Source organism: Ctenocephalides felis, unplaced genomic scaffold (genome assembly GCF_003426905.1).
Source record: "Ctenocephalides felis isolate EL2017-DRISC unplaced genomic scaffold, ASM342690v1 CF-g0.4_SCAFFOLD_03570, whole genome shotgun sequence".
NCBI classification, from domain to species: Eukaryota; Metazoa; Arthropoda; class Insecta; order Siphonaptera; family Pulicidae; genus Ctenocephalides; species Ctenocephalides felis.
In genome coordinates, this window is record NW_020539724.1 from 23,287,232 (window position 1) to 23,431,410 (window position 144,179).

The following is a 144,179-nucleotide window of genomic DNA, read 5'->3' on the forward strand; positions in this document are numbered from 1 at the left end:
GTTTTGTTAATTATATTTTTTTAATAAAAATGTTATTAAGAAATGAGTTAATTATATTGTATAAAATTTTTTTCACTATCCAAAATTCGCCGCACCCGAAAATTTGCCGCCCTGGGCAGTAGCCCCGGCTGCCCCTACTGTAAATCCAGCATTGTGTGTGTGTGTATGTGTGTGCGGATACAAATTTTCGTCGACGATTTCTGATCAACCGATTTGAATAAATCTAAAAACATTTGATTAGTATTGATAAGGAGACGTGCTGATTAGTTTTTAGCAAAAGCAGGTAAATGTACATTTTCATAATTTTCAAGCATAATAGAGCGTTGCCATGACAACACTATTTTATAAGCTCTGTTACAGCAGAATTGCCCCATAAATCAAAATCAAAATCTTATACTTCAAGACATCTCGTTGCATATCCAAAATCTTCAAATCTATATAGATATCTACGAGTATAATATAAAAACATCGAATATTCGTGATGGTCTTCAATAAAAAATATATGGATGGAAAAATTTTAAAGTAAGGGCAAGTAGTAAATAATATGCTTCACGAATAATAAGTTCGACCTGCTATTGTACGACCAACTACCAATTATGGATAGACATAGGAATTGATAGGTAGAATAAGTCAATAGTTCTAAATAACTACAAATACATATCTACTGACTATAAAATATAAAAATGCAAAGCAAAACGATATGATCAAAATAAATAATGAGTTGACCCACTTGTGTCTATTCGAGGACTCTTCCAATTTTCGCGTAAGTGTTTTGCATTCGTCGGTTAGTTTTATCCATGACCTTAGATTGGTTCTGAACCAAACTCTCTAATTCTTGTACGGTCGACACTGCAAAAAACACGCAAAAAACAAATGATTGCTTCTAAAAACCGATATTTAATGGAAAACTAAACATTTTTGAAATTTATTGCAGTTGATAGTCTGTTATTATGAATAACAGAGAAAACAGTAATAAATTTTGGGTATTCTAAGTTGCATTTTATATTGGGTTCCGTATTGATCATGGATAAACTATTGACATGCATGAGACCGTTCTTGTAGAAAATAAGCAGTCAATTTAGTTTTGTCACTTAATATTGTATATTTCATTATAACTGATTATAAGAAAATATAAATAATAAAAAAAATCAATTAAGTAAGTATGTTTTTAAATGTAGCAACTAAATGCGATAAACAAAAACTTTATTGGTGACCCTGATGCTCATTGATTTTTGTGAGTCAATATGAAGAAATTATAAAAATATTGATTGCCATAATTACCACATACATCTTTTCAGCGATATTTGATCAATTATAAAACAATTGATCCAAAATAAAGACAGTAATAAAGAAATTCACAATAAATTAGATATTTAGATATGGAGAAAAACCATAGCTACGAAAGTAAGTACTAGGATTGTTCAATTATTTATCAATCAAAGCTTACAAATTCACGCCAAACATTTAGAAAGTTAAATTATAAATAAGATTTCCAATTTCGATCTGCAATGACAATTTTTTCGATCAAGTTACAATGTATGTGGACTGTTCAACAGGCAATATCAATTATATAATGAACAAAAATCATAATTATCAGTTCAGCATATTTTAACAACTGTATTTTTCATTACATATATGTTAACATGTATATCAATAAAAATCAAAACTAATAATATGAATACACATATCAATAGCTTACCATGATACTCATACGTGAAGTTACAGGCAGATAATATAAAATTTGTGATAGTTTACGAGAAAATAATTACTTTTAGTATATAGTATAACATATAGCATACAATTATGATAAAACAGAAAAAAACTTACTGTGCTTATTCTCCATGTCGTGGATCATGAGTGATAAATCCTTTTTTGGATTTTCATCACTTGCAGTTAGAGAGCCAAGAGTTACCTGAAAAGTAAGTTTTTAGATGAAAATATTTGATTAATAATAAAACATGAAATAATAAGATTATAATTCTTCAAATCTTGTTCAAATTTCTGCATTTATTGCTTGAAAATTTATTAGAATAAGGTTGCCCAAGTCGTACCTCCTAAGTCCTAAGAATGCTATAATGTTTAGTGTATTTAAGATAGAAGAAAATCTTTGCCATTTGTTATTCTATATTTACTTGGATTTTTATTAACAATTGCATTTTATTTATTAAAATAGGCATTTTGACGTTTTTTGAAAAAAGAATTGAATTTTTGGAAAAAAAAACTTTTGAAAAAAATGTTTTTTTTATTTTGAAATATTTTGGAAATTTTGTACTTTTTTTTTCAAAGCAATATCGCGCTGCTTTAGTTGCATAGAGAAGAGAACCAAACTGTGGACGAAAAACTTAATAACTAGTGGTGTATGCCATCGTGCCTTAAGGAAAATTTCTGAATTTTTCGTCCTAAAAATTAAATTTTTTAAAAAAGATTAATTAATTTTTCAAATTTGAAAAAAGTAGGTTTATGAGAAATATAAAATTTTTTAACAAAATTGAAATTTTAGAAAAAAACCTTTTGGTTTTCTTTATTCTGAAATATTTTGAAAATTTTAAACTTTTTTTCAAAGCAATCGCACTGCTTTAGCAGCATAGAGACGAAATTTCAAAGCGCGTAAGCGCCGCATCGCCGTCTATCGTACAAAGGACGTTACGGAACCCATAGAAAAGTAAGCAAAATTGATAGACATTATTAAAATCTCCATAAAATATCTGATAATTTGATGTGCATGTGTCTAATGATAATTTTTGACCGCCAAATGGCAATTTTTTTTACTTTTCTTCACTAAATCTCCGAAACCGCTCGACCAGCCTTTCCAAAAATTTAATCAGTTCTTCATCTTGTCAATACAACTAAAATGTTTTTTGAGTTATTAAAACCGGACGCTCCGTTCTCTTAAAAACTGAGTTACCGTTTTTAGCTATTTTTTCCCCGTATCTTCGGAACGGTTAGACCTGTTTTTGCTAAAAACTAATCAGCACGTCTCCTTATCAATACTAATCAAATGTTTTTAGATTTATTCAAATCGGTTGATCGGAAATCGTCGACGAAAATTTGTATCCGCACACACACATACATCTTTTTTTCCTAAGGCATGCCAAAATGTTCAGAAACCTTTGAAACGTAAAAATATATAAAAAATTTCATTTTCGATTTTTTGCGATTACTATAACTTACCATGCGGGAAGTTAAAAATTGTAATTTCTCAAATTGTTGAATTTTTCAAAATTTTAAAGCTTTTGAAAATTCTAAGTTACAGTACGATAAGTTCCAGCAAGATGCGATGCAATTGAATTGAGAATAAAACGGGCAAGCGCGCGGAAATTTTATACCTGCACAATGAGAACAAAACTCGCGCTGCGAAATACAGCTCGTATGATGATATAAGAAACACGGTCCGTTCTGTTCGTTAGCTTTGCGCAGTGGCGATATCGTAACCAATGAGGTTTATCCGAGGTGCGATTATTGCTAGTTGAAAACTTTTACCAATACCCCGCCGAGACCACGTGAAATACCGTGGGCTATGGCAATTTTTGGAGGGTCCGAAAGGACCCCAATAATTCATGTATATATTATTAACACTTTGTGAATCCAAAATGCATATTGATTTTGCAGATGAAATTGAGAATAAAACGGGCAAGCGCGCGGAAATTTTATACCTGCACAATGAGAACAAAACTCGCGCTGCGAAATACAGCTCGTATGAGGATATAAGAAACACGGTCTGCTCTGTTCGTTAGCTTTGCGCAGTGGGCTATGGCAATTTTTGGAGGGTCCGAAAGGACCCCAATAAATTTCTTATAATAAATCTAATCGACAATTTGGGAATCTATAATTGATATATGGATTTACAGGTGTAATGATAATACTCTGTCTTCTACCGATTAATTTCAACTTTTGCGGACAGTTAAAGTTTCAACAAGACAAAAATTAAGTCATTTAATTTTTAAATTGGTTGTTATCCGAAATTTTATCAAAATCTGATAACTATAACGAAGGGTATTGCGAAAAATATTATATATATATCATATTTTAATCGTTATATACGATAAATGCTATAACATTCAAGTCCACGAACATGTTAAATATGAAAAAACAAATCATTCAACTTTTATAACGTTTATCTATTATTTTATTTGCCTTCAAAATTATTGTTACTTATTAACTTCTTGTAGAGTAATGTGATTGTAAAAATCTATTTTGCATAGTTCAAGGTTACTGAACATTTTGGCATGCCGTAGAAATCAACTCGATTTGAATGGTAAATTTTCGTCCACGATTTCGGTAACTATTGATTCCTATTGACTGGGAGATGTGCTGATTAGTTTTTGGCAGAGGTAGATTTAGCCTTTCGAAGGCACGGAACAAAAAGTGCATAAATCCGATTAGAATGATTCAAAAAACATTTCACTGGTATTGAAAGTATGAAGAATTGATTAATTTTTGGCAGGTCCAGCGGTTTCGGAAGTCCAATAAAAACATTTAAATAGCCATTTATCACTGTACCACTTTAGTTTGCTGAGCTTAGGGCACAGAACTTTTTGATATATCTTCAACTTTTCAATTGTTATTAATAATTCATACCTCTTTTTGCAAATTTGCCAACTGTTCTGACAATCTCAGGTTTTCCCTTCTCGCCTGAAGCAAATCAGCATCCGATCTGTCCAATCTTTGGCGCAATGATGTAATCTCAGAGTTAAGACGCGACATTTCTGATTTGGAATTTCGGTCAGCTCTCTCCAGAGATAATCTTTTTGAATACAATTTTATATTAATAATAATCAAAGTAAGGCAACTAAACTTACTAGGATATCAGCACCTTCAGAGCGATAAGGTAGAGCGGGGCCTAATGATCTGCCCACTATTATTTTCTCAAAAGCAAGTGAAGTATGGAATTTTTTAACGATACTATTTTTAAGTAGAAGGCAAAAGATTTATATCTAGTCATCAGTGTTAAGGTGATGACTTATCACCTTAATTCTTCGACGTCGCTATCAGGAAATGATGACCGTGCAACAATATTGCATAGCAAAGGTTTTTTATCGTTGTTAGTTTTTTTTGGTTTTGAATTCCTTTACTTAGTTTATAATGCCTGAATGTAATACTTGATATTACTTGAAAGTCATTAAATTGTATTATAAGATGAATTGTGATTTCTAAGTTATATTCAACCAGCTTTTTGAGTATACATGTGGGAGAGATAAAAGGATCCAACTAAACCAATACTCTTAAATAAATAAACAATTTAGAAAGTAGCAAATATTAATTTGCATTTGGGTTTCAAAAATATTAATGGTTGTAGATCACAAAACATAATTACCTCAACGAAGCAATTTCTTCTTCCAAAGATTGTTTCTCAGCATTGCACTGGGCAAGATCAGATTGCAGAGAAGCTATAAAAATGATATTCATTAGTGACAATTTTTTTATTTAATGAACAAAAATCCAAAGTACCTGTTTTATTTCGAAGTTCAGTTTTCAAATCATCAATCTGATGATTTCTGGATGTTATTTCACGTTTATAATCGGACTCTATCCGGCGCTGTCTTTCTAACTCCAATTGAAGTTTATTAGCTGTTTCCCATTGATTACTCAAATCACCACCTAGTTGATCGACCTGGATGAAAATAAGATGTCGATAAATAGATGGATAAATAATTCAATGTAATTCTTTCATTTAAATGTTTACTTTCTTAAATATTTTAAGTTCAATTAGTCTAATAGCTTTTGTATTCTGATTGCTATTTAATTGAAATAAAACAATGTTTGGTTTATTTTATTGAAAATAGTATTTTCAAAGCAGATGCTCCTTAAGAGTTTGGGTTCTACTGGTTGGAAACCCCGGCTTTAACATTTAATAATATAAATTACAAAATTTGATAGAACATGTCTTAAAGGAACGTTGTATAAGCGCATCACTTTACCATATTTAGCATTTTTGCACGATAAAAATATTAACCAAATATAAATAGGAAATTAATAATTTTGATATCGATGGATTCACATTCTGGAATTCCGGTATAAGCAGATGAAAACTTTCCAATTGTTGACTTAATTACCTTATTTATTAAAACAACCAATTTGAAAACCAAATTTTCGACTAAGAAGGGGAACCTCAAGTTTTTATGCTTATTTATCTATGACCTCAAGTTTACTCATCAGGGATTTTGTTGAAATTTTGCAGGGTAATAAAGTTGATAATTAGGATGATATATAATAATATAAATAATATAAAAACTTCTTGAAGTTATTAGCTTATTATAAGCTTAAAATAAGAAAGTTCAAAGATGAGCATAAAAGTTGAAAGTCTGCCATCTTAGCATATTAATAGGAAACACTATAAGTGCACATCTCGAGTTTATAAAGTTTAATTAATATTTATAATTGAACTACTTTTCATATGCCTATAATATTTTAAAAGGTTTTTGTTCACTATGATCTTTATCACTAAGTGAAGCTTTATGAAAACCTCAGGCGAGGAAAACTGAGGTTCTCCTTGTAAGTTAATAACATAATTACTTTAGAAGTTAATAATTAGATTGCTTAATATGTGTTTTCACATTAAAGATCAATTAGATATAGTTATTTTTAGTAATAAATTTATCAAAATGAACCTGAGCACAATATCGCTTATCAGCAGCAGCTCTTTCTTCGGCAACTCGGCGTGCTGTTTCATGATTTGCTTCACGAACTCTTTCATACTGTTTTTCTAACTCATCCTACAAAAAAATGAAATAAAATTAGAACACCAAATAATTTGGAAACGATTGCGTTATGAAGAAATTATGTATCATCTCACTTTTAGTCGTCGAACTTCAGCATCAGATTGACTCTTTTCGAAAATCATTTGCTCCAACAGCCCTTGGTTACGTTTCGATTTCAAAACTGAATCAGATTCGGCATCCCTTAATTGCGAAAGGCTTGTTTGAAGTTTAGAAATAGTAGCTTCTAGGTTACTTTTATCTCTGAAATTTATATTTTAATATTATTATTTAATATTTTTTTATATTAATACACAAGGCTACCAGATCACGATTGAAAATTAAATTCATGTTACATTTGTCAATTTCTAAAATCTTTGACAATGGTTGGAGGTCTTTGTAATTTTAAGTAATTTTTTTAATCCCACAGTTTTAATATAATAATAAAAAAATTTAAACACGCTAGTTTGATGGTGATTCTTAGGTTCATTCTGTCATCTTCAGGTATTGGGTATTATTTGATTAATAAAATAATAAAAGGACTTATGTGAAATGTAATTTTTCACAGGGAAATGGATAATAATTTTATTTCAGCAATAATATATAATGTTCATCTGTGTTCATAAACAGAGATCTTGGCAAAGGCAGGTTTAGCTGTTTCGGAGATACCGAGTAGAATGTGTAAAAAATGGCAATTTTTGAGAGAAGGAAGCATTCGATTTGAATGATTCAAAAAAATTCTGCTTGGGTTGACAAAACGATTGCTTCTGGGGATTTTTTTTAAATTTTCAAAAAAAAATTTTTTTAATAATTCTATATTTCGAATATTTCATTATGGTACGGGAAGTTCCAGCAATTTGCCTTAAGACACGATGCCATACATCGCAAAAAAATCAGAAATATTTTTTTTATATATCTTTACGTTTCAAAGGTTTCTAAACATTTTGGCATACCTTAGAAAAAATGGATGTATGTGCGCGTGTGTGTGGTGTATGTATGTATGTGTGTGTATATGTGTGTGTGTGTGTGATGTATGTATATATGTGTGTATGTATGTGTGTGTGTGCGGATACAAATTTTCGTCGACGATTTCGGGAACACCGATTAACCAATTTGAGTAATTCAAAAAACATTTTATTAGTATTGATAAGGAGACGTGCTAATTAGTTTTAGGCAAAGGCAGGTCTAACCGTTCCAAAGATACGGGGCAAAAAGTGTCAAAAACGGTAACTCAGGTTTTAAGAGAACGGAGGGTCCGATTTTAATATTTTAGAAAACATTTTACTTTGATTGACAAGATGAACAACTGATTAAATTTTTGGGAAGGCAGGTATAGCAGTTCCGGAGCTCTAGTAAAAAAGGCATTTGGCGGTCAAAAAGAGATTAGACTCGATTAGTAGAAAAGAGATTGAGATATTCATGTCAAATTATCAGATATTTTATGGAGATTTTAATAATATGTATTAATTTTGTTCATATTTCTATGGGTTCCTTAACATCGTTTGTCCGTTAAGGTGCGTCCACACCTAACGAACGAACACGAACGAACATAAATGAACGTACCAGAACGAACGGCAACAGCATAGTGTGGACGCCACAACGATCACGAACGAACATAAACAAACATGGCGAGCAATGTTCCGCAACTCGTCGGTACATCAAAGGGAATTGTTCGTTCATGTTTGAACTCGTATGTGTAGTGTGGACGCTACCACGAATGTAGACAAACATTTTTCTTTTTTGATGTTAAAATGTGCAGCTAGTTTATGTTGTGTTTATTATAAGATATTGCTGTTATTGACAAATTTTGTGAATTTGATGACTTTAAATAATTTTGCTCTTTCCCGCCACTTTAAATAATAAATCTGACGTTTCACGGTACATCCTCGAACAAAAAGATTCAAGCCCTCACTGCTTTGAGGCGTTTGTTTGGAATTATTCGCGTTCGATCGTGTTCCTGTTCGTTCTTCTTCGTATTTTCTTGTTCGACATGTTCGTTCGTTAGGTGTGGATGCACCTTTAGCGGCGATGTTACGAAACGCGACGCTTTGCGTTTCGATATTTTGTCTCTATGCAGCTAAATTATACTTGTTTATCTAAAGCCGTGCGATTGCTTTGAAAAAAAAGTTCAAAATTTCCAAAATATTTCAAAATAAAAAAATCAATTCAAGAAAGTCTTTTTTTAAAAAAAAAAAAATTGAAAATTTCTCAAAAATCTCTCAAGTTTTCAAAACAAAAAAAAAATTTTTTAAATATTTAATTTTTGGTACGGTATTTTTGATTATTTTTTAATTTTCGGTTTGGTATTTGCTTTAAGGCACGATGTCATACACCACTAGTTATTTTTCGAATGTTTAATTACGGTACGAGAAATTCCAGCAATTTGGTTAAAACCACTTACCACTTATGTTTACTTATCTATGCCACTTACTAATGGATTCACATCCATTCTACTTGCTTATCTATGGTTCTATGATACGCGCGCAAGACTAGACAGGCACGTCTAATTGTGTTTTTGTTTGTATCTATGGCGTTAGAACACAAGATTTTCACTCATTGTTTTCAAAACAAATCGCATTTTATTAATTTAGTTTTAATCGTATCTTTAAATGTTCACTTGAACGTTTGATTATATTTTTAATACCGATAATAAGAAGATTACTTAAGTGATTATTAAGTAATGGAAGGCAGAAAATTACATGAAAAAATTTACGTTGACCGTTGGGAGAAATGTCAAGTAAATAAATTGTTTTCCCTCCGTTTTGATTTAATTTGTATACATTATTTGTCATATAAATATTTAACAGCAATTAAAGTAATTCGTATGAATTTTGATTTTCCAAGCAATTTTATCAACTATTTAGATTCTAAAACAAATTTTTAGACTTGTCATCTTCAATTTCACCAAGATACCAGAAACTTGCATAACATAACCTAAATTAATAAACTATGTATTAATTCGTTTATAACTTATTGTTTTTATTACAGGTTTCAGAATGTTGCTATTTTATGAGTAAATTGCCTTGCAAAACTCCAGAACAACTGAATGAGCAATGGACACATCCAATTTATTCCACAAATGTGAACTTAAAATTCTTGTCAAATTTGACAAGACATTCAGTAAGTAACTTTTAATTGATAACAGATAAATTGATCATCCTGCTTATCCAAAAGAAAATTTAGAAGAAATCAACTCTTGTTACTTATTACCATCTACACAAAGTTTTGTGAATGTAGAGGTGCGAACGAACAAAAGTATCTATATTCTTTATATTTTATATTTATCATTAGTCAGTGTTTGTTGAACCATCAGAGCAGGAACTTAAAGCTACCTGATGTAATTTTATAGTATTTTATGTATCAAGTGTTTAATAAATTAATTAACATTAATCAATTGTCTGTAATCAAATAATAATTTCACATCACTCTCGAGTTAATAAAATAACTAATTTTGAAGTCTAGTAATATTTAAAAGGAGTGAAATAGCAAAACCAGCTATGCATAATTTGGAGTCTTAACATATATATTATTTTTGCTTCTGTTTCTATTTTCAGGTAAAAAGAAATTTGTTAAACCCTTTAACATTTGGTGAACCGAAAAAAATATCTGTTGCTGATTTTGAGTTTACAGTGACTGCCATAGATCCTGATACGTGTACAGGAAAAGTTATATATCACTTTTCTTGTAAGTAATTGTCATTTTGCGTTTTTAAATTTCATGTCCCGACTTAAGGAGGTATTTTGGTCTAGAGGCATGAATTTTATGTGATGTTTGAAAGGCAAAAAATATTCTTCATATCATTTTTTCATACTTCATACCAGTTCTTAATTAATGTTTTAATTAATATAAAAAAAAAGTGGGCGGGTCTCAAAAAATTGGCACCTGACCATGCCCATGATTTTAGCCCTCCAAATAGTCTGAAGAAAAAAACATTTATTATCAATCTAGAATGATGCTCCAATCATATAACAAGTTAAAAGAACTGCTTTTTTTTCACAACATAGAGACTGTCTGAAAGAAAAATATTTTTTTTATAACTTTTCTTGATATTCTCCAATTTCTTAAAAATATTAAAATTCGGAATTCAGGGGTGACTTTATACTGAAGTCTATAAAGAAGTCTCTGTACAAATATCAAACAAATCACTCGAGTAGAAATTAAGAATTTGTGGGTATCATATTGAAAAAGACGGTTTCGAGAAAAACGCATTTTAAAGTTACATCTTGTGGGCATATTTTTGATTAGCTTTGAGAATATGTGAACTAAACAAACTTGATTTTTTAAATCTTAATTAAATCAATTCATTTCAGTTGATGGTACTGAGTGTTTGTATATGGATGGTACTTTGATGTCTCCAAGTGTATTCACAAATCCATATATAACACATTTGGGAAACACTAATATTATTGACACAATTTTTATTGATAGTCCACTTTTAGAGCTGCCTATTGAAATCGATATTGATCTGGTTGTTGAACAAATAATCAATATATTTAGGTAAGATTTAAAACAATTATAAATCAAATGTGTTAGGAATATAAATTTGTATATTGTTCTTTATTTTAGTTCCAGAAAATCTGTTGTGTCCTTAGAAACTTTAGGGATGGAAGACTTGTTAGTCAAAATTGCAATAAAGGGCCATACTATACACATTGGCAGTAAACGATTAAACCTTTTGAAATTGCTGAAGAAAGATACAAACTTTACAAAAGAAAAAAATGTAAATTTAAGAATAGTTGAATCTAATACTTGCAAAGACCTTGAAACATGTTTCAGGTATTTTGATATAATTATTATTCAATATTATAAAATTATCATCAATTATCAGTTTTTCTTTTCATTTTCAGACGTTACAAAGATGATCAAATGCACCACATTCTAGTATCACCTTTTTATTCTTTATTAGATATATATACTTTGCAAAAACTAGGTGTACATGTTGTTCGATACTCAGACAACACTACTTCAACAGCTTTAAATAACATTTTAAAAATAATCAAACCCAAAAATTTAATGGATTGCAATGAGTCAAACCCAAAAACAGATTTATTAATGAACCTTCTATTGATTTCTAGAACTAATTTGAGTTTAGATTCGACTTATCTGCAGAATGCACAAAGATTATCTCTAGCTGGTGCTTTATCAGGGAGTTCAGAAAACGAGAGCCATAATTCAATCGCACTTGTGGCTGATCCTCCTAAAAATATTGAACATTTGTACACTGATACTCAAGAATCGTTTAATCCATTAGCTACAAGCACACAAAAAACTAGAGATGATGAAAATGGTAATTTAACACCTATAGAGAATTCTGAAAACACTAACATAATGCCAATAGAAAATTCATCATTGAATAAACTAGTTAATGAGGGTGATCAGCCAAACAATTTAGTACAAGATATTGTGCTTCATCATTCATTTGAATCGCAACGATATTTAGATGAGTATCAGAAAAACCTATACAGAGGAGACAATGCGATGAGTCAGGACAATATTGTGGCCGAATCCCGCAGCAATCCAAATATTTTACCTGGTGACCTTAGTATCATCAACACCAATTTATCACAGGGCTCGAATGTAATAAAAAAACAAAATGCTGTAGAAACATCACCGGCCCTGGAGGCAACTAATGTTGCTGAACAATTAGCAGTTGATAAATCCTCTGAAAACACTTCACCAAACACCAACATAAGTAAAGATTCATATTTTCAGAACATATCAGATATTAACACCAGCGCAATCGATGCTAATCAATCTTCATCATCAAAATCTTCACAATCTTCACCTGCAGTAGACTTAGCTAAAACTACACAGAATCAAATAGACAAACCAAAAGATCCCTGTGAAATAGAACATGCCCTTGCTAAAATAGTAAGGCAAGTCCAGTTCAATGTAGAATCCAATGAGGTGCACATTATCTCCAATATTGAGATATGTTCAGATGACAGTCAAGACATTCCTAGTTCAAATACGACCAAAACATATCCGATACCAGAAACAGAAGTAAATGAAATGCCTGGTAGCATATTTGCAGAAGTAGATATGGAAACTAGGGACGAAGAATATTATTTGGCACATGGTTTACCACAACATTATGCCTCGTCAAAGGAGACAGACAGTTCATCTGATAGCATTACAATTAATCCTGAGGCAAGTTTTGTTCCGGTTGAACCTGGTGCATTGATAATATCAGAAGTAGAGCACTTGCATTCACAACTTCTAGAGACAAGTGATTACATGGAAGGAACAAGTGAAGACCTTGCAGCAAGTGAATCTAGTCCATCTACAAGTGGTTTGAACCTGCCTATAAGAAGACCAAGCATTTCTTCACCTTCAGATTCCTCTTCCGGGGAGCCAATTAGAGAAGAAAGTGAAAATCAAGTATCAAGTTATTCTTTTCCATCAACGAGTGGATTGAACCTGCGTCCATGTTCAGTATTGTTAAGGAGACTAAACATTTCTTCATCTTCAGATTCCTCTTCTGATCAGGAGTCATTTGTTTTATCCGAAAAGCAAATGATGTTGAAGGCGAAAAATGAAGCAATAAGTAAAAAAATTGAACAAAAACGTGACTTATCAATCATTGATGATCATGAAGATGATAAGCTTGTGTCGGAAAATGGGTTAGAGTTTCTTGATATAAATTGTATAGATATTCAGCAATATATGGATAGTATATTTAGATTTTCTGTTAACTTGAACCTTAACCATCTTAAAAGCAAACTTCAGAAGAACAAAAGGGAGGAAAAGGAAAAGGAATTAATTTTATTTGAATGATTTTGTTGTATGTGTTTTTAATGAAGATTGTATTGTTGAATTAATGATGTATAATTTTATTTATTGCAGTGGTTTGTTGATGTTGAAATATAAATTTTTGTAAATCTGTGAAATTAATTTATATTTTTAATAAATATTTTAATTAAAATGTTTGTTTGATTTTGTTAATTCTATTTCTTCTGTTAACTATTTCAATATAAATTATTGACATCTATTTTGTATTATTATTTCTTTAGTTCTTTTGTATTATTATTTCTTTAGAAAGAACTGTAGTTGTAAGTTGCATTTCATCTTAAGACAAGTTGCGTGAACATCTCGATGTAAATAATATAAAATTAATGTAAAGCTGTTTATTTCGAAAATAAAACTTACGTTTTAATTAAAAATTATTTTTAATTTATATCTCTGAAACATGCTTATAATATCTGTAATTGAATAAATTAAATTAATTTGTTCAATTAATTAATTCACTTCGGATTTTAAAATGTATTTTATTTGAGTATAGACGTATACTGTAATCAGTAGTTACGAAACATAACAGAACTTACAACTGTTTTGCATAGATTCTGATTAGAATCGCTCAAGCTAACAGCGAAATTCTAAACTTTGATGTATATTTAAAATTCAACCGCTTATCATAGGCCGACAATATTTTAGTATGTTATTTCAGACTACGAAATCTTCATTATACAAATCTTCAATAAAATAGTCTTTTTTTTCAACATTTTACTACGAAGAAACGACGCACCCAATCTTTACCAAAACTAATCAACGCTGCGTAGAAACGAAATATCGAAGCGCGTGGGCGCCATGTCGCAGTATAACGGATAAACATTGATACGGAACCCCTAAAAATGTGAACAAAATTTGATTAGATGAATTGATAAGCTTATGTCTGCTTATGATCATTTTTGTCCGCCAAATGCCATTTTCTTCACTTTTTTTCTGATCTCCAAAACCGCTAGACCTGTCTTTCCAAATATTTTATCAGATCTACATTTCAACAATACAAATAAAGTTAATTACCCTTTTTGCACTTTTTTCTCGTATCTTCGGTACGGCTGAACCTAACTTTTCCAAAAACTAATCAGCACGTCTCCTTATCAATACGAATCGAATGTTTTTTGAATTATTCAAATCGGTTGATCGGTGTTCCCGAAATCGTCGATGAAAATTTGTATCCGCACATACATACACACACACGCACACACATACACATACATCAATTTTTTCTAAGGAATGCCAAAATGTTCAGAAACGTTTAAAACGTTAAAGTTATATAAACATTTTCATTTGCGATTGCTGTAACTTAGCGAAACTTATACGGAAAGTTAAATATGGGCTCACATATTACTCATACACACATACTTTTTCCAAATTTTTATTCAATTCAGAATGACTTGAATTGTCAAAATTAAAATTAAATCGGATTTTTTCGCGAAAACGTGAACTTTTTCTTCGGAAAGTTAAACAATAGGCCCAAATCATTGTGTGATCACAATAATTAATCACATCAGTTTCAAGAACAAGTGGCTGTGGCGAGCATAGCTCATTTGGTAGTGTGTTCGATTCACACGACAGGGATCTTTGGATCGAATCCTGTCATTGACTTACAATTAGAATTTATGAAAAAAAAGTGTAGTTAATTTGAAATTAAATGACTGGTGGGGCGCATGGCATCGTGCCTTATGGCAAATTGCTGAAACTTCCCGTACCAAATATTATTTTTTTTTAAAAAAGATTAACATTTTTGGAATTTGATTTAGATTTGGAAAAAAATAACTCTGAAAAAATTAGATTTTTGAGAAACTATAAATTTTTGACAAAAATTTACTTTTTTTGAAAAAAAAAGACTTTTTGAAGAACAATTTATTTTGAAATATTTTGGAAATTCTGAACTTTTCTTCAAAGCAATCGTACTGCTTTAACTGCATAGAGACGAAAAATCGAAGCGCGTAAGCGCCGCGTCGCCGTCTAACGGATAAAACATTGGTACGTAAATAACCCATTGGAATGTAAACAAAATTTTTACTTATTGTTAAAATCTCTATGAAATATCTGATAATTTGATGTGCATATGTCTAATGATCATTTTTGACCGCCAAATGGCTTTTTTTTTTACTTTTTTTACTAGATCTCCGAAACCGTTAAACCTGCCTTCATGAAAATTTGATCAGTTCTTCATCTTCATCTTATTAATACAAGTAAAATATTTTTTGAATTATTCAAATCGGACGCTCCGTTCTCTTAAAAACTAAGTTACCGTTGTTGGCACTTTTTGTCTCATATCTTCGGAACGGCTAGACCTGCCTTCGAAAAAACTAATCAGCACGTCTCCTTATCAATACGAAACGAGTGTTTTTTGAATTAATCTAATTGCTTCATCCGTGTACCTGAAATCGTCGACGAAAATTTGTATCCTCACACACACACACACACATACATCCATTTTTTCTAAGGTATGCCAAAATATTCAGAAACCTTTGAAACATAAAGATATATAAAAATTTGCATCTTCGATTTTTTGCGATTACTATAACTTGCCCTGCGGGAAGTTAAAAATTGTATTTGTTAAGTAGAAATTGAATAAAAAATAAGAAAAATAGGAATTACAGAATTCGAACAGCTGAATTGTATTAGGAGTAGGATATATATAGATTAAATATGATATAAAAATTGGTATAGAATTATTAAATTAAAAAAAAGGATAAGTGGCCACGTAGCCGTCGATTTTTTCATTTAATGAATTTAATAAAAAAATATCTTATGTACTAACCTTTGCAAATTATCTATCTGTTTTCTGTATCCTTCTTTGCAACTTGGGTCACTATGGTAACAATCCACACATTCTTTTTTCTTTAAAGATTCGTTTTCGTCTTGCAGTTTTTTCAAGTCAATTTTATATTGAGTCAGTTGTGCTTCCAATTCACTGATACGAGATTCAAACACGATACTAGGGCCTTCCAACTGGATTTTTTTCGATGGTTTTTCTTTTATCTGGACTGTCTGAAGTGAAAAATATGCATTATTAAGACATTAGAGTAAAGCGGGGCTTAAAGGTCCGCGAGTAAAAAAATCCACCACCATTATCTAAGAAACAATTTGTGTATAAGGCGAAGCCTATATCACACGAGATGAAAGGCCACATGGTAAAATTTTTAACGAAAATATTTGTTTTTTATTACTAGTCTTTTGGTTTTGAGCATGGTTTACTAGGGAATGCAATACCGATGGAAAATTTTAATACCGGTATTTCGGTAATTTTTCATTTTAAAACCGGAATGCCGGTAAATTACCGGTATTTTTATTGTCTTAAACAAACTTAAAATTGAAAGTTACTAGTACGCATATAAAAAAATGTATATACAACTACAACTATATTCAACTAAACAATAAAAACAATAAAATAAACTAATAAGTTTATTTTTTTAAATAATAATTTAACAAAATTATATCCAATTTAATTAATTCATTATCACTATCGAGTATATTGAGTACTTTTCACCAAAAACAAACTTATGAGTAAGAAAGACCAAAAACTCATAAAAGATCATATTACATTATTGTAATAAACTGTATTGTCTGTATCCGATGTGTTAAATTAGCATAATCTCCAATATTTTAAAAAATATTTTCTATAGTATTTTCAAACTTCAAAACGTTTTCGAGAAATAATATTTTATAATTGTAATAAGAAGCAAAAATATTTAGTAATTATCATAATTATTATGTATAAAGTTAGAAAAAAATAAAGATTACGCAGAGGTAATCTGTATGATGTCACTAAAAAAAACGTTACATTTTTACATAAGATGAAACAAACATCATTATCTATCAGTCCAATTCTATTTATTGTAACACGATATGAAGCCCTTTGGAAAGCAATAAATATTCAGTTTAATCACGAGTTGTGATAATATTTGACATAGGTTTATCCTATAGAATCACTTGAAGATATAGCTGTTTATGCGATTATGGAAGTTAAAGATAAATTTGTTCCGAGAAATTTAAACTTTAGTGTATTATGTATCAAATAGGACTTATGTAAAAATACCGAAAATACCGGTATTTTTGGGGTAAATACCGATAAAAATACCGCCGAAAAATCGGGCGGTTTACCGGTAATTCGGTATACCGGTATTGCATTCCCTACGGTTTACTATGTGTTTAGTTAACGATGCATGAATTAGGGGTAATGCTACAAAAGTTTCAAATCAATATTATCAATTCATGATTTGTTCAAACTGTTTCTAACCTGTTTCAGATACATTAAAGCAAACCGAAAGCAGTGAAATGCTTTCAATTTGCTAAACAAAGGTTGCCATAATATCAAAATAAAAGAGCACAATACTTTAGATTTGAATCAGAAATTTAGATTTTGTAGTTTTGTAACTTTAACTATATATTATGTAAATGTTGTAAGATTGACTTCATTGGAAGTTGTATGGAGTATTATCTTTGTCAAAAATGTGCCCATGGAATATTGTATTTCAAACAGAAGTTTTATTTATCTTATTTGTAATAAATATAGAGAAACAATGAGAAATACTATCTTCTTGCCCCCTGTCTGCAACTTTTTATTGGATAAAATGAATTTGTCTATGATATAAAAAGGACCAAGTGACATCTTGTAGAAAAATAGCAAAAAACATATTTCTACAGTTCAATAGTTATTTGTTTAATATTTGTTGTTATGTCGTACCCTACGCTAATTATTCTAGTATATTAATTATTTAAAATATTACCTTGGCATCTGATTCATTAGAATCTTCAGTCTCTGAATCGTGTATATTATCGAAAATGCTACGAATAAATCCATCCTTTTGCTTTTCGTGCAAAGATTCATTTTCGCTTATCACGTCTTTGACTTTACTCAACAGTCCTGATAATTCATCCTAAAATATAAAAAATATATAAGTAATTTCAATGCTAAATTAACAATCTGTAGAAAAAAGACTTTCATCAAAAGTCAATGTTCAATTTTACTTTAATTAGTTAATTGACACTAAGTAAACGACAAGTAATGACTGCATAATTCTTTTTTTAAGTAGATTAGCATTTTTATATATACTAATTTGAAAAATTAAAAACTAATTAGACTTTTCATAACAAAGGGCTTTCAATGCAATTTCCAATTTATATTATAAACATAAATCCATAAGAGTGCGACTATTATTCCAAACTTTAATAAGTATTATTAACTGAACAATTTTTCATAGTGGCTCAATATTTTAGGATGTTCGTTAAGACTATGATCTCCACTATCATACGAGGCTTCACCAATAATGTCAAAACCAAATATTCAACCGTTAATTAAGAAGAAACGTCCCGGAAAATCGTTACTAAAAACTAACCAGCACATTTTCCAACTGATGCCTTCGAATGGATCTTGAAATTTTTGACAAAGAAACGTTCCGGACGATCGTTACTCAAAACTACTCAGCACGTTTCCCAACTGATACCATCGAACGGATCTTAAATTTTTTAAAATCTGTTCAGGATTTTTGGAGAAAACCTGGATGTAATATTTTGCACTTATCTGCTAATTATAAAGTCACGGTTTTTAAGTTTTTGAAATGGTGCAGTAATGGCGCAATAGTACTAAGAAAATATCGACGAAAAGTTAAATTTTGGCTCAAATACACACACTCAATATATATTTTCTGGCAAAATCATAAACTCCTTTTATTGTTTACTTTCAAAAAATCTCCTAAATGTCTTCAAATCAAATGGATTTAAGTTTTTGAAATCTGAGTAGTCATGGTGCAATAGTTACTGAGAAAATGTCGTCAAAAAGTCAAATATTGGCTCAAATACACACACTCAATACATATTTTCTGGCGAAATCATAAACTTTCTATAATATATTTACCCTGCAATACTGTGATTCCCTCTCTAGTTGTTCAATATATTCCTCTTGTTTCTCAATAAAGGTCATCAGTTCCGGAGGCGCCTTACTGGTATCAGTTGAAAACTTTCCATCTTGAGATGCAGCATCAACTTAAAAAAAATAACATCAAAATTTCAATCAAAATTCTTAATTGAAACAAAAAACAACTCACTATTTGTGGCAGGGCTGCTGGTTGTGATTTGATTATTCAACGTCGGTCTAAGTATGTTAACATTCTCCTTAGATAAAATAGGATATCTCCTTGAAAGTCTGCTTCCACTAAAAGTCCTGTAAGGATATCTATCGATACCAAGGAAAGATTTATCATCGGTTTCTTCTCCAGAATCAGCAGGGGTGTACTTCGATCTAACAGGACTATAGTTTTCGTTCATCAGATATCTAAGACGAGTCACGGCTTCCCTATAGGCGAGATCCGTGTAATTCGGAGTACGCTTCTTCAGGTAGTCCATTTTTGGTGTCCCGTTTATACTGGATCCATAATAATTGGATGTCTGTTTTCTAAAATAAATTACATTTGTTAGAGTAATGAAATTTAATGCAAATTTATATAAAACATATAATTGTATTAAAATTGATCATTATGTATCTCACACGATATTGTCAATTATATTTGATGAATTTATGAATTTATTATTATCAGTGACAATCAGCAATAGGCTCATATTGCAAACGAAGGTGTCTATTATTTGATCATATAATGTTCTGTATCGAATAAAGCAATTTTATTTAGTGCTTTTTTCTTTAGTCTGTTATCAAAATAACAAAATATAGTATATTGCAATATTATTTTAAAAAAATCATATTCTGGAATTAAACAATAGCTTTAAAATTGTGTCAATCATGATTAAAAAGTTCAAGAAAAATTAAATGAAAAAATTGTGTTGATCATATTTCTTACATACATTTTAAGAGCCCATATAAAAATATTGAAAAAAAAATTAAACGTAAGAAAATATATATATTCTTTTAACACGTTTAAAGAAAACAGATCAAAATGATTTTCCAAGTAAATATGTAAGTACATTTTTGTTTTATACAAAATTTTATTAAATCAGCACAATAATATTAATTTATAATGATTCATTTTTATTACAATATTAAAATAATGTTTACTTAATGTAACATAAAATATCCCAGTAAACACGCGACGTTATTACAACGTTGTGTCGATATCGCATTTGTGACATGAGATATCGCCGCCACATGGCCGCCACCAAGTCATGGATATAGAAATAATGAATAATTATGATTAGAATATGAATTTATTATTATAGCTTAGAATGATTATTTCAGAAATAATTATAAGAAAGATGTATTAAAATATAATTACATACAAAAAATTCCGGTTTGCTAATTTCATGCTGTCTCGACGTTTTAAGCCATTCTTAATCGTTCGAGACCACATTTGGAAAAAAGTTGTATGTATGGTTGTGTGAGTAAAAAATTCTCAGCCGCCTTTAAAAGATATCCCTTGGAAAACGATTCTGTCGTTTCTTGGCGATTTGAATGAATCCTTGTATGGCAATAACGTTAACAAATGATATAATTAAATGAACAATGATAATGTTTGAATTAATGCTGTATGTATTAGTTATTCAATAATGTTAAAATATGCTAAAATTTGATAAAAATTAGTAACTTGTTTGAAAAATTCCGAAATAATTGAATAATTTGCAAATATTTCTCAAGTTCTATATAGTTCTATAACAACTCGGTGTACTTACAAATTACTCGTAAATTAATTAATATAATGTTTTCTTGTTGATTAAGGCGATTATTGTTACACATGTCAGAAATCATGCAACTTGCCTTGGCAAATAGCGAGTAATACCTAGTTTTGAAATAATCCCTTTTAGCAATTATTACAAATAATTATAATACGTTTTAGTAAAAATAAATGTAATATTTAAAAGCAATAAAATCAAATTAAGGGGCCCAACTAGTGTGAAATTTTCAAAAAATCGAATTTTCAATTTTTCCATACTTCGATAGGTTATACCTTTAAAAATAACATACCAAAATTTCAAATCGATATCTTGAATAGTTTTTGAGTCACACCCATTTAAAAAGTATATATATAGTATATATAACGATCATTTAATCTTTGAACGCGTTTTTCTCGAAACAGCATTTTCCGAATTTGCTGCAGCGATTACTCAAAAATAAATGATCCGATCACTATCAAATTTTTGTACATGTTCTATATATAGTTCTCCGTAAAATGAACTATCGATTTTTTGATCAGATCAAGAATCGAATTTTGGCAGTTCAAAAACGACCAAAATTTTGGGTAAAATTCGACTTTTTTTAAAAAAAAACTCCGTCATTTTGTCAATGTTTGATTATTTCATTCATTTTACAGACAATATTATCTAGTTTAACGATTTTTTTTTTAAATTTCATCCACGCCGGAATCACTGCAGCAGTGAAGGGCCTTTTTTTGTCGCGCCGTTGGAGATCGACGATAACTTAAAAAATATTTATTTTTTTTCTTCAAAAATTTTACTATGTATTCTTAAAACATGTATAAATATATTCCTGAAATTTTGAAATGATTAATAAAGTAGTTTTTTTTTAATATAAATTACCAAAAATCACCTTTTTTAAGCGGTTACACTAGTTGTGCCTCTTAAGATATTTATATATGAAATACAAAAATTATTTAGTTAACACTATTTATTTAATACTTTACACTTTTATGTATTTACAACTAGTAAATACATACTTTTAATGAGAATATGTATTTAATCAACAATAACATTATTAAAGATTTTTTTGAAAAAAAAATTATAAACATTAAATAATTATATTGATAAAAAAAATTAAATATAATTAAAGTTATTTATTTGAGTTTGAGCGTTTTAGAGTTTTTTTCACCTTAGAATATAAGTATTTTTTTACACAATTTGTATATAAAAAAAAATCCGAATTATATTCTTAACTACAATTTTCCACAACTTTTGTTTATACCAGTAACTTTTATCATTACAATCAAACATTTACCTCCAATCACAATATATAACCATATTTATACAAGATGAGCAATATTCATAAAAAATAATTTCAAAAACTGAAAGAACATTATAATATCATGTCGGTCCATGTTTAATAATAATCGTTGTTTATAAGTTGTTTATAAACACTCATATTAGAGTAAATCGATTACAAACTAAATTACATTCTTTGTTTTGACGCAGTTGCATTGGATGTAACCTAGCGACGGTGTCGGAGGGTAGAATATTGTTTCAGGCGCATGTTGACCCTTGGACGATTAGGACGATCGCGTTAATTTTACGACTTTGAATGAAGAAATAACTATGATAAAATATAATTATTAACTTCCTGTAGGAACTCTAACTGAACAAATTATTTATTTTCTTAAACCAGAAAAAGCTTATACTCAAAGTGAAGAATAAGATAAAAAAAGAAGAAGAAGAAGAAGATTTTTAAAAAAAACGATGCAAAAAAGATGTAGAAACGTTTGAAAATTATGACTCCCGTGAATAAATTTAGTTACTTTTTTATAATTACCACCTTTATTTTTATTTTACCGCCTTTATGTTATTACAACCCAAATACAAAAATATTATTTTGCAAGTGTTCCGAAACAAACAAAATTACAACAGACCCGTGAAATAGGGAAACCACGTAAAAAAACGAGCTAAGCACACTACCTCTTGGCGTTTAAACGTACTTTTCAAAGTATATCTTTAAAACGATGGCTCTGATCAAAAAAGTATTCATGCATTTTTTGAGTCTAATTTTATGTTATACAATATTGTCTCAGGTAATTTTGCGATTTATTTAGCTAAAAATCATTTTTTTACCTTTGACCTTGTGCCATTTTTTTAGCTCGCATCGAATCGATGAGGACTTTTGAGATTTCTTTTACAATTGCATTTTAAACAATTTTGTTAAGTTAAAGCCCATTATGATTTATAGTAACCTCGAATGCCTAAATTGACCGGGCTATATTATAATCGTCCAAAAACCGAAATTAAAAGTTTTTGCATATCTTGCGTTTCAAATGGCTCGAATTTCTGAGAAAATATCTACAAAAAATCATGTTTAACTTCCCGTATGTTATACAATATTGTCTCAGGTAATTTTGCGATTTATTTAGCTAAAAATCATTTTTTTACCTTTGACCTTGTGCCATTTTTTTAGCTCGCATCGAATCGATGAGGACTTTTGAGATTTCTTTTACAATTGCATTTTAAACAATTTTGTTAAGTTAAAGCCCATTATGATTTATAGTAACCTCGAATGCCTAAATTGACCGGGCTATATTATAATCGTCCAAAAACCGAAATTAAAAGTTTTTGCATATCTTGCGTTTCAAATGGCTCGAATTTCTGAGAAAATATCTACAAAAAATCATGTTTAACTTCCCGTAGGGTAAGCTATTGTAATCGTTCAAAAATCAAAATTGAAAATTTTTGCATTTCTCGACGTTTTGAAGAATTCTGAACATTTTGGCATACCTCAGAAAAAATGAATGTGTGTGTGTATGTATGTATGGATACAATTTTTCGGTCACGTTTTCGCGCGCATAGATCAACCGATTTCAATGGTTCAAAAATCATTCGATTCCTATTGATAGGGAGATGTGCTGATTAGTTTTTGGTAACGGCAGGTTCAGCAGTTACGGAGATAAAGAGCAAAGAGTGCAGTAAATAGAAATCGAGTTTTTGAGAGATCGGAGCATCCTATTTGAATGATCTAAGAAACATTCAATTAGTAATGATTGGGAGAAGTGGTTATTAGTTTTTGGCAAAGGCAGGCCCAGCCATTTCGAAGATACAGAGCTAAATGTGCAAAAATGGCAGTTTTTGAGGGAACTAATCGACCGATTTAAATGATTCAAAAAACTTTCTGTTGTTTTAACAAAATAATTGATTTTGAAAAAAAATGTTGGAATTTTTTTTTTCCAGAAAAAATTTTTTTGGCGAAAATAAGTCAGATTTTATTTTTATTTCTGACTAAAGTTTTAATATACTTTAAACAAATGATTTCAACTTTGCCATTCAGTTTATATAATTCTTATAAATATTAGACAATGTTACAATATTTATAATAATCTATCTGAAAACATTCAATAGTCCTTGATCATTTCGTTACGGTACGGGAAGTTCCAGCCTTAAAGCACGATGCCACTTGTTCAAATTTAGACTTGGATTAAAAATAACTTGAAACGTCAAGAAAATATAATATTAGCCAATCAAAGATTTTTGTTAAAACAATTGCTGAAAACAAATTTCTCCTTTGGGAAGTTACAAATATTTTAAATTATTTAAAAAATCGACCGGTCGGCATAAACACAAAACTAAATGACGCGATTTCAAACACACATTTTCTTAACGGTTTTTACATTTCAAAAATCGCTCTACAATTTTTTCGGAAATGTAGATACAAAATATTTCTCTACTGCTAACTAGAAAAAACTTCTCCATCTTTTATAGAAAAACTAAATAGAAGTTAAAATTAAGTCAACCTAAATTATCGAAACTAAAAATGCCACACAAAGGAATAGAGTGCGTGAATATAGTTTTTAACATGAAATGAACTTCATTTTGCAAGTTAATAAACAAGTTGATAATCCTGAATTAAAAAATAAGTATTAAATTTATATTATCAAAATAAGCATTAAATTTAAACCCTCTCCTCTCAATTCAGGCCATCAAAACCTTCCACAAATTTTACAATTAAAAGTACCATATCTTTGTTAAATTATTATTATTTTGTTAAAATTGACATTATAAATAATACCATATTCATTTTAATTAATTAAATCATGAAATCTCACGAAATGATTCTACTTTTCCAATGAACGGAATAAACCATTCATTAAAAAAGTAGAATCCTTTAGTGAGATTTTTATATAAACAATTGTTTATTCATTTGTTATAAAAAATATGAAACAAGTAAATAAATTACCTTGATCTGGATTTTTTCGGTTTGCTATCTTTGTCATAGAAGTTTGTGCTGAACCCTCCTCCGCTCAAGACACTTTTTGGTGACCTCAAACTCGAGTAACTTGACCTCAGTGCTCCCAATTTAGGCCTGCTATAAGTGCTTCCATTGGTACTACCCAATTTCATCTTACGAGAAATTTTGTGAAACTATTTATCAAAATATTTCTATTTATTTGAACAATAACAAAGGATGTATAAAAAGATCCGTTTCCTTCGAAGGACTGTTGTGTAATGAAGAAACGCCCACAGAAATGCGCATCAAATTTATAACCTCGGATGTTGAGTAATATTGGTGAGTCGATACAAAAGTTAGGACTATTTTCCGGTAAGGAAAAGGACATACTTCCTGAAATGTAGTTGTATTGATACAATATCATGTTTACGTTATTGCAATATAAATTGATGATTATATATAGATTTATTGCAGTAATAATCGATACTTTGATATACAATAAAATTACTTGTATCATATATCCATTTTAGAATTCTATATTTATTATTTATTTATCTTCATTTAAAATATAGCTTTGGCTTCATACTCATACTTACCCTATTTAATAATTCATCTAAAACAATATTATACTTTGTTTTTGCATCACTAAATCTTGAAAAACACAGATTCTCTGCTTCTTAATGCAAAGATCTTAATAAATCAATCTCATAAATAACAATTTGTCTTTGCAAAATATTACTACAGTATCTTGATCATTTATTATTTTGCTATTAGGTACTTTAAAAGGTACACCATTAGGTACTTTGATAAAATCAGAAATAAAGTCAATTTTACACAAAAAATGATAAATTGCATTTATGTTACTTAGTTTGATTATCTGTAACCTGCAACTACCCCAGCATAAAGAACTTCAAGTTTGATAAAATCTATCAAAATAATTTTGATAAATTTAGAAAATTTTGAACACTTTTTTCACCTACATATAAGTTAATTTGTTTCCTGTCTGAGCAGCAGTTTTTTTCCTTTTTTATAAAAAAGTACAAGTACCATACATCTAAGAGCAACATAAAACCTCAAGTTACTTGATAAATTCATTTACACACATAAAAATATTTACACACAAATCAGTGAGTTACACTCTGATATTGCCTTCCATGAACACTTAATAGTTATTAGAAAAGACAACCATTGGGTTGTCTTCTAATGAAAAAAATGGAACACTTGGGACAACCATTGGGTGCTCCTAAAAAGCGGAGTAGTCGGAGAGAATAATCATCAATGACTGTTTTTTTAAAAAAAAATGTTGTGCAATATAATATCAATGGTAATATTTATAATATGATGAGTTGGATAAATATTTCTTCAAATATAAATTAATTATATGACACTATTTGAAATTATAAGTTCAATCAATTATAATCAATTACTATAAAAGTGTCTACCAATTCAAAGAAAATTATCACCTTTGTCACAGCCCCATAAGATTTGTTAAATTATAAACAAATTTTTAGAACATTGTTGTAACAAAAATTGATACAAAACAAATCATCACTACGAATATTTTGGATTATCATCAGATATTTTCGTAATTACTTGTATTATTACTATGCGTGGTCGCCGCATAGTGCCAAGCCAAATTGCTAGAACTTCCCGTACCAAAAATAAAAATGTTTAAAAAAGCTTTAATTTTTTTAAAAAACTTTGAAAATATTAGATTTTTGAGAATTATAAAATGTTTGAAACAATTCGAACTTTCTTTTTATATCATGCATTTTTTGAAAATTTTGAACTATTTTTGAAAGCGCTCTTTAGCTGTTTAAGAGGCAAAATAACGAAGCGCGTAAGCGCCTCATCTCAGTAATGGGTAAACATTAGTACGGAACCCATAGAAACATAAACAAAATTTGCACTTTGATCTCGATATGATAAATTGTCATTTTTGGCCGCCAAATGGCATTATATTACATTTTTCATTGTATTTTCCTGGATTTTATTAGAAACCTGCTAGGCCTGCCTTTCAACAAATTTAATCAGTTCTTTATTTCATCAATACAAATAAAATATTTTTTGAATCATTCAAATTGAACGCTCTGTTCTCTCAAAAACTGAATAGCCATTTCTTGCACTTTTTGCCCCATAACTTTGAAACGGCTGGATCTGCCTTTGCCAAAAACTAATCAGCACATCTACCCGTCAATATGAGTCAAAAGATTTTTGAATCATTCTAACCGGTTGATCCGTGTTACATCCATTTTTTCTAAGTTATACCAAAATGTACAGAAAAACCTTTGAAACGTAAAACTGTATACAAATTTTGATTTTTGATTTTTTTGTAATTACTAACTTATTATAATATAACTTACATATCATTCAGAAAAAATCATACCAGAAAGAACACTAAAGAAATAATTTTTTAAAAATTATTTTTTCCTCAATAAACATGATGTATGGCCAAAAATCTACTGCTATGCGATGGATGTCTATTTCGATTTTGTTTTTTTTTATTATTAATTTTAATAATAAACTCCGTCTCCTGTACAATTTATATCTAGATTAACGATGTAAGTTTAGTAACACAATTTTTAGCAAATATTTTTTTATATTTTTTATAATAATTGAGTTAAATTGAAACGAATGACCATCAGCATCATTAATATGATTCATGAAACTGCTCGAAAACTAAAATATTTTTTTTAGGATTATGAACTGTTTCTCGAAGTCAAATTTGTAAATATCAATTTAATGAATTGCAAAATTATAAAATAAATGGAAAAATGTTTATTATGATAAAACGTATGTCGTTTTCCGACCGAGTGCTTTCCGTCTGAAGCTCTCCGTGCATGGCAGTATCAGTTGCGTGCCATAAGATGTTAAGTTGACTGACTCCGTTCAGATTCTTAATATAGCATGAGCTTTCTAAAGAAATATCCAATATAAGTACGCAAGTACAGGGATTCGGAAAATTATCAAATATATTACTGAAGAAAAACAAAAATTTACAAAAAAAAATCAATATAAGAAAATCGACGTCCATCCAAACGACTTAGCCAGCCGAGTGTACTCGTAAAGCCAACCTACCAGACTGTACTTGTATGCTTCCAAATAACCAATATTTGATCTCATTTAGTTGCTTTTTTTTTCTTTACTATTCTAATATTTTTCTATACACATTTTCGTCGATGATTCTGCACCATGGATCAATCGATTTAAATAATTCAAAAATACATTCGATTTGTATTGATGCAGAGACGGGTTGACTAGTTTTTGGCAAAGACAGGTCCAGCCGTTTCGATGATACGCGGCAAAAAGTGCAAAAATGCAACACACTTTTTAAGAAAACGGAGCGTCCGATTTGAATAATTCGAAATGAAAAACTGTATAAATTTTTGGATTCATCGGTTTCGGAGATCCAGTAAAAAAGTAAAAAAAGATGTTATTCGGCAGTCAAAAATGATCATTAAACATATGAACATCAAATTATCTGATATTTTATAAAAAACATTTTAAGTACAATTTTTGTTTACATTTCTATAGGTTCGTACCAACGTTTATCCGTTAGATCGCAACGCGGCGCATACGCGCTTCAATCGACTTTAAAACAGTCGCGCCACGCGATTGCTTTAAAAAAAAGTTCAAAATTAAAAAAAAATTCAAATTCTTCAAAAATCCTTTTTTAAATTTACAAATTATCAAAAATATATTTTTGTAATCAGCAAATAAGCGCAACATTTTTGTCAAAAATTTTGCAACATTTTGGAAAATTCAAAACACTGTTTAAAACATATCATTAGGAAATCGTGATGATTAGGTTCTGTCTGGTCCTTTCTTCGTAATAGTTGAAAAAAATTGATAATACTTGGCATCATGGTCTCAAAGATTATCTTAAAACTAGTGGTGTATGGCATCGTGCCTTAAGGCAAATTGCTGGAACTTCCCGCAACGAAATGTTCGAAGAATATTAAATGTTTTCAAATAGATTATTATAAATAATGTTGCATTGTTTATAAGATATTATTTATAAGGGTTTATTTATAAGAATTATATAAACAGAAATACAAAGTTAAAATTATTTATTTAAAATATGTAAGTGAGCTTAAAGAACTTCAGCCAGAATTAAAATTAAAATTTGAAAAAAAAAACATTTTAAACAATTTTTTTTAAAAAGCAATTATTTTGTCAAAACAAGCAGAAAGTTTTTTGAATCATTCAAATCGGATACTAAAAATAGGCGCTTAGAATCGCATTAATTAGTTTTTACAGAAAGGTGAAATCTTTAACTTCTTGTAAAAATTTTATCATGGCAAGTCGCCAAATTTAAATTCTTATTGATTCAGTGAATTAGTTACACAAACCGGAAAGTTCATGCTACCTGCCTTAAGACAAAATGCCACTTACACCTAGTTGGAAAAATTAAATAAAAATTATCACCTAGTTGAAAAACTTTTGTGAGATATTCGATTTAATTTTTATATAATAAAAAAAAATTTAATTTGGCAAATTCATTATTGCAAGAAAGAAAGTTGGACAACCCCTTAAATATTTTTGACTATTATTGCATAGATTTAATTTTTCGATTTTTATTTGATAAACGATTTGATTTTATATCCTGTATAATTGATAATTCTGACTTTAGTAATAGACAGGTACATAAATGCAGCGATTTCGAATCGTAAGAAAATTCAAAATCAGATGTAATTTAAAATGGGATGATTTTAGTTCAAAAATTAATTATGATAAATTGATAAAAATGAATCTTAATATAATAAAATAAAATATTTGAAAATATTCCTACAAAAAATACCCTAGTTTAAAAATATTTTAGTACTTTTTACTTTATTAACTTCCCGTAGGGTAAGTTATTGTAATGGGCTGAAAATCGAAATTGAATATTTTTGCATTCCTCGACGTTTTGAAGGTTTCTGAACATTTTGGCATACCTCAGAAAAAAATGGATGTGTGTGTGTGTATAGATTCAAATTTCCAGTCACGTTTTCGGGCGCACGGATCAACCGATTTGAATGGTTCAAAAAACATTCGATTCCTATTGATAGGGAGAAGAGCTGATTAGTTTTTGGCAAAGCCAGGTCCAGCCGTTTCGGAGATACGGAGCAAAGAGTGCAGAAAATAGAAATCGAGTTTTTGAGAGAACGGAGCATCCGATTTGAATGATCTAAAAAACATTCAATTATTAATGATTGGGAGAAGTGTTTATTAGATTTTAGTAAAGGCAGGCCCAGCCATTTTGAAGATACGGAGCCAAATGTGCAAAAATGGCAGTTTTTGAGAGAACTAAGCGTCCGATTTAAATGATTCAAAGATCTTCCTGCTTGTCTTAACAAAATAATAGATTTTGGATAAAAAAAATTTTGTTTCAACTTTTTTTTTCAATTTTTTTTTTCAAAAAAAAAAATTTGTTTGTATATCGAAAATAATTCAGATTTTATTTTTAATTCTGACTATAGTTCTAATATACTTTAAACAAATAATTTGAACTTTGCAATTCAGTTTATATAATTCTTATAAATATTAGACAATGTTACAATATTAATAATAATCTGTTTCAAAACATTCAGTATTCCTCGAACATTTCGTTACCGTACGGAAAGTTCCAGCAATTTGCCTTAAGGCACGACGACATACACCCAACTAGTTTATTTTTTTACTTTAATATATATTTAATAGAATAATACGGCTCTGATTCAATGATCCGATGAAAAGTTTTGTAATCAAATAGCTGTCAAGCTACAAACCTATCAGTATTTTACAAACCATTTGCAAAATCTTATTATTCGATTTCACAATATGTGTAGATGATAGAATATGTCTATCACGTTGTAGAATTCAATTTTTAAGGGCTATGAAACTTTAACTTTAATAAAACAAAATGGTATATGGCAATGATCTTTGAAGTAAATTTGCTGGAACTTCCTTATTCCCAATAAAAACGTGTAAATATAAATAATAAATAGTATTGAAATTTGTAGTTCATATGAAAATAGTATGGATCAAAACGAAGAAAACATAATTATTACGTTAAGGGCATATAAAAAAATTATCTATTTTAAAACTGTGAACTGAGTTTTCAAAATTTAAAACATAGAGCTCATGTATAAAAAAATACATAACGGCTGTATCTTCTATCACCAAATTAAATATTTTTCAAAAATCCAATTCAAACATACAAAAATTCAAGTTGTACATGACGCATAGAGAAATCCAATTTTTAAATAATTCCAAAATGAACAGAAAATCCGATAGATAAAATTCAAACGTACAAAGATTTCAAAAAAATGCTATTATTTTTTACAATTTCATTAATTTTACACGCGCGAAACATAATTTTAACACAGGGGTATCACTATTAATTACCCTATCAAACTATAAATTAATATGTAACACTATAAATTTATAGTACCAAAGGGTTAAAAAAATAAAAAAAAAATACATATTAAAATTATGGTTTTACGTCTTTCTAACAATTTAATAACCGCGTCCTTAATACAGCTATTAATATTATTAAAGCAATTACATTTCTACTAATTCCATTGTTATTGATAAATGCTGTATCATATCTAATATAAAATAGTAAAAATTTAGTATAATATATCAATATGAGAAAAGATCTATTAGATATAATACATCACATAAACTAACTCTTATTTTGATGAACAAGGTTTTGCAAAAATCAGCTGATAAACAAATTTACAACTTAATTTTTGTATTTTCATATTCAGTCAAAACATATCTACTCCATTAATAATAATCAGAAAATAATGATGAATGATGAAATTATTTTAAATTAATGATGATAAAAAAACAATTTTAAGAATTTCTAAAACCAATTTATTTTTCAGCATCATTTTCCTCAAAATTAAATCTAAATGTATTTTCTGATGGAGTAAATTTAAAATTATTTGTTTTTGATGTACTTATCGTTTCAGATGGTTCTTCTATTTTTTCAACTGTTCCATCATCAACTGCATCTTCCTTCAATTGAAAATTAAATTAAAATCACTTGTGCTGGTTAGTAGAGCACTTTTTTTGATAAACACCGATGATTTATTTGGTTTATTCTTAAATTTAATTTGTTGAGTAACTGGAAAAAAATTATAAAAAAACATACATTACATTTATATTTATAATTAAATTAAATTAATAATTAAATATTAATTCTGGTAGTGCGTAAACATTGCACACAATATTAAAATCTCTATAATACCAAAATAGAATAGCAAAAAGTACTTATAATTGATAAATAATAAGTAGTTAATTATCTAATACTAGTGAAACATATTTTAGTCTTAAATTTTTTTTTAATTTTGTTGAATGAAGTCTAGCACTATCGAAACAAATGGATTTTATAATATATTTTTAAAGAAATTCATGTATTTTATGATTAATTATTAGAGTTTGTCAATACATCTTACAACATAAAATTTAGAATTATACAATATTAAATTATTTCTCATATCAATAATAAAGTTTTGCATATTTAAGTAAATTAATACAAAAGAAAATATTCTACAGTTTCACCATTAAGGATTTGAAGATAATTGAAGCTGGTAAAACTATAATATTTACAGATAGATTCCATCCAATAGTCGGTTTAGTACGATTAATTTGCATCCTGTTTAAAATTCGCATATCAAAGCCAAAACATTTATATTTGATAAGATAAATTAATTAAAAATATTTGATATTTCTAAATTAAATTGGATCAATTGACACGAAAGTAAAAGATAATAACAGTGATTACTCCTACATTTTAAACTATCCAACATTTAGATTTTTGTACAAATCACATTAAAATAATAAATACTATTTTACTTATCGGCTATCATTAGGAGAAATGAACAAAATGGAATAGTTATATGGACAAAGTGACACAGTGGCCTTATTTAAAAATTGGCTAGATTTACTAACGTTGCCACAATTGCATAATGTTGAGAAATTCATAATTACAATCTTATCAGATGTTGAAAGTCATTGTCACAGTCTAGTCCCAGTAATCCGTTCAAAAGAGAATTGAGTAAAAACCATTATCACCTTCAAATAAACTTCAAAAATTTATTTTGACGGTGATAGCAGTTTTGTCATGTTTTTTGGGACCTTAAATGATGTTATTTGTAATTATATCCGTTAAAATCAATGAATTTATGCCAGTCCTAAGATTTCAATCATCAGGTGTTTGATAAAATTTTGATTTTTTGTTCATTTTTGTACAAAACGGCATATTTATACAATGGTCAAAATGACATGGTACTATTTTGCAAGAGCTACAGTTTAATTTATTACAGGCCAAGAAAAAATAAAATTAAAACCTGTTAAAAGTGAATGATTTCTAAATTTTTCTCTTGAAATTTTACTTTTCACTTTTTCACGTCTTTTTCCCTTTAGGCCCATGGGTTATATGCTGATGTACCAAAAAGAACCGAACAATTTAATTGAAACCTGTCTTCTTGAAAATTACCCTTAACTTAAATGTAGTTTTGTCCATACTTTATGTACAAAAAGGTTTTTGTAATTAGTTGCATATATTCTTAATTAAAAGATTATGTTATTGGTTGACAATGAATCTGTTATCAGTAAAAATGATTGTGACTGATTATCATTATAAAAAATAAAACAATGTCATTTTGTCATACTTTCCCTACTGGTACAACTATATGGTAATATAAAATTGTGCATATAAATTTTATCTCTACTTAAATATATACTTATATTTACAATTACCTTTTGATAACTTTTTCTCTTCCTCAGCCATTTTTGCTCGATAATCTCCAAATGTGAGATTCATAATCTGCCGTTTCTTTATTATAGGTTGTGAATTATTTTTTAAAACATTCAAGGCTTTTATCGATTCTTTAGCTAAAATAAAAAATATATTTGAAATATAAAATAACTTATCAAATAACAAATTGCCAATCTTGGTCAAATAACTTACTGCGAGCAGGATTTAACTTATTTTCAGCAAGTAAAGATTCTAGTTGTTGAATACACCAAAGTAATTCAACTTCGAAAGTATTATTTGTGGCATCAGAAGACGTAGGATTCTCATTAACTATTTTCGGAGGCGCTTTTAGTTTAACATTTGCTTTATTTTTATTCAATTTACTATTTGTTGACATACTTTGAGCCTTGAGAAGAAATTAATAATATTGCATGTAAAATATGAATACAACATAAACTTATGGAATTGATTATCAAATATAAGAATATTTAACTTAATTTATAACTTGGTAATTGAATAAAAGATCCAAATAACATGAATTTTGTCTAAAGCATCATGTACATAATTTTTAAATTAACATAACCTCACTTTCTGGCACATGTTAAAAATTGACACATCGAGCTGTCACTTTGACATTGGGCGTGCAACAAATTTAATCATTTTATTAAATTCAATCAAATTCTTAAATATAAAGAAAAAAATACAGTATTCATAGCCAGTATTAAAATATTCCGAAATAAGAATAAATAATTAAAAATGTTCGAGCCTATTACAGAATTCATTTCGTACTGGTATTTCAGATATTTGCTAGTAACAGAACTATACATGGTCGAAAAATGGGAAAGAGTCAGTATTCGTATCCTTTTTGTAATAATTTCATTGGTAACTTTAACTAACTATTTAAAATAAGTTCTATTAAATAGAAGTAGAACTATTGTGCTAAAAATATGCATTGTGCCACCAGTTAAATTTTATTCTATTGTATCAATATAGAATTCAACTTGTAAATTATTAAACAGTTTGTTTCATACTTGTTATAATAATAGTAAATGGTAGTCTGCCCGAAGGCAGGTCCATAGTGTGAGAGCCACCACAAATAAATGATTCCCTTACTCTTTATCCCATTACCACTATTCCCCCTCCACATTTTTTTTTATTTCATGTATTTTCCTTTCCGAACTTTTGCTTCCATGTTTCTGATCCTGTGCTTCGGCTTTCAGTTCACTTGCTATACTATTATTATGTTTATTTTGGATTCCTCACTATAACACGTTAATTGCTATGTCAGTCAAATGTATCAGACGCTAAGAAGTTCTACATGAGCCATGTGTGACATACACAATTTGGTGTATTTTCCTTTCCGAACTTTTGCTTCCATGTTTCTGATCCTGTGCTTCGGCTTCAGTTCACTTGCTATACTATTATTTATGTTTATTTTGGATTCCTCACTATAACACGTTATTGCTATGTCAGTCAATGTATCAGACGCTAAGAAGTTCTACATGAGCCATGTGTGACATACACAATTTGGTACAAGACCTCGTCAATCACAAATGTTTGGTTAATCACAAACAATATGCATTATGTTTCAAAAGCTCTGCCTATCAAAAACAAAACCTGATAACTTCTTCGCTTACTACAAACAATAAAATGCTATAGCATGTATATGTATACATATACCATTAACAATAAAATGTTACATGATTCCCACAAAATGTATCCTCAAACATAAATCCTGTTTGGAGGTGTCAGACATATAAAACTAACATAGCTTGTCGAGAACAAAAGTACCATGGCCCATGTAGGAATTTTACTGATATTATCATGGCAATTAATGTGTTAAGATATTAAAATGTAATAATTCCATATAATTTTTGTTGCAGATAAGTAATCTGATGTTTAGAGCAATATGATTGAATTTCTATTTTGTATTTTTAACTATATTATAAAGTACTTACTAGCATACTAATTATATTCTATAATATAATTAACTGAAAAGTACTATTTATAATCATTTAACAAATAATAAATTTTTAAACCTTTGCACATTCCAAATGGTTCTGATAAAACAAACTTTCATGTGTTTCACTTTACACTTTCATGTGTAATGTCCGGCAATATTTCATTCTATAAATATGTAGACTTCTAAGATTTCATCTTGTGAATTTTTCGAAAGTCCATTTTATGCTCGATGTAACACTATTTTATGACCATTATAGATTCCTCACATTGAATTGTAATAACATTTTGCCTATAATTGAACTTCTCTCTTGAATTCACAAATCAAGCTCTCATTTACTTCTGAATCTTCCGAAGGAGTATGAATATCTCTGCATAAATTGTATTCCCTAGTATACTCAATAAGAATAGTCAGTCCAAATTTATATACATTTGATATTTCTATAACTATTTTTAATGGTAATGCTTTAGTCTTTTTTCATATTATATATAAAAGTGAAAGATGAAAATATGATAAAAATAATTGAAATCATAAAAGATATTGAATGCATAATATATATATATATAAATATATATATATATATATATATATATATATATATATATATATATATATATATGCATTCAATATCTTTTATGATTTCAATTATTTTTACCATATTTTCATCTTTTACTTTTATATTTATGTTTTTCATAATACATTTTAATGAGGTTGAGATCTTTAAAATGTCAAGAAATGATCAGATTTATCATGAATATTACCTGATGTATTTATCCTTAATGCTTCTCATTTAGATATATTCTTCGTGATTGTGTTCGCTGCTCTCTCATACTTCAATAATAATGTTTTTGTGCCGATGAGTTCCAAGATGTTCAATTTTGCACCAGACTTAGCTGATTTAATTCCTGTTGCTAGTTGATAATTTAATGTATTATTTTTGAGTCGTTTTTAATATTTAAGAATGGCCTAACACTTAGATTATACATACCTTGCTACGAAACAACCATATATTATATATAATGTTATGTGCACATAAAAATGTATACCTTCATGTTATTCCACAATAAATTAGTAAAATTATACACATTTGATGGTTTTACTCGCATAGATTTTTTTTTAATAACAATTTCCTAAAATTACAAATTATTTCAAAACAGTTCATTCTCACAGGTAATTGGTTTTGTTTTTGTTTGTTATAAAAGTGTTAAAAGAGTACTTATTGAATCAATTAAATGAAAAACAGTAATTCAAATAAACAAAACAGAATAGCTATTACTTTAATTTTGCAAACAATAAAAATTGTATTACAAATTAATGTTGTCTACTATTTAACTATTGTATATATGGCATTGCTGCACGAATATGTTATTCAATGTTTAAAATCTATGTTAATAATTAAGAATAAGTTGTTTTTATTTTTGCAAATTTAAATGAAACAGTGCTCATAATTTTTTTTCATATTATGAATTGAAAATTATAATATTTAGCCGAATATTTATTTAAGAATTATAAGAACAGATATTTCTGTGTCACCACAAATCAATCATTCATAGAAACAATTATTAAATTGATATTAATATTTGTATATGGAAATTTTTTAATTTGTTATTATTTTTGATTAACAAATAAAGCACTATTAAAGTTTTGTTTAAATTTTAATTTTGGCTCAAAATAAAAACTAGACTCAATTAAAAACTATGCTTATAAGCAATAGCAATAAACTATATGCTTTTGCCGCAAAATTCTTCACTTTGAAGAAAGTTAATTCAAAAAACGTTTTGCCGAAGAATGTTTCATACAACTACATAACAAAACAGCAATAAAATACGCAATAAAATTTCATTCCTTTGCAATACAAACAATTGGCTTTTAGAAAATCATTCGAAAAAATTTCATAAAGTTGCACATATGTTAGAGCCTTGTTAAAAGATAGGCTTTTGAAAATTACCCATATTTACCAAAAACTAATCAGCATTACTTTCAACTGATACCTTCCGAACAAATTATTCGCAACTGATATTTTTTTAACGGATTTTGAATTTACATAATCGGTTCAAGGCTGAGATCGTTGAAAGAAAATATGTTTCTGCATTGTTGTTGGAGTTGGAGTTTCATCAAGTTTTATATCTAGTACTATCTAGACTTCTTGATCATCATCTAGTTTTATGGCTAGTACTTATCGAGTTTCATCGCTTTAAAATTATTTTTAAAATCGATTCAGCCGTTTTCGACAAGTCGTCGATAAAAAGTCAAATTTTGGCTCATATTGCAATAGCGTTGCTCATTATTCTGAAGTTTTATGATTTTTAAAATTAAACCACTTAATTCAGGCCAATAATACTTTAGTAAATTCTTAGATCATAATCCTTATTACAAAATCATCAAAAAAATTTTTTTTCAAAGATAAATGAAGAAACGGCTCCGCAGATCTTTACCAAAAACTATTCGATCTTTGCATCGAACTACAAAAGATAAAAAATTGACCCATATATATTATTTTCTAATTTTGGTCTTAAAGATTCAGAATGATTTAAAACGCCGAGTAAACATAAAATTAGCATGTTCTATTTTCTGGCAAAAACAAACTTTTCTACGGGAAGTTAAAAAGAAATTTTAAAAAAAGTTTCCATTATCCTGGCAAAGCTTTTAAGGGCGAATGTAATCACATTGCGTTACTTGTCACGTTAAAGTCTCGGTTATAATTAAGTAATAAAAATGATATATGAGATGTTATAACATGCAAGATAAAATTGCATACATTTTAAATCAAATTGAATTGTTCTGCTCTTTGTTTATGGCGAATAACAGAAAATATATGAGCAAATTTATCCTTTAACCATCAATTTTTGTTTGGTAATTACGTATTTTGTTATCGGTAATATCGCCAATGTATTAATTGGCCTTGCAGATTTTCAATTTAGATAGTGATAAATGTGTGCTAATACACTGGAAAAACATCGCCTCGTTTTGTAATTAAATTATCAATTGATCTTGGTAAATGAATGCCATAGATGAAATTATTAAAGTAGACATTAAAGCCTAGCGCCAGTTTAAGTTGACCAGATTCTAATCCAAACCAGTTAAATATTAAATGGATATTTGTGGATTAATAACACAATAAATTGGATCCTAATTACTATAAAATCACTGTTATAAGTGTGTCCGATTGTTTTTAAGAAGTAACAATGGCCATGAGCTTAAATCCAAGATTTTAATCCAAACCAGGTCAAATTCAAATGAACATTTGTAAATTAGCAACACAAAAAAGTTGGATTAACAAGATTTTTATCCAAACCAGGTAAAATTTGAATGAACATTTGTAAATTAGCAACACAGAAAAGTTGGATTTACAAGATTTTAATCCAAACCAGGTAAAATTCAAATGAACATTTGTAAATTAGCAACACAAAAAAGTTGGATTTACAAGATTTTAATCCAAACCAGGTAAAATTCAAATGAACATTTGTAAATTAGCAATACAAAAATATTGGATTTAGAAGATTTTAGTCCAAACCAGGTAAAATTCAAATGAACATTTGTGAATTAGCAACACAAAAAAGTTGGATTAACAAGATTTTAATCCAAACCAGGTAATATTCAAATGAACATTTGTAATTTAGCAACACTAAAAAGTTAGATTTACAAGATTTTAATCCAAACCAGGTAAAATTCAAATAAACATTTGTAAATTAGCAACACAAGAAAGTTGGATTTACAAGATTTTAATCCAAACCAGGTAAAATTCAAATGAACATTTGCAGTGGCGTTGTAAATTAGCAACATAAAATGTTGGATTTACAAGAGGTTAATCCAAACCAGGTAAAATTCAAATGAACATTTGTAAATTAGCAAGACAAAAAAGTTGGATTTACAAGATTTTAATCCAAACCAGGTAAAATTCAAATGAACATTTGTAAATTAGCAATACAAAAAAGATGGATTTACAAGATTTTAATCCAAACCAGGTAAAATTCAAATGAACATTTGTAAATTAGCAAGACAAAAAAGTTGGATTTACAAGATTTTAATCCAAACCAGGTAAAATTCAAATGAACATTTGTAAATTAGCAAGACAAAATAGTTGGATTTACAAGATTTTAATCCAAACCAGGTAAAATTCAAATGAACATTTGTAAATTAGCAACACAAAAAAGTTGGATTTACAAGATTTTAGTCCAAACCAGGTGAAATTCAAATGAACATTTGTAAATTAGCAATACAAAAAGTTGGATTTTTAAGATCTTAATTCAAACCAGGTAAAATTCAAATGAACATTTGTAAATTAGCAACACAAAAAAGTTGGGTTAACAAGATTTTAATCCAAACCAGGTAAAATTCAAATGAACATTTGTAAATCAGCAACACAAAAAAGTTGGATTTACAAGATATTAATAAAAACCAGATAAAATTTAAAAGAACATTTGTAAATTAGCAACACAAAAAAGTTGGATTTACAAAATTTTATTCCAAACCAGGTAATATTCAAATAAACATTTGTAAATTAGCAATACAAGAAAGTTGGATTTACAAGATTTTAATCCCAACCAGGTACAATTCAAATGAACATTTGTAAATTAGCAACACAAAAAAGTTGGATTAACAAGATTTTAATCCAAACCAGGTAAAATTCAAATGAACATTTGTAAATCAGCAACACAAAAAAGTTGGATTTATAAGATATTAATCCAAACCAGGTAAAATTCAAATGAACATTTGTAAATTAGCGACACAAAAAAGTTGTATTAACAAGATTTTAATCCAAACCAGGTAAAATTCAAATGATCATTTGTAAATTGTAAAAAAAAGTTGGATTAACAAGATTTTGATCCAAACCAGGTAAAATTCAAATGAACATTTGTAAATTAGCAACACGAAAAAGTTGGATTAACAAGATTTTAATCCAAACCAGGTAAAATTCAAATGAACATTTGTAAATCACCAACACAAAAAAGTTGGATTTACAAGATATTAATAAAAACCAGGTAAAATTTAAAAAAACATTTGTAAATTAGCAACACAAAAAAGTTGGATTTACAAAATTTTAATCCAAACCAGGTAAAATTCAAATGAACATTTGTAAATTAGCGACACAAAAAAGTTGTATTAACAAGATTTTAATCCAAACCAGGTAAAATTCTATTGATCATTTGTAAATTGTAAAAAAAAGTTGGATTAACAAGATTTTGATCCAAACCAGGTAAAATTCAAATGAACATTTGTAAATTAACAACACAAAAAACTGAATCGTGATCACTTGCTAAGTGATTCCGATTATTCAAAAAGTAACAATAATCAGTTATTAAATTTATTAGAGAAGAAAATTAATCAGATTGTAATCCAAAATCCAAACCAGGTATCTTCAAATGAATATTTGTTGATCATCAACATAAACAAGTTGAAATCTAATCACTGGCTAAATGCGATTATCTAAGAAGAAATAATATTCATAAGTATGGAAATTAATCAGATTAAAATCTAAAACAAGTGAAATTGTAAAGAAGATTTGTATATGAATCATACGAACAAAGTTAGATTCTAAGCATTGCCTAAGAGCATCCGATTATTCAAGAAGTAATAATGAGTATCAGTTTAAAATAAACAGATTGTAAACCAAAACAGGTAAAATTCAAATCAATATTTCTGAATTAACCACAAAAAAAAGTTGGATTCAAATCACGAAGTGTGTCCGACTTTTTTGAGAAGTAACAATTAGCAAAACTTTAATCCAAACCAGGTAAAATTTAAATCAATATTTGCGGATTAACAATACAAAAAAGTTGAATCCAAATCATTGGCTAAGTTCGTGTGATTATTGAAGAAGTATATATTGGGTATCAGTTTAAATTAATCAGATTTTAAAACAAACCAGGTAAAATTCAAATATATGGTTGGGGATCATTAACAACATAAAAAATGGATTATAATCAATGTTAAGTGCTGCCAATTATTGAAGAAAGACAAATTATAAACAAGAAAGTACATACATTTAGTAAATTCACAATCAGTTAGTTATAATTATTGTTTACAATTTGCTGTCCAAGTGCAGATATGTGTTAATAAATAATAAATAGCAGTCTGCACGAGGGCAGATCCATGGTATGAGACACCACAAAATCACTGATTTGCCTCCCCTTCCTTATTTATTATTCTAATTAACTAATTAACAACCATTAATCACTTTTTATTATTTTTTATGATATGTGTTATAAAACCAAAATTTAAATGTGCAATTGGGTGGGATTATAGAAGTGTGAACTTTTGAGACTATGACAAAAGTCCGAACTTTTGGATCTTAATCTCAATAACATTTGAAAACAAAATAATTAATACGAATATCTCCTATATACAACGTAGAGTAATCGGTAGGAAAGTCGGCTAGAAAAAACTAGTCTCCGGTTCAATCTCAACCTCGGCCAAGCTCGATATCAAGCAGCACGATATCAAATTGGAAATAATATATCTCAAATATAATCTCAAGTGAAAATCGCTTAGACAGGCATTCGCCTTTGATACTCATAACTATTAGATATATTTCTAATATAATTACCACACATATAATAGAAGGGTAAATGCCTCTAATGAAACATTAGGTATTTCAACAGAAACAGGTTATAGGATAAGTAATTCTAAGAAGTTTTGATTGCTGTTGAAACAAAAAATAATAATAATACAAATATCAAATTATCCTGAAGTATCAAATGATTTGATGCATCAGTTGCTTCGGGAGTTATGCGATAAATTTTAATAATACTAATTATATAAAATTTATATAAAAATACTTGATCTCAAAAGTAAAAAAAACTGCATTGATCTGCTATAGTACTGCGCCTGATAAGAGGAAAATAAACAAATATAAAAATCTTGTCGAACAGAGCAAATTATAAACGAATCTAAAACAATGAGGCAATTGAAATGCAATAATATTTTTCAAAAATGCGATTAGTAAGTTATTTAATAGTAATGAATTTGTCGTTTCTGTACGCTTTGCTGGATGACTTCATCGGGGTGCGAGAACTGCATAAAAGTCAGGCATCATGCACATATGCCATTGCTTCAAGATATTTTCCAAATGGAACTATTATCTATTCAGTATCAGTGAATCCAAATATAACAGATGCTACGACTACTGTAGATTTGAATAGAAGAATTTTAGAAAAACTCCATTCCCGTTTGCAATGGACTATTTCCACAAAATATTCGGTTACAAATCACAGCGATTGGGTTGAACATTTGGATAGAGCTTCTGGATACATCCTCTTAATAAATACCGTAGATGATCTTATGGATAACTTATTTTTGTTAAAAGAGCTACCCACTTGGAATCCTAATTCAAAGTTTATTATTCTTTTAGTGGAAACTGCTGAATATATTTCAGAACTGACCAGTATGGCTATGAGTATATTGTGGGACTACAATATCATAAATGCCTTGATTTTGATACCGGACGAATCAAACAGAACCAGTTTCAGAATAATAACTTGGTTTCCATACGCCAATGGTAGTTGCGGTACTGAACTGACAGATTTTACATATTTGGATACTTGCAACAATGGAAAATTCGTTCGAAAAATAAATTTGTATCCTCGTAAAGTACCAGATGACATGAACGGCTGTCCAATACAAGTTATTACAGTGGTATGGCCACCTTTCATCATAAATCCTGGAAATTATTATATTGAAGATGATTCAGATATCCCTCTGACGAATGGTTATGAAATACTGCTCATGAGAGTATTGGAAGAGATCTACAACTGCAAGTTCATTTACCGAAGTTTTTCAAAACCAGAAAATTGGGGAGATGTATATCCGAATAAATCATTCACCGGTCTGTTTCAGTATTTAATGGAACGAAAAGCTGATATAGGAATTGGTGCAATATTTCCTAAATCGATTTTGCATGATGAGTTTGATTATTCGATACAATATTTTCAAGACCAATATGCATTGGTTTTACCTTTAGCAGGTTTGGCACCTGGTTGGCAAAATTTTATTGCTATACTCAATCCGACTATGTTATTATCATGCTTCTTTATTTTCATTACTACTTCTATGTTTCTCTTCATTGCGGCTAAAAGAAGTCGAGACTTGAAAATATACCAAACTAAAACTGGAGCAAGTTTTGTTGCATTGTCAATTGCTTTAATGAATTGTATGGCAGTCCAACCAAAATATTGTCGACTGAGAATCATATTTATTACATGGTCGTTTTTCAACATTGTCATGAACGCAGTTTTTCAAAGCGGTCTTATCAGAACATACACATATCCCTTGCAGAAATATCAGATAAAAGATGAAATTGAAATAGTGGATGAAGGGCATATCATGGCAGGAACTGATACAATCAAGCATATTTATGGAGATTCGGACGATTTTATTTCCAAGTATATAATGAAGCACTACAAGGAATTGGAATCATTGCAATCTCTTCAATATGTTGCTTATTACAAAAACATCACATCTCTAATCAGCAGAAGCTATTTGTCCTACATTCCAACAAATTTGAGGAAACGTATTTTCATACCCAAGCACAACGTAATATCGCTACCTATAGAAATGTTATTTGTGAAAGGGTTTCCATTTCAGAGAAACTTTAACAGAGTCATCGCGCGATGCCTATCGTCTGGACTTTTTGAAAGATGGAAATCGCACGTCCGTAACACGTTGCAGACCAACTCTACCGAAGACATAACTGAGAAGGAAAATAAAAAACAAGAAATACACATAAATTTGAGTGATATTAGTAGTGCTTTCGCTCTTCTTATTTTTGGATACATACTATCAATCGCTGCTTTTTTATATGAAATCAGAGTGTATATAAAAACAACTAGTGATAATTTGAAAAACAAATTAATCAGAAGACCAAGTAGAAGGTTTTCCTTCGTACTGTAGAATGTTCATCATCAATGTAAGTAATTAAGTTAGTTCAGAAAACATGACAAACAAACCATCGAGACAAAAAAAAATTTGAAGCAAACCTTCTTTAGGTGTGACTAGGGTGTAAATCTGTGAGAATGCAACGGAAATTGCGTTACGCCCGGACTGTACGTCATTCGCATGAAATCATTTCAATACGGGTCAACTGTGATAGAGTCGTGAATAGAGATCTGTCGTTGTATGCGTACCGGCGTCAACATTGTATGCGTACCGACATCAACAAGGAAATCGGCATAGATAAATAAACATTTTAAAGTTACATCGTAGTACAAATCTTGATATAATGAAAAATGCCTGTATCAGAAGAATATTTTACCCTGTTTCTTGAAAATAAAAGAACAAATTAAATATTTGTGCAGTGTACTAAACGTAAGTTTATTGATCAGAAATTATTCCTATATTATTCCTAGTTTCTGTAAATCTTTGAAGTTATTAAAATGAAAAATATTTTTTAGGCAAGACAGATATTACAGCTGTCAAAAGAATGAGATTATATCGCCAGCAAAAAAGTAAAAAAAAAATACAAGCAGTCAATGCATGTATGTTAATTTTAATTTAATGAAGTTCTTCAAATACAATTACATGATGAGTGAAGTTGCGAAAACACAATATTTGTTTATGCGTTGTTTAACGTAACCAACTGTGTGAACGAATATTATACAATTTATTAATCAACAACTACTTCATTTCTCTAATGAAGGTTCATTTCTAAATGCTAATTACAATGACAAACCGATCATGCCATATTTAAAGTATGACTTTAATTACATTATAGTTTTTAAATATTATACATATATTTTTAATGCTATTATAAATATATAATTTATAATTTATCATTATATAAATGTGTATAATGGTTGACACTAATAAATGTGTGCATCACGAGTGTTACCAAAAACATTATTCAAAATTGTTATATGATGTATTTATTTTACTTAATAGTAGAAAAAAGTTTTACTTCAATCGCGTGTGAACCTTACGCGCACTCTTTTTTTAGTGAAGGTAGGAAAACTTAGTTTTAAGTGCGAAATCTAATGTACAATTGTGTATGATGTATATAATTGAAGCATAATGCATATAATCGAAGTAAATCCTCAGTATTTTGAGGATTCTATTATAATAAGACAATGATGATAATGGTAAGATAATTTTGTTGGAGAGTTCAATATTTTGTTCTATATAATAAGAAAATGCTTCATAATACTACAATTATGTTTAAGCATTTGAATATTAAATCTTGTCTATGGAGATTTAAAATAAATAAAACACTGCGCATTAATACTTATTAATATTTTTATTTTTCCTTAAAACCAATACAAAATTGAATTGAATGTAAATATTTCAATATAAAATATGTATAAGACAAAAACGTACACTAATTTATTTACTTATATACTATTTAGAGGACCATAAGGATCAGGTTATGACCTGAATTTATAAAAATCAGACCAAATCATATCACAGTGATTCATTTTCGAATTTATAAAGCTAAATGTCATGTTAATACTCAATAATTTAATTATCGCTTGTAATTAGTAATAAATATTTTTGGCAGAGAAGGTTGATAAGTAGTTTTATTGAATAATTTGTAGGGCATAGATTATTTATATTAAAACTACCTAATAATATATTTAACTTATTGTGATAATCTAATATATGAGATAGATATTATTATAAAATTTTACGCACAGTATTGCTAATACATTTTGGTGGGATGAATATCTTAGATAATTCAATAAGAAAATTTCATTTTCTTTTGATCATCCTCCTTGACTTCATTGCAGTACCTTTTCAATGTTATTTGGGCCATACGTGGCTTAATGTTACATTTTTTAGGGAGTTCCGGTAACTTATTCACAGCATTATCCAGCATGTGACAAATAACAGGAGCTACTCTTTCAAAAACTTGACTTGTAGAGATAGTCCGTGAAATAGGTTGAGAATGCTCATAACTATTCATTTGATTAACGTTTGCTGTAATTTCCTTATGTTTAGTTTCCCAGTCATCTATTCTGCGTCTCAGTTCACCAATTTCATTACTTTGCCTCTTGATTGTTCTGCTTTGTTTAATCAAACGTTTGTTTTGGGTTGCATATAATTCCTTAATCTTTTTAAACTACAACAAGATAATTTAATTATTTCAAAGTCACAATTTTCTTCTATAATAGACGTATCAGCAAAAAAAAAATTCATAATGATTTCAAAATATGTGACTAAATAACATCCAGTGCGATATGTTTTCATACTCAGTGTGATAAAAAAAGTATTAGTGAAAATAGTGATTTCCGAATAGTGTAAATAGTCAACCTAGAACCTCTTACCAAATTATAAATTGTGTGAGTACATTTTTTAGTATTTCACAATTCAATTAAATTCTATAAACTAGTGGGGTGGGTGGCATCGTGCCTTAAGGCAAATTGCTGGAACTTCCCGTACCGTAACGAAATGTTCGAGGAATATTGAATGTTTTCAAATAGATTATTATAAGTATTGTAACATTGTCTAATATTGAAAGTTGAAATTATTTGTTTAAAGTATATTAGAACTATAGTCAGAATCAAAAATAAAATCTGAATTATTTTCGATTTACAAAAAATTAAAAAAAAAAAAAAAATGGAACAAAATTTTTTTTTTTCAAAATCAATTATTTTGTTAAAACAAGCAGAAAGTTCTTTGAATCATTCAAATCGGACGCTTAGTTCTCTCAAAAACTGCCATTTTTTACATATTTAGCTCCGTATCTTCGAAATGGCTGGGCTTGCCTTTGCCAAAAATTAATAAACACTTCTCCCAATCGTTCCTAATTGAATGTTTTTTAGATCATTCAAATCGGATACTCCGTTCTCTCAAAAAGTCGATTTCTATTTTCTGCACTCTTTGCTCCGTATCCTCGAAACGGCTGGACCTGCCTTTGCCAAAAACTAATCAGCTCTTTTCCCTATCGATAGGAATCGAATGTTTTTTGAACCATTCAAATCGGTTGATCCGTTCGCCCGGAAATGTGACTGGAAATTTGTATCTATACATACATACATACACACACACACACACACACACACACATACACACACATCCATTTTTTCTGAGCTATGCCAAACTGTTCAGAAACCTTCAAAACGTCGAGAAATGTAAAAATTTTCAATTCCGATTTTCGGCCCATTACAATAACTTACCCTACGGGAAGTTAATAAAACACTTTTCATATGCCTCTAATATATTAGAATGCTTGTTTAGACGGTGAATTATATCACTATGCTATGTATCATAAAACTAATTTTAACTGATATATTTCGAACAGTTTTTAAATTTTTAAATTAATTCAGAATTTTTGGCTAAAATTTTGACGAAAATTTTTGCATTCATCTGATAATTGTAAAAAAAAAGAATTCGACCAATAGTCACACAAAAATAACCAACGCAAATCCATATCGAGTTTCATCAAATGGATATCAAATTTTTGAAACCAGTCATCAGAAGAAACATATATGAAAGGTCAAATATTGGCTCACATTCATAGTGTTGCTTGACTGATAAGTAATGTTGGAGATCCAGACGAGAACAGAAGGATATTATTGCTGATTTCAGTGGTTACTTCGGTGTTGCATATATGATGTATATAGTTCATACATCTGGGCCGCCGAACCCAAGATTCAAAATTCATGGAATTAAGAATATCAAATTAAGAGCAGCTTGCGCCTTTCGCTCAATACAAGACAAAGCAGTGTACTCTTAGGATTTTATCTAATCTTTTATCAGATAAAAGATAGAAACTTTACCAACAATAAAAATCGTCAACAGAAAATCGTAAGTCTTGAAAAGCTTAGAATAGATAAACCTCACAAGGTAAAGACCGATGGCATCACCAGTAAGTTTGTTTCACAGTGAAGGGAATATGAATGTATTGTCACAGTTTCAAAGCAAAAATCTAAGTTTGGCTGAATCGGAGCCACGGAGAAGTCAATTGTTATTTTTGCACGGTTATTTTCGAGCATATTTACACTACTTTAAGCAAAACGTCGGAGTAGACGATGTTTTGACATAGGAGATTTAGTGAATAGTGGAATTACACCAGATTTACTAGTGGAACTCCTCATAGACTTCGTTTCATAACAAGAATGAGATCAAATGACGTCAATTAGGAGTAATAAAAAAATAACACTTTAGTTCCTAGATTCCGCCACAAAGTACATAAGGAAAGTACAGATAATAAATGACATGGTGTTGTTTTTTAATGGTATTATAATTAGTCTCAATTTTTTTTATTCATCTTAAGTTAATTGGGTACCAGTAAAATAGTCTTTTAATTAAGTTGGAACTGTAATAACATATTTATTTATAAAAAATGCATTTATACAAAAACCATTTTGCCCATATAAAATATATGGCCCATATAATCTTATATATAAAAATGAATCGCAAAATGTGTTGGTAAGCGCATAACTCAACAACGCCTGGACCAATTTAGCAAATTTTTTTTTTTTAAATGTTCGTTGAAGTCCAAAGATGGTTCTTACGCCGAGAAAAAATCGAATAATTGCCGGAAAACCCTAAAACAGCCCTTTTCTTTTTCACAAACAAACGTTTTCTAACTAAAATCAATGGTAGAATCAATTTGAGCTTTATTGTATTATATAAAGTTCATATTAAATTACAAGCACTCACTGTATACTCCTCCTAAACGATTATTCGGATTTTGATAAATCTTTCTAAAGTTTGTTAAGAAAATTTTCTAGGATGTATGTGATTATAAAGTACTGGGATGTGTGTAATAAATGAAAAAAATGGCAAAAACGACATATTGTTTGCATTGAAAACAAATGAAAACTATCACCTGCCAAAAATTTCAATTTACTTATGAACCTAGACAATATTAGAATATGTATAATGAATTCATGATTATGAATAAATAATGAATAAAGCAGTTCTACATTTAACATCGCTCATATGATAAATGTATTTGCATTTTAGCGTGAAGAGTAATTTAAAAAACAATAATTATTATTTTTAGGTAAACGGTAAATATTAAGTATATTTTATTAAAAAGTTGCAGAAATGGGTACAGGACAACGTCTGTCGGGTCATCTAGTATATAATAAAATAGTATGGATAACATGACATAAGGTAAGGACATACTGAGATTCTAATTTTTAAGAAGACTGTTTACAAACTATTCATTTGGTCCTCGCAAGGACGTTGGTTTTGTAATAAATGAAGTGTTCTTCTTTTTACCAGTGAATTCTTTGGTCAGTTTTTAAAAGTAGTTAGAGTAGAAGTTAAAAGTCAATCACTTTTGACAGGTTTAGATTTTTTTTTCATAGACTGGAATAAACTATCCTATTATCCTGGCGAAATAGAATTATGTAATTTTATTCAAAAGTTAACAAAAGGGGTACAAATCTTCAAAATTCCATCAAACACCTGATTATTACAATAAATTTGATCAAAATCACTAATACTGGCAAAAGATTATCGATTTTAATAGAAATAATTGCAAATAACAATAAATAGGTACCCAAAAAACATGATAAATTGACCCTCAAACAAGACTTTTAAAGGCTCCATACACATTTGAAGTGATTGCTGCTACAATGATGCTCAATATCCGATAGAATTGTGATTATGGTTTTCTTCATGTTACACAGTCGCAGAAGTGTTAGTAAAACTAGCCAATTTATAAATAAGGCCATAGTTTTATTTTGTCTATATATACCATTTTGGCTGTATTTTCCCTGCTTGTTGGAGAAAAGGCTCGCACTTTTTGCACTCTTGTTATTGGATAATGCATTTTATCACTCCAAAAAGGAAAAATACAATCAGACGATTTCTAGTCAATGACTATCATCAATTTCTTTAAGAATTCAGGAGTGAAAAGGGCAAGAGTGGTCCACTTTTGAACATAAGTAATAAACTTTTTTCATGAACAAGTGATGAATGTTTTCTTTAAAATGTTGTAATTACATGTATAATATATTTTATTTCAGGATAAATTTAATTAACTTGCATTCCTATGTAAAAATGCGTTTTTCATAACCAACTTTTCAAATAACAAACTGCCTTCCGGAAAAAATTAAGTACATTAGCAAGATACCAATGTACATATAAATCACACACATGGACTTTTCAATTGGTTAAAAATAGTATAATCATAAAAATAATTTAGATATTCATAAAAGCTGAAACAATTACCTGATTTGATAATCCTATGAATTTCTTAGTTAGAGCATCTGTTAATACTTTATCAACAAGGTTCTTATTGAATGCGTTCTTGAAAGGATTAGGATCTTGTGTTTCATAACCCTCTTGAGATGTTGAAGGTAAAGCTGTAAGAATAAATCTTTAATAAAGATGACAAAAATACTGACAACTGACAACATACTACATTTGAATACATACAACGATTTAATTCAAATGTGTTTTCCCTTGGAGCATTATTGGTTTGTGCTGCTTTTAATAGTGGGCATATTTTTTCATCAAAATGTTCAATGGCCATAGATGATATATCCCGAAGTTCTTGTAAAATTTCATGAGCTCTGGGCGGATTATTAGTCAATTCTAACACTTTCAAAACTCGAAGGACTTCATCTATCACCTAAGAAATAAAAATAAAATAAGTATATAAAAATAATAATTATAATAATTTGGTTAATAGAATGATGCCTATTTAAACAACTTGTATAAACCAAAATATTTTTTATAGAAATATAATATTACATATACTCCACAAAACATTTATTCAAAACTATTGCTAACCACTTTTATGAAAATATACCTAATTATGATTGGAGGTGGCATAAAAATTTAGTTAGTCATTAGTAATCATGATAGTAATATTAAAAACCAATACCATGGAAACAATGACCAATATTTAAAAAACGTAGCATTTTATAGTGCAAAGTCATTTTGATTGTGAAAGAATTTTGAGATAAAACATAAATCAAAACTTATCAGTCAACTAATTCACATAGTAGATCGCACTGTAACTCAAATATTCTTCTTGGAAAACAATCAATAATAAAAAGAGATAATAAAAGTAAGATAAAATCCATCAAACTCACAACACTAAATCAGTTCACCTGATTCAAATATGATTTAAATATTCATATTATAGTTACCTTTCCAGGTATAAAACAGCATATGTTCTGTTCAATATATTTACTGTATGTCATAGACATCATTGAAATTCTTGTTTCGATTGAGGTCAATATATCACAATGCCTCGACAAGGGATGATACCTATAAAACAATTTATATTAATTTTAATAATTTATACTTTATACTATAACTTAGCAATAAAACTGAGCCTGTAAAATGCTAGTTTAAAACTGAATATAATAACTTCAAAACATTATAAAATTAATGAACTATGTACTATTACTACTTTCAAATCTGGATTTGAGATTGATGACATTTAAGAGCCCAATCATTAATTAAAAACTAATTAGAATTATTTGAAATAAGTATTAAAATTATTTAAAATAAGTAAGTATTAACTATATAATTTTAAACATACACATCTCTTATTTGGTAAGATATCAACATACTAAAATTCAATTCATAACAGAAACATACTTAAATCAGATGCAATGGCTTAAAAATTACTACTTACTGCTCGACTAAAAATTTGGTTCAATTTTAATAAATGACTAATATGTTTAAAATATCATTTTGTTGTTTTCAAGTGATTTGAATATACACTTGTATCAAAATATAAATATAATTGTAAACAAAATATAATTTACATGTGTTATATATACCGATAAAAGTGATTGAATCACTAATTGGTAAATCAATGAATTTGAGAGTAAATATCAATTGCAAGAATGGCCAATTGTCATAAACAATTATCATAAAAAATTTAATAACTAATCATTAGATAGTTTCTAAGTAAAATTTCAGTTTGATATAGAAACCATCAGTGTAAGAAAAAATTCATTAATGTATTTCGATCTATAATGATGGATATGAACCTTCTCTCAGATTCCCTCCTTGGTAATCTCGCTTTCACATTTTTTAAGAAAGCAGCATGTTTCTTTTCCATTGTTATGAATCCACGATTTAACAACCGTTGTGCAGCCTTATTAAAAGACTTGCAGACCTGTTGAAATTGAAAAAGGTAAAAACTTACAATATATGATACAAATTTTTAATGTAATTGTAAATGATAGTTAAAAGTTTTATATGAATTGATTGTAACACGTCATTGCACATTTATTCTGACAATTAAATATTTAGTGTTTTTTTCTTCACTTTATTGTCAATCAGGGATATTACACGTAAGTAATTGGTGTCAATGCAATAAAAAAAATATTGACAGCTTATGCAAATATTTTGAATGCAACTGGAGAAAATTATTTTAAAGAAACTGATTTGTTCTTATGATAATAAAAAATGTTTCATGACTACCACTTAATTCTGCAACCAAATTCAGTAAGAACTTATAATATCATTTAATATTTTATGTTTAGTATAAGATTATAATCATTAAAAATATACAAATATATATTTACCAGTCTCATTTTAGATATCTCATCAAATGAAAGGTAACTTAGAATATGTTCCAAGACGATATCTGGGCTTTGTAATATATTCATTCTGTAATTTTATTGTTAATTGCACTAACAAAAATAATTATCAATACAAATATTTGCTATAAAAGTAAATAAGAAATTATAACAGATTCGAATTTACTAGGAGAAGCATAAAAAATAAACAATTTTTATATTTGTTTTAATTATTTTTATGTACTATTATATGATAGACAACATACGTGAAGTGTATGCAGAATACAAAGAGGTCAAAGACTAGGCTTACAGAAGTACCAACTTCATATAAAGTCATCGCGGTGCCAGATGTTAACAACCTAATAATAGTTTCTTCTTCTTGAATTGCTCGGCGTGTAGGGCAAGTAGGGTGTCCGAAATTACATGAACTTCCCGATATGTGTAAATAATCGACTTAATAACAACAAATAAATTAATTTATGAGTGATTGAAAGTATTTCTAGTAGATTTATTACACATAATTGAAAACGAACGAACACGTGAACTCGGAGTATTTTCTAAAAGCAAATTTTCAAAAATCAACAATTTTTATAATTGAACCAGTTTCTGTTTTGAGAGAACTAAGCATCTGATTCAAAAAACTTTCTGCTTATTTTGACAAAATAATTGCTTTTGGAAAAAAAAAATTTAAATATTTTTTCAAAATTTTTATTATCTCAAAAAAATTTTTTTTTTATATCGAAAATAATTCCGATTTTAATTTTAATTCTGACTAAAGTTCAGTAATTCAGTTTATATAACTCTTATAAATATTAGACAATGTTACAGTATTTATAACAATCTATATGAAAACATTTAATATTTCTCGAACACATTTTGGTATCATAATTGGTACGGGAAATTCCAGCAATTTGCCTTAAGGCACGTTTCCATACACAACTAGTTTTAATTTTAACAAACGTCAAAAAAACTACTCATTTACTCAAACTTTGACGAACTTTTAAAATTAAACTACTTGTCGTAAGGCCGTAATATTTCAATAAGTTCTATAAGACCATGATATCGCCAAAAAAAGGTTCATAAAAGTTATAATTTTTTTTTCAACAGCTAATTACAAGAAAACGGCTCGGTAGATTTTCACCTAAAACTAATCAGTATCATTCCTAACTAATATCGTTCGAACGGTTTTTGAATTTTCAAAATCGATTCAGAATGGCGGGCTAAAACGTAGACGAAACATTTTTCACTTTTCTGCGATTTATAAAGAAACGGCTTGGCCGATCGTCGCGCAAAACTGACAAACAATAGTCCTCATTAAGATATATCGAATGTCTTTTAAATGTTTGAATCGGTCTTTGAGAAAACGTCGATTTACGGCAAAAAATCTGTTGACACACTCACACACACACATACTTTTGCCAAATTTGGTCTCATTCGATTCAGAATGGCTTGAAACGTCGATAAAATTAGCGATTCGGATTTTTTGATGAAAACATAAACTTCTCTTTCGGGAAGTTGATCAGAAAGCAAAATAATTATTAAATGTAGAATTAACAAAGTAGAATCTGATAAATAAATTTTAATCCTAGAAATTTAGTTTTCTCCCAATTTTGATATTTATATTTAATATATTTTATGTAATTATTATATATTATTATATATTTTATGTATTGTAAAATTATAATACTTAGAATTACGTAAATAATTATAATATTTATAAGCATTACAATTGTTATGTGAAAGTATGTCTGCGATATATTTACATTACTGAAGAAGTCAGTAATATACCAAGTCATTCCGAAAGAAAGTGTATGAGAGGCGACTTTTGACCTTTCGTCGACGTTTTCTCGGTATCTATGCCGACGTTTTCTGGTATCTATGCTGAAATATCTGTACGTTCTGTGATATTTTGTAGACAGCTATTGATTACAGTTAACATGTATACTTACAATTAATAAAATACATTTTTAAAACTCGAAATAGATCGATGAAATGACATGTGTTTATTATAGTTAATATTCTCATATTGTCTAGGTATGTGATTATATAAGTATGTTTCAAATATATCAATTAAAAATCATTTTTAATTAAAAAGTAAACTTTATTTTCGAAACAAACAGTTAAACATTTTATCTAATTCTTACTTTAAGACAAAATGTTACTTACAACTAGTTGAAATATATTTTGTATTTTAAATATTTCGTTCTCAATACAAGAAGTACAGGAATACCCCGTTTAACGCGGGGGATACGTTCCATGAAAGTAGAGTAAGGGGTTAGGAGAAGACGGCTAGGAACATAGATAAATAAGCATAAGGAACATAGATAAATAAGCATAAAGGCTAGGAAATTGGTTCGGCATTAAATTTAAAGTGTATGTTATTTTTACTAAAAATAAAACCAAACATTTATTTCTTAAAGCCCAAACTAATTCCACATTATTATTTCTTGCAAAAAAGGCCAAAATATAAATAACAAAACAAAGATTCTTGAAAAAACAGATAACATTCTAATTTCATTATATTTAGTTAGCCTTTCGCGTTTTCAGTGTTTTGCCGTTTTGGGACAAAAGCATCTAATGTTGTTTCACTTTTTGTTTTGCGTCGTTCTCTTAAAAGTTCTTCATAAACGGATAGAGTATCTCTAACACCACACCTTACTTTCCTGTCAAAATTCGGATCATTTTCAATTATCTAAGTCCATTATTTAAGTTATGGAACCAACTTTTTTTACAAACACCATCCAAAGTTCTTTTTGCTTTTCCGCTGAATCACTGCTGTCAACATTTTTGTTTTCTTCTTGTTCAGTTCATTCTTGAGCTCACCATTAGAAAGACTGCGCTGCTTCTTGAATTATTTCAACGACATCTTCCTAATTTATCCCTTCAAAAACAGCGCTAAACCAAAACAGCGCCTGGCCAACGGAGCCCAGTCGACAATCTAATAGCATGTTACATAAGAAACCAGGTCATTTTTATGCGAGTGAGATTTGTTAGCGACGCTTCTTCGTAGCTGTGCCCATCCAGGCAAAAATCGGTCAAGCTGCTTCAAAATACGAGTATGGTATCCAAAATCAGATCAAAGTAATTGAAATCGTGGACAGGATAAAATCTTACCGATCATATTTCATCTCATCTGCAATATTGTATTTAAAAAAAAACTATTATAATTAAAAAAATATTATAATTACTTTATCATATCATCAGACAATTGTAAAATCTTAAGGAGAAATTTTTATTTACAAAAAAAAGGGGTTAATTTACTTGAAGTGTATGTGTTGCCATCTATAACTAAAGCAGTAAATTAAAATGAAGGTAAAGTCAAACATAGCGATCTATTTTACTCCCATATCTGTGGTTTTAGCAAGGAGTACTGTACATCTTGTTTCACAGATGGCAGCTATTTCATTGATCGCATTAAATACAGATGGCTGTGCTCTGTGTATGTCAATATCAACTACAAATCGTTCGCTCAAATTGGGGAAAACCTGTAGAGTTTTCAAATATTTGATCGCCATTTGCTTTCGTTTGTGGTTATAAGTTTGTGCACGAGTGTCGTTGGTTATTAACTGTGTTTAAGTAAACATTTATAAAAGAAATTTGGTATGTCGAAGTGTTCCGTGCCAAAATGTCACAACACAAAAAAGACTGAGGGAGTAGGAATGCACGTCTTTCCGGCAAAAAATGATCAGGCATGTGTAACGTATTATGTTTATATAATGAAAATGTGTAATGTTTAATGAAAATGTTCTAGATGTTTGCTGTTTGGGTGCGAAGGACAAATAATCCGCAACTGGACGATTTGACTCCTTTGCATTGTAACACTTCCCGCTATATCTGTGACGCTCATTTCACAGACATTTGCAAAGTAAACCACCTTGCAAAAAATGCAAGAACAAATTTAAAAATTCATGCACTTCCGACCTTAAATATGCCAGGTATGTTCTATAATGCATTAATAATAGTTTGCTTATGTCAAATTCATATTTGCCTTGATATTCGAAGGATTCGTTGGGGACCCTTACCTGGAGGCAAACTGCCTCATGGATAAAAAAAGATTTCGTAAGTACAATAATGAAGTTTATATAATGAATTGATGCATAGATTTTAAAAAAACTAGTATTATTTTAGAACTTGGTGTATCAATTCGAAAAAGTGAAGTTACAACAGGGGCATACCGATTGTTGGAGGAAGATGATCCTATCTTAGGTAATTAAATACCAAGTGCATATTTATATAAAGTATGGTAACAGGTAACAAGGCATCTTTTGGCTCACATACATATACACAACTTTTTCTTATCTTGATCTCAAACAATTCAGAACTTAAAACAATTTGTTTGCTAGTTGGATCAAACATCAAACTTCGGACGGTTGATAGAAACTCACATATTGAAATATTTGGCATAGAAAAGATAGCAAAATTTATTTCCATTTTGCACTTTATATTTTGTTATTAAATAAAGAAAACGCGAATTTAGCTTCAAAATAAACTAAGGTTATTTCAAAGCAACTCCTATACTTTGCACACTTTTTAATAACACAATTAAAAATTGTGTATTTGAAATATTTTGATATTACCAGATAACCAGAATAACCAGAACTAGAATCAGATTATTTATAAATATTATATTTTATTATTGTCTATGTTATGTATTGTTCAGGAATGATAATGTCATAGATAGATAAACATACATGGATAATGTTTTCATACGTCACTGAAAGTAAATAGTTGTTGGTATTACTGTAAGGTAATTTTGCACGAATTCAAATAATTTAATAATGTTTATTGCAAAACCGCAAAATGGATCAAATTTCATGGAATATGCTGTAATATTATAATAATTTAGTAATCAAGAATCAAAATTTTAATATTGATCACCAACACTATATTTATGAACGTCGACAAGTCACTCCCATTAAAATACTTTGCTAGAAAATAAGCTGTCATCTACGGTTAGCTATACCTATAGATAACCTAGACAACATAATAATTATAGATGAGGTTATTGTCCCAAAACAGTATCTGTAAGATGTATTAAATATATTAATAATAAATTCGTGGAATAATTGTTCCTAAAGTAAGTTTTTGATCATGGTACACGCCAAATCTATATTGTTTATTATTTTTTGAGATATTAGATTGCAATATTTATAATTTACATTTGAATTTATTGTCTTTACATTTGTCAGTTTGTTTTTATTTTGCCATATATTAATAATAATTCTTTGAATGAGAAATGTATCCGTTTATTTACTAAGTTTACTATGTTTAACCTATAAAATCAATATCTGACCTACAACAATATTTAAGAAAATGTAACTATAATTGAAGTATATAATAAAATAATTATAAAGAACAGATCTTCATGTAATATGAATTCATAAAGATGCCACTAAATTTTAAATATAGAACAATATTGTCCTGTACTTGAAAAATGTGTTCACGAAGTGGTATTAAATCATAATTACTTTATTTCCTCAAAGGAAATAGAAAGCTAGTTATTCATTAATGAACGTACTTAACACATATTTTATTCAAGTTTATTTTGCCTGAATATATAATATAAATAGTTAAATATAAACTTTCGAAATGGGACCATTATAATAAATACATTCTTATTTTCCAGTGAGATCATTGAGATCTATTTCAAGTAAATGTACTAGCATTTACAAAACACCGAGAATAAGTTGTCAGAGATTTGCATCAGTTTATGACAATCCAAACATCATGAGTGAAATTCCAAGTTTACAACAAGTCTTAAAAAAATTGAATGATTTTGCACCTCTCACTTTGGCCGAATCATGGGATAATGTTGGATTACTAATAGAACCTGCTACTCCCAAGTAAATTAATTACTCAATATATATATATATATATATATATATATATATATAAATAAATTTATCTTTGTATTTTAGACCGATACAACGGATACTTCTGACCAATGATCTTACAGAAGAGGTAGTACAAGAAGCTATCGAATTAGCTGCTAATTTGATAATTACATACCATCCTTCAATATTTAGTCCATTGAAATCTGTCACAATGAGGTAATAATGCTAACAATATATTTAAATGAAATATAGAACATTAATTAATAAACAATGTATATATGTTGGTTAAAATTTTTTAAAAATATTAATTGATTCAGTTAAAGTTATTTGGTAGGTAAATATTTGAATGTGATAAAAACCTTTGTTGTCAATAAAAAAAATTCTCAAAACCTTAAACACTTCATTTGAAATCAAATGTGTGTCAAAAGAATAATAACTTAATGTTCTGAATTATAAAAATATACTCAGGAGTACTAAATGTAAATCATATATTTTTTCTAGAACTTGGAAAGAACGTATAACAGCAATTTGCTTAGAAAATAGGATAGCCGTGTTTTCCCCCCATACAAGCTGGGATTGTGTTCAAGGAGGTGTCAATGATTGGCTAGCAAATGCATTTGAAATTGAAACATCTATGCCTATAATTGTAAGAAAAATTGTTGAATCTATTTGTGATAATAATCATACCATTCATAGTAGTATTTTATATTAAATTAATTTTGCAATATTACTTATTAAGTTATAAATTAATTTTTATAAATTGAAATTTGTAGAAAAATATTGACCCGTCAACTGGAGCTGGTAGATTGTGTAAATTAAAGAATTCTATATCTGTACAAAAAGCAGTAGATTTAGTCAAAGCTCAAATAAATATACCCCATGTACGATTAGCTTTGGCTGCAGGCAAAACAATGGGTAAGAGTACAGAATATTTTCTATAACACATAAGGTAACCATGTATTTTCTTCAATTAAATCATTTATAATTGCAGATTCCACTATATCTTCTGTAGCAGTTTGTGCTGGATCTGGAACCTCAGTTTTTAAAAATGTAACTGAAGCAGATTTACTTCTAACCGGTATAATTTTTTTTGATTAACTTTTGATAAATTCTTTGTTTATTATGAAACAATTTCACCATACTTGCAATGTATAAATATGAATTATTTTCAACATATTATTACCACTTTCAGGTGAAATGCAACATCATGATATTCTAAATGCAGCTCAGAATGGACAGCATGTAATTCTTTGTAATCATAGTGATTCAGAGCGAGGTTTTTTGAAGGAATTCAAATCTATATTAGAAAAGACGTTCAACGAAGAGATATCTGTAACAGTTTCGGCAACAGATAGAGACCCTCTTATAACTGTTTAATTTACTTTATTCGTTGTACCTTGTTTTTGTTGAATAAATAAATGATATATTTCTAGAGAAATAAATTTTATATTAATAACAATAATGAAAACATCTTTTATTCAAGGAGGCTGTTTTAGTATTCAGTAATAATATTGATAATAACTGTTAATAACCAGGCAAATTCCTGGAACTTCCCGTACCGTAACGAAATGATCGAGGAATATTAAATAGTTTTTTATAAATATTGTAACATTGTCTAATATTTACAAGATATATTATATAAACTGAATCGCAAAGTTGAAATTATTTGTTTAAAGTATATTAGAGCAGAATTAAAATTAAAATCTGAATTATTTTCGATAAACAAAAAAAAAAAAAAAATTCTTAAAAAAAAAGAGTTTGAAAAAAAATTAGAAACAAATTTTTTTTTCTAAAAGCAATTATTTTGTTGAAAAGAAAGTTCTTAGAAGAATTCAAATCGGACGCTTAGTTATCTCAAAAACTGCCATTTTTTGCATATTTAGCTTTGTATCTTCGAAATAGCTGGACGTGCCTTTGCTAAAAACTAATCACCTTTTCTTCCAATCATTACAAATTGAATGTTTTTTAGATCATTCAAATCGGATACTCCGTTCTCTTAAAAACTTGATTTCTATTTTCTGCATTCTTTGCTCCGTATCTTCAAAACGTCTGGACCAAAAACTAATCAGCACATCTCCCTATCAATAGGAATCGAATGGTTTTTCAACCATTCAAATCGGTTGAACAATAACGTATGCTTTGAAGCATTCGTAGAATTAGACACAAACGATGTACGGTATTATGTTAGGCGGCAAATTTTATCACGGAATTAAGGACTCAGCAAAACAGCGATTAAATGACGTTCTACGATGCAAAATTTTGTTCTATAAAAATCTTACAAGTCTAATTGATAGAATAAAACAGTTTTGTCTCATTCACTTTTCTACTTTTTCTAAAAATCATCTTTAAAGTCCAACTTTCCTTAATATACCGGAATACGGTATTATAAAATAAAAGTACATAAAATATTGGTCAATAAATTGTCATTTATTAAATATAATAAATACAGCATTTGATTTGACAAAAAATAAATTGAAAATATTTGTTTTGTGTTCAAGGAATAACAGACATATCTATAACTTTTAAATTTGGAATATATATTCGTTGCTTTACAAAAATCCGCATTGAGTTTGTCATGGCTAATAAAATAAATAATAAATCTGGTGCATGTAACTCAGAAAAGCTTTTTGTAAAATCTATTATCTCAGAACGCAAGTGAAAATTTTAAGTGAAAAACAATTTAGTTTTCATCGACATCAGCTTCTTGCTCCTCATCAAATTCGGCATCTTCATCAGCAGTGGCTTCTTGGTATTGCTGGTATTCTGAGACCAAATCATTCATGTTGCTCTCGGCTTCAGTGAATTCCATTTCATCCATACCTTCGCCAGTATACCAATGCAAGAAAGCCTTTCTTCTGAACATAGCAGTGAATTGTTCTGAGATACGTTTGAACAGTTCTTGGATGGCAGTGGAGTTACCAATGAAAGTAGCAGCCATTTTTAAACCTCTGGGCGGAATATCACAAACGGCTGTCTTGACATTGTTTGGAATCCATTCTACGAAGTAGCTGCTGTTCTTGTTTTGGATATTTAACATCTGCTCATCTACTTCCTTCATGGACATGCGTCCTCTAAAGACGGCTGCTACTGTTAAGTAGCGTCCATGTCGTGGATCACATGCGGCCATCATGTTTTTGGCATCAAACATTTGTTGTGTGAGTTCTGGGACTGTGAGGGCTCTGTATTGTTGACTTCCTCTGGATGTGAGGGGTGCGAAACCTGGCATGAAGAAGTGGAGACGTGGGAACGGTACCATATTTACTGCCAATTTTCTCAGATCAGCATTTAATTGACCAGGGAAACGAAGGCAGGTGGTGACTCCAGACATTGTTAAGGAAACTAAGTGATTTAAATCTCCATAAGTGGGTGTGGTTAATTTTAAAGTCCTGAAGCAAATATCATATAAAGCTTCATTGTCAATACAATAGGTCTCATCTGTATTTTCTACCAATTGATGTACGGATAAAGTTGCATTGTAAGGTTCTACCACTGTGTCTGATACTTTAGGGGATGGCACTACTGAGTATGTGTTCATTATCCTATCTGGGTATTCTTCACGAATTTTTGAGATTAAGAGTGTGCCCATGCCAGATCCGGTACCTCCTCCCAAAGAATGAGTTAACTGAAATCCTTGTAAGCAGTCACATGATTCGGCTTCCTTACGAACTACATCTAAAACAGAGTCAACAAGTTCAGCTCCTTCGGTATAGTGTCCCTTGGCCCAGTTATTTCCCGCTCCACTTTGTCCAAAAACAAAATTATCTGGTCTAAAGATTTGTCCAAATGGTCCAGAACGAACAGAATCCATAGTTCCTGGTTCCAAATCTACTAGAATTGCACGAGGAACATATTTACCACCGGATGCTTCATTGTAGTAAACATTAATACGTTCCAATTGAAGATCGGAGTCTCCGTGGTAGGCACCAGTTGGGTCAATACCATGTTCATCGGAGATGATCTCCCAGAACTAAAAAAAATTAAATTCAGTAACCTTCTTCATTTATTTTACATGTTATATTAGAATCATAATAATGATATTAGATAATAGATATTGGTGATGATATTGAAATTGGGAAGTGAACTCTGTGTCATTCATGTAGCTAATTAGCTGTAGTAATGTGGGATTTGAAGCTATATTACAAGTAATTAAAAAATCAGTTAAATTTATAAAAGTCTGCCAAATGGTAGCTGCAGTCTCCAAACTGCTGAAAATTAGTAGAAAACACTTATAAATATGAAATGAAATAAAAAAGTATGGAATTTAAATGATTTTAGAAATAAGGCTGAGAAAATGTTTATATCCTGGAATATTCTAGAAAATTAAAAAGAAATCTAAGATAGTCAGATACTGGTGCATTTTTTTTAACAATTTCATCAATTTTCTATCAAAAAGACAAAAAAACATAAAAAAAGGGTCGAAAGCGTTTTGATGGTAATAGTTTGTAAAAGTTATTGTCAAAAATGCATTTTACGATTCTATAAATCCATGCATTTAGAAAAACCTAAAATAACGATCATATTAAAATTGGATCAAAGAGCATTCTGGTAATACAAATTTATGAAAATAAGTTTAGGAGTAGATTTCTTATCTCTGAAAACCTAAATATTCGGTAAGTAAAAAAATTATATATAGGTAAATAAATTTGCAAATTATTGGTACGATTCTGCCGTAAAATAGAACAATGTTATAGCAAAGCTATGCTATGTAGCGTTTTTTTATATAAAATGGTACTAAAAACTGACAAAATTCTATGTGGTTGCTGTGCAGTCAGGTGTTTAGATAGTAAAACTAACAAAGATGTCGAAGTGCATTTTTGTGATGTGACATAATAACATATGAATGAAGTTATATTTTATGTGTAAAACGTCTGTCTGCACATAGTATTTTGACAGTTTTCAGTACCATTTTATTTGCAAACACTACGTAACATAGCTTTGCCTTAATGTTGCTCAAATTTTAAGGTGATATTTAAATAATTGTAGAAAAACTATATTAAAATTTTCGTTGACTTAAAACCAATTCTGTGTTATGGTTTCTTATAATTAGAAAATATTACTTGAAATGACGCCAAGTGCCAATGTGTTTAATAAGTGCATTGAATTCTCATTGAAGCAGTTCATTCGCATATCGGGCATGTTGTATTCAACTAGTAATTCACGGGCAAATGTGTTTTAGAGTTCAAGACGAAATTTTTAATTATTATGCAAGTTAGTGCAAACCGTTATGTGTTTAATGATCAGAACAATCATGCATGAGCGCGGAAGACGTCGAGACCAACTGTAAATGCAGGCAATAAATTATAAAATTATTCTGGAATGGATGAACGGCAACTATTTTCTCGATTTTGTGACGTTGGATTAGATATGCAAGTATATCAAACATCAATGACCTGGGTAGATTGGATCCATTCACTAACAAAAGAAATTTGACTGATTTAAATTTTCTGAAAGTTCTAATAATTCTTCAAACTTGCAAGTAGCTTCTATGAACCTTTTTGTTGGCAATATGTATTTTATCAAAAAATATAAAAAAATACTGTTTTCAGTAAAATATTTTGTGTATTTATTTAATTTACAATGTCTTGTGCATTGCCTTTGCTTTAATTATTTCATACAAGACGAATATTATGCTGCATAAGGGCTCAGTAGACTATTCTGACTACATTATTCTCATGGCTTCCTAATTACTGATTATGCAATTATTAAGGATTTAAAGAACAACTATTTAAATTACTTTGAACTACAAATTCGAATTATCTGTTGAATTTAAAAGTGGCCAAATCCGCTGGGGCTCTTCTATATTCTTACTGAAAGTAAAAATTAGTCTATAAAGAACAAAATTAACAATTTTGATCTTGAAATATCAAATTTATAATTACTTAATTATAATATTTTTACAAGGGGTTTTTCTAATTAAGAAGTTTTGCGAAATCGATTGACATTTTCAAAGATTAACGATAATCCTACTCTGGGTGATTAAGTTTTGGATTTTATTAAACCGAAGTTTAATTTATTATCAGAGGACTTATGTTCAGGTTCAGAAACTCAAAATGATATTGTGTTAGACTCATATAATTATATAATATTCATCCATATAACATCGATACTTCACACATCTACAAAACTGGTAGATGAAAACGGGAGTAAGTGGCATAGTGCCTCAAGACAGTTTTAATTTTTTTTAATACTATCCATTGTTTCACACTTTAATGATTTTATTAAATTCAAACTAGAAAAATTGATGTTAAGAGCAGCTGATGAAACTATAAAAATAGGAGGAAATAAGAAAAGAAGAATTGAGAAAAAATTTCAACTCCAAATGGTACGAAAGTTGACATAAACAATGTCTATATGTATCTAAATTGCAGAAGTCACTTTTTATCATTAAAATTTCCAACATTGACTCTATTGCTAGTGCATTCACATAAAATTGTTTTTGCATTTGATGTATTCTAATACTTAATAATTTATTATTCTTTAATTTATAAATATGTATAAGTTAATATAACTTTTGTATGATTGTATTCTTTTCTTCTCTGATATAACATTGAATATTAGAGTGAAACCGAATAAAACATTTGCAGAAACTTGAAACTCTATTTATGTTGAAAATTACCTCTATCTTTTTGTTTATGTAGCAAATAATAAAAATAAACTAAAAAAATCTATACGCGTGTCAACCTAGTCACACTTTTTCAATGTTAATTAAATTACCAAAGAAACAAGTAACGGTGCCAAAAGCAAATTCGCACGGATAATTCCTTAATGTTCGTAATGAACTAAATTTTATTGATAGTTATCAATGATAACTTTGTTTCTTAGAACAATGTTATTCAGATAAAAAAATGAAAAAATCAATATAAAATTGGAAGCAACTATGATTCATAATTCGTACTAATCGTAAGAAAATCGTGTGAAGCTGATACAAATCAGAAAATCAATATTAAAATTTCACGAATACTTGAATTATAGTTCTACGAACACATAAATTGATAATGAGGTGATATATCCTAACAATCCTAAATATAACTAACTATGTACTTCTATTTATTGACGAATATGGAGAATATACAATTCGCATAATTGACGAATTTGGAACATAAATAGATTACTCAGTGGACTTTTTACTCAAATACTTATTTATAGAAGAAATTGAAATATAGTACATAATAGATATACTATGCGAAGAATCGTATAATATATATGCTTTATTTATAAAATAATTGAGTATAATGTTTATATCTCGAAAATCGCTGACTGAGAGTTTTAAAATAAATTCGACAGCAATTAACTAACAAATCATATTTTGAGTATAAATTCATAAACATCGATAAATATTTGTTATTTTAACATATAAAACATCTAAACTTTAAATCTAAGCATTAAACAAGCATGATTCGAAGATCATCATTACATAATTACCACCAAAATTCAAGTAAAAATCATTTTGGAATTATATATTTCAATAAAATGTATAAGTTTATCTATTCAATTTGTTTTCTAAAGATTTGCAAGAGAATTTCATAGATTCAGTGCCTCCAAAAATTACTCAACAATTTTTTAGTTATTTTTATCAATAATGCCTCGGCTCCTTTAAGCAAGAACGTTAGGAATTAATAAAAATTTTTTTATAATTATTCAACTTTCTTATAGCTTATAGTTAATCATCGCAAAAAATATTTTGAACTTTTGTTATAAATCAATTATGGACGTGATACCAAAAATGTTAAAATACACTTTATTTAAAATAAATATTGCAATTTGTTTCTTTCAATTAAAAAATCTTTAAATTAAAATTGAACAGAATTAGAGAATTATTGCAGAAGCAAACGAAAATCATAAATTATTTCAAACAGAACAATTTGAATAAAAAAAATGTTCCAGGGAAAACAATTAATTAAGCTCGCATAAGTAGATTTATTTTATTTTATTTTAAGATTTATTATTTTCCTTTAAATTATGGATAATGATTTTTCTTTAGCGAACAATAATAAAGGCCATTGATATTAAACAGCTTAAAAAATAAATTGTATTTTCTGATTGTCTGAATAAATAGATAATGATAATAAAAAGGTTTAAAAAATCAATAAATTTTCCTATGAGATAATAAAATATTCTGATAGAGTATTTATAAAATTACAATTAAAAAAGAGGCCAATAATTAGTTGCAAATAAATAAAAATAATAAAAATAGAGATAAAGTATGAATTTAAAACGAGATGAAATATAAATTTAATATTTTTAGAAAAATCTATAACTTTTAGGATTTTTTTTAGAAAATCGAGATAAAATATAAATTAAAAATAAATAATATGTTCTCCCAAACTTCATAAAAATATTGCTAATTTCTAAAAACTGTTTGAAAATTTATTTCGAACACATTTTTACATATATATATTGTGCAATAGTTCAAAAATTCATCTAAAAATAATAATAGTGCAATAAAAATAATAAATAATTTTATATAAAAAAGGGTAAAAAACAATAAAAGTTTCTCATAGAATGATGAAATATTCTGATTGACTATTTATAAAATTACAATTAAGAAAGGGGATAAAATTTAGATAAAATAGAGAAAAAATATAAATTTAAAATAGGGATAAAATAAATTGAACATTTTTAGAAAATTCTATTCTTTATTTGTTTTTTTAGGAAATAGAGATAAAATACTATTTTTCTCAACATTGGTGAAAATCAAAATAAAAGTTCATTTTCACTTTATTTTTATAAACTGTTTGAAAACTAGATAACGCAAAATGAATAGATTTCGAAAACATTTTTTCCTTTCATCTAAATAAAATAATAATTATAAATTAAAAATTCAAAAATAATTTGATATAAAATAGCTTAAAAAATAATTAATGTTTCTCACACGATGATTAAAAAGTTTGATTAACTGTTTATAAAATTACAATTTAAAAAGATACTTCAGTTGAAAATAAAAATAAGATATAATTTTCAAGTAGATTAAATAAATTTCTCAACTTTGATAAAAAATTTCATTTTGTACTAATTTATAAGTAAAAATCGCTTGAAAATTAGGCTACACATAATGAGCAGAAACACACAATAGAAAATAGAAAAGTCTAAAGTTTAGATTTTTTTAGAAAATAGAGATAATATATAAATTTAAGCATAATTTTTCAACATTGATAAAAATCAAAAACATAAGTTGATTTTTGCTAATTTCTAATTTTTAACTGTTTGAAAATTAGACAAGCCCAAAATGAGTAGATTTCGAAAACATCTCTACATACATACTTTGAGATAGTTCAAACAAACTTTCATCTAAATAAACACTCATTTATAATTTGAATAAATAAAATAAGACTTTAAAACGTGATTTTCATTAACGTCACTGGCAAGTAACACCGCTTGTCATTCACAATCTTATCACACCAAAATTAAGTGATATAAATTAAGATATGTGTAAATAGAGCTCATAAAAGTGATAGTCGACGGTAGTCCTAGGAGTCATTCTAGGATAAGATACTAAAATAATTTACTGGATATATTTTCACACCACATGTACTTTAGTTGATATATATATATATATATTTTTTTAAATAATTCCAATGAATGACCCCCAAGCTGCACTGAACTTCACAATTTCATCACCAAAATTCATATCACCACAAATCACTAAAATTCACTATTATCACTAAAGGAAACTATTATTACCATTAAAGGAAACTCACCTTGGCGCCAATTTGATTTCCGCATTGTCCGGCTTGGATGTGTACGATTTCCCTCATATTTGTTTATTATTTTTTTTAAAGAAATTAATAAATATTTATTTATCTCTTCTTGTTCACTTGAAATTTAACTTTTTCTTGAGTTAATTGTTTTGTTCGCAAGCTCGGAACAACGACTGCGCCGGCTGGCGATGGTTCAACCGTTTTTGTAGTCGGGGAGACACCGGCACGCCCAACGGAGCGTTCTTATTGGACACAATACACTGGTGAATATGCGAAGAACAGGGGTGGGTTGTGCAGATTGTTGCACATTTGTAACGAATTATGTTTTTACTTTTCGTAGGGTAAGTTATAGTAATTGCAAAAATATCGAAAAATAATTTTTTTTGCATATGTTTACGTTTCAGAGGTTTCTGAGCATTTTGGCTAAATTATAAAAAATGGATGTATGTGTGTGTGTATGTGTGTGTATGTATGTATGGATACAATGTTTCATTTATTCGATTCCTATTGTTAGGGAGATAAGCTGAATAGTTTTTGGCAAAGACAGGTCTGGCCGTTTCAGAGATGCGGAGCAAAGAGTGCAGAAAATAGAAATCGAGTTTTTTGAGAGAACAGAGCATCCGATTTGAATAATCCATAAAACATTCAATTCGTAATGATGGGGAATAGTGGTGATTAGATTTTGACAAAGGCAGGTCTAGCCGTTTCGGAGGAACATAGCAAAATGTTCAAAAACAGGCAGTTTTTGAGAGAACTAAGCATCCGATTTGTATTATTCAAAAATAAACTCCTCTATCCTCTATCATATATTTTGTCTATAAATGAAAGTTATAGTGTTTATAATAATCTATTTGAAAACATTTAATATTCTTCGAATATTTCATACGGTACGGGAAGTTCCAGCAATTTGCCTTAAGGCACGATGCCATACACTACTATTAACTTCCCGTAGGGTAAGTTATTGTAATCGTCCAAAAATCGAAATTGAGAATTTTTACAATTTTTTTAATTTCGTCCACGTTTTCGGCCGCACGAATCAACCGATGGTTCAAAAAACATTCGATTCCTATTGATAGGGAGATGTGCTGATTAGTTTTTGACAAAGGCAGGTCCTACCGTTACGGAGATATGGAGCAAAGAGTGCAGAAAATAGAAATTTTTGAGAGAACGGAGTATCCGATTTGAATGATCTAAAAAACACTCAATTTGTAATGATGGGGAATAGTGGTGATTAGATTTTGGCGAAGGCAGGTTCAGCCGTTTCGGAGAAACGGAGCAAAATGTGCAAAAAATGGCAGTTTTTGAGAGAACTAAGCATCCCACTTGAATGATTCAAAAAATAAGCTCCTCTCTCTTATATTTTGTCTATAAATGACAGTTACAGTGTTAATAATAACCTATTTGAAAACATTTAATATTCTTCGAATATTTCATGACGGTACGGTAAGTTCCAGCAATTTGCCTTAAGGCAGATACACCTCTATTAACTTTCCTTAAGGTAAGTTATTGTAATCGTTAAAAGTCGCATTTGAAAATTTTTGCATACCTTCACGTTTTGAAGGTTTCTGAACATTTTGGCATACCTTAGAAAAAGTGAAGGTGTGTATGTATGTGTGGATACAAATTTTTGTCCACGTTGTCAAGCGCACGGATCAACCGATTTCAACGATTCAGAAAACTTTCGATTTCTATTGTTAAGGAGATGTGCTAATTAGTTTTTGACAAAGGCAGATTCATCCGTTTCGAAGATATGGAGCAAAGAGTGCAGAAAATTCGAGTTGTTGAGAGTAATGATGGGGAATAATAGTGATTAGACTTGGCGAAGGCAGGTCCAGCCGTTTCGGAGAAACGGAGCAAAATGTGCAAAAATCATTCAAAAAAATAAGCACCCAAATCTTATATTTTGCCCAGTGATGTTATGCTAACATTTTTTTCCCGAAACGCAAAAATAATAAACCGATTCAAAAACCGGTTCTTATGTTTGTTCCGGTTCCGTTCAAAAAGGACATAAACAAAAATCATTACAAAACCCATTTTGTGAATATATATGTATGTTAATTACAATAATAGGAACGTTTAATAAAACTTAGTTAAAATAAAAATGACAAAATTCACTTATCAAATCATGTTGAAGTTATGGTGTTTATAATAATCTATTTGAATACATTTATTATTCTTCGAATGTTTCATTGGGGTACAGGAAGTTCCAGCAATTAGCCTTAAGGCACGATGCCATACACCACTAGTTTTCATTTAATTTCTATAAAAAAGACTAAATATCGGGTAAGTGGCCAGAGCAGCTAGTCCTAAAAAAAGGTCGAAAGTATATTTTGCCGTTTTGAGGAGCCTGATGTCAAGCGGTAGTGTAGTGGCAACGATTGTCATTTGCTATCTACCTATAGCAATATATTTTCTAGTGAAAATTATTCGGCAAGATATACTTTCAAATTGTAGACTATATTATAAGTAAATTCGAGTAAAATATTCGACATATTACAGAAATTATAATAATAAAATTTATAACTCAGAGATGAGACAACTGTTTGAGATATAAAATTAGCCCAATAGCTTATAGAGCTCTTAATTTATAATTGCTGTTCAAAAACAATAAAAAAATCTATAAACGCGGATGTACAAGCATGTGGATATAATTGTAAATATTTCCAACCTTTACGCTCCAGACTTTTTTTTTTAAATATACCAGTAACTCGAATATACTTTTTTGCAAACTCATACTTTTTTTTTAGAAAAATTTAGAAAAAAAATTAATGAAAAAACCTGGTCTAATTTGATGGTGCATAGTGGCGACGACTATGGGGCTTTCTTATTTGTAATTATACATCTCTACTTACCGCATATTGATCCTTTGCACTCGAAGAGCAACAATATGTTGGAACGGTGCATTTTCTAGCGAAACATATAGGAGCCAATACTCCGATAAAATAGAGAAAAAAATATGCCAACGCTATGTTATAGTTCTATCTCATGATTTAGTAGTAAAATCCGTTAAATACTTTGTATTTGCTGTGCAATCAGGCGTTTTCCACAAAAAATCTAACTCACGCATTTGTTATCAAGAACACATTAGGAAGATGCACTTATGATGAACTTGTTTTTTTGGCATTTGTTTAGGTAGGTTAGTATTTTAAGTTTTATGTGTGAAACGCCGTAATGTGTGCAGTACACAGATTTTTAACAGTTTGTTACTACCAATTTATTCGAAGACAGGACCGTAACATATCATTGTCCTAACATTTCTATTTTATCAGAGAATTGGCCCCTCTAACTAAAAAATTCACAGTTTCGATATATTGTCACCATTCGAATGCAAAAGTTAAGCATTTGGCAAAAAGAGGTGTATTATTTCATATAAGAAACTTTATCGACTGACGCATGTATATATTATGACATATTTTAATTCTGCCATCAAGCAGAAAACTTATAATATAATTAATATTATTATATTGTAACGAATATAATAATATTCTGTAATGTTGACCTCATTGACATACCTCATTCGTGCTCCGTTGCGACCTTAGGCCATCCCATCTTAGTAAGGACTATGGATCTCTAGGTTTTATATTCATCTCAAAGTGCTTGATATCAAGCAGTAGTGACATATGTTTTACTTGAAAATATAGACGACAATATGTTTCCAAGTCAAAGTAGTCATTCCCCGACATTGCTACAACAAATTAAAAAAATATCAGTATTAAAACAAATCTAAAAATAAACATATATATTTGGTTAAACATTGCCTTCTAAAAACCAAATGCAGCGTTATTAGGAAGTCAATACAATAAATTTATAGGAAACATGGAAGTAGAAGTTACGCATGAATAAAAGCATGCATATAAGTGTTAATAAACATTAGGAATAAAATAGTTATAGTTTTAATAAATATTAGAAGGAAGGGGAATCACAGATTTTCTGGTGCCCTCACATCATGAACCGGCCATCGGGCAGACAACCGATTTTTATTATATATATTCACCGAAAAATATGTTTTAATTTTTTTTTTATGACAACGCATCGAAATAAATGTACCTGATTATTTATATGTACCTAATTATTTACATTTACTACATTTACTTGATATGTGATACAGAGTTTATTAAGTTTTAACAAGTGTTGATACCAGATAAAGCATGTTTTGTTATTAAAGTAAGAATGTAGAGAGTGCAATGTTTTATAAATCTTTACATTAAATGTTTCTATGATTTATTAATATTTTACAAAACACGATTACATATACCATAAAGAATAACGGCTATACACTTGCATATGAAAAACCTAAAAAATATAGATAAGTTAATAATCTTAGTATTCATAACACAAAATTGAAGAAAAAGATTTTAGAGAATCTATATATAAATATAATAAACAAAAGTTTATATTTACACCTATAAAACAATTCCAATTATTATAAAGATAAAAGTTATGTTATGTTTTTAAAAAATAATGAGGTTTGTCTACGTTTTGAGACCTTATTTGACCCATCTTCAGTGTATTAACGGACAAATAATTTTATAGAAAAACATAAAACTATAAAAGACATGTATATGTGTCATATTTATAAAATAGAATTGCTTCATAACTGTCTATTACATAATAAAATTGTTGCCTCCTAAAAGTTGACTGAAAGAAAATCTGGTACTAATACTAACTATTATTTCATTTACTTTATCTAATTAAAAAAACAACTAGAAAAATATGGCATGAGAATGATATAATAATAAGATAATTTGATGACAGAGAGAGAAAAATAGAAACCTGGAATAAATTTTGGTGAAAAGGTTTATGAAAATAAATAAAATATTTGTTTAAATAAATTTAGCATTATTCAAGGCTGTATATGAACCAAAGTTCATGAAAGCACAGCCAAAATGATAAGCCCGAAATAGTTTCTTTGCATGGTCAACCCTGGACTCTGAATAGTCACAAATTCGGCTAATAAGCCCTCAAGATACAGCATAATTGTCAAAACAACTATTCACATCTAAGTATTGTCAACTCCAAGGCGATAATTAATATTATTATATCATTCTTCAACAATTTTAACTTATTTAAATTCAACAAAATTTCTTACATCGTAACAGAAGGAGTTTCAATGGACATCTGTTTGCACAGATGGTCAGATGGACACGAGGCGACGTTGCAGTCTATAGCGATTTTTTGTGGTTTCTTGGTATTATGTAATTATTTTGATTAACAAATGTTTATGTAACTAATGATGATTATCAAAAATGTATAAACAAATGGAAAAGAACACTATTCAAAATTATTAGTAATGAAATAGAATACGCCAACCCACCAAATGCAAGCAAGCAAACCATTAAATTTGATAGGTCAAAATTATTTTTTTGTGTGTTTTTGGTATTGCGCTATTATTTTGATTGACAAATATTTATGTACTAAATCACGCTTATTAAAAAAGTATAAGAATTAAAAGAATTTTTGCTAAAAATACTCCATCCCGTCAAATAAAATTTACACCAACTAATTATCATGTATCTTCGATTTATACTAGACTTGAGTTTGTAGATCAATCGTATTACTATACATATTATGAGTGATTCTATAACGAATTATTTTGACATATTTTTTGGCATATTTTAATTATAGTTACATGTACTAACTCAACTTATTAAGCAATATTAAACACCTGGCTAATAGAAATGAATAAAATAGATTTTAATTTATTGCAAAATTTTCCTGATGCAAAAATTTGCAGGATTAAAGTGGTTTTATTTTTATAATTTTGGACAGCTACATTAACTATGGATTTAAATGAAAGCATCCTCATGGTTATTTGGTTTCACAAAACCATAATTACCTTGTCCATACTCGCAACGTTTTCATGCAACTTATCCAGTAATGAAAAATAAGAATTAAACTTGGAAGAAATGGTTCATAATTAAAAGTATCTTATATCAATTTAATAAAACAATGCTTGGTGATTTCAGAATATGCTAAAGTGTTCATATTTTTGAAGTAAATCTTCTTTAGGGTGTAAATCCGTACAAAGGCAACGGAAGTGCGTTACGGCCGAGTCGAGTGCCAATGATTCGTTATTCGCCCTCGATGATATCATTCTTATACGGGCCGATTGTGATTAGTCGTCGAGTCGTCGTGTTTGTGAATAGAGATCTGTCGTCGAAAATCGGCATAGATAAATAAACATTTATAAGTTACATCGTAGTACAAATCTTGATTTAATAAAAAATGCTTGAATCAAAAGAATATTTTACCCTGTTCCTTGAAAATAATAAAACAAATTAAACATTTGTGTCGTGAAATAAACGTAAGTTCATTGATTAGAAATTATTTCTATAATATTCGTAGTCTCTATAAATCTTTGAAGTTAGGAAAATATTTTTTAGGCAAGACAGATATTGCAGCTGTTCAAAGAATGAGATTATCGCCAGCGAAAAAGTAAAAAAATACAAGCAGTCAATGAATGTACGTTAATTTTAATTACATGAAGTTCTTCAAACACAATTACATGATGAGTGAAGTTGCAAAAACAATATTTGTTTAAACGTTGTTAACATAACACACTGTGTGAACGAATATTATAGAATTTATTGATCAGCAATTACTTTATTTCTCAAAACATTATTCAAAATTGTTATATGATGTATTTATTTTTACTTAAATGCCATCTTGTACAGTAGCAAATAAGTTTTACTTCAATCGCGTGTGAACCTTACGCGCATTCCTTTTTTTTAATTTTTGGCATAAAACATATATCAAAATTATTTTGAATAAGACAATTACTTTGCTTTAATTTAAAAAATTAAAAATTATAATATCCTTTTGTTAGAAACTGATAATACAGATTCTGCGGAAATAGTGCTGAAAAGCCCATTTTATTGCCAAAAAGAGTATTTTTCGAAATCTATGGGTTTTGTACCACTAAATAGAAATTATTGAAATTCTTACAAGATTCACAATTATAACATACCAGTAAATATTTCAATTATTTGAGCAAATTATTCGAATTTTCAGTTGATAAATTTAAAGGATAATATTTTAATTAATGCAAGGTTTTATAATAATGTACATAAAATTTTTATAGCAAAAAACTTAAAAATTACTAATAACTATTAACATACTTTTAAAATTCACAGTTTAAACAAATAGGTTTGACTATAAGCAGTTATTTCAATTATTGGAGTAAACTTTTCTAATTTTTAGTTAGAATTTTAGTTTATAGTTCTAATTAGAATTTAAGTCCATTGATTACAGGAAACTGTACAAAAAAACATAATTTTGATATTGATAAACTTAAAAATCAGAAAATCTATCGAATAAGAGTATTGTAAAATATCTAATCTTTGTGCAGTGTAAATATAAATTTGTAATATGAAGTTTACTTATAGTTGAAAAAAATTAAATGTCAAAAATCTTAAAACTAAATTAAATAAAATTTTAATATATCAGCATCTTAACATTTTTCTGTATATTTGTTTATAATATGGGTAGATCGAACTTTTTATCTTAAGTCACCATGTAACACACGACTACTTAATATGTAACAATATTTACTCGAATGGACTGAATTTAAATGTTTAAGACTTTCTCTGAAGAGCCGTGTGCCGTGGGAGTAGGTCAATATGTGAGTAAACAAAACAATTATTAAAAAATATTTGAAAAGCATTGTTAAAAAAAATATATGCGATGTTTATATTAGGCTATAATTAAACAAATTTAGTTTGTTTTAGAGAAATAAGTATACATAAAACTTATTTCTTTATGACCGACAATTCAATTTCTTTTGAATTTTAAAACAAATTTTCATTAACTAAATATGATAATTAAAAAAAAACTAATAATACAAGAGTACCTGTCGGATGTACACAAAATAACTAAAATAAAACTATACTATAAATAAAACTAATTAATTTGATTGCCAATTGATATTTTTTAAACACTCTTATTATATATGTAAATCATTTACAGTAAATGTATCAATAAAATTTATCACAAACATACATATTTAATAATAAAATTATTATTAAACTGCATGAACAAACCAAAAGCCAAACAAGGCATTTACATCCATTTACAGCCTAAAAGTGCGGCCCATAATTCCAAACTTTAACGAATTTTTATAATTAAAGTGCTTTTCGTAAGCCTATGCTTTTGGATGTTTTTTGGATCATAAATTATGTGCAAATTTCATTAAATTTGTCAAAAAAAAAAAAATTCAACAATTTCTTACGAAGAAACGGCGCGATTGATCTTTACTAAAACTTAATTAGCACGATTCCCAACTGATATTGTCCGAACAGTCATTGATTTCAACTTCTAAAACTTCCAGCCAATTTTCAAAATAGATTCAGAATTTTCAGCAAAAATGCTGACAAAAATATTAAATAAGAAACTGTTCGGCTGATCCTTGCGCAAAACTAATCAATGCGAATTCTTACAGAGTTTCATCAAATGGTTTTTAAACTTCTAAAATCGGTTCTGCCGTTTTAAATAAAACACCTACAAAAGGCCAAATTTTGGCTCACACTCACACTTTATCTAATTTTGTTGTCAAACGTTTCAGAATGACTTGATTGCCAAGAAAACAATATTGGAAAATAGGATTTTTTGGCAAGAAAAAACTTCTCTTTTCAGGAGTTAATAATTGAATTCCAAACTATTTGGTAAAAAATACCAAAGTATTTTACTTATTTTTGTATTATATTATTTATATGTGCTTAAAAAGATCTATTTTTATATATATATATTCATTTAAACAATAAGTAAAATATTTGTTTATGCTAATGCATAAGAATGTGAAGAATATTTTACTGAAAATTTAAATTAACAATTTTAATAATTAGAACAATAACAAAATTCAATCATACGCATAATCATAATAGTAGATAATGTTTTATCAATTTAGTTTATCATCGGCAATGATATTCTTTGTTTTTTTAATTATCATATTTAGTTAATGAAAATTTGTTTTAAAATTCTAAAGAAATGGAATTGTCGGTAGATAAGATAACAGAGTATGATTACCAAAATATTTTGTTCATTAAAATTATTCGGTAATGAATCTAATCAATTTAATTAAACAACAAATATGATTTCTGTCCATTGAAAACCCATCGTATAGAATTTTGATGTTATTCTTTTTTGTAGTTTATGAATACTGGAAATATTACAGATATTAATTGTTTTTGCTGTCTCATGAATGTTGTATTGTTATATATATATATAGAAAAATAAGAATGTTTTATGATAAATAATTTCTACCTTATTTAATAATTAAATATTCGGAAAAATAAGACCAACCGACTGCATTATTGAATTAACTTTACGAAAGCAATATAGTAACAGTTCTCTATAAGTTTTTGGAGTTAGAAACCCATCTATCTACTATTAAAAAAATGTGTTGAGTTTTCAATTTTATGTCTTTCGTATTGGTTCATTTTCAAATTAAATCCAATATTTTTAAACATGCGCACACAAATTTTGCTTTTTTCAATTAGTTATGAAAAGACGAAAGTTCTTCAAGGAAAGTGGATTGAGATAAAAGCAAAATCTTTTGAAATTTTAATGGCTAACTATGAAAAAACTTATGCAAATTAACAGAAATTAGTATTGAAATTGATTGATTTTGAAAATTGGCTCGGGGGATTTCAAAGAAAGCTTAGACTAAAGGACAGCTTTATTTTCAGAAATTATAATAAAGTTCTCATACTACTCATAAAAATCATGGAAAATATAATATTGTACTAAAATGAAAATCTGCATAATGTATTAATGAAGTTATAATTAACATCTAAAAATTAATTTAAATCAACCAATCCAATAATTTTAATTATTATTTTCAACAGAAGAAATCAAAAGGTCTGCACAAAGTGTTAAAAGAATGTGCAGTTAAAACCCTATAATTCAATTTAGCTTTTGAAATAATATAAAACGAATGAAATTCAATTCGCAACTGTTCTAGTATTTAATAATTACAAATTGTCGTCTTCTATTAATTTATACAACTGACAATAATGCTCGTAGACATAATTGGGCAATTCTCGAACGAAAACAATACTGTGGAAACGAATTGATTGAAGTGGGCATACTATCCTTCTTTGTATTATTCTTATATGACATCACTGCAGACTATTATCGTATTTAGATGACTCAACATCTAAACTTTTGAAATAATTTTATTACGGGATACCAGGGTAAATAGATGAAAGTAATTTGATTCATATTTTATAAGGAAATTTGGTTGTGGGTGTAAGAAGATCATTATTAAGCCAATTAGAACACGGCATAGAACTATAGGAATTCGCTTCCAAATCAATCCGACATCAGCACAAGTCATTCAAACAAGTACAAAAGCCTCGTTGAAGATTACCCCAACTCTCTTGCCGAAGAACTATGCCAGAACGCTAGTAGGAATTCTTAATTAATCTTCAATTAATTGATAAGATAATTTTGTATTTTTAAAAACTCAAGTTGTCTTTTCTGATTTGATTTATAAAAGCAAATTTCTGCATATCTTTACATTTAAAAGGATTCTGGACATTTTGGCATACCTCAGAAAAAATGGATATATGTTTGTGTGTATGTTTGGATACAATTTTTCTTCCACAATTTCGGGCGCACGAATTAACCGATTGGAATGATTAAAAAAAAAATTCGATTCCTATTGATGCGAAAATGTGCTGATTAGTTTTTGGCGTAGACGGGTCCAGTCGTTTCGAAGATATGGGGCAAAAAGTGCTAAAAATGGTAATTCAGTGTTTGAGAGAACGGAGCGTCCGATTTGAATGATTCAAAAAAACATTTTGCTTATATTGACAAAATGAAAAATATATTAAATTTTTGGAAAGGCAGGTCTAACGGTTTCAGAGATACAGAAGAAAAAGTAAAACTTACACTACGGGAAGTTATCTGAAAATGCATTTTGCGGTCAAAAATGATCATTGGACATATATTCAATACATTTTCAGATATTTTATAAAAAAAATAGAAAAGAGTATTAATTTTGTTACAATTTTTTGGGCCCCGTACCAAGATTTTTAATTTTTATTGCTCACTTGTACGGTTCGTGTAATTTTTTATTTGTGGTAGGAGTTCTAACTCGGAAACAAATGCGTACGTGATTTCATATTTAATCCTTAAATTGAAATGAAAGATCGATGGAACTAATCGTCTCTTTATGAAACCAGTATGTAAATAAATTCTGTCGGTATAAGTATAACAAATGATTCGTTATAATCTTCACTGGCTTTTTCATAGAAGATAGAAGCAAATGTACAAATTTTCATTGGCTGAGAATCTCAAATGTGTTATAATTCATTTAGTAAAATTATAAAATAACATTACACTTACATGAATTATAATAAAGTGCTATATTCTAATAATTCATTTAGTAAAATTATAAAATTACATCACAAATACTTGCAGTTTACTAAAAATAAATCAATTTACATCGTTCATTCGAATTCGGCTAATTTTCTCTATAACCCACCTACCGGCCTACCGTGCCTGCCGGTGTGATCAGATAGCGAAAAAGAATATCCGCAGAATACAACACGTACGTGGGGTATTGATTATCGCTTACAGAACCAGTGCTTTCTTCTTTATATTATGCATAGAAATTGACTCACAAATCACGATAGGCCAAATACAAATACAACTACAATCTCAACATTATTGCCTAACCAATTGACTTTTGGAAGTTTTTATTCAGAGTACCGGGTCTCAATTAAAATTAGTTGTGCATGGAATCGTGCCTTAAGGCAAATTGCTGGAACTCCGAGTACTCAAAATGAACTTTTTGAAGAAACCTTAAATATTTTGAAAACGTTGAAAAAATTACATTTCTATGAATTTTAAAATTAAAAAAAAAATTGACTTATTCGAAAAAATTAGAATTCTTTTTAAATCATGATTTTTTTTTTGAATATTTTGAACTTTTTTTAAAAAAAAATCGTGCTGCGTGGCTGTTTTATAGAAGGAATATCGAAGCGCGTAAGCGCCGCATCGCTGTCTTAAGGAGAAGTAAACAAAATTTATACTTATTTTTAAAATCTCTATGAAATATCTGACAATTTGATGTACATGTGCCTAATGATCATTTTTGACTGCAAAATGGCTTTTTTTACTTTTTTTACACGAAAAAATAAACAAACAAATCTACCGTCAACCCAATTTTTCGTACTTTTACGCATATTTCGCATGCATGCATTTAAAATACATAAAATATTATTGTTTCTATTATTAACTTTCCGAAGGAGAAGTTTGTTAATTTTACGTTTTCTCGACGTTTCAAGTCATTCTGAATCGAATGAGAGCAAATTTTGAAAACAACCTGTGTGTGTGTGTGTGATTAAGTGTGGGTATGTGTGTATAAAGATTTCTCAAAAACGGCTGGACCACAAAATTTAAAAGCAGATCGATGTATCTCGACAAGGTTTAGCATCGATTAGTTTTGCACAACGATCGCTCGAGCCGTTTCTTTGTACTTTAAAAAAAAGTGAAATTTTTCGTCTACGTTTTAGCCAACAATTTTGAATCCATTTTAAATCGAATCGAAATTAAAGACCACTTTGTAACAATTTTGCACTTGACAGCAGTGTATCTGGCAAGGATTCCACTTAAAAATGTTGTTATTTCGTATGATTATTAAAAACGTAATAAATCTATTGAAAATTTATTTTACTATTACATAAACTAGTTTTAGTAGTAGCAAATTCGAATTTTATTAATATTTGTTCTGGATTATTTTAACCAACAAAAAACAAGCAACATCTGAACATATTTTTATAGTTATTTCAATTTTACTATAACTTTTATATATTTAGTTCAAATTTACATTGTGATTATTAAATAGATTAATCTAATTACAATAATAAAAAAGTTTTTAAAATTGTTTCTTCTAATTCACATTGCGTTCTTCTATAAAGCACAAAGCTTAATCCCATGATATACAGAACTATGATGAAAGCTGTACATAAAATGTATGTGCAACAAAATAAAAAAAATTCTTAGATAATTAAATAATTCAATCAAAATAATTTAATATAATTTTAATCATTATTGGATGGAAATTTAATACAAACAATACGTAAATATGCATCGGGATAGCGACACAAGCATAAATTGTCATTTATGAAGATAATATTTTTTGAATGTGCAGACTCTGAGGTGTGACCTTTACCATACATACAGAAGATATATATATATATATATATATATATATCTTAATGCTTGTGTATTTGTATGAATATGTCCATATATTTAATAACCATATATAGACATTTCATCATGCTCTATATGGTACAGAGAAAATCGCATGCTTGCATTTTTTTACATCTTATTTGAATGCAAATAGGTCACGTTATAAAATATAAATACTACAAAGTAACCAATCTTGCAATTATTATTCTTAAAGATGGTTTCCGCATTTTATTATAAAGTAGATGTTAATTATTATAAAACAAAGTATATATAAAATGTTAATTATTATAAGACAAAGTATATATGAAATGTTGATTATTTTAAAACAAAGTATATATAAAATCTATAATTGGTATTTAGTATATGATGTGTATGTACTTTAAAAAAGAATGTATTAATTTATGCTTAGTTCGAGTTGAACAATATAACCTAAGTCTGCGCATATAGATGAAAATTAAAAATTGTTAACATATCACGAAAAAATAAACAAACATATCTACACGCAATCCAATTTTTCGAACGATCGCTTGAGCCGTTTCTTTGTACTTAGAAAAAAAAAGTGTGAAATTTTTCGTCTGTATTTAGTTCTTGAATGAAGATCATATTTACCATTTTTCAGGAGCCCAATATAAACCTAACTAAATAAAAATCAAAATTTTATAATTGAAGTTTCATATCGTTATTGTCTCATTTTAATTGCTTTGTAATATATTCCCTCTTCTAATCTTTTATTACTTATATATAGTTCTTTGGTTTATAAATTTATAGAAGGATTCTTGTGAAATCATGATTTAAGTAGTTGGTATGAGACCAGTACTCTATCGTAACATACCAAGTAAATCGTCTAGTTTTAATTTTAACAAACGTCAAAAAAACTACTCATTTTCTCAAACTTTGATAAATTTTTTAAAATTAAACCACTTGTCTTAAGGCCGTAACATTAAGTAAGTTCTATAAGACCATGATATATATAGCCAAAAAAGTTCCATAAAAATCGGCTTGAATTTTTTTCAAACGGCTCGATAGATTTTCAACTAAAAATAATCAGTATCATTCCCAACTAATATCTTTCAACAGTTTTTGATTTTTTAAAAGTCGATTCAGCAGTATAAGCTTGGACGAAAAGTTTAACTCTTTTTCCAAATTATAAAGAAACGACTCGGCAGGTCGTCTCACAAAACTGACAAACGACAATCCTCATCGAAAAACATCAAATGGTTTTTAAGTTTCTGAAATCGGTTTAGGCGCTTTTGAGCAAACGTCGATGAAAGGTCTAATTTGCCAAATTTTGACAAATGCCAAAAAAACGATACTAATTTTTGCAAACTTTTTTTTTAAACGAATTTTTAAAGTTAAACGAGTTGTCGGGCCGTAATATTTTAGTATGATCTAGAAGACTATGATATGACCGTCAAAATAATAATAATAAAAATCGACGCAATTTTTTTTAAACCTTTATTACAAGAAAACGGCCCGGCCGATCTCTACCAAAAATTAATCAACACCAATATCTTTCAAACGGTTTTTGAATTTTCAAAATCGATTCCGAACTGCGGACTAAAACGTGGACGAAAAATGTTTCACTCTTCTGCTACTTACGAAGAAATGGCTTGGCCGATCGTCGCACAAAGCTAACAAACAATAGAGATACATCCTCATCGAGATTTAAATTTTTGAAATCTGTCCAGCCGTTTTTGAGGAAACGTCGATTTACGGCAAAAAATCGGTTCACACACACACACACATACTTTTTCTAAATTTGGTCTCATTTGATTCAGAATGGCTTGAAACGTCGAGAAAACGTAAAATTAGCGAATCGGATTTTTTGACGAAAACATAAACTTCTCCTTCGGAAGTTAAAAATAGAAAATAGTAATATTTAAGATCATAAAGTTGAACAAATAAACGCATTCGTTAAAAAGCTGTACTTCATTTAATAAAATTAAGACAAAAATAACATGATTTTATTAACGATTTTCTGAGACTATAATTTTTCTTAACATTCTATATTCAAAATTTAATGTTTAAGTATGATAACTTTTTATTTTCTTGACCTATAGCAGAAACTAATAGGATTTTTTTTAACATATTTTATGTCAAAACGTAAACCAGCGCAAGTTGCTTAAACTATTTGTGAAGCTATTATCATCAGGACTTTTGTTATAGTTTATATATGTTTGCCTGGAACTATATTTATTTCATAATGAGTTATAGCTAAACGCTACGATAAGAATCGAGATCATTTTTATATTTTATTGTTGATTTAGTTCATAATTAGATTTTAATGCAAATTAAACATGCAAAGTTCATTTGTTAAATCGATGCCAAAAACTCTGTCAACCATATGACTTAATAATAACTTGCTTTTTATTGTCGTGAGCTATTACCATAAATACGTTGTATACTTAGAAGTCTATAAGCGTATTTGAATTTATTTAATAAAGTGGTTCGATGGAGAGATATCGCCGAAATTTTGGGACAAACAAATAAACACACAATGTATCTAATACTATATAGGGTAGAAAGGCGCTTGAAGGACCGCGGGTAAAAAGGACCACCATCATTATTTGAAAAACAGAAAAGTATAGAATTTTTTACCAATACTTTTTAACAACCAAAAGAATATAACCAGCCATCACCTTCATTCTATCAGGCGATAAACGACCATGTAACAATAGCCATAATTTTTTTTTCGTTGGTACTTTTTTATTTAGATCTTTTTTATTTAGTTTATTATACCCAAATATAATTTTTATTAAATTGTTTTATAAGATGTATAGCTATTTTCAAATTAGATTCAGCAGTTTTTTTCATAAAACTGTCTATAAAAGTTGTCTATATATGGGTGGAGTAAAAAGCACCAACTAAATCTTTACATTGGCAAAGGTGTAGACTATAAGAAATAATTAAGTTAGAAAAACAAATTTTCAAGAGATAAATTAAATTACTACTTATTCCAACTGTGCTGATAAAATTTCTGACGAAATACCAGATCAGAGTTATATACAGTGTGATAATCTTTGTAATAAATCGCGCCCATATAAAATTTGCAATTCTTATTGGTTGAATAATGTGCTATTATTTCGTAATAAACCCTTAAAATAGAAAATAACATATTAGTACTGTGTGTCTTATGGTAGTCCCTTTCTAACGCTCTTATGGAGAAAAAAGGTACAGATGACTATTTTCCGGAGAAAGTAAAAAAAACATATTTTTATAATAAGGAATTACTTGGAATTTAAAATAAAGGATATTTTATTGAATTTCTCGTGTCGACATAATTTTGTGTATTATTATCATGCAATTTGATATGAACAAATAGAAGAATATAAACATTATAAAATATACAAATTTATATATAAACACAATATACTACATAATTGTTATTGGTAATTGCATGAAGCACTGAAACTATTAATTTTTGAGAATACAGACTCTTAGAGGCAACTCATCAAAGACAAAGTGGGTGTCTTGAAATGCGAAAAAATATGTGTGAATGTATTGGATGTGAGCCAAAATTTAACCATTCGTTGACATTTTATCAAAAACTGCTGCACCAATTTCAAAAAGTTCAAAAGTCATTCGATGAAAGTCCATAATAACTCGCGTTGATTGGAATCTCGTGCCGATCGGCCGAGCCGTTTCTTTTTAACTTCCCGAAGGAGAACTTTATGTTTTCATAAAAAAACTTGATTCGCTAATTTTATGTTTTGTCGACGTTTCAAGATATTCTGAATCGAATGAGACCAAAATTGGAAAAAATATGTGTGTGTGTGTATGTGAACAGATTTTTAAGATGTTTAGATTTAATTGACAGAAATAACTTTATTTTTGAAAGAAACAGTTTAAAATTTTATCTAAATATCTAAATTTCAATTTCGATTGATTACGTCAATTCTTACACCTTTCGGAAAGTTCATGCAACTTGCCTTAAGGCTAAATGCCACTTTCAACTAGTTAAATTAGCAAATGAATGCAAAATATTTTGTCCACGTTTTAAAGAAAATTCCTGAACGAATTTTGAAACTCAAAAACAGTTCGAAAAATCATAGTTGGAAATTGTGATATACTTAGTGATCTGATTAGTTTTGAGTAAGGATCTACCAGGCCGTTTCTTTGTAATTAGTTGTATTATATAAACTTTTAGACGATTTTGATGAAACTTTCTAGATGACAGAGTACACAGTCTTAATGAGTATCATAAAACTTTATTGGTATATGAAAATTAGTTTTGATTATAAAAAAATATCAAAGTTTGGAATGATGAGCAGTGTCAAAATTTCAAACTTCTATCGTCATCATTTTAAAATTTGCTAAATTTAAATTTGAATTGATTATGTAAATTATTTAGATATGTCGAAATGTTGCAACTTCTGGGCCAACTTACATCTAGTTTAAATTATATTCTTCGGTTGTTTCAGAAAACCATACTAGAAAATCATCCGAACAAACTCGCCAAAGACGCGTTCTCATCAATTATATCAAGAAGTGAGAAGACTCAAAAGAACTAACCCCTTACATTTAATAAATATCATGTAATGTACAAAAATATTATTACAGTTCTGTAATTTTAACTCATTCATTTTCAAATCTAAAATGACTAACACTGGGTAGCATTTTAGAATCTTATGTTTTTACACATTTGTCACCAAAATTACTGAATGCCTTATCTGGTAGATAGTAATTATATGGAAATAAAAAAAGTATCCTTAGGTAGTAGCTATAATCTGGAGGGGGAGGAGCGGTGAATAATCTAAATAAGTAAATTCATGTTGTATATTAGTGCAGTAAACGGAGAGGAAAAAAGGGTATAACCTCTGAATTTTTTTACTGTGCTCCGAAATGCTTGATATTTTGAAATTAGGTCCATCTTAACCTCAAGTTCAAAAGTGAAAACAATTCGAGTTCCGCCACCACCCCCTTGGAGGGTTGCAACCTCTTAATAGATAAGTGGACATTAAGGCGTTTTATCGCTAGTAAACGTTTTTAATATTACAAGATATAATTAAAAAATGTTTTTGAATATATTTATCTTGCAATAAAATCATTTTCAACCCCCTGAAAACGCTAAAACCGTTCAAACAACCTCTAAATTGAGAGAAAACACTTAAAAATAAATTTATGGTATGATATAATATGAATTACGTATAAAGTAAATAATATTTTATGTTTTTTATCTTGATTATCAAATTTTTAACCCTTTTTAGACCCTTAGAAACAACCCCTTGATGAAAAATTGTATGAAAAAAGTAAATATATTTTTCGCTATTTCTTACGGTTTTTATACTTTTATTTATATTTAATGTATTCAAAGGTAGTAGCTATAAGTTGTGGGGGGTAGGTGAAATAAGTCAATTCAGGTGGTGATTCAACGTGTGCGATTCCAGGGTCGCAACCCTCGCCCCGTGCGGATGAGTCATGAACATAAATGTGTAATTTCTGAGGGGCTGAATTCAATGCCATCACATACACCCAAAAGCCAGCTGTACTTGTTTACGCAACATTGAACAAGAAATGGTGGACAATGATTTTGTGAAATAGGCGAGAAAATGTGCTAAATTTAGAAATTTTATAGATAACTGAAAATTATTAATTTTATTTACATTTACATTTTTATCTTATGGATTTAAACTAAAAATATCTAAAAACTATTTTTATGCTGAATAACTCAAATAAGATTTAAAATTACAACTATTCAAGGATATAAAAAAAACAATTACATTAATTTTTATTTTAATCAGAATTACTGATATCAAGTAGAAAACTTTATATTCAAACTTATAAGGTAATTTCAATTACAAAATATTCATCTTATTTATTTAAATAAAATATATGAAAAAAAATATTTCCATGTTAGCTATTAATAATTACGAATAACCGATATTAAAGTGAGGTAGCAATTTCGAAATTCGTTTCGGAAAACAAAATATCAAGCTGAGAGAATGATAAATTATCAAACTAGTGGTGTATGGCATCGTGCCTTAAGGCAAATTGCTGGAACTTCCCGTACTAGAATTATATATTCGAGGACAACAAAAAAATCATTAATCAATAAAAATTGATTAATGATTTACAACAATTGTTTTATACATTTTCAAATAGATAATTACTTATATTTTATCATTCATAAAATATACAGTGAGAATCTTATTGCTCAAAGCACTTGGGAAAGTTTACATTAGCAGGAGGTGAATGAATGAATCCATCAGAGGATATATTTCATACGATTAGAATAACGCATTCAAAATATATACATTTTGAAACCGAATTGTGAATTTAAAATTCATATTTGAAGTATAAATTTTTGTATATTTTTGAAAATTTTGAAAACAATTTTTTTCTGAAAATGTTGTAATTTGTTTGAACCGTATAAGTAAACTTTAAAAATTAAAAATCTTGGTACGGAACCTAAGAAAATTGTAACAAAAAATAAGTACTCATTTTTAAAAACTTCATCAAATATCTGATAATTTTATGTGCATACGTCTAATGTTCATTTTTGACCGCCAAATATCTTTTTTTTTACTTTTTCCTCTATATCTCCGAAACCGCTAAACCTGCCTTATGAAAAATTTCATCAATTACTCATTTCGTCATTATAAGCAAAATGTTCATTCAAATCGAGTACTCCGTTCTCTCAAAAACTGAATTACCGTTTTTGGCACTTTTTGTCCCATATCTCCGAAACAACTAAACCTGTCTTCAGCAAAAACTAATCAGCACGTCTTCATATCAATATGAATCGAATGTTTTTGGAACATTTCAAATCGGTTGATTTGTGCGCTCGAAATCGTAGACGAAAAATTGTATCTAAGCATATATACATACTACACACACATACATAATTTTTTTCTTAAGTCTGCCAAAATGTTCAGAAACCTTTAAAACGTAAAGATATGCAAAAATGTTCATTTTCGATTTGTTTGCGATTACTACATATAAAAAAAAAATTCAAATATGCATCTAATCAAAATAATTTCCTCTGCGGGATTTATAAGAAAAGTTCGTGTTGAATTAAAAAAAAAATTTTTGTGAGTTTTGGTACAGCACAAGTCAATTAGTTAATACGATAATAATCATCTAAGATGCCCAATAGTTCAGCATCTTGAATTTTTTTTGAAAACTTTAAATAAAACGAGATTCTGAAAATTCTGAAAATTTTGAACTTGTTTTTGTAGCAATTGTGCTGCGTAGCTGTCTTATTGTTAGAGAAGAAATATCGAAGCGCGGTCCGGAAAATTGTGAAAATTTTGGTTTTCTTCGAAAGTATGCTTTAAAAGAAAATAAAACTACTCGGAAGCTATATGGAAGTTTTCTGGGTGGTCCAAGATCATCCGGAAACGCTCTGGATTTTGTTACTATCTGGCATAGATTGTTTTTTAACTCTTTATGTCTGAGGTCAAGAAATCCTTCAATTACTTTAGTCTATCAAAAGATGCCAAAAACACCCTTCTTTGAACAATTCCAAAGTCCACCCGTCAGTAGCTGTAAATAACATATTCGATTCAACACTTGGATCAAGGGGATATTTAGAATTTGAAATACTTATTAGAGAACTATTAAGTAATATTCCAACTGTGATGTGACTGATCTGAATCACTAAATATTCTAACGTTCTAAGTTCTAACTATGTCGCTTCACAAATTATCGATTTCCACACCATCAAAAATAAAATTTATACTAAGCTTTAAACTGAAATAAATGTATTCTGTATTTGAAGTAGAATTAACACTGGCTAGTTCTACTATTGTCACTTACTTGTCATATGTGATTTAACTATATTTTATTTAAATTTACTAGATGTCGACTAATAATAGTTGTAAATTATACGCTGAAATAAAAAAATACAAAGCTCCAAACGGCGATTAAACAAAAAGGCATTCTTCTCATTTTTGAATATTTTGCAGTGTGCATACTTAAAATATATTAAAAAAAATAAAGTTTATTATATGTATTTGTGTACCCTATTTGTAGGTTAACTAATAATCCAATTGTTTTTATCATCAACGCCTGATACTCTGGCGTTTTTGGTAGTCAGGCACCAAGGCCTAAGAAACTAGAAATAACAATTTCTAACTAGAAATTTCTCTAATTAAATTTCGGTGCAATTGCCTTAGGATTTTTTAAGTCACGGGTAGAGCACCCCATTATCATTAACAGTTCTTTAGAACTACTACAGAACATGCCAAAAATAATTCTGGAAATAAATATTTCCAATTTAGCTTTTCGCCATCTATGCTTTTTGGCAGTATGACATGGCGCAGGCTACAACTGGGCCTGGCGCCTCGCCGCAGTGGTCGATAGGCTGAAATTCCTCTCTCGGGCTTCTTGCCGAAAATGCACGACCCGTGTCAACTTACATAATTGAATATTACGCCATGGTGTTTCCAGATTCTGGAGATATGTATACTGTAAAATGACTAAAATTTAGCAGAATTTTAGCATTTTAGCAGAATTTTATTAATATCTTACAGTTTCTTAGAAAAAAGTTATTAATGAACATGTAACAGTAAAATTTTTAATCAGAGAAATTTAAGAACCTATTAATTTAAAAAATTCGAAATGCTTGTAAAATTTCGTATTCTGAAAATTTTGAAGATTTTGGGAATTTTTGAAATTCCGTTTTTTCGACGCAATTTCAATAAAACTAGATTTGCTTCTACAAACACCAATGTTATAACTATTCAATTTGTCAATACGAATGAAGATTTATATTTATGAGAAATATAAAAAAGATAGTAAGCAAATAACCATAACGTAAACAAAAAAAGAGTCAAATCAACAGTATAAAACATTTTAAAGAACTAGAATATCATACAAACCACATAGTCACCCATCAGCTTCTTGAAACACCAACTTCAAGAAGACGGAAGAAGAAGCTGCCCAAAGATAATATGGAGGACCCTTAGAAATATTTAAACTTTATGTAAACAGAATAGTAGAATCACTTATTGAAGTAATTCTCTAAATATGAATGTAATATTTATCAGATAAACTTATTTGTGTGTTTGAAAATGTGTGTGTATGTGTGCGAGTGAATAACATAAGCCAAATAGCTCATAGAATTGTCATGTATTCTGATTGCTATTGAAAATAAAATTAAAAAAAAAAATGACGGATTTTGGTTATAAAGATTGTATTACTATGCCTAATTTTTTCAAAGTTCGAAAATGTTTAACAAAGAAATTGAAATTACGGGACCAATTCTCGGCTAAAATATAAGTATTATGTCTATCTTCATATGAGTTCGTAGTAATTAACTGTCGAAAAGCTATGTATTTGGTGTGCAATCAGGCGTTTTGAACATAGAACCTAAATTCACGTATGTGTTATCAAAAAGACATCAGAAAGCTCCACTTATGATAAAATTGTTGTTCGACGTTTGTGCGGTTTGAAGCTTAGGTTTTATGTATAAAACACCTGATCGCAAACAGAGATATGAAATTTAAAAATATAACATAGAAAAGTATAGAAAATCTTTATATTTTTGAAAGCTTAGAAATGAAAATTTAGATTTTTTTGACAATATTAAATTTTTTTGAACATTTGTGAAAATTTTGAAAAATTTAAATAACGAAGAAAAAAATTTATGAAAATAAATACTGATATTTTGGTCCTTCTCTCTTTGTCAAAAACTAACCAGCACATTTCGCTATGAATAGGAATCGAATGTTTTTTGAATAATTCAAATCTAACTGATGCTACCGAAAACGTCTACAAAAAATTGTATCCATACATGTATACAAACTACATATACATAGATCCATTTTTTCTGATAATGAGGTGTTTTTCACAATGTTCAAAAACTTCTTACCTCTAGACGTAAAGATATGCAAATTTTTTTTTTTCAATTTTTGGACTATTACCCAACGAGAAGTTAATAATTACTAACGCAACAAAATATTGATGTTTTTTAATGATTTTATTTTCCATAAAATTATTGTATTATATTTGTATATCTACATGCTTATGTATAAATGTGTGTGTATGAATTATCGACCTAACAACCATTGTGTTTGCTAGAAAAGCGAAAGTGTTTGTACTACGTTGGGGAAGGTTGTCGAAGTACACCCTTGAAAAAGAGATTTTTTTCTCATTATTTGCAAACTTTTTTAGCTGATAAATAATTCGTAAAAATTAAATAGATATTGAGCAAAATACATAAACAAATATAGTTTTGAACAACCCCATGTTTGCAAAACTTGCATAAAATCGCGGTTTTCAGGTTCGTATAGGCGTGTGTTCGGATACAAATTTTCGTCCACTTATTATTAAAATCTACAGAAAATATCTAATAATTTGATGTGCATATGTTTAATGCAATATGTTTTATCATCGGATCTCCAAAACCGCTAGACTTGTCTTTCCAACAATTCAATCAGTTTTTCATTTTGTCAATACAAGAAAAACGTTTCCTCAAAAACATAATTACCATTTTTAACTCTTTTTGTTCCTATCTGGACGGCTGGACCTGCCTTTGCCAAAAACTAATCAGCACGTCTCCTTATCAATAGAAATCAATTATGAATTTTATCAAACAGCAATTTGGGAAGACATGGCTAGCGGTTTCGGAAATACAATGTAAAAAGTAAAAAAAGGCCATTTAACGGTCAAAACCATTATCAGGATAATAATAAAGCACAACTAATAAAAATAGGTATGTCAGTCAAAACATATACATTATTAAATCAACAACAGTATGAAACTTACAATATTGTTTAGTTATTTTTTCTATTAGTCATCCAGATTGTAACTTCGTAATTACACATCGTTAACAAAATTGTGTCAATCAATAAAGATGCATAAATAATACACTACGTGCTTTTGTGTGAACAGTTAATACTAAGAACTAAATTATTTTTTATGAATGAGTTCCGTTGAACTACTTTGACAAAGAGTTGTAAATCCATAGTAAATGATTCAAAATTGCGAGTAATTTTTTAAATTTTTTTTCATGAGCTGCTAATGAGAAACAGGTAATATATAAAAATATATCAATATATGAATATTTAAAAACTGAAATTTTTACTACTGAAATAAAGTAAATTCATGATTCAGAAGCAATTTAAATTAAAATTTGAAAAATACTTCAGATGATATCAAATATGGGATAATTGTAAATATCTGTAATAATATCCGAGTTCATTTATCAAAATACAAAAGATTGAGACCATTGTAACTTCAGAAACTTTCAGCAGATGTTTAGATATAATATAAATATCAGAACAAGTCACTTAAGTGTATAGATCGTTACAAAAGGATTGTTTGAAATCGGCGAATCTTCAGATGATCATTCAAGCAAACGCAGATTCCAAAGACTACAATATTATTATTGTTCTTTGCTCTTTCCAAAGTAACCATTCAAAACCTTCATCAGCAAACGAAGTTTATATGATTCACTTAGTTACATATAGGACGAGAGCTACTGAACCTTTTAAAAAATGATGTAAGACTACATTTTTTTGGTACTGGTGATTCTTAGCGAGCTAAGTACGAAAACATCAGCCCTGCACAACATAGTTGCCCAGGAGTTTGAAAATGCAAAAACAACGAAAATTAAACTTGTTTCTGTAAGTTTCAAGTTTTCATACGATTTAATTCATTCATTAGTTCAAAAATCAAATTGCCATACGAGTTTAACCTGCATAAGTACCTGCCAGACGAGCCCAAAAGTTAACTTTTCTGAGCAAGATGTATATGCATTAAAATAAACTTTGATAAGTGAAATTTATATATGTGTTTTTCTAAATGATTTTAAAAAGATATGCAGTTCCAGACGATTCTGTCCAGCCTAAGCCCTTACCAGGCGAGGAAAAAGATGCTATGGTGCGAGTGCTAGCAACGAGAAAATTAGATAGGAGTAACGAGAAAATTAATATCAAACATGTAAATTATATTATGTTGTAATTGAAAAATGAATATAAAGATAAAATGATAACAAAAAATCTGTGTTGAAATTTGTATCATCATCATTATTTTTATTATAAATTCTTGGTATTTTATGCGAATTTCAAATTTTAATTAATTTTTTTCATAAAACTTGAAATTTCAAAAATTTAAGGGAGCAGCAGTGTGAGTTATAGTGTCCGCTTGTTCTTTACGTTCAGCGGGTTAACTGTTATGATTAATAAATTGGATGTCATTAAAAGTTCAATTAATACAATTTCTTTCAGTATTTGGGATTCACCTACTCGATGAGAGTAAACTTTTGAATTGATCTTATTGATGATAAAATGTACTTCTATACACATATAAATATACATATAAAGGTTACAAACCCCCTTGGTCAGCCAAAAATTTGCAGGGTAGAGCAAAATTTAAAGGTCAGAGGTTGTATCTGTTTGTTCGAAGGCTGCCACAAATCACACAAAACATATTTTATAATTAGAAATTAACTACAAATTTTACTGAACATACATAGTACGATAGTTCTTATGCCTATGTCACCCCATAGGGACAGATAACAAATTTTAGAAAGATGGTAAAGAAACGTTTCTATAATTAGGAGTCAAAAAAAATTTACTGAACGTACGATAGTTGCTTATTTGATACGTGTTATGGGTTGCGATGTAGTTCATTTGATTTAGAGTGTATAATTACTGAAAGTCAAATTAGACCATTTTGCCCCCGTCCTAACATAATCGTGCCTTCTCAAAGTTTTAATGTGTGTTTAGACAATTCATTAAGGTATTCATTATAGATTGATTACTAAAATCAAAATCAATCAAATTGAATTTTTTTATTGCATTATGTGGGATATGATACAATTATGTACATGGTTTTCTACCCTAAGGGTATTCTACACTTAGACATTTTTTCAATTTAAATGAATGAATATAATTAAAAATAAGATTTATATGTAACAAAAAATTACAACTCCGTGTTTTTTTTCAAAAAGCATAATTAAATAATCAACAACGTATAAGGAAGGAGAAAAAATTGCAAGGCAATACATAGTCATAGACAATTCGTGGTTGATACAGAGTTATGTTCAAAATATTTTTTAGCTTTTATGGGTCGACCAGGCAATAGTTTGGCATGGTGCAATGATCTTGAACCTCCATTGACAATTGTTAACTAATAGTAATAGTATTTTCAATGCTATGTCTAGAATCTAGAACAGTTATTTGTGAAAGATAGACATAGTATAGGCTGGCTGTAAGCTTATGAAGTGAAACCGAGCAGTAAATTTATTCCATTGTCTTTAGAGGCATTGTGGTATATTATGATACTGCGATATTCTTCCGGTCGTTTCATTCGTCGCGTGACATAGAAAATATAATATTACAGAGAACAGTGGTAGCTAAATAAAGAATATGCATATATGAAAAAAAAACGTTTATAATACGTAAAAGAGAAATCATGTTAAAAGAATAATAATTATCAAGTTAAAATATCGTGCATTTAAAAAATTGTTTCTGCAATTGTGATAGGGTAGAGCGGAGCTTAAAAGTCCGCAGGAAAAAAGATGACCAATATCTCAAAAACAAGTAAAATTAGAAATATTTTAACAATAATATTTGAAAGTGATGGCAAAAGATTTGTAACTAGGCATCTCCTCAAATCAAGCAACTTTGTTTTCAAGAGATGAATGGCCATATTTGAAAATAAAGATGTCAATTAAATTAAACTAGTAGTGTATGGAGTCGTGCCTTAAGGCAAATTGCTGGAACTTCCCGTACCGTAACGAAATGTTCGAAGAATATTAAATGTTTTCAAATCGATTATTATAAATTCTGTAACATAGTCAAATATTTATAAGAATTATATAAACTGAATTGCTAAACTAAAATTTATATAAAGTATATAAGCAAGTTTTAGAACATTAGCAAGAATTAAAATAAAATCTGAATTATTTTGGATAAAGAAAAAAAATTGTTTTTGAAAACAAAAATTAAAATAATTTTTACTCCAAAAATATTCGTTTTGCCAACACAGGCAGAAAGTTTTTTGAATCATTCAAATCTGATGCTTAGTTCTATCAAAAACTACAATTTTTTGTACATTTATCTTCGAAACGGCTGGACCTGCCTTTGTCAAAAACTAACCACAACTTCTCCCCATCATTACGAATTGAATCTTTATTCGATCATTCAAATCCGATGCTCATTTCTCTCAAAAACTCGATTTATATTTTATGCACTCTTTGCTCCGTATCTCTGTAATGGCTAGACCTGCCTTTACCAAAAACTAATCAGCACTTTCCCCTAGGGAAGGAATCGAATGAACCAATAAAATCCGTTGATCCGTGCGCCCAAAAATGTGGACGAAAAAATTGGGACATACAAAACACACACACAGACACACAGACACATACATCCATTTTTTCTGAAGTATTCCAAATGTTCAGGAACCTTAAAACGTGAAGATATGCAAAAAATTTCATTTTCGATTTTCGGCCCATTACTATAACTACCCTACGGGAAGTTAAAAAGCAATTCTAAAGTAATAAATTAAATAAATAGTTATTCCAACTCTGCTGATGAATATTTTTGATCAAATACCAGATCAACAGATTATATACAGTGTTGCCTTTATAAAAAAATGGTCTTCATTCTAATCATTACATTTTATTTTGCATTCGTAATCCCTTTAAATTTAGAACTAAGACATTGGATCTGTTTGCAACCCAGGCTGTCCCTTTTCACCTAACCTATGTATGGGGTAAAAAGGAGCTTATAAGAAATTTTAGAAAAACAGTAAAAAACACATTTAGGAATTTTATTGAACATTGCTCGATAGTTGATTATTTGTTACACGTTATGTTTTGTGTTGTAGTTCATTTGATATAGAATTTAAAGTCAAAATGAACTTTTGTGCCCCGCCCAAAACTATCTGAAGCTCTTCGGCGTGGATTATACAGAGATATGGGCTTTGCATAAGAAGATATATTTTCGATACACATTTGGACAGTCTGATGTAAAGCAGAAGTAATTTCGGTTTTTTACCAATATAGATACCAATATATGTTTCATATAAAAAAAAGACTACTATTGAATTTGCCATCTATAAAATTCTCTAAAATTATAGTTGTACATTCCCCACATTCGTATTTTTAGAAATTTAAGTAAAAAAAAAACAATGTTTCCATGAAAACTCAAAAGAAAATCTGAATTTAATTACTAGTGGCTCGTGCCTTAAAGCTAATTGCTGGAACTTGCCGTAACAAAAATTGAAATTTTTGAAAAAGCTTTAAATTTTTTTGAAAACTTAAAATTTGGGTAATCTGATATTTTTGAAAAAAAGACTTTTTTGAAATGGAAATTTTTGTTCATATTTAATTTTTTTTGTTCTGCCTACCCAAGAATTTAATCAGTTCTTTGTTTCGTCAACGCAAATAAAATGTTTTTTGAATCATTCAAATCGGAAACTCAATTCACTGAAAATTACCTGCCTTTCTCAAAAAGTAACCATCACTGACATCAATACAAATCGAATTCTTTTTGAATTATTCAAACCAGTTGATCCGTGCTCCAGATCGTCGTCAAAAATTTTTATTCACTTATACATATATACATACACACACAAACACACACACACAAACATACATCTATTTTTTCTAAGTTATGCCAAAATGTCCAGTAACTTTAAGATATATAAATTTTTTTATTTTCAATTTTTGCGATAACTATACCCTACGGGAGGTTAATAAAAAAGTAATGATAGATATGAGAATAATCGTAAATTGCGATCTTTTCTAGGGTGCTAACTACGTGATGTCTCCTAATAATAACATAATGTGATTAAATCAAATTGTCATTTTGGCCAGATTTTCCAGAATCGCCGTGACAGTCAATGTGATAATAAATGATCTATTTCCCCCCAAGTAATTTCTTTTTCAATAAATATTTTCACTGTTGATCAGAGCCGACACTGCCATCAAGTCCAAGTACATGGAACTCGATCCCAACTCATAATGAGAAATGACATCACGTCCCTATTCTTGGCAATCCTATAGTAGAAATCAAATAGTTACAGTTGTCAACAAAATGGAAGTTATATCTGTAGTTAAAACGGAAAATATAGTGTTTATAGAGTTTTCATAAGTTCTCATTTAATTATTTTTCTTGATATGTATCAGAAAACTCATATAGGTCGCTGTGATTTTCTTCAGTAAGCGGAAAGTATATAGCAACCAGTTAAGATGGTTTTTAGGTCCGATATTTATGTGCAATTAGGAACAATTTTATTATATTCTTTGGAAAACAACAAAAAGAAAATGTATCTTTGATATAATTAAATTTTACCACAATTTAAACAAAATATAATTCGAAATTAAGTTTATAGTTTATAGATACAAACTGGTCAAACTTAATCACGAAATAATTTTTGTTCAATAGTTGATACAAACTAATTGGTATTGGTATTTTGCCTTGAGGCAAGTTACATGAACTTCCCGATATGTGTAAATAAACGACTTAATCAGTAAAATATAAATTAATCTATGAGCGATTAAAAGTATTCCGAGTGGATTTATTACACATAATTGAAAACGAACAAACGCGTTAACTCGGAGTATTTTCTAAAAGCAAATTTTCAAAAATCAATAATTTTTATAATTGAACCAGTTTTCATAGGACTTTAATGTTTTAGTATGTTTATTAAGACCAAGTCCTTTATCGAAATACCAAGTAAATCATCTAATATTAATTTTAACAGACGTCAGAAAAACTACTCATTGTCTCAAACTTGGATGAATTTTTAAAATGAAACTATTTGTCGTAAGGCCGTAATATTTCAGTAAGTTCTATAAGACCATGATATATTGTGTACCGCCAAAAAAAGTTCCATGAAAATCGGCTTAAATTTTTTTCAACAGTTAATTATAAGAAAACGGCTCGGTAGATTTTCACCTAAAACTAATCAGTATCATTCCCAACTAATATCTTTCAAACAGTTTTTGATTTTTTAAAATCGATTCGGTAGTATGAGCTTAAATGTGGACGAAAAGTTTAACACTTTTTTACAAATTACAATAAACGGCTGGGCAGATCGTCGCACAAAGCTGAGAAACGATAATCTTCATCGAAATACATCAAATGGATTTAAATTTCTGAAATCGGTTTAGGCGATTTTGAGCAAACGTCGATGAAAGTTCTAATTTTAACAAATACCAAAAAGACCATACTAATTTTTGCAAACTTTGACGAATTTTTAAAGCTAAACGAGTTGTCGTAGGGCCGTAATATTTTAGTATGATCATACTAAAATCATATTTTAGTATTACCTCCATGGAGGACTATGGTATCTACCGTCAAAAAAATAATAAAAATCGACGAAATTTTTGTTTAACATCTCATTACAAGAAAACGGCCCGGCCGATCTTTACCAAAAACTAATCAGCACGATTCCCAACTATAATAATCGATTCAGAATTGCAGACTAAAACGTAGACGAAAAAATTTTCACTTTTCTGCGACTCATAAAGAAACGGCTTGGCCGATTGTCGCACAAAACTGACAAACAATAGTCCTCATCGAGATACATCTTTAAATTTTAAGGCTTTTAAATTTTTGAAATCGGTCCAGCCGTTTTTGAGAAAACGTCGAATCTGTTCAGACACACACACACACATACTTTTTCCAAATTTGGTCTCATTCGATTCAGAATGGCTTGGAACGTCGAGGAAACATAAAATTAGCGAATCGGATTTTTTTATGAAAACATAAACTTCTTCGGGAAGTTAATAATAAAATATAAATAACTGCTAGTTATTTTCGACAAATAATATTTCAAGATAATTTGAATACTGTAACATTGTATAAAATTTTATTAAAATCGTAAAAAAATAATTTTCAATCAATTAATTAGAAAGAAACGACACGTTCGATTTCTACTAATTTCGCACTTTTCTGATGATCATAAAGAAACGGCTTGGACAATCATCTTACAAACGGTATTCCTAATTTAGTTACATCAAATGGCTTTTAATTTTTTAAATTCTAGCCGTTTTTGACAAAATGTCAATAAAAGGCCAGTATGTTCACAATCACAACACTCGTACATGCTTTCGCCAATGTTGGCGTCAAATGATTCAAAATGATTTGAAATACATATAAAACAAAAATTTGGGAAATTGACTTTTTTGTTTAAACACAAATTTTCGTAAAATTTTTTACAAACTTATAGGTATATAACGACTATTTTGAAAAAAAAAATAAATTCAGAAAGATGCCTATGCAGCTTATAAGATAATGTGTGTTTTTTTATATTTTATAGATAATTTATGAAGTATTTGTATATATAAATTGCAGATGTCCGCCCATTTTTATATTGTTCCGAATAAAACTGATGATGCCATTATGCACATTTCAAACGACAAATTATTTTTAATAGCAAAGAATAAATCAAGGCAAATATTCATCAGCTTTCTAAATACAATTATAATTCAGACATATATGTAAATGAGCACCCACCACTTAACCGGCGACTACCATAAAGCTATTTGTCCAAATAAAATAAGAAATTAAATATTCTAAAATGCAAAATATTATAATATATCGTATGAATTTTTCAGTGTATGGGCGATAAATTTTATAACAATAATAAACTAAATATTATTAATACTAAAATCAGAAAAGACCTATGAGTCAACTTGGTTAATTTATTAATAAATAAGCAAATCGTTTTGTGTAACCCAGATTTTATAATACATTCTGAATTTTCTTTCTGATGAGATATTGATGACTATTGATTTTCATTCTCAATGAAATTGGGCTAATTGTGTAATAATAATTTGTAATATTGCTATTAAGGCCATAGTATTTTTGTATCGATCAGCAAAAATGAAACAAACATACGACAATTACAATATTTATTTATTAGCAAGATTTCTCTAATGTGTTTGAATTACCTATTAATAAACAAATTGTTCTGATTCATACTATAAGAAAATTCGGAAACCACATGATATTTAGAAAAAAACTTTTACACAGATCAGTATTTGAAAATCGGTTAAGTATTAATGGTTAATTGACAGTTAAAAAAATTAACTAGTGGTGTGTATGGCATCGTGCTTTAAGGCAAATTGCTGGAACTTCCCATACCGTAACCGTAATGTTCGTGGAATATTAAATATTTTCAAATAGATTATTATAAATAATGTAACATTGTCTAAAATTTATAAGAATTATATAAGCTGAATTGCAAAGTTAAAATTATTTGTTTAAAGTATATTAGAACTTCAGTCAAAATTAAAATTAAAATCTGAATTATTTTCAATATACAAAAAAAAAAAAATTTGAAAAAAAAAATGAACCAGAATTTTTTTTCCAAAAGCAATTATTTTGTTGAAACAAGCAGAAAGTTTTTTGAATCATTCAAATCGGACGCTTAGTTCTGTCAAAAAGTGCATTTTTTGCACATTTAGCACTGTATCTCCGAAATCGCTGGACCTGCCTTTGCCAAGAACTAATCACTTTTCACCGTCATTACAAATTGAATGTTTTTTGGATCATTCAAATCAGATGCTCCGATCTCTTAAAAACCCGATTTCTACTTTCTGCTTTCTTTGCTTCGTATCTCCGAAACGGTTGGACCTTCCTTTGCCAAAAACTAATCAGCACATCTTCCTATCAATAAGAATCGAATGTTTTTTGAACCATTCAAATTGGTTGATCTGTGCGCCTGAAAACGTGGACGAAAAAATGTATCCATAGATACATACACACGCACACATCCATTTGTTCTGAGGTATTCCAAAATGTTCAGAAACCTTCAAAACGTGAAGAAATGTAAAAATTTTCAGTTTCTATTTTTAGACGACTACAATAACTTACCCTACGGGAAGTTAAAAAGATACAATTTTAGGGCATACAAGCTCGTGTTTGTGCAATATAATTAATATAATTACAGTTAATTTAAATGTGTTTGAAAATCTATACAAAATCGCAATTCTTACACATTTCGGGAAGTTCATGCAACTTGCCTTAAAGCTAAATGCCACTTTGAACTAGTTAGTTTTGAAATTTTTCATTGCATTATGTGGGATATGATACAATATATAAAATTATGTACATGTTTTTCTTCCCTATTGATATTTTACATTTCTAAATGTTTCTAGATTCCAGTTATCTAAATTCCAGTGAATTTCCTTTTTAATAAGACTAACGTAAATTAAGAAAAATCTAGAATGGTTTTTATGAATGAATAAAATCAATCAGGAATGATTTTAAGCGCAGGAAAAGTAAAACGTATAATTTTCTGGGGAGAGACAAACAAGCAATGTAACAAAGATATTTTCCTGAAAATGGGAACCTTCTGGCTTGTTCAGAAAACAGAAGTTCAGAGTGTTTAGAGTACTTAATATAAAATAGCTGTCCAGGCACTCACTCACACACACATATACATACATACATATATATATATATACAAATGCATTTACATAGATATTAGCACTTCTGCCATTGCCATATGTTTGCATGAAGCTCAGTCGGTTGATCGCGTCATTAACTTCCTACATTTATTTGTTCGTTGAACTTTGCATAGCGAACCGACTCAAGCGAATAGTTGTATGTTATATAGCTCTTATTTATGCTGTTTGAATATACATACACAGCTCAAAACATCAAGGAATATTTCCATAAAATCCTGCATAAGAAACTTCATTTGATCTCATAAATTACTGCAAAGAAATAAAATAAATGATAATTATTTGGAAGTTGGTCAAAATAAAAGTTTTGTCGATTGTGCCTAGTATATCTTTTAGTATTTCTTCATTTAAATGTATTTTTGTAAAAATCACAGCAAAACTTGCATTATCTCAAGGCCCATCGAAAGCATCCACATATCTAACAGATTCATCTGTCAAAAATCGAAGAATGGTTTTCACTAGGAGATTCCAAATCAACAACACTAAATTTAGTCACATTACTTTTACTCTCAAGAAAAATAGCAGTTCTCCATCTAATCTGCTTAATACACCTTTACAGCAATCAAATGTCGTGCAGGATTTTGGACTGCACTTAGATTCGAAACTTACCAGGAAATAGCATATCCAAAAAAACGACAACAAATTTAAGAATCTCGAAGAAAACTATTTTGGCTAATTTTCTAAATTAAGCTCATAGAACCAGTTACCAGAACCAGCTCATAGAATTAGGTACGAAGAACTACGAAAGTACGGAATTCAATTATGGAGAACATCCAAGAATACAAATATCACATTTATTCAAAAATTTCAAAATAAACTTCTGAAAGAAATATTAAACGCCCCTAAATATGTTTCAATTGATCATCATACATGATGATCTAAATATCAATGCAGTACATACACTATAAAGGTTTCATGTGTAAAACGTCTGATCGCACAGCATTTTTCTATTTGGTATGCAAACATTTATTTTTTTTTAACTTCCCGTAGGGTAAGTTATTGTAATGGGCCGAAAATCGGAATTGGTAATTTTTACATTTCTCGACGTTTTGAAGGTTTCTGAACGTTTTGGCATACCTCAGAAAAAATGGATGTGTGTGTGTATGTATGTATGGATACAAATTTCCAGTCACGTTTTAGGACGCACGGATCAACCGATTTGAATGGTTCAAAAAACATTCGATTCCTATTGATAGGGAAAAGAGCTGATTAGTTTTTGGCAAAGGCAGGTCCAGCCGTTTCGGAGATACGGAGCAAAGAGTGCAGAAAATAGAAATCGAATTTTTGAGAGAACGGAGTATCCGATTTGAATGATCTAAAAAACATTCACTTAGTAATGATTGGGAGAAGGGTTTATTGGTTTTTGGCGAAGGCAGGCCCAGCCATTTTGAAGATACGGAGCTAAATATGTAAAAAATGGCAGTTTTTGAGAGAACTAAGCGTCCGATTTAAATGATTCAAAGAACTTTCTGCTTGTCTTAACAAAAGAAATGGTTTTTGGATGTTTTTTTTTTTTTTTAGTTTTTTGTATATCGAAAATATTTCAGATTTCATTTAGAATTCTGACTATAGTTTTAATATACTTTACAAAGAATTTCAACTCTGCAATTCAGTTTATATAATTCTTATAAATATTGGACAATGTTACAATATTTATAATAATCTATTTGAAAACATTCAGTATTCCTCGAACATTTCGTTACGGTACGGGAAGTTCCAGCAATTTGCCTTAAGGCACGATGCCATAATTGCCTCAAGACAGAATTCCACTTACAGCTAGTTCTAATTTTTATTTATTTTCTCGCTTACATGAGACATTTGGCTTCCTACAACATTTCATATTTAGTCCATATTATTACATAATTCATGCATTTATTGTCAATCATAATATACATAATTTTTTTAGACAATGTGCTGGATTTTATATGACTTTCGCACAGCAAATCCGTAGAGCAAATCTGCCGAAAGATTGTTACTACCAAGTAATTCAATTTAGGCCAGTAACATAATATTACCATAATATTTCTATTTTATCGTAGAATTTGCCTTTTGTCTATCCATGACTAACGTCTTAAATGTGCTCCTCATATGTATCCTCATATTTATTCCTAGATTCCATTTCTCAAACAAATTGCTTTTTTCCAGACTCTATTACAGTTTGTACCTATATGAAGTAAATTTAATTGAAAATGACATGACTTTATTCAAGTTTTGATATTTGGTTTGATAATTAGAAACTACATGGTTGCGATAAATTTTTAAATAAAGTAGTATGTGTTGGTTCACATATATAACCTTTTATTTTCAGAAAAGGAATTCCAATTAAATAGAGCCTTTTCCACCCTCTGAGTAATAAAATAAAACCAGCCATCATAAAACTTGGATATGGTGGAGAGCTGAGTTGCATGATGCAATAAAATATAAAAAGAATTCAGTTTTTTCGGTTAACGAATGTAATTTCTGTGTTAGTTCATTTTACTTTGAGATCTACTATTTAGTACATTGATATTATTTTATTGTTCAACCTTCATTCAATAATATAACTTGTCCCGAAATGTTATATGAAGTAATAAATGCTTTTGTTGAAAATCCAACGTTTTTTAATAAACTAAGAATTCATTTCATGATCAAGATTTTTAGTGCTAGTAATTGGAAAGTGACACCAGTTAAATCTTTACCAGTATAAATTTGCTAAAATTTGAGAAACTATGAGAGTGCAACCCAGTGGTCAACCACTCTTCTTTGCTGTTACTATATACCATATATTAAATATGTATATCTAATAGGGTTGGCTTGTATGTGATGTAACAATTCTCAATCTATAAACTCGAATAAAAAATTGATATTATACTGCTTGATATCGAGTCTGACTGAGGTTGAGATCAAACTCGTGACTAGTGCTCACCAACGGTAGTACAAAATGCTAACTTCTAAGTATTATACCTTTATAGTAATATTGGATAATTCAGTTAAATACTTCGAATTATCAAAAACTTGATATGTGAGAAGTTAGCGAAAATTAGTTGTTTTATTTAAAAAAGCGTAACTTATGCTGATTAGGTAATAAATAACTCTCTAAAATGATTGCACATAAATTTAGCCATACAATAAAAGGCACTATTAATAAAATTTATATTTATTATTTATTAACATTAAAAGCAATTGAAATAGCTTTTAACGACCAATATATTTGCATTAGATTCAGTACATATTTATGTCAAATAAAATTGTGATATGTGTTTATACATTAAAATTGCCAGTAACTGTTATTTGGAGATAAATTTACTTTAACACCTTATGTTCTTATGTTCTTAAAGCAAACGTTTAAAGTAATTCTAAATGGTATATTTGCTAATGCAGCTTCAATGTATAGTAATTGATTAGGTCGATATTACATTGGAAACGCATTAGTCTTACACTATATTGCTATGTAGGGTTTTTGTCTTAAAGCGTGATTTGCAATGAAATTTTATAAATGGATTGACTATTACCCAATATTTCCCATATCAAAAGCAAAGATCATTTTAGATTAATATTGCAAATCCATAAATGAGGCAGCTGACTAATGCCTAACGATGATCAAATAATTTTGTATGCTTAACACGCTTGTATTTTTATACTAAATTCTACTTGTTGTCCGTTCCAGAAAGTTGTAAAACTCTAATAAAACCAAAAAATGGTCAAATCGGCAATAACTATGTTGTGTATAAAACTACTATAATCAATAGTTTTAAGAAGAAAAAAATCTGGTTAAATATAAATGAACTTTCAATCGCGTATAGGGTCTGGAATTTCATTTTTCTATAGATACGTTTTTGAAGTAAAACTTCTTTAGGCGCGACTAGGGTGTAAATCCGTACAAATGCAACGGAAATTTGTTACGCCCGGACTGTTCGTCATTCGCTCTCGATGATATCATTTTTATACGAGTCGATTGTGATTAGTCGTCGTGTATGTGAATAGATATCTGTCGTTGTATGCGTACCGATATCAGCAAGAAAATCGGCATAGATAAATAGATATTTTGAATTTACATCGTAGTACAAATCTTGCTTTAATGAAAAATGCCTGAATCAGAAGAATATTTTACCCTATTTCTTGAAAATAATAAAACAAATTAAACATTTATTCCGTAAACTAAACGTAAATTTATTGATTAGAAATTATTCCTATTTCTAGTTTCCATAAATCTTCGAAGTTATTAAAATGAAAAATATTTTTTAGGCAAGACAGATATTACAGCTGATCAAAGAATGAAATTATATCGCCAGCGAAAAAGTAAAAATATACAAGCAGTCAATGAATGTATGTTAATTTTAATTAAATGAAGTTCTTCAAACACAATCACATGATGAGTGAAGTTGTGAAAACAATATTTGTTTAGGCGTTGTTTAACATAATCCACTATGTAATTGAATATTATAGAATTTATTAATCAGCAATTACTTCCTTTCTCTAATAAAGGTTCATTTCCAAATGCTAATTACAATGACAAACCGATCATGTCATATTTGAAGTATGACTTTAATTACATTATTGTTTTTAAATATTATGCATATTTTTATTAATACTATTATAATTATATAATTTATAATTTATCATTATATAAATATGTATAATGGTTGACACTAATAAATGTGCATCATATCACGAGTATTACCGTATTAATAAAATTATTCAAAATTGTTATATGATGTATTTATTTTTACTTAAATGCCACCTTGTACAGTAGCAAATAAGTTTTACTTCAATCGCGTGTGAACCTTACGTGCACTCTTTTTTTATTATACGCCAAAAATTTATCATCACGATCAAAGCCAATTGATATCATTAGAACGAATATAAGAAATATTGCGAAAATCAGTTCAGTTTTTTGCAATTTTTTTTTATTGTTATTCAGCTAAATCCAAAGAAAACAGCTTGGTTAATTGCCGCGCAAAAGTAAGAAGCAATTTTTGGAGAAAACTTGAATAATAAAAACTTTAAACTAATAATAATAATGCAATGAAATATAAACTTTTCTGATAATTCTAAATAAATGGTTCGATCGATCGTAGCACAATGAAAATTAAATAATTGCTTAAGTGAGTTGTTTCAATATTTTCAAGACAATTATTTTAATATTCATACTATTTTTAATAAAAAGTTCAACTATATAGAAATTATAAAAAATACATATCCTAATTTAAAATAAAAATTAAAAACAAACAAAATAGTTACCTCCAGCACTTCATACAAATTGTGGTAACCTGGCACTATTACTAAAAGTAATTCCATGTACAATTTATACATAGTTCATATTACTATTATTTACTTCTAATAGTAGGATATTTGGTGTTTTTTATTGGTATCAATTTTAATTCGTTCAATTTTCTTCCTCTAATATTGGCCTTTAGAATAGAAAGCTCATAGTACAACCTGGACGATGACATACATCACTAGCTTATCTAGTATATTTTATATAACGATAAGTTATGTTTTAAAATACAATACCATAAGCCACAATTTATGTGATACAGGTAAAATGATTCCATCAATGTGAACCAGGCATACTAGTTGTTTGTGTGTGGTATAACTGTTCTCCTAGTCGGTTCTTGTGAGAATCTTATTTGAAGAGTTAAATGAAGAAATCAACAGTGTATAACAGCATCAGAATTGGACATTTCAATGAAATAAATCACATCGGTATTCCCGTAAACAAACAAAGATACGAGACCACCGTTATGAAAAAATAATGCTTACCAAAATGCCATAGAAAGCAAGAATTCAATTTTAGATTAATGGATATTAGAAACTCATCCAGGATGATTTTCATAATTTTTCATTACTCGTGCAATATTAAAAATGTATTTATCTGATTGTCACTTTCTGGCACAGAGTATTTTATCGATTTCAAAAAATCAAAACCTCTAATTTTTTAATAAAAAGTCCGTGACAAGCCTAACTCACTGGTCACCTTTTTGCACCACGCCCTCCTCATTCTTATAAAAAAATGTTGCGCCCTCCTCAATGTTGTTAACAATTTAATTTCAAATATATTACAAATACTAAACTGATATTACAATTTAATTAATATGCAATATTCTGTAAATAATATATATTAAAAAAATATTAGTTTTTCATTAATGTTTGGTTTTAGCAGAAGGCGCGCCCCACAGATTGGAAACCACGAGTCATCATGAATGCATCATAGATTTAAAAAAATATTTTTGAAGTGAGTTCTATGTACTACTGGTATTACTGTTTAATATAAATAGTAGACTTTTTCCGATATTTTACTTTATATTGACAGGAACAAAGTCCTCTCGTAAAAAATACAATTTTTGTACCTTAAGTTTTATTAAAAAAAAAACAAACTAACTAGTGGTGTATGGGATCGTGCCTTAGGGCAAATTGCTGGAGTTTTCCGTGCTGAAATATTGGAGTACTGTAACTTATATATGGATTTATAAGAATTATATAAACTGAATTGCGAAGTTAAAATTATTCATTTGAAGTATATTAGTGAGCTTTAGCATTTTAGCCACAATTAAAATTAAAATCCGAACTATTTTCGATATTCAAAAATAAAAAAGTTTTCAAAATTAAGTGTCATTTTGCCTTGAGGAAGATTATGAACTTCTCAAAATGTGTAATTATTGACTTGATCATCCAAAATTGAGATTTAAATATTTAGATTAAATTTTCAACTGTTTATTTCAAAAATCTAATCATTGCAATTTCCAATTCTCTCAAATTAATTTAAATTTTAATTTTAAATTTTCTGTAATTATATTGAATATATTGCTATATAGGGTAGCTTATTATTCCAAATTTTAATGAATTGACGATATTTCAGTTTTCAAATCACAAAAGCAACTTTGGGCACAAATTTTGACCATAATATTTTGTTAAACTTAGATGAATTTTTAAAACTAAACTACTTGCCGTTGAGCCATAATATTTTAGTATGTCGCAGAATGTATCTATCGACGAAACGAAAACATAAACGCCTCCTTCGGGAAGATAAAAAATTGATTATTTTAGTCCACGTGGTTATGGTAAATCCACAAGGGTATATATTTTTGGCTAAAATGTGAACAAAAAATGTTGCAATTAACTGCTAATTATTAAGAAAAGGTTCGGTCGACTGTCTTGCAAAACTAATCAAAACAAATTCGCACACATACATCATAAACATTTAGTGCCAACAATTCATAATGTCTTGAATCGTCGAGAAAACATAAAATTAGGAAATGGAGATTTGCTTCCTTCCTTCATTTGAGATAAATTGAATGTGCGAGCAAATACTGCATAAGAGTTATTTCCAGCACCTTACAAAATTTGGGGTAATGGCGCCACTAAGAGTAAATTCATATACAATTTATACATTTGTTGATCTTACCATTATTTAATTCTCAACCAATGGTATATGCACACGTTGCACGTTAGATCACTACTTCACTTTAATTAAATATAATAACACATATAAAACTTGTCAAATGGATAAAAGAATGAATATCACAAAATAGGTATAATGTTACGACTCCATGTTTGTTTGTTCTGTCATTTGTGCAACATATTTCAATAATAGACTACTAGTCGGAAGTTGGTTATATAAATTTGGCGTGAATTTGGCGATTATCCTAAAGGCGCGATTTTTGAATTATTTACTTCTAACCGCATAAAGTTTATCTTTTTATTTTTCTTGGTTATAGTTTTTATAAAAAATAAATAATTTTTTATAAAAAATAAATTATAAAACAATGTTTTTACAATCAAATTGATTTGTTTATACTATGTGCGAGCACCTCTAATTAATTAAATAATATGTTAATTGAAGCTTCTAAATAATGTGAATTCTATGATATATATTGAGAAATTTATTTAATATCATATTAAATATTATATATATATATATATATATATATATATATAATGGGGGCTTGGGCTTAACGGCAACATGCTCAATTATCGAATACCAAACACTGATACCAAAACTTTTATATAAAAACTGATTTATGTATTCCAGTTGTACTATAGAAGGAAAAATAGAAGTAGGAATAACCTTACGAATCTTCTTCTGATAATTGTCTAATTCTTTGCATATATTTATTGCCGATTAAAATAACATAATTATAAGTGTCTAATAAAGATACATATATGAAAATTATTAAAGTTGAAAATTAAAAATAAAATTATTTATATGTTATTTACAGCAACCAGAACTTAATGATCCTATAAGTGTGTTCTGAGGGCTTCTTAAATAATGTGGCTTCTGAAGGCAACCCATCGGTTGACCTATCCTTTTCTGTTAAATTCATTATTAGAATCACTTTAATACTGACGACTTTTTTTACTGGATACAGCAATGCCCGGTGAGGGCAATTTTTTGGTAACATATTGCCAATCAAAAATATCTTTAGTAAATTATAATATATACTTAACTCACATTTTTATTGTTTTGATTGATATGAAAATTTCTTTATTATATATAATTTTATAATACAAACTAAGAGTATTAAATCGAATTAATTCGTAATATACTTAAATGTAGTTGATGTGTTTTGCAATCTATAAGACTACTTATGAAACTTTTCTCATTACTTTTTCTGCAAATGATGGAACACATTAATAATAAAAATTATGATTTTGTGATTTAAAAAAAAATTGATCTTTTTTCTTGTTGTGTCACTATTAATTTGAACACTGTACTATATATTTTAATTAGGTATACCATATTATAAATTATCTATGTATTGGAGTAAAATACCTTAGGGTAGTATGTATGCTCATTCAATGTTCCATATTAATATATAATGCAATTAGTTGTTTATAAACTTCATATTCATTTTCTGTTAAAATATAAGATGTATTTTTTAGGTATAAAACCAATTATTTAAACTAATGCTTTATTAATTGTATTATCAGTCTGAAAAAAGCATATAAACATGCAGATAAAAAGCAATTACTTTTACTTTTGGTTTGCAATCCATTTTCCTACGTCTTTAACTTCTGAAATAGAATTTTCATTCAAAGAATGAATTAATGATTAGAATGAATTATTTTTATAAATATTCCAATTCGGTGGATTAAAAAACAACGTCATAAAAATATAATAAAAAGATCGAGCCAAACAAGGTCGACACTGTGACACAGTCGGAAATCTGTGTAAAAGTTGTTCAGATCTAAAAACAAGAAATCGTTTATGCATTCATTTACTTAATTAACTTCCAATTTGCATAGCATGCCGGCCGGCATGTGGTCGTAGTGTAGGAAGATAGCGAAATTGGGTTTTTGCTCGCTCACGTTTGTCTTGTACCATTGAGACGAATAATCAGTAATACTTTCAATATAAATTAACAATAGGTTGAACTCTGAGTTGTTGATAAAATAATTCGACGGACTTGACTATTCAACCGCATATTCATTTCCTCCCAGTGGATTACAGCTATAGTTATAGATGTGGTGTCAGTTAATTTATTGAAGTTCGTGTTAATATTTTGTAATTATTTATTATCAGTTAATGCAAACTGCATAATAACGTGAGATTGGGTCTATTTTTGACCACAAATTAATTAATTCTTCATAATTAACAAAAAAATTTGAAACTTTGCCCACGCTTTTTTTTCATTTTTTTGCATGGAAATAACTTATATTACATTATATTAATAATGATTGAAGTGAAAAATATTCAATACAAATAATATTTAAAAAAAAATTTTTAATGTGGGTATTCAAGAGCAAAAGGTTGCGGACGCTGAATATTTGACCTTGCGCATTGAATACAAGAAAATCATTTATCATGCAGTAATTTATTTGTGATTTTATTTTTCTGAATTAAGCTACTTCAATTCTTTTTTCAAAAAAATATTCATTTACTTATTGATTCAAATATTTTCAGCGTTCATGTATATGGGAGATTTCCTTCTTTAGGATCATTGAAAATTTATCACCAATATCTCAAAAACAAGTGAAGTTAATTTTTTTAACAAAAATATTTGAAAGTATAGGAAAAAATATGTATGACCAGTCTTTCTCCTGATTCTTACGACGCTGTTATCGGGAAATAATGTTTGAAAATCTATAGCAACATAATTTTTTCTCGTTCTTAGTTTTTTGGTAGTGAGCACTGTTGTTTAGTTTACTAGACTAGACCTTAATATAATATTTAAGTAAACGTCATATAATTGTACAATAATATGTATTGTTAATTTTAAGTTCGATCAAACAGTATTGTTATATAACATCTATAAAAGCTTGCATATGTGTGGGGTAAAAAGAACCAACTGAAATTTTTTCCTGGCAAAGGTATAACAAAAAGAAAATAGTAAATGAAAAATAAGTTATGTTAAAAAATGCAATTTTAAAAGAACTAAATTTAATTAATAAATATTCCAACTTTGCTAATGAATATTTGTGTCGAAATATAAGATCAAGTTGTATACGGTGTATCCTATGCAAAAAATGTGCCCATCAAATTTATATTCTGCATTGACTGAATATTGTAGATATTATTTCGTAAAATCCCTTTAAATTTGGAATAAAAATATTGGATCTGCTGCCCATGGCTGTCTCATGTTACCCCGTTTATGAGGTAAAATAGGACAGATGATAAATTTAAGAAAAACAGAAAAAGACACATTTCTAGAATTAAAAATTAACTGAAGATTCTATTGTATATAGTTTAATAGTTGTTTGTTTGATTTTTGTTATATGTTGTGATGTAGTTCGTTTGTTATTCTAAAGTAAACAGTATAATCAATTAAAGTCAAATTGAACCTTTGTGCCCCGCCTTACCTTATATATATATATATATATATATATATATATAATAAGTATCCGATGTTAAATAGTTGCGGCAGCCCCGGGCAATTGTCATATTGCTCAGAATAATTTTTCGGTCGGCTGACTTACATCCATATGAACATTAATACAATTATAATTATATATAATAAACTAACGAAATTGTACATGTATGCATGAATAAACACAAAATCAAATATTTGATTATTAAAATAATTTGACACAGTGACTTATTACTCAAGGAGTCACAATAGATTATGTCATTTGTAAGAATTAGAATAATGGAGCAATCTTATGTAATCATAGAATTGTAATATGATTAGAAGATAGATGACTTAGTAGAAATAATCTGATTGTTGAATTAGAATTTAAAAAGAATTTGATTAGCCCTGTCTAATTTACATCCTTTGGCAAAGTCCATATGTAATATGTTACTCAACATATGGTAACATTTTTAAACTTTCGCATATGTTGCTGATAAAATATGATATGTTATACTTAATAAGACTCTCTGACTTGGAAATGGATCATATGAGTACAGAGAAAACAACGCTAAAATAAGCATTCAATACAAAGTGAATATTTGACAAATATATATCCTTTCTCCAAATTTCATAAATAATGCCCAATTTTGTACAAAATATTGAACACACTTTTTTATTCAAAACTTATCACAAACAAATTATTTCAAACTTTCCATTTAGGATTGGTTTTTAACATATTTCAGAGTTTGTGCTAACATATGAAAGTTTTAAGAAAGTCATCAATTAAAGTAGCATCAATAAAAGTTTAGAATACATGGTTGAACCAACAAATGAGCACTTAACATGAAATTGTCACCTAAAATATAATTATTTTAACAATTCGGATCAATTCAGTTTATCTATTGACCCCTATAGACCCTACAATTTCGAATTTAGTAGTAAAACAAACTTCAAATACTTGAATTGGCAAGTGGATGTGGTAATTGTCCATAATGCTGGTCAATTTAATGTTGATTAAATGGAGAAACTTTTATTTTTATTTTATTTTATTTTACAGCTCAAGATTTATGGACTTGTTGATGACTTTTCTCATAAAGTCTTTTTTAGAAGGCAACCTAACAGTTTGAGATATTTTTCTCTTGGATAGAGTAATAGAATCAAGTAAAAATAGATAGGAAAAATTGCATGATATCAGGTAAGTTGAGGTGGTTATGGAATCTGGAACCAAAGCTTTTACCACTGAGTCACAACAAGCCAAATTAAAATCATGTTTTGAACAATTTTTTATGAGTTGTAGAAGAAGATAGCAGTCAAACTTAAAATATCATCTATATTTGATAAACTGATGGTTAGACGTTGCTGTATAAAAACACCCGAATTTGTTTATTTATTATATTTAATTTTATGCAATATTTTATTAGTGCATGCAAATAAAATTTTAGCAATACTCTTTGAACCTTTTAATTTCATATCTTTAGATTATTTTATTTGAAACAGAAAATTGGCTTAAATTTAAATGAACTTTAATAAAATATTTAGTGTGTTATGACTTGCAAATAATTTAAGAATTTAACAGTTATGGACTGTTGTACTGAGCTTTCTCCTAGACAATGTTTTTCTATGGAAGGCAACCCAACAGTTGACCTAAGTCATATTTTATATATAACTAATAGCTGTACCCGTTCACGCCTCGCCGTGTTTTAGTTTCAAATAAAAAGTTGAAGAAAAATATATACATTTACATTTAGTCTACCAGTTTTCTTATATTCCAGCCTACTTGTCTAGAATACTATCCGTCTTACTCTCAATTTACCTCTCAACCTGTTTGTCAGTCAACCAGTTCACCAGTCCACCAATTTACCAGTCCACTAATTTACCTGTCTACCAGTATACCTGTCAACCTGTTTATCAGTCTACCAATTTAGCTAACCACCAATTTACCTGTTCAACAATTTTCCGGTACAACAATTTGTCTACCAATTTACCTATCAACTTGTTTATCACGGATATCACTACGGCTTGATATCAGGCTGATCGAGAATCATGTGATTTCAAGGCATAACTCTTACCACTAGAACATGACAAGACCAGAAGTTGTAGAAGAACTTTAGAAAATACTATTCTAAAAAACTATTCGCCTTAAAAAAATCGATAAGACCGTATAAGGTAATCGGGTAAATTATAATCAAAATACAATTCTGATTTACGAAAGACACAATTTACGAAATTGTGTTCACACTGGTTTTTGTGAAAAATAGTTGATGAACTTGATTTGAAACTATTGATAAAAAATTAGATCTATTTTTGATAGATTTTGATATCACTGCAACTTGATCCAATAGTGTCTTTAGCTTCCGAGCTGATAAAAAAGTAGTATCAGTATCGGAGTACCATCTGCTCCGTACTGACCTTATAAGTAAACCAATCAACATTAAATGTAATTATCGTTTCGAAGCATTAATGACTGAACTTACAATTTAGCTAGACAATAAAATATAACTGTTATATTATATAACATATTATGCTCTAACAATTAATCGTTTTACGACTACACTATAGAAACCCATTACCGAATTCCAGAACACCTCTTCAAAACAAAGATATCAAGATCCGTATTACAAACTAGTTACATTAAATAAGACATCAAACCGCACTTTTCAAAGAAGTCTATCTAAATTGACCATGTATTAATTAAAATTAATGTCTTGTCGATGACCACATTCAATTACATTAAATTAGTAGACTGTTGAAAGAAGAAACTATTCGAAATATCGTTTCTTAATTAGTATGAGAAACATGCCAACTATGCGTGGACATATGTAATTTGGAGACTGCAAAAAATATGTAAAAAATGTCAGTAAACAGGTGTCCGAGACCATGTTTGTGGATTATATGGGTAAATATTTAAACACGTGCAAATTTGGTTTTTAGATATTATTATGAGGAGATGCTCCATGGGAAACTTATGGTCTGAAACAAGACAAACTTTGGAATTTGTTTTAATCCAAATTATAATAAAATTTTTCGCAAATTTTCTGTTTTAAATTTCCCGTAGCTAATTTCATATTTTTGCGACGTTTCAAGTCATTCTGAATCGTTTGACAAAAAAATTGGAACATTGAATTTGAAGAACCTTATATCGAAATAAAAATATTGATATATATATTTTTATTTTCCATAATAGTTTGTTTTTGTAAAAAAATCCGGTTTGCTTATTTTATAATTAACATCCCGTAAGTAATAGTAATCGCAAAATAATCGAAAATGAAATTTTCTAAATATCTTTACGTTTCAAATATTTCTGAATATTTTGGCATACATTAGAAAAAATGGAAATATGGTGTGTGTGTGCGGATACAAATTTTCGTCGACGATTTTGGGAACACGGTTTAACCGATTTCAAATATTCAAAACACATTCGATTCCTATTGATAAGGAGACGTGCTGATTAGTTTTTGGCATAGGCAGGTCTAGCCGTATCGAAGATACAGGTCAAAAAGTGCAAAAACGGTAACTCAGTTTTTGAGAGAACGGAGCGTCCGATTTAGTAATTCAAAAAAACACTTTACTTGTATTGACAAGATGAAGAACTGATCGAATTTTTGGAAAGGCAGATCTAGCGGTTATGAACTCTCATTAAAAATAAGTTAAAAAAAATGTCATTTGGCGATCAAAACTGTTTATTGGACATATTTACATCAAATTTCCAGGTATTTTATAAAATTTTTAATAATGAGTACATTTTGTGTAGAAGTTTCTGGGTTAGTACCAAATTTTTAATTACGGTACGGGAAGTTCCAGCAATTTGCCTTAAGGCACGATGCCATGCACCCCACTAATTTCTATATTATTCGTAGTTTCTATAAATCTATGAAGTTATTAAAATGGAAAATATTTTTAGGCAAGACAGATATTACATTTGTTTAAAGAATGGTAATATATCGCCAGGGAAAAAGTAAAAAAATACAAACAGTCAATGAATGTATGTTAATTTTAATTACATGGAGTTCTTCAAACACAATTACACGATGAGTGAAGTTGTGAAAACAATTTTATTTTGGCGTTGTTTAACATAATCCACTGTATGAACAAATACTGTAGAATATATAAATTAGCAATTACTTTATTTCTCTAATGAAGGTTCGTTTTAAATGCTAATTACAATGACAAACCGATTATGTCATATTTAAAGTATGGCTTTATTTACATTATTGTTTCTAAATGTTATACATATTTTAATGCTATTATAAATATATAATTTATAATTTATCATTATATAAATGTATATGATGGTTGACACTATTAAATGTGTACATCACGAATGTTACCATATTACTAATAAACACTATTCAAAATTGTTATATAATGTATTTATTTTTACTTAACTTAAAATTGTTACTTGTACAGTAGCAAATAAGTTTTACTTCAATCGCGTGTGATCCTTACGCGCACTCTTTTTTTAAATAGTATAAGTTTGTTTGACAGAAAATTCAAACTGCTAATTTTATATTTTTTCGACGTTTCAAGTCATTCTGAATCGTTTGACAAAAAATTCGAAAATGGAACTTGAAAATCATCGTAATAAAGATTTTGATATTTTTTTTTAAGTTCCCCATAATAAAGTTTGTTTCTGTCAGAAAATCCGGTTGGCTTACTTTATATTTTCTCTTCATTCTGAATCGTTTGGCGCCAAAATTGAACATGTAACTCTAAGTTCTAAGGAACATACTAAAATATTACGGCTCTACGATAAGTAGTTTCATTTTAAAAATTCATCAAAGTTTATTATGATAGTCAAAATTTGTATCAAAGATTGCTTCTGTGATGTGATAAGTCAAAATTTCAATTTCAACAAATCAAAAGCCATTGGAATAAGTTCGATAAGGAAAAGCCGCGATTAGTTTTGCGAAAAATCGGACAAGCTATTAGAAATAGGTTTGAAATTATTAAAAAATATAATGAGCACCCTACAAAACTCCTCTAGATTAAAAAAATGTTACAATTCATTTAAATCATTAAATTATATCAAGGACTACCTACATGATATATCCAATCGTGCCAGTATTTTCTTAGAGCAGATGCTTAATATTTCACAAAATAATTTATTAAGTTCCTTAAAAAAAATTTTTTGACGTTTTTATAAAATTTAACTACTAAACAGTCTTGTGGAAATTGGTTGAATTATATAAATTGATTAAAAAAACTTTATTTTCGAAATGAGCATATGATATTTTTATTTAAATATCTAAATATAAATTTCGGTTGATTGAGTCAATTATTGTAGATTCAAGCAACTTGTCTGAAGACAAAATGCCACTTTCAACTAGTTTAATCTATAATTAATCTGGTCGATTAATATAAATTATGCTTTGGATACGTGACAATTATAATTATTCAGAAACATCTGAACCGGTGCTAATTACCATTAATTATGAATCTAATTAAACTAATCCATATAGGCACGCCGTCGCGGTTCTTTTCAATCAATTAATTAATCGAGCGTATCAGCAATTAGCGAATAGAAAATCAATCGACATAATTAATAGGCATATGTAAGGAAGAAAGAAGATTGGATTTGAATTCAATTATAGTAAATAGTGTACAATATAATGAATATATTTGATATTTTATATTAAAAATAATCATTTTAGTTATAATTAGTTAAAATCACTTTATAAACAATTTTTAATGAGAGCGAGAAGAAGAGAGCAGCCAAACTTGAAATATAGTATATGATTAAAAAACTGGTTGCTGTATAAAAAAAAACGAATTTGTTTATTTATAAACTTTAGATTTATGCAATATTTTATTTGTGTATAAAAATAAATTAATGTCAATACTTTTGCTTAATCTTCAACTGACCTTTCTTAGACCATGCTATTTGAAACATTCATGTTTTGCTTAATCCCACATTAAAAAAATGAAAAAATAGGCAAAAATCTTTATATTGATAGATTAAATGAATTGAGTATTGTATACAAATGTATACAAATATTTTGTGTCTCAAAAACAATAAAGTCAAAAAATTATTTTGATTCTCGATTTTTAAAGTGACACAATAGAATTTTTAAATTATATTAATGTAATTATTATAAGCATTTATATTTGTATCAATCAATTTGTATCAGTTGTCAATGAAATTTTTGGCATAATAAAGTCAATATAACTACTTAAAATAAAAAGATTTGAAATTCAAATAACCGTTATATTCAACGATTTAAATTTTATAATGTAAGACTTTGTATCCTGAAAATCTAAATATTCTGGTGGTTTGGAAAAAGGCACAAAAAAAAATAATTACAAAATTTGAAAACATTTAAATGTTGAATTGTTGTACTGATTTTTTCGTTTAAACCACATGGTTTTTTAAAGATGGCAACCGAAGCGGTTGTCCTATCCCTATGTGATGCAATTGAAATTTCTGTATAACTAATTTTAAATGAAAATCAATGTCAATACTGTTTGACATCAAGCTGTTTAAGGCGGATATCAAAACTGAAATTTGTGATTCGAAGTCCATCGTTCTAATCACTAGCAAAGGGATTGCCCTAAGTATATAATTACAAAGTAAATCAAAAGTACATTTAAACATGGATCATGTTTAAATATAGAAAGTAGTATATTGATGTGCTTTCAAATTTTAAGGTTAGTTAATCTGAAAGTTAACAAGTTCATATAACATTGCGTAACAATAAAACATTCATGAACATATGGTAATCAATCATTTTTACAATTAAATATGGTCAGCACCAAAAAATTTATTAACCTGTTATCGCTACCTTCAAGTATCTTCTGGTGAAAACCTTCGATTTATGGTGTCAACCACTACACATAATATAACGAAAAGTTTGAAGACAACTGGATATATGACTAGAAGTAAGTGGCATATTAAGTGAAGTTGCAAAAACTTTCTTAAATGGTATATAATCAATTAATCAATAAGGTTTGAGATTTAGTTCAACTATAAATTTATTATAGAAGTTTATCTACATTAAAGATGGGTAACTCACTACGGAGTTATCACTCCGATACAACTCCTCCCTCGGAGTGAATCCGAGTGGAGCTTTGATGTCAAATTTCGACTTGGGGTTATAGATGACAATATAATTCTAAGTGGAAATCGTCCTTCGTGGACATAGCTGCAACATCCAATCATATGTTAACTATTAGACGTAAGAGCTAATATCAAAAAATCCCACACATAAGAGAATGGTAATCATAAGTCCTTAATTAACAGCTTATAGAACATATGAGAGTTCTGATTGCTGGTCAAACAATAAATAAAAAAAAAATTACATACTTCAAACTCTGACGGAATCGTTGCCGCTGTTTATAAGAAAACGTCAACGAAAATTCGAATTTTGCCTCACATTTGACTATACAATAATTTCCAATTGTCGTCTTTTCAAACGATTCAAAATGACTTGAAACGTTAAAAAAATATATATTAACAAATCGGATTTTTTTTGCCAAAAACCAAATTTCTTTTTCGGAAAGCTATATTTAGAGGAAGCTGGCAGTCGTCATAATAGCTAACTATACTGATTTTGACGCAGGGTCTAAAGGGAAAAAGATGAAGTATGTTTGTTCGAACAAGATTCCAATACTGCATTAAGTCAGCGACTTACATTAACATTTGATCACAATATTTAATCACTTTGTTCAATTTCTTTTAATAATAACTGTTTCAATGTTTGTTATTTTGGTGTAAGTTGAACATTAGTAATTAATTACCAGCAATTAGTTTATGTATAGCTAATATTCTTCAGTTATAAAGAAAAGTTGTTTTCAAAAGTGTGCGTTGGGTACAGTTGTCACAAATTTTGTGGGTTGTGACATGTTTTCTTGTCGTTTTCTGATAAAGATTAAACAGATAAAAAATCTAACTTAACTAAAACGAAATAAACAAGAGAAATGAAGAGGAAAATTTAAAAAAATGAAAAAATTTTACTCGTTTGTTTTAGCTCGTATTCTAAAAGTAGAGGTAGGGTAAAATGCATAAAGTACCAAGGAACATGCAGTTTCTGTTCAATTTTTCCAAAAATTGCAAAATGTTTTTAAATTGGTTATCTATTGTCTTTTAAATGCCTGTCACAACCGTCCTGTGATTGTGGCCATCACATTTGGACAGTGTTTCACTATTTTTGCAAAGACAAATTTTTAAATTGCAATTTAATTAACTTTTTTTCAACTAACTGGCAAACTTACAAAATTATCCCAAATAAAAAAAGTCTACCCTACTTCCATGGGTTGGTAGTCACAAAACTGTATATAGCTATTGTTTTTTAACAATGTAATTGCTAAAACCTAACCTCTAAATGGCCCAAATGTTAAAATATAATTTTAGTTGGACTTCATTACAATTTACTTTTTGGTGCAACAAATTGCTGCACTTAAAATATCACAAACTCATTATTACTAATGTTGTATTTTGACATTTGTGCCATCTGAAAGTTAGCTCAAATAAATACCACACACATAGATTTTAGCAGTGTTTCTAAATACCACAGCTTTTTTATACTTAACATAAGAACATTACATAGCTATTTTGTAATACATAGAATTCGTCCATAAGTTTTCTTCTGTCCAAATGCCCCCAGGATGGTTGTTACACTTTTTACTCTGATTTGATTTATGACTAATCTATTGTATTTAAGTATTTCCATATAGACAAATATTCAAATTACCATTGAATTTACTTTATTCCATTTGCTAGTTATAGCAAATTAACAAAATTATCGCTGATCAAAAAAGTGGCAAAACAGTATCCAGTCTCTTCTCTATTATATTTAGTTATAAATGTTTTCTAAAATCGACAGCAAAACATACATTGAATGTGTTATATATTTCCCCCAATATATAAATTTCTATAAAAATGAAGTTTTTGCAATTTACCCAGGTAATGCCCCATTAGTTTGATACACCATGGGCATGTCTCATTATTATTGAGATAGAGAACGTTCTCTATGGTATGCATATCGATATAGTTAATATATGCTTAATAGCCTATTCACCTAACAATGCATAAACGCTTATAGAGTATGTGATGTTTCTAATTTTTAATAGTCCATCGGTTCCGAGCAACTTATGCCTACGCTCTATTTAGCATTTCCCTTCCTTCTACGGCACGATATCAATTGAATTTATTTTATACATACACACATGTTAATGTACAAGCTCTAATTTGAATTTTTGCATGAATATAAATTAGTCCCATATGTTTATATAAATATAAATCAATACTAGTGAAATATTGCAATAAAAATTAGCACTTTGGCAAGTAAGTAAAGTTGCTCAAATCGTTCCGCCTAAGTAAAGAATGCTATAATATTTAGTGCAATTAAATTAAAAGAAAACCTTTGTAAAATTTAGTTCATGATAATTCACAATAACTAACTTTATTCATTGAAATAGGTATTGTTAAGGCGTTGATTACCCTAATTATGTCTTCGTGGTTTCACTACCTATATATACTATTACACACTTAAACTAGTGGTGTATGGCATCGTGTATTTATAAATTTTTTTATAAAAATTTATAAAAATATTTATAATATTTGAAAACAGTAATGTAATTAAAGTCAAACTTCAAATACGACATGATAGGCTTGCCATTATAACTAGCATTTACGACTTGGATTTTCATTAGAGAAATGAAGTAATTGCTGAACAATAAATTCTATTATATTCGTTTACACAGTGGATTATATTAAACAACGCCTAAAGAAATATTGTTTTCACGATTTCACTCATCATGTGATAATTGTGTTTGAAGAATTGTCATGTAATTAAAATTAACATACATTCATTGACTGCTTGTATTTTTTTTTACTTTTTCGCTCGCGATATAATTTCATTCTTTGAGCAGCTGTAATATCTGTCTTGCCTAAAAAATATTTCCCATTTTAATAACTTCAAAGATTTATAGAAATTATTTCAATAAAAACAAAATAATTATAAAAAATTAAATATTCTTTTGATTCAGGCATTTTTTATTAAATCAAGATTTGTACTACCATGTAACCTTAAAATGTTTAATTATCTATGCTGTTTTCCTTGTCGATATTGGTTTACATACAACGTTGATGCCGGTACACATACAACGACAGATCTCTATTCACGCGACACGACGATTAATCACAATCGACCCATATAGAAATGATTTCATCGAAAGCGAATGACGTACAGTTCGGGCTTAATGCTATTTCCGTTGCATTCTCACAGATTAGCACCCTAGTCGCGCCTAAAGAAATTTTACTTCAAAAATTGTTTTGCTTTCTTCAAACATGATCGTTTCGTCAATACAAGCAAAAGGTTTTATGAATCATTCAAATCGGATGCTTCGTTCTTGCAAAAATTGCCATTTTTTGCACATTTAGCTCAGTATCTCCAACACGGCTCAACCTCTCTTTGCTAAAAACTAATCACTTCTACACACCATTTCAAACTGAATGTTATTATTACTATTACTCTCAAAAATTCGATTTGTATTTTCCGTTTTTTCGTATATACGAAAGTCTACCAACTTTTGCCAAAAACTTATCAGCACGTCTCATTAATTAATAGGAATCAAATGCTTTGAATGCTTCGAAAGTCAAATCCGTTAACCGATGCTTCCAGAAACGTCGACAAAAAATTGTATCCATCCATACATACATACTACGTACATCCATAGACACACATATCGATTTTTGGCAAATGGTGTTTTGGTTAGTGGCTAAAACGGCTGGACCTGGATCAGGAGTCCCGGGTTCGATTCTGCTTTCAGGAGCCTGTTGTCAAGCAGTAGTGACAACGGTCTTCACTTGAAAATATAGATTGCAATTAAAAGTCATCACTATTACAATAATTGTAATAATAAAATTTATCACAGAGATAAGACAACTGTTTGGGTTGCCATCTATAATAAAAAACAAACGTAGTTTATAAGAAATTCATCAAAACAGCTCATAGGACCCTTAAGTTCTGATCGCTGTTTGCATAAATAAATAAAAAATGGTGTTTTTCAAATTAAGCAAAACTTGAGAAAATCGCTAAAACGTTCTTTAATTTTGCATAGGCACAATTTAAGCTGTGAAAATATCCATTTTATATTATTGCCCTAATAGTCTTACAACTTAAGTTCAAAATATTAGTAGAATCTTCATAATCTTTTTACTTCATCATTTTTTTTTTCACAAAGTCAAACTGTCTTCTAATTGTAAATGTTTGTTTAGTCAACTAAATTGTTCTATTTAACTATACCAAATAATGTAATTTTAAATTATCAGACAAAATATATCCAAAATGCGACTTAGACAGTGGTACTATTTGAGCAACCTTACCCTTTGTATGTATGTCTAAACAATATTAGGATACAATTAAGTTGTCTTAAGTTACTGTATAAAAAGAACTGTGTATATAAAATATGATATAAACAAATAAATAAATATGTATCATTTAAACTTAAATTGCCATCCAATACATCGATCTGTTAATTGGTGGCCTCTACTACTGTAGTTGATAATATTTAAATAACTATATAATATTTAAAACGTTATTTGTTTGCAACCGTTAGTCATACGTCTAAAAATGGCATTTCCATAAATTAGACAAATGAATGAGTAATAGGTTATGTTTGTAGAGTGTGTTGATATATTGGGCGAATGCTGATAATTCTAATTCTAATTAGAAGACAAATATATAAAATAAAGTTTGTATAAAAAATATTTAGACACAAACTAGTGGTATATGGCATCGTGCCTGAAGGCAAATTGCTGGGCATAAAATTTTGAAATTTTTGAATTTTTTCAAAGCGATCGTGCTGCGTAAAAGTTTTAAGGATGAAATATTGAAGCTTGTCTAAACATTATGAATCTTGATACGGAACACGTAGAAATATAAACAAAATTTCTAATAACCGCTAAATGCCATTTCTTTAACTTTTTTTTATTGGATTTCCAAAATTGGTGGATCTGCCTCCTCAAAAATATAATTATATTCATTCTGCCAAGACGAGTAAAATGTTTTTTGAATTATTCAAATCGGTTGATCGGTGTTCCCAAAATCGTCGACAAAAATTTGTATCCGCACACACATACATGTATCCATTTTTTCTAAGGTATGCCAAAATGTTCAGAAACCTCTGAAACGTAAAGATATGCAAAAAATTCATTTTCAATTTTTTGGGTATTACTGAAGTTAACTAAAAATAATATTCAGCATATTGAATGTAGCTGTAGATATAAATATGTATAAAAATTTGTATATTATATTTATAATAATAATGTTGATATTTCATAATAGATTTTTAGAATTAAATTAGTTAGTAAAGAATATACTTTACTTATTATTTTTTTAATTTTAATGCAATTTTCAGCAATACTGCTATCAAATGTAAAAACAAAAAGACATTAATACGATTACGTCATTTTACAAAACAGTTATTAATTAGACGGATTTATTAAAAGACAAATACATTAGATAAAATTATTACGTATTTTCGATTACTCGGAAACTGGTAAAAATATATCAATCGATTAGGAGAACCTGATTACATGCAAGGCCATCTAACAAAATTTAGTAAACAAGCAAAATGAAATTAATCAAACTAGTGGTGCATGGCATCGTGACTTAAGGTAAATAGCTAGAACTTAACATATCAGAATTAAATATTCGAAGAAGAAAAATCAGTAATCAATAAATATTGATCAATGATTAATAAAACTTTGTATATTTTTGAAAAATTTGAAAAAAAATTCTAAAAATTTTGATATTTGTTTGAACCGAACAAGTAAACTTTAAAAATTAAAAATCTTGGTACGAAACCCAAGAATTTCAACAAAATTAGTACTCATTTTTAAAATATTTATAAAAGTCCTGAATTTTATGAATCATTTTTGACCACCAAATAACATTTCTTTTTTACTTTTTCCTCTGTATCTCCAAAACCGCTCGGCCTGCCTTTACAAATTTAATCATTTCTTCATTTGGTCAATACAAACAAAATGTTTTTTGAATCATTCGAATCGAGCGCTCCATTCTCTCAAAAACTGAATTACCGTTTTTGGCATTTCTTGCCCCGTATCATCGAAACGGCTAGACCTGCCTTCGCCAGAAAGCTACTAATCAGCACATCTTCTCATCAATAGGAATCGAATGTTTTTTAATCATTCAAATGTTGATCCGTGCGCCCAAAATCGTGAACGAAAAATTGTATCCAAACATAGATACACACACACACATACAACCATTTTTTCTAAGGTATCCTAAAATGTTCAGAAACATTTAAAACGTAAAAATATGCAAATATTTTTATTTTCGACTTTTTTCCGATTACTATAATTCACCCTACGGGAAGTTAATAATGCAATTTCAATGAATTTATTTACCAAAATAATACTACTTCTAAAAAACGAGGAAAATCAAAACTTGGGATAATAATGATAAAAACTTAGCTGTTATTTTATTTGAATATTAATATATTATCCCTAACTTCTACAGAATGACAAGAACCAGAAACTAAGAAAGCTGATAACAATATGCATGGCAGCAATTTCATTAATATAATTACTTTAACATTTAGAAAATAAGAAAAACATAAAATGAAGAAAAATAATAATAAAACTCATAGTGGTAATTTTATCCGTAAACATATATTCATGTTTAGCCATATATTTTAAGATGATTTTGTTTCTCCTTAACCAGTTTTGTTACAGATGGCTGATACATTTAATGAACGCTTCAATGAAAATCGGGATCACATTTAAATAATTCATTGTTCTCAAAATGCAAATCGTCTCGTTTTACTCTGAACAAACATATTAGTAAGATTGACTTTTGTTTTGTAATTATATGGCCTTTAATAAAAATAAATTTATTAATAATAAAATTTATTAATTTAGTAATGAAAATTATGTCCCTTTATACATGTGAAATGAATTATAATTTCACACTAATATGTATACTATTACTTTTAAATAGTGTTATAAAATTTTGGTTTTAAATCGTATATCGTATTCGTGTAGTATGTTTTCTATGTAAACTAATTCTAATGTTAATCATTACAATTTGCTTTTTTTAAATCACACTTATTAATTTTTGTTGGAGTCTGTGTATCACTTATTTGTTGTATACTGCCCAAAATTAGCCTTATTAGTATTAGTTAATGGCAAAATCAGTGGAACCGTTTCTTTGTATTTAAATATCAAAATTTTGTTGACGTTTATATATATATATATATATATATATATATATATATATATACATATATATACAAAATATAATACATCCCTGTGTATGTGTACTAATCTTTACGCAGAATTTATATTATCACATTGTTAGTGAGCTTTCATGTCAAGCTCTAAAAATAGGCGATTATCTTTTTCGGTCATCTCACGAAAGTTGTGTTATCTAACAAAACAGAATTATCCGACCATACACATTAACCAAATTAATATTTTTGGCTGGTCACGTGAGGATTTGTATACACACATGCCATTCTTAAATTATATATATATATATATATATATATATATATATATATATATATGCATATACGAGGTCTGTTCAAAAAGTACCCGGAATTTTCGTTTTTTAAAAAAAATATTTATTTATTCGTCTACATTAATGTGGTCCCCTTCAAAGTAGTCCCCCCCAGATATAATACACTTATGCCAGCGTTTTTTCCAATTTTCGAAGCACCCTTGATATTCACTTTTTGATATGTCCTTGAGCACTCTCAGCGATTTTCTTCAATCGAGGAAAACCGCCGTCCTTTCATGGGTCTCTTCAACTTTGGGAATAGGAAAAAGTCACACGGAGCCATATCTGGTGAATTTTTGCACTTTGCAACACTTTATTTCATTTTTTACGCAAAATTTAATACAAATTCTTTGACTTTTCAATTCTTCCATTGTAAAAATCGCCGAGCTCAGAAAAACACGTCGAACCTTAGCGACTACCACAGACAAAGTAAACAGTGAATATAGCTGAAAATTTCATCATACTTTAGGGGCATGTATACCAACACAATAAAAAAAAAATTTTGACAATCAGACACTCCAGACCCGCGAAATTTAATTATTAGTAATTCCGGGTACTTTTTGAACACACCTCGTATATAATCATGTTATATTTAATTAAGAACAAGTTTTAAAATCAGATTTATTTTAAAACATTTTGCACCATTATATAACCGTTACACAGGTCGTCTAAAGAGAAAATGTCAATTATAAAGTAGAAAAATTTTCAGGCCGGAGGTTTGTCGTTTTTTTATTTTTCTTCGTTTTTGCGAACCCTCAATTTCGACTTGAAATCTGTGTTCAGCTGTGAAAAATGCATTGAAAAACATATGTCGTACTTATAATTCAGACGATTTTTTTTATTTTGTAGACTGGTCTTATTATAACTCAACCAATTTTCGTGAGCCTCTAATATTTTATGATGTACAATTATATCATGAACTTTTACCATGGCAATATGGTTAAAATTCCACCCGCGAATTTCAAAAATAATATGTATTTTGTCGCCGAAATTGCGGCATCCGAATGGCAAAGGTTAGAAGGTAAAGTGTAATAAAACTTAAAAGCCAAAAAGATATTAATTTATATTTACAAAGAAATGGTATGGCTGATTTTTGCCTAACACTAAAATTTTTGAAATCGGTTAACCCTCCGTCGGGCGCAGCCGATCTGACAGATACAAGGCCAACATTTGAGCTTGTTTCTCCATAATTTGATGTCATCGAAATCTCCATATCTCAGTAGCCTCGTTATTTTATGTCTACAACTTATTCGTCCATATTAGATCGTCTTTAAACCTAGCATATTTTGCTAGTAGCAATTTTGTTAAAAAAACGCACTAAGCCAAATTCTATTTGACGTTCAAAATGACAAAAAACACTATAATATATATTTATAATCTGTATCCGTCAGATATACTGCGCCCGAGGGAGGGTTAAGCTGTTGTCAAAGGTTCAAGAATCAGATCACATACACATACATACTGATTTCCAAATTTGGCAAAAACTGACAAAAACAAATTTCTCCTTCAGGAAGTTACAAATAACTATTTTAACTAGAATTGTGTGACAATCACAACTTTTCTGTTACATTTTAGAAATCCAAACAAATTCTATAATTTTAAAACAAGGATTTTATGTTAATCTCAACGAGAATGAGAAGAAAGATATAGAAATGCGTATAAAAATCCAACATTAATGATGCAAGAAAGTCAAAATAAGATTTTCAGATCCTTAGTATATGCCCCATGGTATTTATTACCCATACCCATAGATCAGAAGAATATATGGTACTATCCACAAAATCTAAAAATTGGAAGCCATTACTATCAACAAATCCTCCTTTTTTAATTTTGCTTCTCTAGGTAGACTAAAATTCAGCCAGGCGACCGCAAATGAAACCGTAAACTGGTTCTTTCTATGGACTGAAATTTAAATTATTTTTTAACCTATTTTAACAAACATTTTCTTGTTCATTTTACAATAGTTTATAAGATTGTATTGTATATGATAATATAAGGAAGTATCAATCAAGGTTACGATTGATATTTTTGAGCAAATAAAACAGTATACTCACGGAAAGCTGAAACTTCCTAAAATTATCCTTGTCGCAATGTCATACAGTACAAGTTTAGTATTAATATTGTCTGTACAACTGCTTCGGTACTGTATTGATTGTTAACATTTAAATATCCGTGATAAATTGCGTGTGTAACAAATACGTCATGAGCACATATCATATCAGTAAAAAGCTGAAGCCAGTTATGTCTCTTGTTCACCATATAAGCAGAACACACCGATTGTCAAGTGACACACTATTATTACTTGAGGAATTACAGTGCTGAATGAAAATACATCAAGAAAACTATTCATAAAGGGCAACACTTTTGTTTTTTACTAGTAACGCCTAATAAGGGTGAACTCTAGTCTAATATTATTATATAGTTACATTTAACACTCTGCATACAGGATAGCGATAATAAAACCTGATCCCTTTCATTATATCAAAGTATCAACTAAACCCTTATATTGTAATACATCCTGTATATAAACTGTCTCTCAATCATTAATACAATATGGCTGGTTACGAATGTATTGGGCAGTTGCTTGCACCCAAAAACTGATCAATCAAAAATAATACTTTCGGAACTTCCCGTTTCGAAAACGAAGTTTTTTTAAAAAAGTTTTAAGTTTTTTTCAACTTTGAGAAAATAAGATTTTCGAGAATTTTGATTTTTTTTGGAAATGTTGAACCTTTATTCAAAGTAATCTCGCTAAGTTAGCTGCGTAGAGCCGAAATATCGAAGCGCCGAGTCGCATACTAACGGATGAACATTAATACGGAACCCATAAAAATGTAAACAAAATTTGTTTTTATTATTAAAAAATCTATAAAATATCTGATAATTTGGTGTGCATATGTCTAATCATCATTTTTGATCGCCAAATGGATTTTTTTTACTTTTTTCACGCGATCTCTGAAACCGCTAGACCTGAATCAATTTGTTATTTAATTTTTCAAATGACTTCGATGCGATGAATGTACAAAAAATAATACAATGCCTAAAAATTAAAAAACCATCTCGAATTCAACGACAATTGCTCGTAGTCTCGCTGTCGAAGGTAATGTTCTCTAAATTGAAACAAATTATGAAAAAAAACTCGAATCGCAAATTTTATAATTTTAAAACTGACTATTTTTATTAAGTCTACTTGCATTGGATAACAAAAGTTTTTCGATAAATTGTAAAATTATTTTGCCACTCCTACTTATGGTGGAAATCTGCATGATTACATGATAAACCAATGTGAATAAGAGCAAGTTCCTTGAATTCATATTACTTCATATTTATACGTACTTCCGCATTGACTTCAGCATTCATTTAAAATAATAGCTTTCTTATAATTTGAATTGCCATTGGAGCCATGATAATAATAAATAACTACACAATATTTCTAAATGTAACTTTTAGAAGCCCAACTTTCCTTAAAACCCAAAACAAACATATCTCATTTATATACATATCTAAAAATGGAGATAAAGCGTCATCATTACGAATTGAATGTTTTTTGGATAATTAAAATCGGAAGCTCCGTTCTCTCAAAAACTCTATTTCTATTTTCTTCACTCTCTGCTCCGTCACTCCAAAACAGCTGGACCAACTTTTGCCAAAAACGAATCAGCAAATCTCCCTATCAATAGGAATCGAATGTTTTTTGAACCATTCAAATCGGTTGATCTGTGTGCTCGAAAACGTGCTGATAAATATACTACATACACTCGCATCCATTTTTTGTAAGAAATGCAAAAATGTTCAAAAACCTTCAAAACAAAAAGATATGCAAAAAAATTTCAATTTTTATTTTTGGACGATTACAATAACTTACCCTACGGGAAGTTAGTAATGATCCACTTATTCGAATTATCGCCGAAAGACTTTCTGTCCAAGTACAGATCTGTTCGAGGCGATCCCAGCTTTCAACCTACATAATAATCATTCATGTTGGAAGTTATATTGAATTATACAATACACCAAACGAGGTACGATATAGCTCAATGGTGTATTTTTTTAGTATCTTTTGCCGATTTCTCAGCTGTGGACGAGCTAATTATGACTCAAACAAGAAAATAACCAGCAGACGAGCCTGAAACGATAATGTTGTCACAGTAAATGATGGCTTTATATTATGCAAATATGTAGATTTTCTCAAACAACATATGCACATATAAACATTACGTACTAATAAATAATGTGGGTGTGACCAACAAACTGGAGAAAATTCTGGAAATTCATATTTAAAGTAAGGAAGTGAATATAAATTTCTCATATATGTTTCAACTTAAGATAATTTTCTGTAGCGTTTCCATAATATTAGTAAATATATTAAATTTTTTGTAATTTTTTTAGTATTCCATTTTTTACTTTCGACTTTTTGATTAAATCATTTTCTAGTAAAATCGCTTTCTAGTATGAAACAACTACTTGACATCAGGCTGTCCAAAACGGGTAACAAATTTCAAGTGCTTGAAATTTTTTTGAAAACTTTGAAAAAATTCGATTTTTTCTGACTGGCTGCGTTGCAGTAAACATTATAAATCTTGGTATGGAATCCATCGAAGTGTAAACATATTATTAAAATTTTCATTAAATATGTGATAATTTAATGAACATATGTACTACTTGACATCAGGATGTATAAAAAGGGTAAACAATTTAAAATTTTTGGAAAACTTTGAAAAAATTAGATTTTTTCTGACTGACTGTGCTGCAGTAAACATTATATATGGAACTCAAAGAAGTGCAAACAAAATTTGAACATGTTATCAAAATCTTTATAAAATATCTGATAATTTGATGTAAGTATGTCCAATAATCATTCTTGAACGCCAAATGTCATTTTTTAACTTTCTTTTCTATAACTCCGAAAACGCTAGATCTGCCTTCGCAAAAATTAGATTTTTTCTGACTGACTGTGCTGCAGTAAACATTATATGGAACTCAAAGAAGTGCAAACAAAATTTGAACATGTTATCAAAATCTTTATGAAATATCTGATAATTTGATGTAAGTATGTCCAATAATCATTCTTGAACGCCAAATGTCATTTTTTAACTTTCTTTTCTATAACTCCGAAAACGCTAGATCTGCCTTCGCAAAAATTAGATTTTTTCTGACTGACTGTGCTGCAGTAAACATTATATGGAACTCAAAGAAGTGCAAACAAAATTTGAACATGTTATCAAAATCTTTATAAAATATCTGATAATTTGATGTAAGTATGTCCAATAATCATTCTTGAACGCCAAATGTCATTTTTTAACTTTCTTTTCTATAACTCCGAAAACGCTAGATCTGCCTTCGCAAAAATTACATAAATTCTTCATTTCGCAATTACAAGTAAGATGTCTTTTGAGTCATTCAAATCGGATGCTCGGTTCTCTCAAAAAGCGTAATTTCTATTTCTGCACACTTTGCTCCGTATATCGAAAACGGCTGGACCGGTCTTTGCCAAAAGCTAACCAACACATCTACCCATCAGTACTTTCTTTTCAATATTGTAACTTTTTGCACTTTTTTTCATATATCCGACCTGCCTTTGCCGAAAACTAATCAACATATCTCGCCATGAATAGAAATCAATGGCTTTTTGAACCATTCAATTCGATTGAAAAAATTGTATCCACACATAAGCACACACGCACACATACACGTATACATACATCAATTTTTTATGGTATGCCAAAATGTTCGGAAACCTCTAAAACGTAAAGATATGCAAAAATTTTCATTTACAAATTTGGACGATTCATATAACTTACCCTACTGTAACTTAATACTGATAAAGCACAAGCATTTATAATAGAGAAAACTTATTAAATAAGCAACAGTTTCAACTTCTGCCCTGAAAAATAAATCAAACAAAAAATATTTAAGCAAGATAAAAATATGTGTTAATTAATGTAAAGCATCACCATAGTATAATAGTGTATGAAAATCGTGTTTTACTAATAAAAACCAATGACGCAAAACATGTAATGTGTTAAAAAGTAAAATGATCTTGAAATTAATTCAAGAAGTATGAACATTTATTGAAAAATATCACTCTGGGAATTTAGGTAAGTTATGTTACAGACCGCACAAAATTCAAAAAAAATTAAAATTAAATTTTTTTCATTTGAACATTTTAGTAATTACCTTGGAACAAAATCATCTTGCACTAAAACTAGAAAATAAGACTCTTAAAAACTGAGTCCCGTTTTTGGCACTTTTTGCCCCGTATCTTCGGAACGGCTGGACCTGCTTCGGTAAAAACTCTCACACACACACTCTCACACATACACACACATACACATACACACATACGTCCATTTTTTCTAAGGTATGCCAAAACATTCAGAAACCGTTGAAACGTAAAGATAAATAAAAATTTTCATTTTCCATTTTGTTGCGATTACTATAACTTACCCTACGGGAAGTTAATTATGGTATAGAAAAGAATGTTCCAGCAATTTTGCCATGCACCACTAGTTCAATTATAGACTTAAACGATTCAGAATGATTTGAAACGTCGAGAAAACTACATGTGAATATTAATCTGGAATATGAATTTTGATATATAATATGCAAATGAATTCGGCAATATTTTTTATAAATCTGTCTGTATCCATGCGAACGTGTGAATGGGTATGTATATGATTTAGATAAGAATTTATATGTTTTAATATTTACTTAAAAATGTCATAATATTGACTGTCTGCGACCACGAAATGATAGTTTTCATATACTTTGCTTTTTTTAGTAATATTTAAGTAGAAGTACATGTGTGTACGTGAAGATAAAACCAATCTTTACCTCATACGTGAACGTAAAGAAAAAGAACTCGCATGAAGTGCTGAGCAATTTTTATTATCTTCATACATTATAAAAAAGATATGATATGATTCAGTTTGCAATTTGTCATAGAAGATAAAAGTTACAGTCAAATGTAATATGTGAAACGCTATAGTAGCAAAGATGTGATTTAAAAGTGCTTCGAATTAATTTAAAACTTGTGCTTTAATAATTTTGGACTATATTTTTGTAATGATGATCATGTAAGTAAAATGGACTAGCAATCCATTTTTAAAGATGTAGTTTGTTTTTAATCTATATTTATCATGTGCTTGGCAAAAATTATCAATTTATATGAAGCCAATGACTAAGAAGCGTTGTAATTATTTCCTTAAATTTATTTATAAGAAAGAGAATTGAGAAGGTGTTCCTAAAAAAAATTCTCAATCATTTCGAAATAAAAGAAATTCAATAACTTTGTTCTTTTATAATAGTAAAACTAGTAGTGTACGACATCGTACCGTAAGGCAAGTTGCTGGTACTTTCCGTACCGTAATTTAAAATTCTTAAGAGTTCAGAATTATGAATTTCTTTAAAAATCTTTGAATATTTTTCAAAGAAGTCACGCTGCGTGGCTGTTCAAGACACGAAATGTCGAAGCGTGTAAGCGCCGCGTCGCATCAAAACGGTTAAACACAAACGGTAAAACAAATCTTGTACAATTACCATAGAAATGTGAACAAAACTTGTACTCATTATTAAAATCTCTATAATTGTGATGTGCATATGTCTGATGATCATTTTTAATGACCAATTGACATTTTTTTATAACTTGTTTTATTGGATCTCCGAAACCGCCACACCTGCCTTCGCAAAAATTTAATTGTTTCTTCATATTGCCAATATAAGTAAATTGTTTCTGAATCATTCACATCAGACATTCTATTCTCTTAATTTTTGACTCTTTTCGACCCTTATCTTCGAAGCGGCTGACCTGCCTTTTTCCAAAAACTAATTATCGCGTCCCCCATCAATAAAACAAGAATGTTTTTTGAATCATTCAAATTGGTTGACCCATGTTTTCAAAATCGGCGAAAAAAATTTGTATCCGCACACAAACAGACATACATTATTTTTTTTTAAATAAGGTATTCCAAACATTTTAGAACCCTTTCAAATGTAAAGATATATAAATAATTTTTATTTTAGCTTTTTTGGTGATTATTATAACTTGCCTTACGGTAAGTTAATATCTTTATTAATTATTAATTAGATATAGTAATCGCAAAACAATCTAAAATGAAAATTTGTATATATCTTTACGTTTCAAAGGTTTCTGAACGTGTTGGCATACCTTAAAAAAAATGATGTATATAAACAAACCTTATGAGAAATCAAAAAACATTTGATTTCTCTTAAGGAGACGTGCTGCTTGGTTTTTGGTAAAGGCAGGTATAGTCGTTTCGGAGGAACGGGGAAAAAGTGCCAAAAATGGTACTTTAGTTTTTAAGATAACAAAGCGTCCGATTTAAATAATTCAAAAAACATTTTACTTGTATTGACAAAATGAACAAATGGTAAAATTTTTGTAATGGCAGGTCGAGCGTAATAAAAAAAGTAAAAAATAGTGCCATTTTGCGGCCAATAATGAACATTAGATATGTCTATATAGTATTATCAGATATTTTATAGAGATTATAATAATAAGTACAAATAATATGTACATTTATATGGTATTTTATGTACAAAGCTTTTTTTAACCTTTAATTTAGTTTTCGGTAGGGGAAGTTCCAGTAATTTACCTGAGAACACGATGCCATGCACCACTAGTTGTATTTTTAAATCTTGACCTATCTCAACAAGCTTAGAACTTTTGTTTATTCAATATCAACAAATTACTTTAGAAAAGAATGAAATAATTATTTATTCGTAATTAATGTTATCGCAGATATTCTTAATTATATCTTGAAAGTCAATATATTTATAATGATATTATAGTAGATTATAACTGTATACACTTGATAAAAAATGTAATTGTTGATAAAGCCATACTAAATCATAAAAACTCTGATTAGATAGAGTGATTCATAAGCTGAACGATTTTTTAAAATAAAATCAATTTTTAACGTTTCTTACACATAATAAACAAGATAAGTATGAACTTCTGATAAGTACCAGGACATATTTCCTGTTTTTTATTGATTCGACCAAATAAAGGTATACTGAAATTAGTGATACATGCCATCGTTCCTTAAGACAAATTGCTGGAACAACCCTCACCGTAATGAAATTTTCAAGGAACTTTAAATGTTTTCAAATAGATTATTATAAATCCTGTAACTTTTATTATTAGTATTTTACAGACAAAATATGAGAGCACATAAATTGGACAATGACGATATATATTTACATAAAAAATAAATAAACAAAAGTTAATTAAGCGAAGTTAGAATCTAGTCTTTTATCTCATATTTATAAGAACTATATAAACTATATTGCAAAGTTAAAATTATTTATTAACATCCCGTAGGGATAGATATAGTAATCGCAAAAAATCGAAAATAATTTTTTTTTATATTTTTACGTTCAATGGTTTCTGAATATTTTAGCATAATTAGAAAAAATGGATGTATAAGTGTAACACGGTTCAATCGATTTCAATTATTCAAAAAACATTCGATTGTTGTTGAAAGGAGACCAGCTGACTAGTTTTTGGCATAAGCAGGTCTAGCCGTTTCGAAGATACGGGGCAAAAAGTGCCACAACCGTTAACTCCAGTTTTTGATACTAGCGGTTTCGGAGATCTATTGAAAAAAGTAAAAAAAAATGCCATTTAGCGGTCAAAAATGATCATTAGACATATGCGCATCAAATTATAGATATTATATATTATATTTTATAAAGATTTTAACAATAAGTATAAATTATGTTTACATTCCTCTCGGTTCCGTACCAATGTTTATCCGTTAGCGGCGACACGGCGCTTACGCGCTTCGATATTTCGTCTCTATGCAGTTAATGCAGTACGAGCTTTGAAAAAGAGTTCAGAATTTCCAAAATATTTCAAAATAAAGAAAACATTTTTTTTCAGTCTTTTTTTTTCAAAAAAAGTAAATTTTTGTCGAAAATTTATAGTTTTTCAAAAATCTATTTTTGTCAAAGTAATTTTTTTTCAAAAATGTTAATCATTTAAAAAAAAATTTTTTTGGTAGTGGAAGTTCCAGCAATTTGCCTTAAGGCACAATGCCATGCGCCCCACTAGTTTCAAGAATATAAGTGAGCTTTAGAATTCTGGCAAAAATTTTGAAATAAAAGAACTTTAATGAATTTACAATAAATCCGTTTTTGTAGGGTAATATTGACCATAAATTGATTTTTTTTACAAATAAGAAGCTCGGTCGATCTTCACCAAACTCTAACCAGCACAATTAACAACAAAAGTTTATGAATTTTCAAAATCTGTTCACTAAATCTGTTTGCTAAAACCTGATCAGAAAAACGTTGTTTGAAATTTTTGCAAATACTTGTTAATTATAAAAAAAACTGTTTAGCCGGTGCAAATGCAACTCCTTGTCATATATCATCAAAAGGCTTTTAAAATATTGAAATCGATGCAGCCTTTTTTGGAAAACTTTGACGAAAACAGTAAAATAGAAAAAGTAAAATAGGTAATTTTACTAAAACATATAAATCATTCAATGACTTTTTCAAGAAAATAGTAGAAAGTTTTAATTCAAGTAAACAGGCAAAAATATGAATGGGGGTATATAAGGAAATGTTAAAATGTAGTCAATAAAAAATATTGATTGATAAGCTGTTAACTGAATTTATTATTATTTCAAGTGTGATCCAACTTTTATTAATATACACATCGATCAGTGTTGCTCAAGATGGGGCTTTTATTGCCGAAGGTGAAAGGAAAGCATTCTGCGTCCTGTCCGGAGAAGTAGCAACTTCTGCTGTCGACTGGGCCATTAGTGCAAGTGATAAAAATACCCTAATATACTGTATGAAAAATAGGTTTAATTTAGAAAACCATGTAAAATCATATAATTGGACACTATTTTGCAGATCCAAACTCAAAACCGAAATATAATCCTGAAACTTGGAGTCAACTAAATTGTGCATTTGCAAACGAATGCACAAATGTATTAAATAATGAGTTCTGGAAACCTGCAAGTAGTTTTCGATATCCTTTTATACCAAGAACGGATTCCGCTTGGAATGGTTTGTCTAAAATATAAAATATCAAAATTACCGCAAGTCAGCTAATACAGAATTAGAGTTAACATAAAATTTGAATAAAATTTTATTAATCCTATACATAATGAATAAGTTATAATACATTACAATATAATATTTGATCAAAGATTAGGGTGCACATTTTATCAATTTACTTTTTCTTAATATCATTATACTTGATTAAGGCACACATTTCATAATAAAGGGTAGAGTAGGACTCAAAAATCCATTGTAGAGTAGGGCGGTCATAAAGGTTCATCACTGATATATCAAAAACAAGTAAAGTTACAATTTTTCTAACAACAATATTTAAAAGTAGAGGGAAATAGATGTATAACCAACCATTACCTTGATTCTTACGCGTTGCTATCTAAAGATAAATGTAAATATTTGAAAATCCATAACAAAAGTGTTTCCTTTTGTCGTTAGTTTTTTTAGTTGTGAGCACTATTGTTTAGTTTAAGAGACCTCAATATAGTTTTCAAGTTTACTTTATTTAATTGCTTTAAAATATGCATTGTTAATTTTAAGTTAGATTTAACAGTTTGTAACCCTTATAAAAGCTTGATCAGTGTGGAGTCAAAAAAACCAATTCAACCTTTAACCTGGCAAAGGTATAAACAATAAAAAAAATAGTGAATTTAGTCAAACAACAAATATTTTGCTGTTTAATATTTCTGACAAAATACTAGATCAAGTTTATATACAGTTTATTTCTATATGAATGTAGATACTTGTAAAATTTCTATTTAACAAAATCCCTTCAAAATTTAAAATAAGACATTGTATTTGTTAACTCCCTGGCTGTCCATTTTATCCCGCCTTTGGGGTCATATGACAAGTTTTAGAAAAATAGTTATAAAACACCTTTCTATAATTAGAAGTTGTCTGGGAGTTTCTTAGATATGTGTCATTTGATGCAATATAAATCCTTAAAGCCAATTTTGACCTTAGTGCCCCATCCTACCCATACCCTACACCTACATCAACAAATAATTCTTATGATAAACTAGCAATTTTTAGTAGAATAAAATGAATTGTAAGTCATTATTATCTATTTTGGAATCAAAAAAATTTAGTATAATAGTATTATTATTCTAGTGTATATATTTTTATTAATTTTTTTGAACATTTCAACAAGGATAATGAAAATAATTATATATTTTACGATATTCAAAGCAGATTTTTCGCCTTGCAAGGGCATAACTATTAATTGAAAATAATGTTCTTATATTTTATAGCAATTCAAAATTATTATTTCAGATCTTGATATTCACAACACAAATACATTTTACCATATACAAAGCAAAACATTTCAAGAAGAAGATTCAGCACACATCAGTATATCTGTGAAATCAGCTTCAAATGCAAGTTTGATATTATGTGATGATAAAGACTTAGAACATGATTGCTACAAGGTTACGATAGCTGAATTTGGCACTAGTAGTTCATTTATAAGGAAATGTATACGTAAAAAATGCGATATAATACGAGGTCCTGCGACAACAAATCAGGTATGTTTCACCTAATATTAATATGCAACTATTCCAATAAAAATATATATATATATATATAGAAGACCTATATAGACGTATAAAAGTATAGAATAAGGTACCATGCGTTTACGAATGAGATTTAGCGATTTAGATTTTAGACTATTTACCATGTAACATGTAATAAGTTCTATAAACTTCCCAATAGGCATTAATAATCTACTAAATCAATAAGAATTAAGAATGCTATTTTCAATTCTTTTTTTCGAAAATAAATTTTTCCCTTTTGCAAAAAACCAATCAATGCAATTTATAATTGTCATTTTTCAAACAAAATTATGATATCTGTAATAGTATTAATTATAGTGCTCAAACAGGCGCTCGTATGTCCTAAAAGCGCGGACCATTGTTCCAAGCTATAATGCTTTTATTATAAATCAACCAAGTTTCGAAGAGTTACAATATTTTGGGGAGCACGATAATAAACTCTTTCGCCATTTTAAGTTTGTTTTAAAACGAAGAATGTTTTTAACATTTAAATACGAAAGAAATGTTTCTGAAACTAATAAATACTATTCTCTATTGCTATCTTTCTACTGGGTTTTAAATTTTCAATTTTTTTTTATAGATTAAATATTTGCACTTTTGCCTGCCAACTTTAAAGGAACGATTTGGTTGATCGTCTCCCAATCCTAACCAACGTGAATTCTTATTGAGTTTCATCTAATGGATTTTAAAATTTTGAAATCGATTCAGCCGTTTTTCAGGAAACGCCGCCGAAAACAAATCATTTTTTTTTTCAAATTTTGATAAAATTTTAAATTTAAACCACTTGTCTCAGGGTCATAAAATTTTAATATATTTTTTAAGACAGTAGTCTCTACCATCATAAAGAGTTTCACCCAAACCCTCAAAAAGCTTTCAATTAATTACAAAGAAACATTCCACTGATATTTACCGAAACTTTCGTACAAGCAAACAAAACCTTGAAGTTTACAATTAGTATCAGAAAACCCATATGATGTTTGTATCATTTTCAGATCTTACTGGATGAAGAAAAGTGGAAACATTTTACACTATCTATTTATAAAAATAAAACAAGCACTGAATTGAAGTTATTGGCAAACTTAAAAGACTCACTAGTATATGCTCCTATATTGCGATATGAAGATAGATCTCAGCCAATAAATGCATATTATTTTAAAGTACAAAGCGAATCTGATGCCCTGTGGAAATTACATAAATGTAATCTAATAGAATATTTTGGCTACTGCTGTTTAAGAAATTAACTATTTGCCTTTTTTCAGATGATTTTTTGATATGTAAGACAAATATAGATAAAGGATTACTATACATCAGAAATCAAAATTATAACTATTTAACAATCGGCAAAACTGAATTATGCTTGAGTCTAACTGTTGCAATGTGCCACAATTGTGCATTACAACTTCATATCGAAACTGAAGATCGTGATACATTCAATTCCAATATTGTCTATGGAAAAAAGTAATATATATTAAATTTTACCTTTTTTATGTTATTTAATCATTTGCACAATTTCACATTTATAAAAATAATATCTCATGAATGCCCGCCCAAATAAAAACAGTAGCATTTTAGACCATGAATGTGTAAGAAAAAAGTTTTTACTGAACCATATTTCGTGCTAAACATAGATTTTGTAAAACGCTTCAGTTCTTATCGTAGCCGAAAAAGCAGAAAATCTATTTATCTGTAACATAACATACTATAACTAATAATTTCCCAGCTGCTTAAACTAGTGCAGTATACATTATCAAATATGGTTCACCATTAACACATACCCAAAAAAGCTAAATAAAATACATCTCGCATGATTGATTAAAACCAAACAAATTGTTTGTAGAGTAGAATCCATTCAAATGAATTTTATGAATGGAGAGAAGAAAAATTCAAGTTTTCCTTCCCCGGTAGAAAATATAATGCAAGAGTAAAATTTACTACTATTTCGAATAATGATGACAAATTCTGGGCTATAAGTAATGCAAGAATATGCAATTCAGGTATTAACTGTTTAATAAGTACTATAACATATAATGAATAAATATTTTGTGTTTCAAAAATGCAGGTGAACAAAAGTATATTGAAAAATATACATCATCAACAAGCGAATCTTGCCAAATATTGGATGAAAAATATCAGAAAATAGCAAAAATTCTAAGATTTCAACCTTAATTCAGCATAATTACCAGAATTGTAAAAACTGGGTGGATGGATATTCCTGCTATAAATATAAATTGTATGACATAGATAAAGAAAATAATCAGTGCATTTCTGGATTCAATATAGCTGATTGTGATGGTAAGACAATTTTTGAACATTTATTTTTTTGTTTAATTTTTGTTTCTATCAGAACCCTAATTTGAGTTTGCAGTTGATTGGGTTACATACAGTTAATGAGAATCAATAAGAATTTAATTTTTTCACGATTTTTCTATTAATCAATAATAAAAAAATAAAAATTTGATAAATTTTTTGCATTCAAACACATCATTCATTTTTAAACAGCGCTTCTAACAACCGATAAGAATGGGGTTCCAAATTTTTTTAAACAAATGTGAAAAAGTGTTTCAGAATTAAAGAATATGCAGTACATATTTTTGGCTTAGTAATGACTATTTCCAATGAATTATGAACCACCAACGACTCTTGAGCTACTAAAATTATTATTGATCCTTAAAAATGAATTCTCCTGAAAACGCGGCATGCCCTGAAATTAAATCTACATACGAACGTATTTAAATCATATTATTTACATACAGACTACATACACATCAATTACATTAAAATTGTTCAAAATGCAAAGTCGCTTGACTATTTGAAAAAATGACAATAATATGTTATGCATGGAAAGTTTTCATGTTTCATTTAATTTCAAATTATAAAAACTATTTTATATATTAATATTCATATTTTTTAAAGGTCTGGAAGCTCCTAAAAAAATTGAAGTGTATTCGAGTGAAGAAAATAGCATATCATTGAGATGGAAAAAGTCTAACTCAGCCAAAGAAACTTTTGATTATTACTTGATCACTGTTCGTGATATATATTCAATTCCGTTCAATTATGAACATAGAGCAAATATATCAAATGCAAGCTGCACTATATGGGAAGGATATTTGTGCTATACAGTTTCTAGTTTAACTCATAGCAAAATGTACATAATCTCAGTGAGTAAAATGCTTATTTAGCAAAATTTTATGCTTAAGAAATAGCAAAATTCAAAAACTTTCTGAGTTTTTGTGTCCATGTAACCACCTGAGCAAATTATTGTGATTTTTAACGATTTTACAATTTATTACAAATACGATTTAATTATTATTACAAAAATTAATGCATGTGAACATAGTAATAATTTTTTACTTTGTACTTTGTATTACAAAAAGTATATGCGAAAAGATAATGCATCATACTATGAATTGATCATGAAAATGTAGAATGATTTTTTAAAATATTTAATTTAACATATTAAATTTCAATCTACCATTAAATTTGGTTATTAGTTTTTAACTTCCCGAAGGAGAAGTTTATGTTTTCATCAAAAAATCCGATTTGCTAATTTTATGTTTTCTCGACGTTTCAAGCCATTCTGAATCGAATGAGACCAAATTTGGAAAAAGTATGTGTGTGTGTGTGTGAACAGGTTTTTTGCCGTAAATCGACGTTTTCTTAAAAACGGCTGGACCGAATTCAAAAATTTAAAAGCTATTTGATGAATCTCCATGAGGATTATTGTTTGTAAGTTTTGTGCGACGATCGGCCAAGCC

General features: G+C 28.8%; 10 protein-coding genes and 1 non-coding gene across 12 annotated transcripts in view; 6 read left to right on the plus strand and 5 right to left on the minus strand.

Moving 5' to 3' along the window:
* Nucleotides 1-736: 736 nt before the first annotated feature.
* LOC113383623 (M protein, serotype 12-like) lies at nt 737-9,144 on the minus strand. The gene is made up of 8 exons (XM_026621873.1): nt 9,110-9,144; nt 6,794-6,959; nt 6,609-6,713; nt 5,449-5,611; nt 5,315-5,387; nt 4,579-4,744; nt 1,828-1,912; nt 737-849 (listed from the first exon to the last, which is right to left on the minus strand). Exons 1-8 carry the CDS (start codon nt 9,142-9,144, stop codon nt 737-739), a joined length of 906 nt encoding a protein of 301 aa, XP_026477658.1.
* LOC113383833 lies at nt 3,406-3,546 on the plus strand. Its single transcript, XR_003367794.1, has one exon. It is a non-coding gene; the product is annotated as a U4 spliceosomal RNA (small nuclear RNA).
* A 122-nt stretch (nt 9,145-9,266) lies between the features above and the next one.
* On the plus strand, nt 9,267-13,472 carry LOC113383624. The gene is made up of 6 exons (XM_026621874.1): nt 9,267-9,432; nt 9,684-9,815; nt 10,250-10,379; nt 11,006-11,192; nt 11,262-11,471; nt 11,543-13,472. The coding sequence occupies exons 1-6, from the start codon at nt 9,376-9,378 to the stop codon at nt 13,470-13,472; spliced, it is 2,646 nt and encodes an 881-aa protein (XP_026477659.1). The 5' UTR covers nt 9,267-9,375.
* Nucleotides 13,473-13,869: 397 nt separating this feature from the next.
* On the minus strand, nt 13,870-25,484 carry LOC113383625. The gene is made up of 6 exons (XM_026621876.1): nt 25,321-25,484; nt 19,535-19,881; nt 19,345-19,472; nt 18,218-18,367; nt 16,249-16,478; nt 13,870-13,897 (listed from the first exon to the last, which is right to left on the minus strand). The coding sequence occupies exons 1-6, from the start codon at nt 25,482-25,484 to the stop codon at nt 13,870-13,872; spliced, it is 1,047 nt and encodes a 348-aa protein (XP_026477661.1).
* Nucleotides 25,485-32,300: 6,816 nt separating this feature from the next.
* On the minus strand, nt 32,301-34,498 carry LOC113383257 (UPF0488 protein CG14286-like). Its single transcript, XM_026621506.1, has 3 exons — nt 34,256-34,498; nt 34,045-34,179; nt 32,301-32,407 (listed from the first exon to the last, which is right to left on the minus strand). Exons 1-3 carry the CDS (start codon nt 34,437-34,439, stop codon nt 32,301-32,303), a joined length of 426 nt encoding a protein of 141 aa, XP_026477291.1. The 5' UTR covers nt 34,440-34,498.
* A 218-nt stretch (nt 34,499-34,716) lies between these two features.
* LOC113383258 (serine palmitoyltransferase small subunit A-like) lies at nt 34,717-37,058 on the plus strand. Its single transcript, XM_026621507.1, has 2 exons — nt 34,717-34,898; nt 36,797-37,058. Exons 1-2 carry the CDS (start codon nt 34,799-34,801, stop codon nt 36,919-36,921), a joined length of 225 nt encoding a protein of 74 aa, XP_026477292.1. The 5' UTR covers nt 34,717-34,798; the 3' UTR covers nt 36,922-37,058.
* Nucleotides 37,059-46,490: 9,432 nt separating this feature from the next.
* On the minus strand, nt 46,491-110,041 carry LOC113382938 (F-box only protein 28-like). 2 transcript variants are annotated; one of them, XM_026621194.1, is made up of 7 exons: nt 109,922-110,041; nt 72,482-72,654; nt 52,904-53,031; nt 52,049-52,169; nt 51,330-51,525; nt 51,123-51,256; nt 46,491-47,052 (listed from the first exon to the last, which is right to left on the minus strand). In XM_026621194.1, the coding sequence occupies exons 3-7, from the start codon at nt 52,972-52,974 to the stop codon at nt 46,669-46,671; spliced, it is 906 nt and encodes a 301-aa protein (XP_026476979.1). In that variant the 5' UTR covers nt 52,975-53,031; nt 72,482-72,654; nt 109,922-110,041; the 3' UTR covers nt 46,491-46,668. The 2 variants fall into 2 exon arrangements, with proteins under 2 accessions (XP_026476979.1, XP_026476978.1); XM_026621193.1 differs by lacking the exons at nt 72,482-72,654; nt 109,922-110,041 and adding an exon at nt 53,444-53,624.
* LOC113382937 (NIF3-like protein 1) lies at nt 56,934-60,648 on the plus strand. Its single transcript, XM_026621192.1, has 10 exons — nt 56,934-57,126; nt 57,189-57,372; nt 57,440-57,496; nt 57,566-57,643; nt 59,064-59,280; nt 59,356-59,487; nt 59,773-59,917; nt 60,045-60,186; nt 60,263-60,349; nt 60,464-60,648. Exons 1-10 carry the CDS (start codon nt 57,040-57,042, stop codon nt 60,646-60,648), a joined length of 1,314 nt encoding a protein of 437 aa, XP_026476977.1. The 5' UTR covers nt 56,934-57,039.
* LOC113382936 (tubulin beta-1 chain) lies at nt 61,836-69,060 on the minus strand. The gene is made up of 2 exons (XM_026621191.1): nt 68,970-69,060; nt 61,836-63,238 (listed from the first exon to the last, which is right to left on the minus strand). The coding sequence occupies exons 1-2, from the start codon at nt 69,024-69,026 to the stop codon at nt 61,952-61,954; spliced, it is 1,344 nt and encodes a 447-aa protein (XP_026476976.1). The 5' UTR covers nt 69,027-69,060; the 3' UTR covers nt 61,836-61,951.
* A 24,852-nt stretch (nt 110,042-134,893) lies between the features above and the next one.
* Nucleotides 134,894-141,883, plus strand: LOC113383626. The gene is made up of 6 exons (XM_026621877.1): nt 134,894-134,901; nt 138,482-138,645; nt 138,710-138,865; nt 140,144-140,394; nt 141,414-141,618; nt 141,681-141,883. The coding sequence occupies exons 1-6, from the start codon at nt 134,894-134,896 to the stop codon at nt 141,881-141,883; spliced, it is 987 nt and encodes a 328-aa protein (XP_026477662.1).
* A 511-nt stretch (nt 141,884-142,394) lies between these two features.
* The window catches only part of LOC113383627 (receptor-type tyrosine-protein phosphatase epsilon-like), a 49,258-nt gene continuing 47,473 nt past the window's right edge, over nt 142,395-144,179 (plus strand). The window contains exons 1-3 of the mRNA XM_026621878.1: nt 142,395-142,415; nt 142,593-142,713; nt 143,335-143,582. Of these exons, the coding sequence (XP_026477663.1) occupies nt 142,395-142,415; nt 142,593-142,713; nt 143,335-143,582 (390 nt within the window). The remainder of the gene's footprint in view (nt 142,416-142,592; nt 142,714-143,334; nt 143,583-144,179) is intronic.

Excerpts from the sequence above, each read along its gene's own strand:
- LOC113383623 (XM_026621873.1), bottom strand. The coding sequence starts at position 9,144 with ATGGATGTGAATCCATTAGTAAGTGGCATAGATAA. Across the intron at positions 6,960-9,109 it reads TTAGTAAGTGGCATAGATAA|AGATAAAAGTAACCTAGAAG; the intron begins GTAAACATAAGT and ends TATAAATTTCAG. Across the intron at positions 1,913-4,578 it reads TGGCAAATTTGCAAAAAGAG|GTAACTCTTGGCTCTCTAAC; the intron begins GTATGAATTATT and ends CTTACTTTTCAG.
- LOC113383624 (XM_026621874.1), top strand. The coding sequence starts at position 9,376 with ATGGAAGGCAGAAAATTACATGAAAAAATTTACGTTGACCGTTGGGAG. Across the intron at positions 9,816-10,249 it reads CAAATTTGACAAGACATTCA|GTAAAAAGAAATTTGTTAAA; the intron begins GTAAGTAACTTT and ends TTCTATTTTCAG. Across the intron at positions 11,472-11,542 it reads GACCTTGAAACATGTTTCAG|ACGTTACAAAGATGATCAAA; the intron begins GTATTTTGATAT and ends TTTCATTTTCAG.
- LOC113383625 (XM_026621876.1), bottom strand. The coding sequence starts at position 25,484 with ATGAAATTGGGTAGTACCAATGGAAGCACTTATAGCAGGCCTAAATTG. Across the intron at positions 18,368-19,344 it reads GGGAATCACAGTATTGCAGG|GATGAATTATCAGGACTGTT; the intron begins GTAAATATATTA and ends TTTATATTTTAG. Across the intron at positions 13,898-16,248 it reads CAGATAGATAATTTGCAAAG|ATATTATAAGCATGTTTCAG; the intron begins GTTAGTACATAA and ends ATTCAATTACAG.
- LOC113383257 (XM_026621506.1), bottom strand. The coding sequence starts at position 34,439 with ATGTCAACAAATAGTAAATTGAATAAAAATAAAGCAAATGTTAAACTA. Across the intron at positions 34,180-34,255 it reads TAAGTTAAATCCTGCTCGCA|CTAAAGAATCGATAAAAGCC; the intron begins GTAAGTTATTTG and ends TTTTTATTTTAG. Across the intron at positions 32,408-34,044 it reads AGAGAAAAAGTTATCAAAAG|TTACTCAACAAATTAAATTT; the intron begins GTAATTGTAAAT and ends ATTTTTTTCCAG.
- LOC113383258 (XM_026621507.1), top strand. The coding sequence starts at position 34,799 with ATGTTCGAGCCTATTACAGAATTCATTTCGTACTGGTATTTCAGATAT. Across the intron at positions 34,899-36,796 it reads ATGGGAAAGAGTCAGTATTC|ATATATTCTTCGTGATTGTG; the intron begins GTATCCTTTTTG and ends CTTCTCATTTAG.
- LOC113382938 (XM_026621193.1), bottom strand. The coding sequence starts at position 53,527 with ATGAATATATTACAAAGCCCAGATATCGTCTTGGAACATATTCTAAGT. Across the intron at positions 52,170-52,903 it reads AGGAGGGAATCTGAGAGAAG|GTATCATCCCTTGTCGAGGC; the intron begins GTTCATATCCAT and ends ATTGTTTTATAG. Across the intron at positions 51,526-52,048 it reads GCTGTTTTATACCTGGAAAG|GTGATAGATGAAGTCCTTCG; the intron begins GTAACTATAATA and ends TTTATTTCTTAG.
- LOC113382937 (XM_026621192.1), top strand. The coding sequence starts at position 57,040 with ATGTCGAAGTGTTCCGTGCCAAAATGTCACAACACAAAAAAGACTGAG. Across the intron at positions 59,918-60,044 it reads AAACATCTATGCCTATAATT|AAAAATATTGACCCGTCAAC; the intron begins GTAAGAAAAATT and ends TGAAATTTGTAG. Across the intron at positions 60,187-60,262 it reads GGCTGCAGGCAAAACAATGG|ATTCCACTATATCTTCTGTA; the intron begins GTAAGAGTACAG and ends TTATAATTGCAG.
- LOC113382936 (XM_026621191.1), bottom strand. The coding sequence starts at position 69,026 with ATGAGGGAAATCGTACACATCCAAGCCGGACAATGCGGAAATCAAATT. Across the intron at positions 63,239-68,969 it reads GAAATCAAATTGGCGCCAAG|TTCTGGGAGATCATCTCCGA; the intron begins GTGAGTTTCCTT and ends AATTTTTTTTAG.
- LOC113383626 (XM_026621877.1), top strand. Across the intron at positions 138,866-140,143 it reads AACGGATTCCGCTTGGAATG|ATCTTGATATTCACAACACA; the intron begins GTTTGTCTAAAA and ends TTATTATTTCAG. Across the intron at positions 140,395-141,413 it reads GTCCTGCGACAACAAATCAG|ATCTTACTGGATGAAGAAAA; the intron begins GTATGTTTCACC and ends TATCATTTTCAG.